General features: G+C 41.6%; 8 protein-coding genes, 1 long non-coding RNA gene and 1 other non-coding gene across 11 annotated transcripts in view; 5 read left to right on the top strand and 5 right to left on the bottom strand.

Moving 5' to 3' along the window:
• Positions 1-22,003: 22,003 nt before the first annotated feature.
• Positions 22,004-27,051, top strand: LOC102715803 (probable E3 ubiquitin-protein ligase RZFP34). 2 transcript variants are annotated; one of them, XM_006644568.3, is made up of 12 exons: positions 22,004-23,419; positions 23,574-23,897; positions 23,970-24,129; positions 24,213-24,300; positions 24,902-24,994; positions 25,085-25,162; positions 25,262-25,305; positions 25,390-25,430; positions 25,815-25,897; positions 26,022-26,113; positions 26,199-26,304; positions 26,548-27,051. In XM_006644568.3, the coding sequence occupies exons 2-12, from the start codon at positions 23,783-23,785 to the stop codon at positions 26,650-26,652; spliced, it is 1,005 nt and encodes a 334-aa protein (XP_006644631.1). In that variant the 5' UTR covers positions 22,004-23,419; positions 23,574-23,782; the 3' UTR covers positions 26,653-27,051. The 2 variants fall into 2 exon arrangements, with proteins under 2 accessions (XP_006644631.1, XP_040377116.1); XM_040521182.1 differs by having other exon boundaries at positions 22,007-23,419; positions 23,574-24,129.
• A 2,419-nt stretch (positions 27,052-29,470) lies between these two features.
• On the bottom strand, positions 29,471-31,829 carry LOC102715525 (FCS-Like Zinc finger 8-like). The gene is made up of 3 exons (XM_006644567.2): positions 31,670-31,829; positions 30,009-30,743; positions 29,471-29,892 (listed from the first exon to the last, which is right to left on the bottom strand). The coding sequence occupies exons 2-3, from the start codon at positions 30,674-30,676 to the stop codon at positions 29,772-29,774; spliced, it is 789 nt and encodes a 262-aa protein (XP_006644630.1). The 5' UTR covers positions 30,677-30,743; positions 31,670-31,829; the 3' UTR covers positions 29,471-29,771.
• Positions 31,830-45,222: 13,393 nt separating this feature from the next.
• Positions 45,223-48,538, top strand: LOC102717861. Its single transcript, XM_015838028.2, has 2 exons — positions 45,223-47,830; positions 48,253-48,538. Exon 1 carries the CDS (start codon positions 45,351-45,353, stop codon positions 46,329-46,331), a length of 981 nt encoding a protein of 326 aa, XP_015693514.2. The 5' UTR covers positions 45,223-45,350; the 3' UTR covers positions 46,332-47,830; positions 48,253-48,538.
• A 412-nt stretch (positions 48,539-48,950) lies between these two features.
• Positions 48,951-52,720, bottom strand: LOC102715251 (potassium channel KAT6-like). The gene is made up of 11 exons (XM_006644566.2): positions 52,497-52,720; positions 52,148-52,363; positions 51,887-52,042; positions 51,207-51,264; positions 50,789-51,106; positions 50,438-50,677; positions 50,238-50,336; positions 50,115-50,150; positions 49,773-49,958; positions 49,399-49,666; positions 48,951-49,308 (listed from the first exon to the last, which is right to left on the bottom strand). The coding sequence occupies exons 1-11, from the start codon at positions 52,646-52,648 to the stop codon at positions 49,202-49,204; spliced, it is 1,836 nt and encodes a 611-aa protein (XP_006644629.2). The 5' UTR covers positions 52,649-52,720; the 3' UTR covers positions 48,951-49,201.
• A 3,284-nt stretch (positions 52,721-56,004) lies between these two features.
• Positions 56,005-59,063, bottom strand: LOC107304690. The gene is made up of 5 exons (XR_001550768.2): positions 58,433-59,063; positions 58,162-58,295; positions 57,461-57,556; positions 57,239-57,367; positions 56,005-56,689 (listed from the first exon to the last, which is right to left on the bottom strand). It is a non-coding gene; the product is annotated as an uncharacterized LOC107304690 (long non-coding RNA).
• Positions 59,064-69,362: 10,299 nt separating this feature from the next.
• On the top strand, positions 69,363-73,203 carry LOC102714965 (brassinosteroid LRR receptor kinase BRI1). The gene has a single exon (XM_040520465.1). It carries the CDS (start codon positions 69,487-69,489, stop codon positions 72,841-72,843), a length of 3,357 nt encoding a protein of 1,118 aa, XP_040376399.1. The 5' UTR covers positions 69,363-69,486; the 3' UTR covers positions 72,844-73,203.
• Positions 73,204-96,249: 23,046 nt separating this feature from the next.
• LOC102714689 (zinc finger A20 and AN1 domain-containing stress-associated protein 2-like) lies at positions 96,250-97,249 on the top strand. The gene has a single exon (XM_040530019.1). It carries the CDS (start codon positions 96,425-96,427, stop codon positions 96,887-96,889), a length of 465 nt encoding a protein of 154 aa, XP_040385953.1. The 5' UTR covers positions 96,250-96,424; the 3' UTR covers positions 96,890-97,249.
• Positions 97,250-97,512: 263 nt separating this feature from the next.
• On the top strand, positions 97,513-97,583 carry TRNAG-CCC. The gene has a single exon. It is a non-coding gene; the product is annotated as a tRNA-Gly (tRNA).
• A 17-nt stretch (positions 97,584-97,600) lies between these two features.
• On the bottom strand, positions 97,601-102,786 carry LOC102714414 (tryptophan aminotransferase-related protein 4-like). The gene is given in 6 exon segments (XM_040525597.1): positions 97,601-97,942; positions 97,945-98,087; positions 98,186-98,472; positions 98,562-98,854; positions 98,987-99,287; positions 102,375-102,786. Coding segments are annotated over 6 exon segments (1,461 nt in total). The 5' UTR covers positions 102,725-102,786; the 3' UTR covers positions 97,601-97,855.
• Positions 102,787-107,261: 4,475 nt separating this feature from the next.
• The window catches only part of LOC102714135 (alliin lyase-like), a 5,397-nt gene continuing 1,185 nt past the window's right edge, over positions 107,262-111,473 (bottom strand). The window contains exons 2-5 of the mRNA XM_006644562.2: positions 108,891-109,188; positions 108,394-108,686; positions 108,008-108,294; positions 107,262-107,902 (exon numbers count right to left, since the gene is read on the bottom strand). Of these exons, the coding sequence (XP_006644625.1) occupies positions 107,673-107,902; positions 108,008-108,294; positions 108,394-108,686; positions 108,891-109,188 (1,108 nt within the window). The 3' untranslated portion in view covers positions 107,262-107,672. The remainder of the gene's footprint in view (positions 107,903-108,007; positions 108,295-108,393; positions 108,687-108,890; positions 109,189-111,473) is intronic.

Genomic DNA, 111,473 nt, shown 5'->3' with positions numbered 1-111,473 from the left:
GTTGTATGTGGTTTTACTTTATTTTTTACCTAGGTTTGAATATTCAATTTTGTTCCTTTTTTATGATTTGTAGGTTTATTTCATGTCTACTTTGAGAAATCTATCGTTCATTCTGTTATGTAGGTAAAAAAAAGAGGAGTATGTAAGTTTGAAGTGAAGTAATGGAAACCATGCATTGGATTGCTAACAAATAGTGAGCCTAAAAAAACTTAAGACACTTTCAAATATTTTAAGCATAAGAAAAACTATAAAAATAGCATTGATGAACACCAAAAAATATCATCAACCGCTAGTTATACAAAATACTATCGTATGAATAAATTTTTTATAAAAATATCATCGTCGTTAGAATTTAGTCCATATCGCACCCTTAGATGCACTGTTCATCTTAAAAACACTTAACGAACGCTGCTAACGAAACCCTAATGCCAATAATATTTTTGAACAAAGTCGTTTGTACAACAACCTTTTATAAAAATCGCACCATCAATGATATTTTTTTTGGAATTTATCTTTAAGTAAAATATATGCTATATGTTTTGATTGAACGTATCCCTTCTGTACCAAAACCTTGCTGTGCAGTGGGGGTTGAGAAAACATAAAATGGTTATGAAAATACTTATGTGACAAATGGTTGTACTCTTGAGAGGAACAAAACATTAGACTCACTGGTACTTGTAAGCCCATTTCCTCTATATACACACACGTGGGTTTTATGATCTTCAATGTCCGCGTCTTCATCTTCTTCTCTTCAGCTCCTTTCCGATCTTCAACGGAAACCATACTTGCCCGCCCCCGCATCTGCAAATTAACGAAAGGTGCGCATGATCACATCGTCCTTTTGGCTGCTTTTGGAAACCTGAACAAAAAAAAAAGGAACACATCAATTTTGAAAACATATTTGCGGCTTTATCTATACCTCAAGTCAAGAACTCCCTCAAGATTAGAAAGAGCTAGCTAGGCGTCTGCTCTGATGGCCGATGACAGGTCGCTGACCAATCATTATCAATCAATCATATATAGAGCTTTGGTCTTGCCCGCGATCTCAATCGTCACAAGTGAGCGGTCGTGCTAGGCTACCACGGGGCGCCCAGGCCGCGTTTGGCACTAGGATATTAGGATATAAGTTAACTTATTTTTGGCATGAAAAGTATAGTGGTTGATTAGCATATGATTAATTAATTATTATTATTATTAATTATTAAAAAATATAAAATAGATTAATATGATTTTTTAAAATAACTTTCTTATAAAAAACTAAAAAAATACCCTGTAGTATTTTAGAAAACATACACATGAAAAATAAGGGTGATAAGTTAACTGGGGCTGTCGAGCGCAGCCCCAGTCTATGTGCCAAGCTGTGCTGGACACGCGACTACGCGCGAGTAGAACCAAGAAGTCGCCGTCCGTCGCCGCCGTCGGCAGCGGAGAGGAGTCACATCTCGGTCGGTTTCCTCGGCGTGCAGTGATCCGTCCGCGAACGGGAGAAAAAACAATGATTTCGATTGATGCTCTCCAGAAGCGTGTGTCGTCCGACGATCTGAAGCTAGCTGCTCTCCACGAACCGACGAACTGCGCGCACTTTGTTTATTGGACGGAATCGAACACGCTGGGTGACCTGTTGGGAGGGATGGGTTCACTGTTCAAAACTTCCAGTACTAGTCGTTGGTTTAGATGAATCAACTGGTGTTGCCTGGCTCCTGAGGTCCCTGTGGTCGATCCGAGATTGAGGAAAAAAAGGGTCGTAACCTTTTTTTTAATAATGGATTAACCGGCCTCTGTAGTAACCAAGTGTGTCTCAGCCAAAACAAAGTATATAAGAGTACTTAGACCCAAAACCTTAATGTCAGGTTAACAAAGACGCAACATAGTATACATTAGCACCCGCTAGACAACTTGGTAAAGGATGACAATACAACACTACATCAACCCAAGCACCAACACACTACTTTTCAAGCCTTCTTCTCAGATTCCACCGTCTATTAACAAAGATAGTGTGAAAGGGTACATAGCCTAGTGGTTATAGTGACCTGAGTAGCACCCAAGGTCTTTGGTTCAAATCTCCATAGGAGCATGAATTTGGGTATTTGAGGGGCTAGATCCCTACTTGGGCTAAGTTCCCAGAGTTTCTAAAATAAAAAAAAATAGCTGCATATATTCAGTAAAATACCCTTCTCTAAAAAAATTAACAAAGATATCTGTAATGTTTCACCATTCTTTTATCTTCTGGCTATGTTCCTTAAGCAGCACCGACCACAGTCGTGTCCAAAAAGTCCTCCTGAAAATTACATGCAATAAACAAATAGTATTGGTTGCATCATCCTACGTAGCCAAACCACCCAACACAAAGCTGCCACTACCACGAAAGCTTGAGTTTTTAGCCTAAGTTGAACGTCTTTTTGCCAATTCCATAGAACATTAGCAACATTTCTATGCGGTTGGATACCAAAAGTTATTGTAATGGTATTCTACATAAATCTTGCCATAGGGCAATCAAAGAAAGGTGCTGAATTGTTTTGTTGAAATTACAAAACCAAAATTTCACGCTACACTTCCACCTTCTTTTGAGTAAATTATCTTTTCTCAAGATTATCCCATCTTTAGGGACGTACCAGGAAGATCTTAATCTTGAGTGGTATCTTGAGTTTTCAAATCATGTCATTTTTAGAAATAATTTGTCTATACATTAAAGATCTTGACTGCTAACCTCTCTTTTTTTTTGCACCTCCCATACCTAGATGTCTTTTTGTTCATCCAAATCCACCATTACCACTCCAGAAACAATTTATAACCACCTTCAATTTTTTCGCATCAACCTCCTAAAGGACACTTTTAGTGATCTTTCACTCATCACTGACATTACAATCTCATTCTTGTTTCTTACAAGGTTGTATAAGGCTGGATAGCCATATGCAAAGGAATAGTTCCCAGCCTATTTGTCTTCACAAAAATGTGTATATGACTGATTTTTTTTTTGGTCAAGAGTATATGACTGATTATGGCCGCGTTCGGCGGTGGGCATAAATCCCTGGCACGAGAAATATAGTAATAGATTAGTACATGATTAATTAATTATTAAAAAATATAAAATAGATTAATATGATTTTTTAGAACAACTTTCCTATAGAAAATTTTTGCAAAAAATACTATGTTTAGCAGTTCGGAAAGCGTGTGCACGAAAAACAAGAGATGTAAGTTAACTTACCATGCCAACCGAACGCGGCCTATGCGCTTCTAACTAAACACAAGAGAAAAGCTTCCTCGATCATCATCAGCCACGCCCAGAAATGTGAGTCGCTTGGCTCTTTTTTACTTGGGTCACGGTTTTACTTTCGAGATATTTCTTCTATAGCAAGCTCTGCCAGACCCCCTATTCATTCAAGAGTCTATATGTCCATTTACTCAAAAGATATTTATTTTGACATTCCAAGTCTTGTATCCCCATACCCCGCCCGCGTTCCTTTGGTTTGCATAGGATGCTCCATTTAGCTAAAGGTCATAACTACCGAAGATAATCTAATTTCTGAGTGATAGTTCCTTTACTATTTTTGAAATGGTGTACGATATTTTATATTATAAAAAAAACTTAGTACTGTAAGATTATGGTCATGATCAATGTTTTGTGATGAACAATTGGCTTATAAATTGGTGTCGATGTGTGTGACTAATGTGGGTCAGGTTGCGATATCTGTGCCTGGAAGCGGTTGGTTTGTCTCTGTGTGTGCAGGTGACTTGAAGTCAACTGTGGTCAATGGCGAGGACCATGACTAGGTTTAGAGAGGAACTGAGGTCTGGATGGTCAGGATGCCATGTGACATGGTTGGACTAGAGTCGTGATTCTCGGAAGTCAATATCGGTCAACGGCGGTGGGATCGTGACTAGGCTCATGGAGGAGCTGAGGTCCGGACGATCGAGTATGCCGGGTGATGATATTGAATACGAGGTGGCACATGGTGGAGGAACACCGTGTGGGATGGAATCGTAACGGGCTTCACATGTTGCATGTGTAAGCACCGGAGAAACTGCAAAGAAAATTGAAAGGAAATTGATATAGAAAAGGAAAGGAAAAAAGTTGCTACAGTACAGGTTTGGTACTGTAGCATGGAAGGACGTCATGTGTATGCATGGAATATACGTTGGTTTTTGGTTGTTGGTACGGTGGTAGTTGTTTGCTTGTCGTACGTGAGCTTGGTGACCAGCCGTATTTCGTATGTGCGTGTGTGTTCGGTTCGACTACAGGAGTTCGGTTGCAGCAAGGTAACATGTATGGGCTTGTGAGAGTTCGGCGTGCGTAAGTACGTATGGAGCAAGGGAAGCATACGTATGGACTTCTACGGATGCATTTGTTTGGCTGTACGTGTACGTGTGCTGATTGGTTTCGGCCGGCCCGTGTGGCTTGTGTGCGTTCGCGAGGAGTCTGGTTAGAGATAGTTTTTTTTATATAAATAGGTACCGAGGGGTATGCCCCCGGTATGCTTTTTGTGAGATTTAGAATTAGAAAATTTGAGTTGAATAGTTGTTGGTTCTAGATCAACAATTTTGAGAGGAGCGTTGTTGGTGCGCTTTGTAAATTCTAGTTGATGCTATAAAGTCAAGTTCATTTGATCTACGTCTTCGACTCTCATCTACTAGTGATTTTCTTGATTCTGACGATCTGATCGGCGCTGGTGACTTTCTGGATTTCGACGATCTGATCGGCGGCACAGGAGCGGCGAGATAAAGGTAGCGGTGGCATAAGGAGCAAGGCGATCAAGATATTCTTCGACAGAGGTAATCTTTTATTCCGCGAAAGATTTTTTGGGTTTTGTTTCTTTCTACCATTCACCCCCTCTGGTAGGTCTGTTTAACTCTGTTTCGATCCTATAAGTGGTATCAGAGCCTTGTTTTCTTCTTTGGATTTTAACCGATCTAGAGATTTGCTTTGGATTTTAACCGATCTTGAGTTTTTTTTTTGCCATGGCTAACAAATTTACAATGAAGCCTCATGTTTTTGATGGATTGGATTTTCCTTATTGGTGTGATAAGATGCAATCTTATATTATGGCTGAAGATTATGATGTTTGGCAAAAAGTTGCACAGCCATATGTAATTCCTGAACAGATTACCACTCCTGCTTTGAAAACTGAGTTTAGCAACAATTGCAAAGCTCGAAATATTTTATTGAGTAGGATTTCTCGTTTAGATTTTGATCGCGTTTCGCATCTTAAAACTGCTAATGAGATCTGGAATGCTTTGAAAAACTTTCATCAAGGAACAACTAATATAAAAGAACTTCGTCGAGATCTTTTCAAAAAGGATTATATCAAATTTGAGATGAAACCTGGAGAAGCTTTGGATGATTATCTGGCTAGGTTTAATAAAATTTTGAGTAATCTTAGATCTGTTGATTCTGCTTATGATGTTAATTATTCTCAATCTGAGATCTCTCGTCACTTTTTGAATGGTCTTGACATGTCTGTTTGGGAGATGAAAGTTACAACTATTCAAGAATCTGCTGATATGTCTACTTTGACTTTGGATTCTCTTTACACAAAACTCAAAACACACGAGATGAATATCCTCTCTCGTAAAATTGATTCTAAATCTAGTGCCTTGGTTTCTCCCTCGACCTCTTTTGATGTTGGTGCTTCACTATCGAATTCTACCGCTCTTGCTTTGATTAATGCCATGTCCGATGAGCAACTCGAACAATTCGAGGAGGAGGATTTGGCTTTGGCTGCTAACAAAATATCTCGAGCTATGAATAATGTTAGATACAGGAAAAGAGGAGGTCCAACTCGTTGCTTCGAGTGTGGAGCACTTGATCATATTCGTTGGCGTTGTCCTAAGCTTGGGAGTGGCAAGAAAGAAGACAATGGTGGAGACAAGACCAAGGACGACAAGCCTAAGTACAAGAACACATTCAAGGGAAGGAAAACCAAGGACGATCTCAAGAAGATGTTGGATCAAGTCTACGCCGCCTTTGAGCCACTAAGCGATGTAGATGGAGAGAGTGACGAAGATGAAAATAAAGGAAGGAACATCTCCGGTGTTTGCCTCATGTCACGTGGTGAATCAGATTTAGAGTGTGAGAACAATGAGGTAAGTTCTCTTGAGGAAGCCATCAATGTCTTAAGTGCAAAAAATAAGAAATGTGAGAAAATGTATAAAAAAAAGAGTTTATAATTGAATCTCTTAATGCTGAAATTGCTAGATTAAAATCTCTTATTCCTAATGATGATGATTGCAAAAATTGTGAGGTTTTGATGCATGAAATTTCAAAAATTAGAGATGTCAATATTTCACATGATCTGAAAACTAAATCTTCTCTTGCTCTTGGTTTTGCTTTGCTAACCCGCACTTGTGGTGAGTTGTTCTTAACCAAAAAGATGTTGAAAAAATATCAAACTGCCTTTTATGCTAGTTCGATGTTTAACGTGCTTTGTGCTAAAAAGTTAAAACAACAGTATGATGTTTTGGGTTGCTCAACATGCACATCAAACAAGATGAAGCTAAAATTTGCTTTAGCTTGTGTTGAGTACATGGAATAAATTGTGAAAACCAATGAAGTGCTATCTTGTCCCAAGTGTCGCAATAACAAAAGTGTCCAAATTGATTGCAAAAACTGTGCTAATCTTGGAAAGGAGGTTTCTTATTTGAAAAGTTCTTTGAAAAGATTTTCTGATGGTAAGAAACAACTTAACATGATTTTGGATCAATCTAAAGTGACTAGCTGCAATAGAGGTGTTGGTTTCAAAACTTTGACAAAACCAAGTAATGAAAAAATAGTTTTTAAGTCTGCTGGTTTTATGTCCTCTCCTTCTGAAAAACTGAAAGAAACAAAAACAAATATTTCAAAATCATCTATTTCTAAGGTAAAGTATAATTGCTCCTTTTGTGGTAAAGATGGACATCTTGTTGGTTTTTGTTTCAGATTAGCTCGTAAACAGAAAAAGGAGAGAGAAATTGCTTTTGCAAAATCTAAATTGCAAAAATCTACTTTTCCCTCGAGGAAACCGATCAGACCGCAGTGGGTTGCATGGTCAGACCGAGATCAGGTTAGACCGGCTACTAAGCCTCGGTCAGACCGGACACCGGTCAGACCGGAGGTACAGAAGCGATCAGACCGGCCCCCGGTCAGACCAGCTACTACACCTCGGTCAGACTGGCCTCGCAGAGATTTTTCGAAAAATTCTCAAACTGCTTTTGCACGTCGTTATATGCCTATTGGATCGACTGGTCGTGTGTCTCAGTACTGGATTCCTAAATTTCTTTTATCTAACCCCAGTACTGAGGCTTCGACATCCTCTCTTGTGTAGGCTTTGGTGACGAGGAAGGAGAACGTGTGGATCGTGGATTCCGGTTGTTCGCGGCACATGACCGGTGATAAAAATTGGTTCTCCTCCCTGAAACAGGCATCCAAGACTGAATCGATTATCTTTGGTGATGTTTCTACTAGTGCCGTTCTTGCTACAGGTATGGTCAAGGTAAATGACAAGTTTGAATTAAAAAATGTAGCTTTGGTTGAGGATTTAAAGTATAATTTGCTTTCAGTTTCACAAATTGTTGATGAGAGTTTTGAGGTTCACTTTAAGAAAACTGAAAGTAAAATATTTGATTCTTGTGGTGATTCTGTGCTGAATATTTCTCGATATGGAAAAGTTTTTAAAGCTGACTTTGATAATCCTGTTTCACCTATGATAACATGTCTGGTTGCTAAGTTTAGTAAAGATGTGATGTTCTGGCATCGTAGACTTGGACATGTTGGTTTTGATCATCTCACGAGAATAAGTGGTTTGGATCTTGTTCGTGGCTTGCCTAAACTTAAGAAGGATCCTGAATTGGTTTGTACACCATGTCGTCATGCTAAGATGGTTGCTTCTTCACATGCCCCAATTGTTTCTGTGATGACTGACGCACCAGGATAGCTTTTACACATGGACACTGTTGGTCCAGCTAGAGTGCAATCAGTTGGAGGAAAGTGGTATGTGTTAGTTATAGTTGACGATTTTTCTCGATATTCTTGGGTTTACTTTATGGTAACTAAGGATGAGGCTTTTCAACACTTTCGTAGTTTGTATCTTCGACTGAATCTTGAACTTCCTGGTTCCTTGAATAGAATTCGAAGTGATAATGGTGGTGAATTTAAAAATTCCTCTTTTGAACAATTTTGCAATGAAAAAGGTCTTGAACATGAATTTTCTTCTCCTCGTGTCCCTCAACAAAATGGTGTTGTTGAAAGAAAAAATCGTTCTTTGGTTGAGATGGCTAGAACAATGCTTGATGAGTATCACACTCCAAGAAAATTTTGGGCAGAAGCAGTTAACACTGCATGTTACATTTCAAATCGGGTTTTCTTGAGATCTAAACTTGGAAAAACTCCTTATGAACTTCGATTTGGTCGTCAACCCAAAGTTTCTCATTTGCGTGTTTTTGGTTGCAAATGTTTCGTCTTGAAATCTGGAAATTTGGATAAATTTGAAGCACGCTCTACCGATGGATTGTTTCTTGGTTACCTCACACATTCACGTGGCTATCGTGTACTTGTTTTGGAAACTAACACAATCATTGAAACTTGTGAAGTTACTTTTGATGAGGCTAGTCCAGGTACTAGACTAGAAATTGCAGGTACATTGTCACAAGCCCAGGGGGATGATGGTCCTATTTTTGAAGACGAGAGCGACGACGACGACGAGGTGGGCTCGGCCGGTCAGACCGAGCGACAAGCCGGTCGGACCACCGACACACCTCCGGTCAGACAGACACAGGAGGTGCGGTCAGACCGGCCAGGCTCGTCGGTTTCTGGTTCTGTTGATGCTAATCACAATGGTCCTCCAGAGGCATCTACCTCGACTAGTGAGAATACAGAACGTGAAACAACTTCAGAAGTCACTGCTCCTTTGCACATTCAACGACGACATCCGCCAGAACAAATCATTGGTAACTTAGGTGAGCGGACTACAAGGTCCAAGGTAATAGCTCATGATGTTTGTGCAAATTCTGCGTTTGTTGCTTCTTTTGAACCCAAAGATGTTACTCATGCATTAACTGATGAATCGTGGATTAACACCATGCATGAAGAACTTGAAAATTTTGAAAGGAACAAAGTTTGGATTTTGGTTGAACCACCTTCTGGACATAATATTATTGGAACCAAATGGGTTTTCAAAAATAAACAAAATGAGGATGGTTTGATTGTGAGAAACAAAGCTAGACTTGTTGCTCAAGGTTTTACCCAGGTGGAGGGTTTGGATTTTGATGAAACTTTTGCTTCTGTGGCTAGAATTGAGGCAATTAGACTTTTGTTAGCTTTTGCTGCTTCAAAAGGTTTTAAACTTTATCAAATGGATGTGAAAAGTGCCTTTCTAAATGGTTTTATACAGGAGGAGGTTTATGTCAAACAACCACCAGGTTTTGAAAATCCTGATTTTCCCAACCATGTTTTTAAATTGTCTAAAGCTTTGTATGGCTTGAAGCAAGCACCTAGAGCATGGTATGATAGGCTTAAGAACTTTTTGCTTGCGAAAGGTTTTCACATGGGAAAGGTTGACAAAACGCTTTTTGTTCTTAAGCATGGTGATAATCAACTTTTCGTTCAGATTTATGTTGATGATATCATCTTTGGTTGTGCATCTCACGCTTTGGTTGTGGAGTTTGCTGAGACTATGTGCAGGGAATTTGAGATGAGCATGATGGGTGAGTTATCGTACTTTTTGGGGTTGCAAATCAAACAAACACCTCAAGGTACGTTTGTGCATCAAACGAAGTATACAAAGGATCTCTTGAGACGATTCAAGATGGAGAATTGCAAACCAATTTCAACACCAATTGGTACTACAACTGTGCTGGATCCCGATGAAGATGGTGAAGCAGTTGATCAAAAGGAGTATAGAAGTATGATTGGATCTTTGCTGTATCTAACTGCTTCTAGGCTAGACATACAATTTGCTGTGTGTTTGTGTGCTCGCTTTCAAGCGTCTCCTCGTGCTTCACATCGTCAAGCAGTCAAGCGAATAATGAGGTATTTGCAACATACACTTGAATTTGGCATTTGGTATTCTACCTCATCTTCTATTTGCTTGAGTGGATATTCCGATGCTGATTTTGCTGGGTGTAGAATTGATAGAAAAAGTACTAGTGGAACATGTCATTTTCTTGGTACTTCATTAATTGCATGGTCTTCTAGGAAACAATCTAGTGTTGCTCAATCTACTGCTGAATCAGAATATGTTGCTGCTGCTAATTGTTGTTCACAGATTCTTTGGCTAATATTAACTTTAAAAGATTATGGTCTTACTTTTGAGAAAATACCTCTCTTTTGTGATAATACTAGTGCTATAAACATTGCTAAGAATCCTGTTCAACACTCACGCACCAAACACATTGATATTCGCTTTCACTTTTTGCGGGATCATGTTGAGAAGGGAGATGTTGAATTAACATTTTTGGATACAAAATTGCAACTCGCTGATATTTTCACTAAACCACTGGATTCTTCTCGCTTTGCTTTTCTTCGTGGAGAATTGGGAATAATTCATCCTTTTGGCATGGTTTGAGGGGGAGTTTTGTACCTTATGGTTTTATCAAGCAAAACATGACAATAATTGACAAAGAGAGCTGTGTTTTATACATATGGTATGTCATGAGAGTGCTAGCAATACTATGAAGGTTTATTTGTCTCTAGCATAGCTTGTATGTATTCTAGTGTTTTCATGAAGCTTAGATTTTACTTTTAAGGGATATGATGCATGACACTTAAATTCTATACTTGAATTAAGAACTTATGCAATATTGATGCTAGCATATGGGTTGATCAATAAATGTTTGTATATATGCTTTATTGCTTTGTTGTTTCTCAAATAGCTTTTGAATTGCTCATTGTGCAAGAGAATAAAAAATATATGAGAGAAAAAATGAATACCGAATCCTTGGACAGTCTTAACGACAAGGACGTATTCGAGGTGAGAAAAAAATGGGTGCCGAATCCTTGGAAACAGTCTTGACGACAAGGACGTACCCGGAATAATTAAGAAGAAAAAATATGAGCAAAAAGACTCAAAAAAAAAAGGTTAACATTCTCTTGGTAATTTTGTGATAAGGCTAATTTGAGAAAGAGTGATTAATGCAATAGGTCTATATGTCTAGTATTTATTCTTCAGTCTATGTGCGTGTGACAGTGTTGCATTATAACTCGTTTGAAATCATGAATTTTGATTGTTGATTTGAACTTAATTGTAAAATCTTTGGTTCATGATTATACTTTAATACATGCTAGCTATATTTTAGATGATTTTATCTTCTTTTTATTGCAACACATGACTTGATGCTATATGTATGCTAAGCTCTTGGACGTTAAAGAACATAAATTCTACACTTGATGAAATCATTGTCAAAAGGGGGAGAATAATTTTGGAAAGTTTTTGGAAATTTGGAAATTTCTTTCTTTTCAAAAGTGAAAGATGTTTCTTTTTAAATGCTTTCAATGTTTTTTTTGGAGTTGCTTTCCAAAAATAATAAACAAATTTTGAAGTGTTTGCCAATGTGTTCATCAAGGGGGAGATTGTAAGATCATGGTCATGATCAATGTTTTGTGATGAACAATTGGCTTATAAATTGGTGTCGATGTGTGTGACTAATGTGGGTCAGGTTGCGATATCTGTGCCTGGAAGCGGTTGGTTTGTCTCTGTGTGTGCAGGTGACTTGAAGTCAACTGTGGTCAATGGCGAGGACCATGACTAGGTTTAGAAAGGAACTGAGGTCTGGATGGTCAGGATGCCATGTGACATGGTTGGACTAGAGTCGTGATTCTCGGAAGTCAATATCGGTCAACGGCGGTAGGATCGTGACTAGGCTCATGGAGGAGCTGAGGTCCGGACGATCGAGTATGCCGGGTGATGATATTGAATACGAGGTGGCACATGGTGGAGGAACACCGTGTGGGATGAAATCGTAACGGGCTTCACACGTTGCATGTGTAAGCACCGGAGAAACTGCAAAGAAAATTGAAAGGAAATTGATATAGAAAAGGAAAGGAAAAAAGGTGCTACGGTATAGGTTTGGTACTGTAGCATGGAAGGACGTCAGGTGTATGCATGGAATATACGTTGGTTTTTGGTTGTTGGTACGGTGGTAGTTGTTTGCTTGTCGTACGTGAGCTTGGTGACCAGCCATATTTCGTATGTGCGTGTGTGTTCGGTTCGACTATAGGAGTTCGATTGCATCAAGGTAACATGTATGGGCTTGTGAGAGTTCGGCGTGCGTAAGTACGTATGGAGCAAGGGAAGCATACGTATGGACTTCTACGGATGCATTTGTTCGGCTGTACGTGTACGTGTGCTGATTGGTTTCGGCCGGCCCGTGTGGCTTGTGTGCGTTCGCGAGGAGTCTGGTTAGAGATAGTTTTTTTTTATATAAATAGGTACCGAGGGGTATGCCCCCGGTATGCTTTTTGTGAGATTTAGAATTAGAAAATTTGAGTTGAATAGTTGTTGGTTCTAGATCAACAATTTTGAGAGGAGCGTTGTTGGTGCGCTTTGTAAATTCTAGTTGATGCTATAAAGTCAAGTTCATTTGATCTACGTCTTCGACTCTCATCTACTAGTGATTTTCTTGATTCTGACGATCTGATCGGCGCTGGTGACTTTCTGGATTTCGACGATCTGATCGGCGGCACAGGAGCGGCGAGATAAAGGTAGCGGTGGCATAAGGAGCAAGGCGATCAAGATATTCTTCGACAGAGGTAATCTTTTATTCCACGAAAGATTTTTTGGGTTTTGTTTTTCTCTACCATTCACCCCCCTCTGGTAGGTCTGTTTAACTCTGTTTCGATCCTACAAGTACTTTCATGTACTCACTATCTCGAAATATCAAAATTTTACACTAAAAAATTAATATTCTGATTATTTTATAAGAACCGTAAAATATCCCTCGACGTAAATAAGAAATACTTCTTACGCAACACACCAAGTCACATTAGCGTCAGATTCAGAATCCACGAACGAGCAACCCATCAAGCCACCGCGACTACCTAATCTGCCACGCTGTCACCCGCACACATCATGGCTCGCTGTTGAAAAAGCCAGGAAACAGGCTTGTATATTAAGAATTTGATGTTCCAGCGCTACATTTGTAACACGAGGCTTTGCATTTAGAAAATAGTAAATAAAGGTGTAAATTTTATTTTAAACTATAAGTAAATTTCACAAAGCTTGACCGAATTTCTATAAACCCTATATTTAAGGTTTTATATCACAAAACTACGTACTTAACATCATCGATTCTTATCTTTTCGATTATACTTATACTTATAAGCCAAATTTTGAATTTTCAACCTTAATTTAAAGTTGATTTGGAGTTTTTTCATCATAATTTATTTTCTTTTGAGTCACTATAGACAGCTATATAAAAGTTTTAACCATAACTTAATTATTTTTCATTTTAAAAAACGTTGTTTCGCTTTCAAAAAAGCGAATGGAAACCTATGCTTTGATCAATCCATATCAAAGCTGGTGATCTTTGTCCATATAAGAAGGCTATTCATTGATCTAACATACTCCCTCTCCAGTCTCCACCCATATCTTACTATCTAATGAACAAAAACTGTGTGATGTATACCAACCGGCATCGGTGCTAACATTTACTTTTCGTTTTCTTTAGGAAGTGTAAAAATATAATTTATGGTATCTGGAACACACGTTTGTCGTTGTCATGACTTGGTTAAGATTATCATCGAATACTTATTAGAGAGAAAAAAAACATTCCATCCATATCGATGAAGCAAGAAAACTTAGAAAACTGAAACTTTAAGAAAATGAATAACTAAGAATGTCCTCACACAGTAGAATGCAATGGTTTTGATTGAAGGCCCTGCAGTTGCTCACTCTGCACGTAACCACGTACTGCCATGAAAAATAGTACCTCCATATTTCATATTATAAAATATTTTAGCTTTCTTTATATTCATATGGATAATAATAAATTTTAAATAATATATATAACATGAGACCTTTTAGTGTTTGTATTGCTAAAATAGCAAAGATACGAAGGTCTAGGATGAAAGATACCTCATGAAAGATATTAGAGGTTCAAAGGTACTAAGAGTTAAAAGTTAATTGATCACATGGATAATTGTCTAAGAAATTAAGGAAGTACTGGAAGGTACGAGATAAGTGGATTTGAAGATACCGCGTCAGTAGTTTTGGAAGGTAACCGAAAATACAAATTACGTGGTGAAGACAGAGATTACACTCTATATTATTCGGTTTCCAATCTTTGGTCGTTCAGTTTCCGCCGGTTAGCTGAGACAATAAATTTAAAAATACAGTCAATAACTCAACCCACAAACCAGTACATAAGCACAAGACATAAAATTTTAATATATATATATATATATATATATATTAGTACAACGACGTCACTTAAATTATATTTACTTAGATATGTTGAACAAAAGGATAGATATATTTTCATATTGGAAACCATCACATAATCACAAAAGCTTCAGTATGAGCACTCAACTGGTACATAAGCAAGCACAATATCATTTTCAGTACTCAAGCAGGTCCTAAGCTAGCACAATAGTCCCCGCCTGCACGCCATAGGCCACCGCGGCCTCCCCTAGATGGCCTCGCCGGCGCTTCCTCACCCGGCCGCACCGCACTTTGGGTCCTCTTTATCCGCTGCCCCTCCCTCCGCTAGCCCACCGACCTCCGGTCAAGGTCCTGGTCAAGCGAAACATCATCGGTTAATCATAGATCTAAAAATTACAAAATTTAGGAAGAATTACATACAACAGCAAACACAAGCAGTGCATGACTACCTCCATCGGCGAATGACTGCAGTCCTGGTTCACTTCCGGTGGCGGCTTTTCCTCCACCACCCCTCCCTCCGTTGACGCCCCTAACTCTGGCCACGGGCCGTGCTGGCCCTCGATCCAAAGTACAGAACGAATTGAAATGTAACCTTACCTATGAAAAGACGAACCGAACGTAACTGTCATCGTATTTACAATAATGCCACCTATTATATTTTTTTTACTTTGCCCCTCGCAGATCAACGGCTTACGTCGCCTCATCTCCTTATACCTCCTTGTACCTCGTAAACACCGTAAAATCTCTCATATAACGTATATATTGGTTCATATGAATAAAAAAACAAAATATTTTGTGACCTGAAACAGATCAAGTATGTAGAGTATATTAGCCACCCCTTCGCTCGACGTCAACATATTTAGGCCTTGTTTTTGTTTTGTCAGAGCTAATTCTTTGCAGTTGCTTCTAAAGCTTTTAGCTATCCAGTAATCTAGACTATTTAGGGTCCTTTTGAATCACGGTAATGAAAAAGCGAATGAATAGGAAAAACATATGATTCTGACAAGAATGTAAGTGTAAAACAGGGATTGCAAAATACTAAAAAAAACGTATAAATGACCGTTTGATTAGACCATAGGAAAAACACAGGAATTTAAGGAGAGATAAAGACTAAAAAGATTTTTTTTCTATGAGGTTCAACCTCCTGTTAAATTTCCTTCAAAACTTGTATAGAAAGATGCATTACATAGAAATTTTATAGGTTCATTCCTTTGATTAAAAGGGCTTTGTAGGGAAAATTCATATATAAATGAAATCCTCTAAAATTAAGAATAAAATCATTTAAAATTTCTATGCATTTTCTTTGAATTAAAGGGGCCTTGAAATAAGGAATAGCAGATAGAACCTGATTTTCTAGATCTTCTTCAACTTGCCACCAACTTCAACTTGACATGGTTTGGAATCCCTAGCTCCTCCGCAGCTGGACCTGGCGAAATCACAGTAACCACTAATAAAGGAAAATCTAGCGCGCGCGTCTGCTTCTGGGGAAGTAGAGTTCAGAGGCAGGCGTACCCCGTTCGTGCAGAGCCAGCGCCGCGGTCGATCGGGACACCAATCCACCCATGTCACCATAACAACAGTAGCACACATGAATCTCCATTAAAACATAGCTTTTTTTTTTTTGCCGCTCAGTCGACCAGAAGTTTTTAAATGCATCATGCATGTCGTCCTTGTCTAGTTCGATCTTTAAACGCGCTATTGTGGTTAGCAATTGGCTTGGATGAACGTAGACCCAAAATGATTAGCGACAGAAATGAAACCAATTTAGCAACGGATTAGCGTATATACACCGAACGTATAGTTACGTATTAGCGTAACCAAGGTCACTGATGCTTCCTCATGACTCATGTACTGGTGATGAGGTAGTATGCACTGACACTGACCATTCTATTCTAGTAGATTCGAGTTGGATAGGATCATAGGAACACAACGTCGCGCGCATTGTCTGATAGTCATGTCAGTTTGTGTGATGGATTTGGTGTGTGTGTGTAGTCTACACGCCTATCCCCAAGACGGGCGAGATTGACATTGGAGATTTTGATTCAGGTTTCAGAGCAACTGTGGGCGCGGCGCAGTTTTTAGTTGATTTAAGTACACACCTTTAACATACTTCAATCTTGACATGTCGTCATGTGGAGGTCAGGTACGATGTATCCTGCATATATAGTCGAATTCAGTCAGCGATCGAGAGCAATTGCATGTCTGCATCTCACCAAATTTAAGTATCCATGACAAGCGTGTTGTTGTGACAACTTCTGCTTCGATTTCTTTTGAGCAGTAGAAAAAAAGAATAAATTGTACTTCGCGCATTTCGCCGTTAACGCTAATGATTTATCCGAGCAATTCAGATTCTCGGCTAGTTTCGTTACAGTGCGTCGATCTTGCACTATCTAAAAAGTAGGCAAGTAGGATGAATCACTCCCCTGAATCATGATGGTTTCATCACCCAAAAACCTGAATAATTTGACCTCTCGTATCACCTGAAGCCATTGGTTAGGATTAATTGGGGGGACGCAGTTCCTTCAGATGAAGAAAAGCTTCGCGATCCAGAAGAAAAGGATGTCCATTTTCTCCTGCCATGTCCTCTCATGCCGAGTTGAGCCATATATAGTTGTTGCCAAATGGTTGTTTTTCCATGCCATGCAAGATGTAAACTTGTAATACAGATCCACTACTAGGGATATTTTTCTATACCGGCACTTCCAACTCATTATATCGATAGAGAAATATTGATGAGGGTCACTTAACTATTTATCAAAAAGGGAAGACATAAGATGATTTTCTTTAACAAAACTCATTTTCGAAGTTTGAATCATGGTTGACTGTAGCTTTGTATTGTGACTTGTGAGGTACTAGCACGTTGCTTTTCATCTAAAACATACATATATACAAAAAATTGAGAACTATTATGGTACTGTAGATTGTGTTCTTCCTCTCAGATTATTCGCAGTTTTTTCCTTGATTTTTGCATGATTACTTCTTGAACTACTAAACAATATGTTTTTTAAAAAATGTTTTTATATATAGAGGTTGTTCATCTCACATTTCTATAGCATTTTTTAACTTTATAGTAATTAGTTACATCATTCATTTTTCATCTTCATCTCGCATGGTCAGTATAAACGATCTAAAGGTATAATTAGTTTGATTTTCCACTTATTAGACAGCAGCATAAAATTTCAAATGGCAATTTTATGTTATTTCTTAGGGGCATTTTCATAAATTAAGATCATTAGGACAATATTAGGTGTGATGCCACCACGTGTGTCGTTCTCTCAGTGTGGATTGATTTGGCGTTAGGTGTCTCGAAATCAATTGATTTCCCTATTGCATTAAAGTTAAATCATAAAATTACTAAAATAACATTTTTTTGGTTTTGAAGCAAATTCCAAACATACCCTTATTTATACGGACGGCATATACTTATTGTATCACAAAAGTTATTCAAAATTAAGCCTACATGTCACATATATGCATATCAGTGCTCTCCCTTTTACAGTTCTTAGGGAGATACATAGGTGAATGATTAGGAGTTAATAAGACAAAATTAACAGACATGCACTAGAAAAATTCACTACGAATATTACTGGAAACACTACCAACGTTATTCCCCCATTATTTGTAACAATAAAATTTGATAAGATAGTTTAATATAAGTTATATCATTTCACCAACATGTAAGTTTAAATTCAACTCCTACAGGTTGTAGCAAAAATAACAATAAACAATTATGAATATGCTTATACTTAGTTTCAGTTTTGTTTTGGTTTTTTTGCTACAACTTGCAGAAGTTCAATTTAAACTTGTATGTTTGTGGAGTCATATAACTCATATTAATCTATCTTGTCAAAAAATTTTATATTCTTTAATGACTATTTAGATAGCATGCAATGTGCTAAAAACTGTTTTCAGAAGATAACATACGTTAATGTCCCCATCAACACATAATGGAGCCCAGGATCTTGCTCTTTTACTTTCACCAAAGCATGTCAACCTTGCTAGTTAGGCCACTAACATGATCAACTACCACAACCAGTTGCATCATCCACGGGTTCTTCCTGCTACGAGCTTTTTAACCACCCTGCCGATCAATGGGGAGGAATTCTGAAACATGCGCATATGCATATTGATCCGGCCGTCAGCTTCTTCAACAGGACAACTCAACTAACTGATCAGGCAATAATGCAAAAGGAGAAGCTGCACTTTCCTCGAACCCGACTACCCGAGTCACTCACAGACTCGCTCGAGCTCGCCGTTGGTGGAATGAAGTCATTAGCCACCGGCGAATGACGCCTCCCTCGGATGAACCAACGCTGGTAAACGAAACGCCATATAGCGAGGTCACTGCAGTCTCTGGCTGCTCTGCTCTGCTCGGTCATGCATGACGGCATTTGACTACTGTTTTTGAGCAGGCAGAAAGCTAGCAGCTGCTGTACAGGTGATGATTTGCTGCTCTCTTTTTTTTCTTTCATCCCACGTTTGATCACCTGCAGAATTGCCAAAGCAGTAGGAACGGCACCTGAACTGAACTGATTTGTCGTTGAGTATCTCTGCCTCCTAACCAGGTTTCTTCATCTGTATGACTAGTTTTGCAGAGGTGTGTGGGGGCTGGGGAGCATGGACTGAACGATCTAGAAATTCAGTTTTTAAATTAAGATTTTAGAACGTGATTTTTTTGGTCAGTCAATCTATTTCCAGAAGTTCATTTTATAAGTTCTGCGTCTTTAGTTACTGAAAAAACCGTGTGGAGAAGAAGTCTAAAGGCCGTAAAGTGAATTGTTACACCAAACCATCGCGAATTTCGTGTTCTGATGCTGGGTAACATCTAACCTTTGCAGCCTTGACTAATGGTAGCATCAGCATTACCGAGCTCAATGTATATATAAGACTGAAACTGATGATAGAAATCGTGATCATCAATCTTTCCAAAAAAAAAGAAAGAAAATGGTGACCATCAGACAATGTATATATAATTTGATATAAGATCAAACATACACATATTTACAACTGATCAAACAGACTGATATAACATGCTGGCTGCTGCTACAAGGACCAAAGTAGTAATAGACTCTGCAACTTGTGGATGGATTAGGTCAGCCAGACAAGAAAGCACAGCTGTATCCCAGAGCAATCATTCAGTTCGGAAATATGGAGTAAACACTAGATAGTGCACGATTAAATAGATTAATTTCCAGATCAGTGTTCTGGAGAAACAGCAATCAGTGACGGATGTTGAGCCGATCTACATATAATGATGATGACGAAGTCCGAAAGCAGAATCGATGGCATAGCCGAAAGCTACATCCTGTAGGACTATTGTAGGACGAGAAAACGCAAGGATGGTCAGTTACGAGGGCAATCTTCCAGTAGTTTCGATGACTCTTCACATGATTAACCGAAGGATCTCGTCACAATTACCAGAAAGGCCGAAATCTACGGAGAGACGGAATTCCCCTCAGCCTGGAAATACCATGAGCCCTCCTCACTTTCCTGGGCCGAAAATGACAGGTAATAAATTACTCCCTTCTCATTTTATCGGCCTAATGGTGGTTTCTATTGAATCTGCCAGCCTTCTTTTGCGTGAGGATAATAATCTTACAAAGAACTTGAAGAGAACTCCCAAAGTGTAATGGGCCCTTCAAGGCCGGACAGCGACCGTTTCAGCCCAAGATGGAGCCATCTTAGGGTGGGTTTGCAACAGCCTTCTAGGCTTATTTATTTTTTCTCTTTTTTTTATGCATGTGCTTCATAAACTGCAGTATTTTTTAAAAAATATATATTAAAAATTAATTAATATAACTTTTAAATTTATAGCAGCTAATACTCAGTTAATCATGAATTAATGCATTTTCTCATTTATACGTGCGCGCCTTCAGCCGTCAGCTCTGTCTGATTGCGGATCATCCGAACGACCGATCGAGGCGTCGTCACCTGTCCTCGTCACCGTCAATTCTGCCTGCCGTGCCGCCCCCTCGCAGTCGCAGAGAAACACACCGGTTGGCAACTTGGCATGTCATCGCACCGCAACACACCACCATTTTTGAGTCGCCGGCCCTCCTCGCGCCACGCAATACAGAGGAAACCACGTCGTTTATGCTTCTCTCGACTGGCTAATAATTGCCCGTGACCACCTGTGCTGTGCTTCTCTCGTCGCGTACAATTTCTATCTAGCTGCTACGTACGTAGAAGTAGTTTCCTGCACACAATTAATCTACTATATCTGCGTGAAGATTTCGCCGAGAGCTTGATCCCCTTCCCCTTGTAGTAATGGGTGATAGCATTAGCTGAGTCAAGACACGCCGGATTATAGAATGACTAAATGTCCCAGTTACCATACCAGTGTTCGTCCACACGTCCCGTCTCGCCGGACACGTCGAGGGCCCAGATGGAGGGCCGCGAGCAACGGTCTCGCCCGGCACGCCGCCAGCCACGCACGCGTCGTGCATATCCGCCCCGCCGTAAATTTTGTACGTGCCTCTCCAGCTGCGGACCTGCGGTCACGGCACGGAACGGCGAGGGTTGGATGAAAATGAGTTAAATGAGTTGGTTTTAATTTGGATTGTGTTTGGTTAGGTGTAAATGGATTGTAACTTTAAATAGTTTGAATTGGATTGAGTTATAGAAACAAATGGATTGGTATGGACTGGATTTGGTTAGGTTATTTTAGGTTCTAAATGGATTAAATCCGTGGAGGGTAAATAGATCCTTTAATTGGATAGCTAATGGATAAGATAATAGACATACGTGAGGCTCACGTGTAGAAATCGACCAAAATTTGCACAAAGTTATTTTTATACATAACAGATCATCTCATTAAATTTCAGTCAAATTTGATAATCTTTTATAGCGTGAACGCGAGTTTTAAAATTTTAGTTTCGAATTTATATATATCAAATGGTGCATCCATTTTGCAAAGAGTGGGTTGAATCCATTTTAACCAAATGGGTTGGTGCGGGTTGGGCTAAAATCAAAGTTAGATTGATTTGGATTGAATCCTAATAAAAAATAATTGATGTAGGTTGATTTGACAAACTAATTAGAAAAGAAATAAATTAGAGCGGATTTAGATTGGATTACGATCCACACTGGTAGGCTTAACGGCGAGGCAATCAATCATGCAATTGCTTGCGTGCGTTGCCCTGCAACTGCAAGCTCCCCCCGGCAGAAGCGACCGTGGCTCTGGGCGGTGCCGCGGTGGAGGTCGTCCCGGCGTGGCCGCGTGGGTACGTGTCGGGTCGTGCGCGGTGGCGGAAGTGCACGGCCGGGATGGACCGAGCGTTCCGGCCCGCCGTCGCCGAGCGGTGAACCGTATAGTGCACAGCAGCTCAAGTGCTCAACAACACCACTTCACCGCGAGGAAAACTTCCGAGGGACACGCCGTGGCTTGCTTGGTGCTGGTCAAGATATTTTTCCTGATTCTGCTGAATCCGAGCGAGATTTTGTTGAGCCAGTACACAGCGCGAAGTACCGCAGGCGCAGGGAGTGAATCCGGTCGCGCGCCCAGCGATCGTGGATTAGACTACACCGCCCCGCAGGATAAGGCAAGAAAGGATTAACCCACTAGGCACGTCCAGGTCACCCGAATCCTCTGGAAACCGTGTCCCCCATTTCGAGGAGGCCGTTGAAATAAATACCCTCAACATCGCCACTGTAACAAGCTCTCCTCGCGACGCACGCAGCCTTCAGCCCGTCCTGATCCATCCCTCCTCCACTTCCCCCGAGGTCTTCCCAGCGCGCGCCAGAGGGGAATCCATCCAGCGCCGGCCGAGGCGGCCGCGCCGCGCCGTCGTCCCACCGCCCGCTCGACCTGGGTCGCGTGTGCGCTAGGAAGTTCGTCATACGACTCGCGGTTTTTCTTCGAGCGCTTTTTTTTTAATCCGTCGTTTTGTGTTGATTCCTCTGTGCTAAGTTTACCGCTATTGATCATTAGCTGCATAGCTCGCTCGATCTGGTTATGTAGGTGCAATGTTCCGGTCTCCCGTGATTGCGCTTGCGTGCTGATTACGACTAATTGCTTGATCTGATTGTGGTGGATGGATTCGTATGATCTGATTGTGATGGCTGTAGTTGTTTGATCTGCCTTGGTTTTGTGGCGATTAACCATTTGCCATGATTCCGATTAATCGTTCTATTGCGTTTTTTTTTTCTAGATATCATACTGCCATGCTCGATTATTATGAGGTTTAGTGTCTACTTTTTGATCGTTCTAACTGTGAGAGATGATGTCCATCCCCAAAACTAGTATGGAAGTACTACATGTCTTGGATTCATTTACGCGCATGCCGAACACATCCGAGTGCCTGTTTGTTATTGATTCGTTGGCGATTTGCCTCTGGTGGTTTCGTTGGTTTATTGGATAGTGTTAGTTTGTATGCTAAGGTGGGCTCGTGGTTGCAAAAACATATTGATAATGATGATTGACAGGCAATTTCCGTGCAAGAGGTTAATAGGATTCTGTATGTGCACTCACCCCAATAGATGTTTAAGCAGGAGTTTACATTGCTCTGAGCATCTCGTTTTGTTTATTTTAACCGATTTCTGCATATGCACTCTGCATTTGCTGCCTCTCCTTGTACCGGATCCTATACCTATGCTTCTACCTCTTCCACGATCCATCTCCTGTCAAAAATTTGAAAATTCAAAAGAAATTCAGGGAAACAAACAAATGTTAACAACATGGCGAGGGGGAACTTATCACTCTTCTGGACAAGCCCTTCAATTTGCCTCCGATATATCAATGGAAATGGGAAGGCAATGGACTACTTACCACGTATTGGCTACTAATTTTCTTTACTCCTTGGCAGAGATCTGGGAGGGCGAATTCTCTTATGCAGGTTCTGTCAGAGTATCGCACTAGTAATTTAGTAGGCCATTGTAGATAAGTTGAATTTCAGGTACAAACCTATGAAGTCTTTAAAGTTTAAGTGTTAGTATAATGGATGTGAGAGGGTCAAGGAGTCCACTGATTGGAGAATCAAAGGAATGAGTTTTTTTTATGGATGTGCAATGGATTTTAACTAAAAGAACGGACAAGTTTCCTTTGTTGAAGATGAAGCTGTTGGCTGCTGGAGGTAGGCTCCCTTCAATCTAACGTCCTAAATAACAGCATATCTGAATGGTGTAATCTAACAAGCCAGAGCCTTATCATAAAATCATCACCTTTGTTTTTTCTCTCTCTCTCTTTTTCCTGGCATTTGATGCTATTACGTGTTCCTCTTGCCACAGAATGGGGGTGGACACCACAGTAAGTGTGATGCAGATGGACACTGTTCAAATTGCTTGGGAACTCTTCTATGGAATCTGGATGGATACCCTATTGAGTAGTAAATTTCTTTCCACGGCTCACTATTCAGATAGTGCTAGCTGTAATTGTTTGGTGATCAATCTATTGGGCTTTGCGGTTGGAGCTGTTCGACATTACTTTGGTCTTGTTCATGTGCTGGAGTTCAGCAGTATACAGCAACCCTGGAGTGCATGCAGTGGTTTCCTCGTTTTTTAGGACCTCTGACTGTAGTGAGAACTATCCTGCTAAATGCATACTACTTGCAGGTATTTGTGTTGTATTTGCAACGTGATAGCTTTAGTGGTGCAAAACATTCAAGATGGGTGCCATGGACCTAGGATTTGAGTCTACTGCTGTTCAACATGGACAAGCTAAGCTAAATGTGGAGGAACATGATCTGGTATCTCTTCTGGCTGATGAGAAGTGCACAGCTGAAAAGATTGACGATGAATACCATGATGATTATCAGAAACTTGAGAAAGGGATAATGCAGTATGGGTATGTTTTTCTTGTTCTCACTTAAGTTTTTCTTGATAAGCTCCTTTGGTGCCAACAAGTTTGTGCTTAATGTACTATGGCAGGTGCACACATTACCAAAGAAGGTGCCGCATTAGAGCACCATGTTGCAATGAGATTTTCGATTGTAGGCATTGCCACAATGAAGCAAAGGTATGGTTTTAGGTTAAAATTATGTCCTCTTGTATCCATGTTGTTCTTGGTGTGTTTGATGTAGGAACAAGTACTCAGTCACAAGAGATTTGATTAACTGCTGTTCACATTGATGCAACACTTTACTGTTCAAAGAGCACTAGTGAGGGTGAAAGGTTTAAAATCAATGAATGTTCTGACCATTCCCCAAATGGAAATTGCACACTCATTTTATAGTTGTATATGATTTAGAAATTAGATAAATGGTATGATTACAACAGAATATGAAGGCACAGTAGAACTAATAACCTGCTGTTGGCCTTCATTATGATTGTGCACATGATTGTTTCTTATCTGTAACGCTTAATCAAAATCTTTGGTATTTTCCACCCTTATCTTGAAATAGCAATTTTATTTAGTTGCCTATGGGCTGTAATATCCACACAACTTGTTTGTACCAGCAATTTGTTGGCAACTATAATTTATGGACCTTGCTGTTGTGGCTTATATTGCACTTGCCGTAGCAATTTTTAAGCTGAACTATGCAAGTGTGCATTCTTTACTATGGAATTGGTCGGTTCAAAAATGTGGAAAATTGATGACCTCCAAACTTTATGGACAGAATTCAATTAAAATTGATGCTGTGAAGAGGCATGAACTTCCACGCCATGAAGTGAAGCAGGTTATATGCTCATTGTGCGGCACAGAGCAAGAGGTACAACTGAGTTGTTCTTGTTGCTTGCGTGGTAACACTATCAATTATCTGGCATCTAGTGTAATCATGATGACCTTTTCATGTTACAAGGTGCGGCAAGTATGTATCAGTTGTGGTGTATGCATGGGGAAGTACTTCTGTGAAGTGTGCAAGCTCTTTGATGATGATGTTAGTGAGAAGAATCATTATTTGGACTGCCTTATTTATCTATTTGTAGTAAGTAGATACAACACTATGTCATAATGACACTTCTTTCTGCAATGCCAGGTTTCAAAACAACAGTATCACTGCGACGGTTGTGGAATATGCAGGTTTGTCTTTCTTTTTTGTGGTGCAGTAAATATGAACTATGTTATTTGTGGAAAATAGTATTTACATTTTGACTATGTTTGCAGAATTGGTGGCAGGGAGAATTTCTTTCACTGCTCGAAATGTGGTAATGCCTCTTGTCTCCAACATTGCATTCCAAAGTTGATACTGAATGATGTAATGAGAAAAATCTTGTTTGGGCTGCTTTTCCGGATAGTGGCACATGCATCATGCATGGGTTGTATAATTGTATGGACTTCTGCTATGATAGGAACACAGTTTTTTTCTGACCGTTTCTTTCTGTTGTACGTTGTACATCGCTAGACCAATATCCTATAATTTTGGAAGTATATTTGTTGAGATATTATGTTGTTTACTTAGCCTTGTTAGCTAACTTGTTAAAAACCCTCACTAGATTTGTGACTTCCCTTCTACTATTTATTTGCATATGAATGGATTTTGCTAGCCACTTGGTTCGAATGGTTCACCTTTGTTTATCTATTGCGTGCAGGATGCTGCTATTCTATAGTGTTGAAGAACAGTCATGCATGTGTTGAAGGAGCGATGCATCATGACTGTCCGATCTGCTTTGAGGTAGGCATTAACTATTCTTTACTATATGCTTATATGCAGCATATATTGAGGATTGTCTTGTTAGCGAATGACTTATCACCTTGCTTTCAAGTTTCTTTGACTGATCCTGTTTCACAATTTTCAGTACCTTTTCAATTCAACAAATGATGTTTCTGTCTTGCCTTGTGGTCATACCATTCATGTTAAGTGCTTGCAAGAAATGGAGGAGCACTGCCAGTAAGTCAATCCTTCTTGGCCCTTTGTGTACTATGATTTATGATATTATGAATAGTTTTTTTGACTGCCTAAAATTGGTGCTCAGATTTGCTTGCCCACTTTGCTCTAAGTCTGTCTGCGACATGTCGAAGGCATGGGAGAGATTGGACGAGGAACTAGCAACTATATCTGACACCTGTGACAATAAAATGGTAATGCTCTCCTCTGTGCCAATTCCTCCTGTTGGTAGGAAATAAACCAGCCATGAATGTTGCTAACTTCTAATATATAGAATCATATGCTTGCCAGTAGCAATGTCAATAACGTAACTTGAAATATTGTGGATATCTGTATTTTCTCATATCAGAAATCTTTCAATCTTGCCTGCTCAAATTACATCCGAAGGTTGAATCTGTTGGCAATTGCTAATTTGGTTCCTTTGCATTACCCTGAAGGTCCGCATATTATGCAACGATTGTGGGGCAATCTCAGAGGTGCAGTTCCATTTGATTGCACACAAGTGCCAGAAGTGCAAGTCCTACAACACCCGCCAGATCTGAAGGAATGAAGTTTTGAGGTGATTCATTTTGTGTCGGAAGAGTCCTGGGCGGTTTCTGCATTCTGCAAGACAAAATTCTGTTGACGGCTTGACGCCAATTTCTAGCTGCTGAGCTCTCAGCCAATTTCTAGCTCATTGGATGCCTCAGCCAAGGCAAATACCTCCCATCTTATCCTGATAATCTAGCTGCTGTTCGCTTCCTGTCTTCAATTTATTACTTCACTGTGTCACGGTCCTGTTCGGCTTAAGTTCTAGCTGTGCTAATAATTGCTGGTCTGCTTAAGCTTAATGGTGGCTAGCTTTGTGTATAGTGTACCAGTATACCACCACTACTTGTTCAGTCTCTGTAAAACACTGTGGAAGTTAGTGGTGACTAGTATTACCAGGGTTCCACCTCCTTTTTCTACCGTCCCTATTGTGGCAACTGCGGATGCCGTAAAAACCGTGATGAATTTGAAAATCAAAAATTTGAATTTAACATGCGATAATCGTGGTTACCGTGTGGTTTCGCAGGGTAACTGCGGCTAATGCTTACCGAAACAAAAACAGTACATGAGAACGGCAGAAATTGTGAAAAACCACACGGTTTCGGCTGTGAAAACTGCGGTTATCGTGAGGAACATCGCGGGAAGAAGAAGATTTAAAAAAAAAATTTAAAAACAAGAAAATCCGTGATGTGCCAAATGAAAAAAACTTTAAAATTCTGAAAAAACAAAAAAAAAGAAAAATATTTTGTGACTATATTTATAACATTTAGGACATATTATAGGGAATATAAGAAAATTTTGACATGATCTTTTCTAAATTCTTGACATTACAATATACAAACATACACCGTTATATCATCCTTTAACAACAACTTCAATTTAATTGTTGCGTCATAAATATACCTAATACTCCTTATTACGAACAAAACTATACAAATTTAATTGTTGCGTCATAAATATATCTACTACCTATTATTACGAACAAAACTTGTATGTAGAGCATGCACATATAATTTTTTCACGCATATTTTTCCTATATCCATCATTATATATTTGTATTTGAACATTATTTACGACGTGAGTCTAGTACAAATTAATAATGACTCAACAATAAAATGTTATTAACCTTCTTACAAATATTATTTGAAATAGGCTATTTTTAAAAATTTTCAAACCGGAATTTTTGGTTATAATTTTTAATTACGCAGAAAATACACTTTTTCATGAATTTATTTGACAAAAATATTCTACATATCAACATATACAATATATATTTTTTGCACTAAATTTCCTAAAAGATTTTAAATTTTTCCTAAATTTAAACTCAAAACCGCGGTAGTACGCGCCTCAGTGGAGGGGCCGGTTACCACGGTAACCACTACACTAGCGGGAACCCTGAGTACTACTCCTTGCCCGTGCGCGTGTGTAAGTGCTAGGATTACAGTTGCAGGACGTGGTGTTCTTAATATTGGTTGCAGATGTGGTACCCGCAGAAGTCACCCTTTCTCATGTTCAATGCCGGTCTTGTTCAGTTCCAGTACCTTGCTCGGCTGGAAAAAAAGAAATGGCAAATCTACTTCGGTTTACTCTGATATGATGTTCTGATTATGTGTAAAGAAGCATTAAGCCACGTATTGTGTTGTTGGGTTTGCTTTGTTATTGGTTTCTTAGATATTGACACAAGCACAGAACATGGTGCGTCCACCGTCTTCCAAGTTCCAAATGGGAGGATATAAACAACGAGAGCTGGAGAGGAAGTAAGAGGGTACGTCCACCGTCTTCCAAGTTCCAAATGGGAGGATATAAACAACGAGAGCTGGAGAGGAAGTAAGGTGGAGTTTAGATTGAGAAAATTTTCGGAAGAAGTATCATGTCAAATACTTGACCGGATGTTAGAAGGGGTTTTCGGACACAAATGAAAAAACGAATTTCATGGCTAGCCTAGAAACCGCGAGACGATTCTTTTGAGCCTAATTAATCCATCATTAGCACATGCTCAAAAGATTCATCTCAAGATTTCTTCCATAACTGTGCAATTAGTTTTTAGTTTATCTATATTTAATATTTTATTTAGGTGTCTAAAAATTCGATGTGATATTTTTTAAAAAAAATTAGGAACTAAACAATGCCTAAATAGAGTTACGGCCGTAAGATCGTCCTCGGCCCCGAATACTAGTTCATCAGATTTGCTGCTGTTACCGTAGCCATTGGATCCCTCTGGCCTTCCGCGTACGGCGCCCGCACCGTACAGGCCACCACACACTGATTGATGAGCGGGGTTTTCTTTCCGTGGCCGGCGCCCGCCCGTGTCGTGTCCTCTCGTCGATGTAACAAGCCACTGGAGCTCAACAGGGCGCAGAGCCAAACGACAGGCAGGCTACAGCACAATGAATTGCACTGCCACTGTAGTTAGTGCCTCTGACGCTTCACCAGGAGGCCTGAGCCTTTGCTAGGAGCACCGGAGGAGGTAGTAACTTTTCTTCCCTTGGAGCGTCTGCTTATGATGCACAGGACACCTCCCAAGCTCTCCTTTTCACATCGTCAAGCATCAGCGCACCGAAGGTTCACAGAAGTTACCAAAGGAAGAAAATGATGAATCGACTCAAGCATAAACGAACATTTAAAGTTTAAAATTTTATTTTTGAAGTTGATTTTAAAAGTTTTCCATCATTTTTATTTTTACAACATTTGTTATTAGTCGCTAAAGTTGGGTGTATAAATGTTTTTCTACAAATATTTTTTAATTACTAATAAAACATTTTGCCTATACTAAATAAATACAATAAGTGAAATGATGAGGACGGAAAGTGCGAAGAAACAAGAAGATAGGGGTGATATTCAGCAGGGATAACTGCTTGCTATAGAGGGTTGATATTTAATATTGATTGGCACATGAATATTGCTCGTTTTACATGCAATGGGAATCCCCACAAATCCATGAAAATCATTTAGCCGTTGCACTGTTTGCAGAAACCGGCTAAATTAAAAACTTCTCCATTCAGAAAAAGTAGAACGGGAAGCAGTTTTCTTTCCTTTCCCTACCAAAACCTGAACATCCATCCAAAAGAGGCATCAGTCGCTTTCCTGCACCACCACCACCACCAGAACTACTACTAGCGCTGCTGCCAATTTTTCACCAAGATACGAGGGCAGAAGAGCCAGCAGAATCCAGCATCATGAGCTCCTCCACCTCCTCGATCTCCTCCTCAATGTAGTCCCTCCTGCACTCGTTGCTGCAGAATGCTCTCTCTCCCCTGCATTGCAAGAAGCCAACACAAATGTTTAGCAACTGGAACATAATAAGCATCCACGTACATGTCATAAAGTAAACGCAAGCTATAGACGAGTTCAGGATTACTCAGTTACTCACAGATACATGTAGATATCCCTGTCCTCTTGCAGCCTCTTCCTGCAGTATGAGCATGAGCGGGGGACAGCACCCGCCGGCGTCGCCGGCCGCTCGCCGATGGGCTCAATGGTGAAGATTGGCTTCTTGGAAGCACTTGGAACACCCTTGCACAGCTCCAGTGTATCGCCTCCGAGAATGTGCGTCGTCCTCGGGTTCGGGCCATGCTCGATAACACAGGTGTACTCTTCAGACTGGGCAAAGTCTGCAATCTCGTTCGGAGTGACACCAGCCGAACTGGTTTTTGGCATTGCAGCATCACTCGCCGCCTTCGGCAACCCCAGCTCAAGAAATGGCCTAATGGATTCAAGAAACGAGTTGGTGACTCCAAAGCACGAGGAGCTCTCGTCGGCTGTGAGGGCATCGACAAGGCCGAGGCCGACTCTTGGAGGGCTAGTTCTCAACTTCAGATCAGCCTCGACACCCAGCAACCCAGAGGACTTCAGATTGGTGCTTCCAGTGCTTGATGACAGGTTCTTGAAATCCAACGGAGAGGTCGGACTCCAGGCGGAATCAGGGTCCACTGCATTCAGTCCTTTGCTGCTTAGCCTCACGAAGAGGCCAGGGACCCTGAAGAACCCAGTGGGGGCAGTGCTCTTCTGTGCAAGACCCTGATCATTGGATTCCTCCATGGCTTGCTCTTGAGCAGTTGCTGTAGTCTTCTTGTTCACAAGAACCAAAGATGAGAGTAACCTGTCCCTGAAAATGGCCAAAAAATTTTGTTGTGTTGTGTTATCAGATCGGTCAATGATGATGGAAGCAAACAAAAGTGAAAAAGGAAATTTCAGCTTTTGCTTTTTCACTCATCAAGTCAAAGGTACAAAGAAGAGAGAAAAGAAGATGATGGTTTTATGCATCAGAAGTACATAAACAATAGTAAAAAAAAGTTGGTACTTCAAAAAATGGTGGCTTGGTTATTGATTACATCTGTGCGACAGGTCCAACGTGCAAGAAAAGATCGCTGGTTCTAACCATGAACATCAATCTCATCTCATCTCATCTCATCAGTTTACGCCAACAAAAAGAAAATCGATGAGATTGCAAACTAAAAACAAGATAAGAGACCACGCTCACTTGAACATGATCATGGCAGAAACACCTAGAGCAAGCCACCATCAACCAAACAGGAAATCAGCACGAAGTCACCAACTTCTCCACCCCTACCCCTACCCCAACTCCAACTCCTCAACAACCCAGATCACACTCACTGGATTCAAAGAAAGAACTTATACGGAGAAATCAGAGAGGCGGTGACACTACACTCGTATCTCCTATCACCGCGGGCATTGCGACCATAAAAGGAAGGTGGGCAGGCATCGCCGCCGCCGCCACGAGCTGCCACCGACCCCAAAATCCCCACCACCATGGAAGATCCCATCAATGATACTTAGTACCCGCCAATCAAACAAAACCCGTAGGTTAGCCCATCTAATCTCACGCCGGAATGGAAGACGAAGCCAACTAAGAAAATATCAACGATAGAGAAAACAAAAAAAACACTACATCGCGACCCGCGAACATCCACGAGCAGGCACCGCGGCACACTCCTCCAAGGAGCCGGGCGCACTCGCAACAACGTCGAGAAAAACACAAGGGGCGGTGCTGTGCTGTGCTGTGCTGTTTACCTGGCAACGGCGGCGGGGTTGCGGCTCTTGCTGGTGTCGAGGGGTGCGAAGCCGGCGGGGTTAAGAAGGGCAAGGGGAGGAGGAGGAGGAGGCTTGCACAGCAATCTGGTTCTTGCTCCCCTGACCGCAGCTCGGCGCTCGGTCTGCTTTCCCGTGAGGTTTCTCGTGTGCGTGGGGTGGGTGGGGGTGGGGTGGGGTGTTTATCGGGGGAGAAGACAAGTGTCCCTGCGCGGGGCGGCATGCAGCAAAAGGCAACGGGCGGGCGCGGGTGCGGTGGCTTCTCCAGGGCGCAACACACGCGGCCTCGCACCCATCCGCTTTTTTACCGTCTCTCAGGCCGCGTTCGTTGAGGGTGTAATAATAGATTATTATATGATTAATTAATTATTAATTATTAAAAAATATAAAATATATTAATATGATTTTTTTAAATAATTTTTCTATAGAAATTTTTTGTAAAAAGTATACCGTTTAACAGTTCGGAAAACGTGCGTGTGGAAATGAGAGAGATAAGTTAACTGACCGGTCTGGACGAACGCGGCCTCACTCTGACTCTGAGAGACTGAGGGGGTGTTTAGTTGGTGAAATGAAAATTTTTACGTGTCACGTCAGATATTTGATTGGGCGTCGGAAGGTTTTCGGATACTAATGAAAAAACGAATTTCACGGCTAGCGTGGAAACCGCGAGACGAATCTTTTGAGCCTAATTAATCCGTCATTAGCGCTGTTGGTTACTGTAGCATTTATGGCTAATAATGTACTAATTAGGCTAATTAGGCTCAAAAGATTCATCTCACGATTTCTCACATCTGTGCAATTAGTTTTTTGATTCATCTATATTTAATACTCTATTTAGGTATCTAAAAATTTGATGTGATGTTTTTGGGTGAAAATTTTTAGGAACTAAAGGGCGCCTGACTCCACCCAGTTTTTTTTCTCTCTTTTTTTGTCTTTGAATTTTTCTTTTTCTTTTGTTTTGGTTTCTTGGAAGACACTCTCCTCTTTGGCAGTGCCAGGCATTTCTTTGTCACTTTATTTTACCAGAAGATTAAAATAGTTTTTACATGACAAACTTAGGCCCACGTTTAATTGGGTAAAAATTTTATCTCGATATACGGATACATGTTATTAAATGTGATATAATAATAAAACATATTACATATTCTGAATGAAAACCGCTAGACGAATTTATTAAACCCAATTAATTTATCATTAGCAAATGTTTACGGTAGTACTACATTATCAAATTATGGCGCAATTAAGACAAAAAAATTCGTAAAAGGATTTACACATAATCTATATAATTGTTTTCCCTGCATTTAATACTCGGGTCCAAACAATGTGTCAAATGAAAATTTGTGTTTCGGAACTAGTAAGGTCTTACTTTTGTGGGAATGCGGTAGTTTTTTAAGCTTTGCCTGTGTCATGAGCATGACATATAGGTGTGATATCATGTCATACTTATTACCTCCTCCCATAATAATTTTATTTTTCATTTTTCCGTGTACGACGTTTAAATATTCCTCTTATTTTGAAAAATTTGTAAAAAAATTTAAAAAAATTAGTCACGCATAAAGTATTATTCATGTTTTATCATACAGTGAGAATAAAAATATAAATCATAAAAAAGTTTTAAATAAGATGAAAAGTCAAAACAGTTATAAAAAACTGAAAAATGATTTGGACTGAGGTAGTATATGATAACAAAATATTGCTTGTCGGTTTTGTCTTTATTATCATGATTATCATGGGTTTATTCTCATCGTACATGTCCAAGATCCGTGACTCGCATAATTGCAGTGATAATTTTCCTGCTGACAAACTGGTTTAGTTAAAGTTAAAATACTACTCCTTCAGCTTCATAAAGCTAAAGTTAAATTATTAGAACTTTAACTACCATTCTACCAATAACTTTTATATATAGAAAATAATGTATAAATTAGTCCGTGAAAGTGCTTTCATGAAACTTAATAGTTACTAAACTTTTATACATATTATAACATAAAGTTAGCGTTAAAGGTATATTTTGTAAACTATTTCATGGTTCGAAACGTTGAAAATTATGAAACCAAAATACTTCCTCCATTTCAAAATATAAGTTTTTCTATATTGGCTAGATTTATATATATGTTAATAAATCTAGACATGTATATATAAAATATATACATTTATCTATCATGAATTTTATTTAAGATTTACGTGGTGAAACGGAGACGGGAAGATACTACTCCTATATAATATTGTTACAGTACTACCTGCGTACTCTCTCCGTAAAAAAATAAATTCTCCAATTTCCGTATCCAACGTTTAACCATCCGTCTTATTTAAAAAAATTTCAAAAAATTAAAAAAAAATTAGTCACACGTAAAGATTCATGATTTATCATCTAATAAAAATAAAAATATCAATCACAAAAAAATTTAAATAAGACAGAGAGTCAAAAATTATAAATAAAAAATGAAAAAATGGTTTATTTTAGGACGGAGGGATTAACTGGGTAGACAATTGTGCTCGCACGTGTGGCAAACGCGCAGCGCAATTTCTAGCGTTTTCTTTTTCCTGCTTTTTTGACCGTCAGTCCGTCACAGTGAAAACGTTGAAACGAGAAGTAAAATAAAGCGTATTTTGTCTCCTTGTGAAGCGAGGGACAGCGAGGCCCGACACGTGTACGACGAGGGCGTGTATCTCAAGGAGCATCGTACGTAAAGGACGGACCCGTTCGCTTTTACCTTTTCTTTACTTTTCCTATCTTTTACCACTAATAATACTACTGCCGTCTGGTAATAATTTTATTTTTAAATTTTTACGTTTAAAGTTTAACCATTCGTTATATTAAAAAAATATTAAAAAATTGTCACACATAAAATAAAATATTGTTAATGTTTTACTATCTGATAACACCTAACAATAAAAATATTAATCCCAAAAGAATTTTAAATAAAACCTAAAGTAAAAACAGTATATCTAAGAACCGAAAAATAAAGTTAATATGTGACGTAAAAAGGATTTGTACATGCTAATTAACGCTGATTTGTTCTGACGCGAGATGGAATATGTTCCCAGCCCCCCACCATTGAGGCTTGGGAGCGACCTCTCGTGAACTCTGTGTTATGAGCATCCATGACTCACCTTTGAACCGCAGAAATTACTCCCATTTAGTACCTTTTTTCTTTTCTTTTTTTTCGGGGCCAGTTGAGACTCCATCTGTTGAACATAATATTTACGCCTTGCCTGGTTGTGGTTGTTGTTTCAGTAAAATTATTGGTTGTGGGAGATTTTTTATGGTGTTTGCAAGTTACGTGGAAATACCAAGAGGTGGAATAATATGCATCGTTAATTAAGAGACGGAAAAACATATGATAGTGGGTAATTAACTGGTAATTTTTTTATGTGAAAACTTTTTTTTTTGTAGAATTTCAAGTCATTGTTCGAAAAGCAATATGCTAAATATGACATCCATATATAGTTAACTTATAACAGTGCTAAACATGAATATCCAATTACGAGAAAAGCATCTACTAGTAACATGTTTAATATTAGAGTTAAAAATATAAAACCCGGAATATGCTCCCGAGCTAGATGAGGCAATTTTGGTATTGATGTCTCCGTTGGTGAATCGTTCCCACCTCTAATAGTGTTGTTTCCTCCTTTGTTGCTATCGCCTTTGTCTTCGTTGGTGGACATGACGATGTGAAGAAGAAGTTGATGCCGATGAACACGCACGGAGCATTCGTGCGCACAAAGCATACTTCATAAAAACTTGATCACGCGTCTACTTGTGTAGATACTCATGTGAGCAGAGTTCTGAAGGCTTGCCCGATCGTTTCCAGCAACCCGTGCACACAGGTGGTAGAAACCGAGACAAGACAGAAGTAGCACAAGAACATAAGATTTGAGGATTCTCTAGGAGAAAGAATAGAAGTTCTTGTATTGATCTATTCAATCTCGGGCGGGAGAGAAAAAATATATCCACAAGAGAGAGGGATTTTCACGAGAAATGAATCAACCATTGATCCTCCAACAATTACCGTCGTCATAGGGAATAAAGGAAGTACCATCACACAACCTTAATCACTGTAAATGGAGTTATAAGTTCTAATGCATACTTAGAGCATCCCTAGCAGTTCATCTAAATTTGGTCAACGATATCTTCATTCGGATGATCATCTAAAACAATTTCATTATTCATATCTCTTTTTCTCCAGCAGATCATCTCTATATGATATCCGTCATATCTATTTGGAGGATGGAGAGATAACATCTAAATATGACTTTTCTCTTTTTTAATATGGATGACATCTAAAAATAGAAGATGTGATTGATGTTCTGCTGGAGCTTAACTTTTACTCTTTATCCTCTATTTTCAGAATGAATGATGGGATAGTTGATCTGCTAGGGATGCTCTTATGCACCTAGAAATAATATTTCAGATAATATTGGCATTTTCAATCTCCTTTTGAAGTTATGTTTTCACCCTTCTCATCTATGTATCATCAATCCTCAAATAGCTTTCATATTGTACTATATTCTCAATTAAATTTACCTTAGTGAAAATATGTCATTACTATTTGTGATATCAGCTAAGTGTCATTGATGCTTTCTAAAATTAGAAACATATCACTACTATCACGTCTTACATGTTCTTTCTTCTTTCTTCTTTCAATCAGTGAACTCTAGGGTGGTAAGCTATTATAGATGGTGATACGTTAGTGTCGGTGTCTACAGATACATCGATGATGATGGTGGTAACAATAGGGGAAGTAAGACTGTCTAGTGGCCCTAGGCCTTCCTGCCCCTAACTTGCTTGAGCCCATCGATGGCTCGAGAGGAAATGATGGAGCTGGTACCGCCAACCTCTCAAGCCCGTTGCTCTAACGTCACTTGCCTTGAGCTTATTTGAAAGTCCCAAACTACTCCTTGCGTTGAAGAGAATAGGGCTCACCAGATCCAGGTCGACGCCACACTTCCTCTCCCATCTACCAGACCTTGCTTTGTCGCTACAATCTTGCCGTGACGGTCTCCACCTCCCTTGTCAATGAAGTCATCGTTGCCTCACCCTCCCACCACTTGCACCGCCCACCCATGGACTTTTCGTCATCTCCTTCTCTAACCACCGGTGAAGAGGTAGAGAGATGAGGAATAGAGAAGATAGGAGGATTGAGGAAGAAGATGAAACTGACAGATGGATCCCATGTGTAAAGGTATGTTGGTTTACTTGATGATAGAAAATATGACGTGGATAACATGGTTTTAATTTCATAAAGTTTTAGGGACACTCAATCAATATCGTGAATAATAATGATATTTTTCTCAACAGTCAAATTTGCAATGGCAAGATCCAATCAACCCTTTTAATTATGCTACTTTGGATTTCTTTTACCTTTTTATAAACAAACACAGTAAAACATCTATATATGCAGTGGTTAGCGTAAACATGATTGCACAAATTTTTGTTAAGTTCAAAATACTACCAAGAAATCCACCCTAAAAGGCCTTATCGAGGTTTGTAACCCCTCTTTCGTTTTGAGTTTGCATTGCAACCGGGCAAATGCAGTACTAGTACCGTAGTACGTACAGACTATTTTTGTCTGGTTTCTTGAGATTCAGACTATGCTAGTAGCTGCCAAGCATGGTGATTAGCGTCAGTGTATTAGGTCATGGGGGACAGGTGTCGATTCCCAACCTGTCGTTTATCGCGTCGATAGTCGTGTACCAGTGGCAGTAATTGCCTCGAGCTTCGTGCTAAACCCTCTCGTGCGGTACGATGATTAAGGCGGTCTGGTTTAGATTAAGCCGATCCATGTCGGCAACCACGAAAAATTCCTCTCGCTCGTAGCTCTCGCCCTTCACCCTCTCCCCCACCCCACCCTCTAGTTTATTTACTCGTTTTCACAGTGGCCCTTTTTAACTTTTTCTTCGATCGATTACATTTTACACCCACTGACTGCAGTAGTGCTGTCACTGTGTGAGCGTGCAGCAGGGGACAGCGAGCTCGCAGTAGATTACTGCTCCCCCGGTCCCACCATGAATACATGTTTCACTGTTATGTTTAACGTTCGATTAACTATTTTATTTAAAAAAATTATAATCACTATTTTTATTGTTATTAGTGATAAAACATAATAGTACTTTATGCGTGACTATTTTTTATTTTTAAAAAAATTAAATAAAACAAATCGTCAAACATTAAACATGAAAATCCATAAATACGATTATATTTGACTATTTTTCCATTTTTTTTAATAAAACAAATCATTAAATATTAGATATGGAAATCCATAAATACAGTTACATTGGGCCAAATGTCGTAGATTTTGTTAGCCTGATGACGTATCTATCTCTGAATCTACCGGTAGCGACGTGTTGTTTTGTGATGCAAAGGCGGTATTTAGTTGTCAAAATTTTTTGGCACAAACATCACATCAAACGTTTGACCGAATATTGGAAGGGGTTTTCGGACACGAATGAAAAAACGAATTTCACGGCTAGCCTAGAAGCCGCGAGACGAATCTTTTGAGCCTAATTAAACCGTCATTAGCACATGTTAGTTACTATAGCACTTATGGCTAATTATGGACTAATTAGGCTTAAAAGATTCATCTCAAGATTTCTTACATAACTGTGCAATTAGTTTTTTGATTCATCTATGTTTAATGCTTTATTTATGTGTCTAAAAATTCGATTTGATGTTTTTGAAAAAAAAATTTAGAACTAAACAAGGCCAAAGTTTTAAGTCCAGCGTATGGCTTGGCTACTAGCCGGCAGTGCAGAGCTGTGTGCATGCATGCATGCATGCATGCTTGGCCTGTGTGTGGGCTGTGGCTGTGGCGATGCAACGTTGCAGGTGCAAAGTTTTCAAGTTTTTCTGTCAGTGTGGGTTTCAGATGCTGCAGCTAGCGGATTGGCTTGGCCGTTGCTCCGTTCTCAGCGAGAGATCGAAGACTGCGTCCTCGTGTTTTGTTTGCACTTGGCACGATGGCGTACGTACGTCGAAGCGATTGGGAGGAGGCAGGGCAGGCTGATCGAGAAGTCTTTGGTGGTTTGACTATCGTCTTTGGTGTTTCGCACACAACGCGAGATGCCTCTGGTTGCCGGAGGAGGACACGGCTCCCTGCAGTGCAGTCGTGGCCAAAACAACACAGCTAAGAGCACGTACAATAGCAGGCTATAAGCCAACTATAAGTATATTTTAAAGAGGTAAGATGAAAGAGAGAAGAGAGGAGTGTTACTAATTTGTAGTCAGCTAGCTGCACATGGGTTCCAAGACAAAATGTGTGTATGACATGTGAGATCATGTATTGATGTTTGGTAGGTAACTATTGTATGAATTGGCTATTAGATTGACTATAGATGAATTGGAGCCAGTAGTTGACTATACTATTGAACTTGCTCTAAAACAAAAGCAATAACAATAAAAATTGCAGTAGCATGAAGGAGTATTATTAGTATTATAGAGCAGCTTTGTAGATTGCCGAAACAATTGCCAAGCTGCATGCAGGAATGATTGGGGCCGCACAGATAGTTTCAGCTCTGCAAGTGTGCAAGAAAACCGCCCTTAGTTTGCGGGTGATGTCTACAAGTAACTGAAGAACAAGTGGACGATATGTAAACTCGTATCATTGTGTGGCTTAGCTTGTGAGTCCTTCCAAAATCCTAATCTATACTCGCTTGCTTTTCCAGATCGAGAACCCGTGTTGATGAATGCGTAGGGGGAAACACGCCACATTGCCATCGCATGGGAGAAGTTCAGTAATTTTAGGGGTGATTATTTTGGCTTTTATTAAAAGAAAATCAAACATAATATTTGCAATTAAAAATAATTTACAAATAAAAATCGACATATGAGTTCTTAGCAATCTATAAAGTAAGACTGAAAAATAAGCTAAAATAAAAAATTAAAAATTTAAGGTTTAAAATTAAAATTTTAACTTAATTATAAGCAGAATGAGAAGTGAAAAGATGCTATCAATTTCTGAAGAATCACATGGCTCTCTTTGTCATGCGGTTTCAGGTCACTTTTCAAGGGATCATTTTGGCTCCGAGGAACAAATGAAGAGAAGAAGAGAGCCAGTCCGCGGCGCAACGGGAAGCTGAAGTACTGAAATACACTATCGCAAAAGAAACCTGAAAAGGATGAATCATGAACGTCAACGATTGTGACGACCGAATCTTTTCCCTTCTAATGTATGCCTAGTTATAAGGTGGTGTTTGGATTGAGAAAATTTTTAGGAGAAGTATCACGTCAAATGTTTGATTGAATGTCGAAAGGAGTTTTCGGACATGAATGAAAAAACGAATTTCACGGCTACTCTGGAAACCGCGAGACGAATTTTTAAGCTTAATTAATCCGCTATTAGCGCATGTTGGTTACTGTAGCATTTATGGCTAATCATGGACTAATTAGGCTCAAAAGATTCGTCTCAACATTTCTTCCGTAACTGTGCAATTAGTTTTTTGGTTCATCTATGTTTAATGCTTTATTTAGGTATCCAAAAATTTGATGTGATGTTTTTGGAAAATTTATTTGGGAACTTGTTAACAAGGCCTAAGCCAAAAATTTAAATTTAAATTTAGAATTAATTTCAGAGTTTGTTCACTGTAATGTATTTTTCACCATTAGCTTTCAGATTGCTAAGAATATATATATATATATATATATATATATTAAATATATATATATATATAAGTTTTGTTCACAACTTATTTTTTATTTATAAATATTTTTATCATACTTTATTTTTTAAATTTTGCTTTTAGATCGCTAAAAACTCATATATAAAAGTTTTATTTATATATTATTGTTCATTTCCAAACATGCAGTTTTGGTTTTTTTTCCCTAAACAAACAGACAATCACCAGTCACCACCATAGTCTTGACAGCAGCTAGGCTGCTCTGAATTAAAGCAGGTGTTATCACTGCCCACTGGTGAGACCAGCTCACGTCACATTGGATATTTGGACACTTACTATAAATATTAAACATAGATTAAGTATAAAACTAATTACAGAAATGAGAGATAATTCACATGACAAATTTTTTAAGCCTAATTAATCCATAATTAGGGTATGTTTAATATAGCATCACATAGGCTAATCATGGATTAATTAGGCTCAATAAATTCATCTCATGAATTAGTCCAAGATTATGGATGACTTTTATTAATAGTTCACGTTTAATATTTATAATAAGTGTCTAAATATTCGATGTGATATGGGGCTAAACTTTTTTAGCCCTATCCAAACACCACCTAAAGCGACAAGCTAAGAGCAATATACGAACTACTGGTACAGTGGTACTGAACTTGCATATCTTTCTTTTCCTTTTTTTTTTTTGGAAAACCTGGCTTGCATATCTTGGTCTCCAAGAAGAAGCATATGCAACTTGCATATGTTGGTCTGCCTTTGTCTCCAAGAAGCAGCAGCATTTGCCTTTTCTTGTAGTAGGAGTAGTATGCTTGCATAGTTGCATGTTGCAACTTCAGAGCACGATTTGTATGGGTTTCCCGGTTTCCCCCCTGAACAAGGCATAGACTGTCGTACGGACTACGGAGTAGTATACGGGAAAGGAACTACGGTACAAACTGCACGCTAATTAACACAGCCGATGAGTCCCTATGGAGGAGCCCGGCTCAGACAAAGTTGAGAAGAGCATGAAGATCCGTTTCCTTTTGGGGACCGGTATTTTGGACACTACAAACGTGTATAAAGGTCAAATTAGATATGGTCTATTGATCAGTATATATCATCCAGAGATGATGTTATGTATAAATATACAATCAGATATGTACCTAGTGTCTTAGTTAATACACCAAAATAGTTTTTTATTACATTCTATCCTTTTTTATCCACCCACATGTAACAAAATTTCATTGGATAAATAATAAGTGTCGACTTTATGCTACTATCATATATAAGAACATCCTTTCTATTTCTTCCGCTCTACACTATCATCATTTTACTCCGTGTGTCGATGGAAAGAGTCAACTAATAAACTTATTTGTTCATATCCTCATGTGCTAACTTCATCCGCTATTGTTTCCATTCCTTTCCTTTCCTACGTGTGTGCTGGGGAATATGTTTCCTATGAGCATTCTCAGTTGATACTCCATCTCATTCTCCATCTTAAAAGTAGAGTATATGGGAGAAAATATTGCTTTAGCACATCCTTCAAAATTAGAGCATTTTTCATATTGGAAAGATATACTGCATATTTGAACATTCTCTTCTCACTCTATGTCTTAACAAACAATCTCGAGAGGAAAGAACAGTAACAATATGAGAGGATGTGGATGCAAAATATTAATGATATATATATAGGATGTAATATAGATGTTCTGTTGGGTTGATAATTAACATAAAAACGAATATATTTTTAGATGATATCCAAATGATAATATTTATGATAAAATTTATATGAGATACTAGGAATGCTCTCACTGATCATTAATTTGTCTGGTGCAAACACTTCTGATTGCTCCATTAATTTTAATGCCGCTTGCTTTAAAATGTCTGTATTGCTGCACCTGTTGCAACTTCATATTTACACGATAGATCTCCATTTGAACAAAATAAGAGCTTCTAGCCAAGCGGACGGCCCATGCGTTCTCATGAAGAGGCCGGCCCAGATAAACCCATTATGACTTCAGATATAACATACGTGCATCTCAACATGAATAAGGTCCCGTCCAGTTTCCAAAAAGTTTTTCCAAAAATATCATATTAAATTTTAGACACATAAATAAAATATTAAATATTGATAAAAGTAAAAACTAATTGCACAATTACGGGGAAAATCGTGAGACAAATCTTTTGAACCTAATTAGTGTATGATTAGCCATAAGTGTTACAGTAATCTACATGTGCTAATGACGGACTAATTAGGCTCAAAAGATTTGTCTCGCTGTTTATTGGCGGAATTTGTAATTTATTTTATAATTAGACTACGTTTAATACTTCAAATATATGTCTGTATATATAATATGATGTTTTTGCAAAAATATTTTTGTAAACTGAATTAGGCCTAAAGAACTCATTCGAATTATTATCACACGGCAGTTGCATCTTCTCTAGAAGCATGTAAGTCAGATGGGCTAACATGACACTGGCATCTGTACACAAAGTAGCTGCTAGTGGATATGGATTCAAATGCAGCCCAAAACCAATCCAACCCACCTACTCCTGCACCTACCTCCCAAACCAGTCCAACCCACTTCCTGACTTCAAAACGCAACCAAGTGGCCACCAATCCACCGTAAATAATAAAGTTCATACAACATTTTGTAAGATCTTGCAAGTTAGAAATATCTCTACGCACCTTTTATTTGTATATCTTAAATTTTATATTAGAGCTGAACTAGATATATGTGCAGGGGAAGCTCGCTGTGCTCTGTAATCGGATGACTGCAGAGGATAGAGGGCTAGCTTTGAAGTGGCTATACCATCCCCGCACTTCACCACTGTTAAGTTAATTATATTCATAAGTTATAACCTGTCCCTTTTGAATTTCAAGTGAGGTTTATTGACTTAGATTTGTAAATTGATCTTTTATCTTATATGATTTATATACCATACTCCCTTTGCCTGAAAGTAACTTTATTTTTCACTTCTCACACACGTACCAATACAAAAGCAAAAAAACCTATAATACTCTCAACTTTATTAAATCTTAATACAATTATTCATCACTTTATCTATTTTTAATACATTTATTCATTGCTTTCATAAGTTCCAATGTATTGGTTACTTAAAAATAAACTTATTTCTAGAATAAGTAAAATTGATCATCTTATTTTATAACAGATGTAGTAGATTCTTATGCTTCAAATTAAATGGTGAAGTCCTACCTCCACTTCAAAGAAGACAAAAAAGAGTCGCTCAAACCTAATGTATAAGTGACTTAAGGTTTCAAAAATAGAAATGCAACAGGTATACAATTAGAACAATATATGCAAATAAGTAGACATCAAACTTAAAGTCACATAGAAGAAGAGGTCTAGACGCGCGCGTAGCCCACGATGGCAATGAGATCCAATCACCAGAACACTGGCTCCATTACGCTTTCCACCATGACATGAAGACGATGATTTTGGGAGGGAGTTCACACCCATGTCCGCGCCTAGATTTCGCCTGACACGCACAAAGGGAACAAAAGATGAGATTTTCCCTCCGCAACCGGTCGTCCTCGGCTCAGGCTGTAGCCATGCACGCCTTCAACATGAACCCTGAGCGACTCAGCCTGCACTAAAAGCGTGAGGCTCTTAGGCCATTCATAGTGCGCATGCGCGGCGTTCGGCCTCGGGCTGCCACGGCGGAGAGAGGAAGCTAATTGGCACTTTTTGCCAGCCCACAGAGCCACACGCGTCCTCATGAGGTAACGAGCACCTCCGCCTTGAGCTCAGAAAGGAAGCGCCTAGAGACATGCACCGCAAGAGGTTGTCGCCCTGGCATGGTTCCTCGGCGCGGGAGAGATAAAATCGGACGAAGCTGCTCTGGTGTGGTGGTCGTTGTGTCGAAGGAAGGGCCCCGTTGTCGTCGTCAAAGGGAGGGGCAGGGCAGCCGAGAGGTCGATAAAGGGGTGGCGGCATAATCGTCGTTGAGTAGAGCGTCGGTCGCCGTGGCCTCGACCCTACAGCCTCGTGTGTCGCCGACCACCGTGGCTTGGACGCATGCCGTCGACCGTCGTGGCCTTGACCCACTCAGCCCCATGTCGTTGGTCGCCCTGTGCCCCGTCACCAGCCACCGCGGACTCGACCCCCACTGTCGTCCTTTGCGTCAGTGGATGATGGGAAGAAGAGAGACAACCGAGGGAGTGAGAGTGAATGGTGGGAGAGAGGACATTAAAAGTCACGGGTCCCATTTAAAGCTGTTATTGGCCCCTACCTCAAATAGCTTTTAACATGGTTTATGGAGTGGTTCCCTCTACGTGGCACTTGAGAGAGTGCTCTTCATTGTGAATGCCCTTATATCCTTTATAGGCTGCAAGAATCACTGCATGCATGTCGGATTAGCCGATCTAGAGTTAGGGCATCTTTAGTGTATAATTAGGATGAACATGTCATAAGGTGTTAGCTTGGTGAAGTATGCTCCAATGTTTAGACTCATATAGCTTAGACTAAGGTGAGACCCACTGAGATAAAAAGATGCTATCCTTCTCACCTTTACCCACCATACAACATTAAATATTTAGCTAAAATATTTTTTTAATTTTAGCACTAGTTGCCTAAATAAACAATAGGTACTTAAAAAATTTAGCTTAGCACCATCCCTTCAATGTATAGTATCCATCCCATACATTTCTCTCACATCTATACACATTCTTAGCATATACATTGGAGCTGCTCTTAGGGCTCCTATGGGGCAAGCCGGAGCCACTCGTCAAATAAAAGTACGGGTATACTCCAACAGAATTAAGTATTTACTCTAATAGTTAAAAATAATTTTATTTTATGACAGAATTAGTTAACTATAAGCAAATTCCCCGAAGAAAACAATTCCCAACCGTACGACGTACAGTGTCGCTGCGCTTCTGCCTGTGCCTGGCCGGGCTGACCCCGCCGAGGCAAATGGTGGGCGAACTGCCCCAAGACTCGCCGTACTTGCACTCTCGCATCCGTCCCGGCCGGCCGATCCACTCCATCCCCGGAACCAAACCCTAGGCCCCGCCCCGCCCCGCCCCTTGCTCATGGAGGAAGACGCGGCGGCTGCCGAATCCCCCTCGCCGTCGCCATCCTCCTCTGGCGCTTCCCCCTCCCCCTCCCCCTCCCCGCGCTCCAAGCGCCGCCGCACCGACCGCTACGCGCAAGGCTTCGAGTTCGCCCCGCGCCTAGCGACAGCGCCGGCGCCAACGGAGACGCTGACGCCGACGGCGACTGCGACGGCTGGGCCCGCGCGCGGCTCGCCCGAGTGGTCGGAGGACTCCACCTTCGCGCTCCTCGACGCCTGGGGCGACCGCTTCGTGCGCGCCGGCCGCCGCAGCCTCCGCGGGGACGAGTGGCTCGAGGTCTCCCGCCTCGCCGCCGCCGCGGCCACCCGCCCCCCGGGGTACTACTCCGAGTCGCAGTGTCGCAACCGCATCGACACCCTCAGGAAGAAGTACAGGAAGGAGAAGGAGAGGTTGCGTCTCGCCGCCCGCCGCTCCCACCACCCCTCGCCTTCCAAATGGATCTACTTCGACAAGATGCAGTCTCTCATGTCCCCACCGTCGCTCCCGTTGCAGCCTCCCGTTGTGACTCGCCGACGAGACACGCAGCCGGTGCCGCGCCAATCTTGGGGTTTGGACGCTGCGGGGTATGTGCTGGGTGGGTGTGACGACGCAGGAACAAGGGATTCAGGGTCTGATGCGGAATTGGGGGAAGGGCAGACAATTGAGGCTGTTGCAGGGAAGGGGAATGAGTTTGAAATGCTTGCGGAGTCAATTCGGAAGCTTGGGGATGCGTATGAGAGGGTGGAGAGTAGCAAGAGGCAGCACATGGCTGAGGTAGAGCGCATGCGGAAGGATCTCCAAAGGGATCTTGAGGTGAGGAGAAGAGAGATATTGGAGAAGGCACAAGCAGAGATCGCCCGGCTTAGTGAGGAAGATGGGGATGAGGGTGAGCTTGAGGAGGGCAAGGGCAAAGGCGATGATAACAAAATGACCGGGGATGGTGGTGGTGGAAAAGAGTAGAGCAATGTCGTTGTGAATGCTTATTGTTAGCCTAGGGTCTGTAAGTTCAGGAAATGAGGTTGGTTTACTCATACAAGATTATCACTCATCTTCAATGCCCATCCAAGATTATTTGTGGTCTTGAAATAAGCTAGTGATGGAACTGTTTCATTCTAGCATTTCACTTCTATTTTGTTGTGTTTGGTATTTTCGCATGCCTTGTGCAGTCATGTTGAACTTGCATCCAAGCTCTCATAGTTGTATATGTTGTTACTGTTAGAGTATCATATTCAGAGCAGAACTTTTCTGATATCTCTTTAAGAAGTGTGTTAACTTGCTCCTAGTCAATAGTATATTGTGCTTCAAAATTTTCATGGTAGAAAAAAGGGCAAATGCCCTTTGCAACAAAAACCATGAGTTTGTTCTGGTATTATTACAAGAAAGGTTAAGTATATCTTTTTTAGCGCCTGAATTTGATATGTGGCTGAGGTTGCACGGCATTTTAGTAGCAGTTTACCCAATGATAAAATAGGAAGATGCCAGGTACATAGGATTTACTAGTATATAGTTTCAGCGTTCATTATGACAGCTACTTCAGAAATACATTTGTTAAAATACGTTCTATAGCGTTCCTGAAATGTACTTTTTGCTCTTTGCTGCCCATAAAACCATCTGCTGTGTTGCTTAGTTGGGAACTATAATGAAAGATTCCGGTCTTCCTTGGAGGTTGTTGCTTTGTGAGCTCATAGTAGGTGCATATGCATGACTGTGTCTTTACCAGCTGCTCTTGACACTGCTTTTGACTAACATTGTAACGATGTTCCATTTTGTTGCTTGTTAATTGTATTATTCTGAATCTGATGCATGTAACAATGGTATACATACTTATAAAGCCTATGTTTAATTCCGTTTGTGAACTGTGGCTTGACATGGCACTTGTGCCCTTAAGATTTTAATCTCTGTTCACAGTTGTTCTGTTGGCACTATGTTAGGCAAAGCTTCAGTATTGTGTTATGTTAATATTCTTTTAGCAAGGTCCTTAGGGTGTGTCTGTTGTGTGCCTCAACTCGCCTTGCCAATTGTTTGATCCTACATTATTACTCAAACTTGGTCGCATTTGAATGAGTGCTAAACTTTGTTGCCAATGTCTAGGTGTTTAGTGGCATTCCATGCATTTATTGCTACGTTGGAGGTGATAGAAAGAAATTTGGGCACATGATTTGTTTATTTGTTTTCTTTGAGTAGTATCGAAGTTTTTCATTGGAATGGATGTTTGATGTACGCAAGTCATGTAATGTAAGCAGCCCATAGCTTGAACGTTGAGATTTGAGAATAACCTGTTTAATTTTGGTGTTTCAGGGCTAAAACATGGATTTCATATCAGTAGTTGGATCCACAAGGACCGCTCTGGTAGTCGAAATTACATTTATAGCTTAGATATCATATGATTTTCAGATTCCTGGATTTGAGATTGGTTCGACCTGCCTACGCGACTACACCCAGTGCAGCTTGCTGTGCAGGTCTCATTTACATTTCTTATAATAAAAAAAATAGTGTTACTCATTTAATTGTTGTGTTTTGTCTCTCTGGCAATTGACATCGGTACCATTACTATGATTTGGACAATATTGATACCATTACTATGAAAAAATCAGTACGGATTGGCTTCACTAACGCGTTGTTATGACCTATAAATCTGTAATCATCTTCCATTTGTAGTTCCTTCAGTGCACATTGCACAGTATCTGTCAAACCCGAGTTGTTTTTGGCGCTTACTGCTGTTGTATCATTGCCAGAGCAGTGCTAAATATGTTAATATATTTATTTATTTATCTATCTTGGCATCTCGCCATATTGACGATGGTATCGTGCTTAGATGATAAAGAGTAAATCAGCAAACACAGCACTGAATGAACTGACCAAGTATCCGTATCACTTACAGGAACAGAATATTCAGTCCGCGGCTAGACTCTCTCAGGAACAGCGTGCTAAATATTTGTTCCATCAGGAGTCGTCGAGTCGATGAAGCATTGATGCAGGTGAAGGCCATGACGACGCGGTTGTCGTCGGCGGCTACCAAGACTATACTATGGCACCGTTTATATTGAAAAAATTTTTGGAAGAAGCGTCACGCCAGATATTTGACCTGATGCTAAAAAGGGTTTTCGGATACAAATGAAAAAACGAATTTCACGGCTAGCATAGAAACCGTGAGACGAATTTTTAAGCTTAATTAATCTATCATTAGCACATGTTGGTTACTGTAGCACTTATAGCTAATCACGTTCTAATTAGGCTCGATGTGATATTTACACTATATTTAATACTTTATTTAGGTGTTCAAAGATTTAATGTGATGTTTTTGAAAAAAAATATTGGAAACTAAACCAGGCCTATACTTTGAGTGAAGCTGACGCTGACAAATCCGACGTTCTGGATGGCCTTGTCCAAGACATGTAGCCCTAGTGATCCAGCCTTTTCGCTTTTGCTTATATATTTATATGTAAATAAATATTTGATTAATCTTAAATTTAAAGTTGGTTTTGAAGTTTTTTATTTGTAGTTTATTTTTTGACTTGGTTTTTAAATTGATAAGAACACGTATATAAAAGTTTTATTCATAAATTTTGTTCGGTAAATATATTGTTTGACGATCACCTCCTAGTTTTCGAAACTCACTTCCAAACGGGTCCTTAAAGTAAGTGCGGCTTAAGCTACTGCCATATCCAATGTCGAATCATGTGATGACTACATTACACTCATTTCATTCTTCTCCAACAGTATATTACGACTGCGCTCACGGAAAAAAAAATAAACCTTTGAGCGTTATCTAAATATGAAATGATAAAACTGCTCATACATTTACACGCTGCCAAGGTACATGGCATACACTACCAACTATAAAACAAGTGATCGCCATCTCTTAGCACTTCAATGTCATCTACCTCGGCGCCATCCACGGTGAGGATCCCTCTCGCAGCCTTTCCAAACTTCCTTTCTGCAAAGAGAGATCCACAAAAATACAAATGTCAAGCACAACTTCAGATCCTGATGGCGGTACTCTTTATACATAACACGATTTACATACCTGAAAGTTTCATCAGTTCTTGGAACGAATCTGGCAGTAGGACGAGCTTCCCTGGTGAACCATTCGGTGCTGTGCCAGACCCATCCGGGAGGTGCTCATGGATAATAACCCGTTTGGGTTCTTTGCATTGCAACATTCTGTAAGCATTCCCTTTGGATTCATCTGCATTGAGCATGGTTGCACCTCCTAACACCGTCGTGCAGCCATTGCGGAGATGATCCCTAACAAAGGCTGCTTCATTTGCCTTCACCTTCAGGGATTCAAGGTACTGGGGAAAAAGATATAGGTTCCTGGTGGGTGAGAAAGCATGAACAATAACAACAACAGAAAAAACGTAGTGCATGATGGATGTATCCTTCAACAAAATCAGATACCTGAACAAAATTGGTGAACACAATGACCCCATCTGCGGTGTTAGGCCGAACAGTCTGAACCATATGACTGTGACTTATTCGGACAACCTGCGCGAGGGTTCTGCTCCGGATGGTGAATGGCTGTGGGGTGTTGAACATCACCCCGATTTCACCTGCCATTCCCCGAGACCCTATTGTCATCACATGCTGAAAGGACACAATTTTGATCAGAATTATTTCAGGCTTTAGAACTTTTCAGTATGCAAAAAAAAAAAAAAATCAGTGTCATGAGAACACCAAGCTTGCAAGGTCGCAGTGGTGTAATCTATATGCTAAGTGTGTTAAGTGTTCAATGATGCCTACCTTCTCTCTGCCATCCTCGAGGGTTGTCAATGCCTCCTGATATACAAACGGAAAAGATTAAGAGAAATGCGTCAGAGAATGAGCAGTAGAGAGGGCGAAAATCACACGGGGGCATGTTCTCACCACTTCGCCGGAGAGAATGATATAGCAGTCCGTCGGAGCCTCGTTCTCCAGGATGATATCCGCCTTGGGTGGGAAGAACTCCGCCTTCATGTCAGCGACCTGAATTTACCCCATCAGTCAGCTAGTCAGTCAGTTGATCTGCAAATGCAGAGTTAATTCAGACCAAGACGTCTACTACTACTGCAAGCTGGTCGCGTTACCAGCTGCACGACGAGCTTGCTGGAGGCTCCTTGGAACAGGTAGCAGCTCTCGACCGCCCCCCTGAACATGTGCAGCGCGATGCCAGAGCGCACGGCCTTGGGCAGCTCGGACAGCATCTCCTGCTCCAGCCGCTCCTCCATCCTGAACCTGAGCTGCACGCTCTCCATCATCTGCTCCCTCGTCGCCCGCGGCAGGCCGTTCATCCTTCCGAACACCGACGCCCTCTGCACCATGTCCCTCTGCACAGTGCCACATGCCACACGGTCATGGAGCTGAGCACAAGCCACTAAAGAAAAGAAAAGGAAAACCGTCGTCGGGTAGAGCTCCGGTGTAGACATGTGTGTACGTACCATTTTGAAGGTGTTGGTGGTTCCATGGACGACGAGGATGGTGATGTTGCCGATGATGTAGGAGGTGAGGCCGATGTTGAAGAGCATGAAGGCGATGCTGAACAGCATCTCGCCGGGGTTGGCGGCGTGCAGGTCGCCGTAGCCGACGGTGGCGAGCGTGGTCATGGCCCAGTACACCGCGCAGGTGTAGTTGAACCACACGCTGCGGTCCTCGAAGCCGTGGATCTGGCTGCCGATCCACGTGAGCTCCTTGTCCCTGTAGTGGAACGCCATCGACAGGTAGATGCACGCGGCGAAGTGCAGCGAGAAGACCGTCACCTGCATGCACGAAGCACCGATCCCATGCAGAAAGTGAGCACAGGAAAATAATTTGCTGGCGAAATGCACGCTCCGATCGAGTGGACCGGCGTGGACTTACACCGAGGAGCTTGACAAGCCTGGTCCACAAGTAATTGAATCTGATGTCCTTCTCCAACCTGCAAGATTCAGAATTTCGTATCAATCATCGATGATATGCGCGTTGCGCGCATACTGTTATTCATACTAGTGAATCATGCTATCAACTGAAAGTCACGTATAGCGTATCTCCAGCACGAACTACAATCGACAAGATTAGACCAAAGTCTCTTGCCGCACTCTCCCGTTGTAAGATTGAACCCATGAAAAAAAATGCTACTCATATATTACAATACCCAATATCCCTACAAGTCAGGCCAGTATTAACACAGTACAACTATATGTAAGATCATGCCACGTACAACGACTAAAATGCTACGTTATTATTAACTGCACGCAAGTCTGCAACGCACTCACAAATATATAGTAATGCACATGTCATACTTATTCGTCGGTAAAAAAAACATGTGTAAAAAGATCTAGCACAAGAACATCTATATTAGATAACGAGATCATCCGTTGCACATGTCATACTTATTTGAGTTTTTTTTTTTACCATCCTTAATAAGTATCTCGATTACCATATTTTTCTGTTCAATGTAAATTTAGTATTTTAAGGTCCAATGGACATCTAATGTACCATGATTTTGCACTAAATTTTTTGATGCCTCGAGTTATTGATAAAAAAACCCTAATTATTACCTTGCAAAGAGCTTACTGACGCGCCGTAGTCGCCAAAGCCGGAGAAGATTGAGGAACCCATACTGTGTTTGTCTTTTGCCACTCGCTATCCAGTAGATCATCTGCAAAGGAATCGTCGAGGCCACGTCCATCGCGAAGCCCGGCCGTTTCAGGTGCCTAATTAAGAGTGCAAGTTCATGTCAAAAATAATGTGCTGATCAACCGAGCTCTGATGAAACCAACGGAGGTGCGCCTGGTGGCGACGGAGCAAGCATCGATCACCTTGTGGCGATCTTCCTGCGGTCAGTCACGAGGGTGCCGGTGGAGGTGTCGCGGTACGCCACGAAGAAGGATGCGGCAATGTCGACGGCGAAGAAGGCGTCGACGACCAGCTCCGTGATGGCGAGCGCACCGCAGTCCGACTTCTCCATGGCCAGCTCGAACGGCGAGGCCCACGCCGTGTACAGCACCAGCACGATCAGGAGCGTCTGCCACCACCTGGGAAGAACCCAAACCATGCCGGCCAAAGCAAAAAAAAAAAAAATCAGTTCAGTTCGTGAATCATCAGCCACACGCACGCATGCATGGCGGTTGACGGGATCAATCAAGGAAATGGTCTCAGGCTGTTCACCAGTAGCCGCAGCTGTGAGGGTTAACGACGAATCGTCCTAGGGAAGGAGAGGCCTCGCCGGATGGCAGCCGGAGAATCTCGCTTCCGGCGGCCATGCCGGCATTCGTCACCGGCAGTATCGCCGCCCTTGTAGCGCCGCTTTGCCTCGCCATGATGGTAGCTTATCCTGAGTACTCTGCGTGCGTGCGTGCCTCTCCTTCTTATATGTAGTTCGTCAAGTTCGTGATCTACCTTTTTACGTGGACTCAACTCAAATCTGCAGTGTACAATCAAAGCGCACAAAGAGTCAACCAGCAGTTCTGAAATAAGTATGCTACAGTCATATACTGGATTACTGATCGGAATCGGCCCGGCAATACTGATCGGAATCGGAAAACCTTTACGATATCGGCGACAACCACTCGGTTATCATGACGATAATCGGTGATAAGGGCCTAAGGGGCACCGTAATTAGAAACCGTTCGATAATTCAACCATGTTTTAATACAAGGAAACATACTTTTTTTTTTTTTGGGGGGGGGGGGGCAAAATTTGTTTTAAACTCACCGCGCGCTTTTCGTCAATAACCCATTGGTCATCGTGATTATATATCAATGTCTAAACGATATTGAAAACATTGGTCAGAATTCCAACTTCGCTTCAGATAATGTTATCGGCGTCGATTCGAGAGGCATCGGTAGTACTTTCTTCGCAACTTTAATAATTGGAGTAAAAATCTTAACAAATGGTGGCGATTATGGTCACTAAAACATAAGAGATAATATTTTCTTTTGATCAATAATTGGGTCAAGAAGAACTAAAGGTATGACATAGCATTAGCAGCATATATATCTAGCTATTTCTTACTGGTAGATTCCAAAGAGAGAGAGAAAAGGTAACCTCAATGTAAGAGCAATTTTATAGTACTTGAGAAGATACCAAATTTTTTGTGTAAAATTTTGAGCTTTTTTACCATCTTTAAAAAATACCTCAATGTAACTTAAGGTACCACACTTTTTATACTAAAATGGATGGTACCTTGAGATACTTTTTCAAGGATGATAAAAAAGCCCAAAATTTTGGTACCTATTAAGGTACCACACTTTTTATACAAAAATGGATGGTACCTTGAGATACTTTTTCAAGGATGGTAAAAAAGCCCAAAATTTTGGTACCTCTTGGTAACTAGGAGATACCAAATTTTTAGTGTAAAATGTTGATACCTCATGGTACCTTTTTAAGAACTGTAAAATTACTCTTAATGTAAACATATGAAGCACATAAGTCCAACACTACTGTTGTGGACTATACCGCCACTCTAAGACCCACGTCAACAGGAATGATAAATGAGCAATTTTACAGTCATTGAATAGGTACTAAGAGGTATCAAAATTTTAGTGTAAAATTTGGTACCTCACAATACCTAGGTACCAAAAGGTGCCAAAATTTTGCAATAAAAGGTAGTGTGAAATTTTGGTACCTCATGGTACCTTCTCAAGGACCGTAAAATTGCTCATGATAAATATATCTAGCAATCTACTCCCTCCATTTTTTCTTTATTTGACCGTTTACTTTTGAATATATTTTTAACCATTCGTCTTATTCAAAAAATTTATACAAATATATAAATTACAAGTCATGCTTATAGTGTTATTAATGATAATCAAATCATAACAAATTATTAATACCTATGTAAATTTTAAAATATACGAATGATCAAACATAAACTCAACAATCAATGGACATCAAATAAAAAACAGAGTGAGTATCTAGCTAAACCAAATAATAATGGCTTATAGAGGTTAATTAAAATATGAGTTTCCGTCAGTTTATAATTTGCTAGCCAAATAATCACTTTGTATTTTAATAGAAGCAGATGTTGACTTTTTGTTACATGTTTGATCATTTATCTTAATTAAAAAATATGCAAATATGAAAAATAAGTTATAATTAAAATGTATTTAGTAATAAATTCAATCAAAGAAAAATAAATAATAATTACGTGAGTTTTTTTAATAAAATAAATGGTCAGAAAGTCAACTGCGTTATATATTAAACTACTGAGGGGATTATATAGGATCAGAAGGACCAAAATATATTATAATATTAAAAGAAAAGTTAAGCACTGGTTACGAATTATACTGAGTGCATCTACCTATTTATTTGATCTAAATTCATAAATAAATTTGTTAAGACTCCAGAATAAGTATAACTTTGTATTTATAAACTATGAAATTAAGAATTACTAAACTAAGAAAACAATAAGTAATTCATAAATAAATTTATTAAGACTCCACAATAAGTATAACTTTGTATTTATAAATTATGAAATTAAGAATTACTAAGCTAACAAAAAAGAAGGCAACGGAAAATTATTGCAGTAGAATCTATATATAATATTGTAATTATTGATTTTGAAATTTAGATTTATTAAACTAAATTGTGTTGTTCTTGATAACTTAAAGCAAGATATACACATGCAAAGTACTAATTATGTAGTAGCTCTTGTGTTTGACATTATACAAAGACATGATGGTATATACGGATGATACTTTAGGCCGTTGGCCGGGGATCATCGGACTTGGTCATATGATAGAGAGACAAATTAAACTGACAGTTATGACTTACAAAATCGGTGTCCTTCCAATTAAATCGGCCTTTTTCATGCATACTAGTAATGTGCCCGTGCTCACGCTACTGTGTTAACTATATCAATTGTTAAATTTATTGTCATATAAAATGCAATAGGGCTTAAAATCGATCTAAGTTATATATCAAATATAATAATATAAATTACAAATAGAATGATCTATATATATATATTTAATATATATTTAACCTGGTACCGTCAAATATAATATTTTTATGTTGTGAACAAAATATATCCACATAGAAAAATAATATAATGTTATAGCATGAACTATCATGTTGCTAGCATAAAGAAGATCAAAACATAAATATTCGGTAACACCGTGGCTAATACAATGCAACAATTTAATTAAATCTATCATTTAGCTGTAATGCCATGAGACACCACCAAAAAACATGTGAAATGATAAGATGGCTTCAGTAAAATCAAATTTTCCTAATACGAATATCAAAGAGTTTAGGTATATTTATAGTAATGAGAGAAATAAATAGAATGTCATCTAAGTGATCAATTCAGACTAAATATTAGCAGTAGGCTATCCTATTTCTTCTTCCACCCTTTAGGCAACAAAGAGAAAACACCAACCTATAGTACATGAGCTCAATTACAGTACATAAAGAGAATGCCATATGAATGATCAATTTAGCCTAGATATTAGTAGTATTCTATCCTATTTCTTCTCTAACCCTTTAAGCAAAAAAAAGAAAACACTCATTCCTAGCAGTACTCAATTGCATTGGGATACTTCACCTGTATATATTTTACAAATCATATATCAATTGCTCCTATTTTCACAGTTCCCTACTAATCATGGTTGTTGGTAGCTAGCAGAATACAAGATAAAATTTTGTACAACTTGATGCGCATAGGTTGAGACAACTACATCTCATTTCTGTGCACCGATGTAATGGGCTTGGAGGTGGTACAGCTACAGCTCATTCTTTTTCATAAGCATGCATCAGAAAACCATCCAAACCCATCAACACACAAACCAGCTAACCCATAGTTATATCTCAGTACTCCATAGCTATATCTCAGTACTTCAATTTTGAACCACAACATTTTCATTCCATACTAAAAACTTGACATAAGCAATTAAAGGACATGAAAAATATTACAAACTGGTTTCACCTTACCTGCAGGTATCTGCAGCAAGCTTTAGTGACTTGATTTCAGTACAAGTTGTGCACTGCAAGTTATATGCATATCTGAATCCTAAGTTGTAAGAAATATAGAACGAACATAACTTGAATTTATTCAAAACAGATAAAAATTACTACTTTAAATAGTGGTATCAAATAAGAAATTTTGTACAGATGCACAACCTCTATGTAGCGGCAATTGTTTGAAAAAATTAGTCCAAGTGACAATTGTTTGTATCTTAGATGGTTTGCCAGGATGATTGAAGGGATTCCTCCCTTAAATCATTGAAGAACATGCATGTTTAGGCTGAAGAACATGCACTTCATGACAGGGCTTTCTGCACCTTAGCACTCACTTCCTTTGGTGGCTTTTTTGCATGAAGATTTGCGACTATGCCCTTCTTGATGTAGTAGTCAATCACCTAGAGTAAGGAAACCATTCCAAAAATTAAAACTGAACAAGCAGCAACTGCTTTGCATTATGGAAGATAAAAAACAATAGAGCTTCCACAACAAAATTCAGGATTAAAAAAAATAATGAGGGAGTTAAAGCTCTCAGATTGAAACGTCAGACAAGACATATAACTGCATTATACAGTCATGCATATTAAGTATGAAATATTAAGAGCTCTAACTCATGAATTTTAAACGATGTGGAATTTGTAGGCAGAAATAATGTATATGAACAAAATATTCACCCGAGAAACCATAATCTACTCCTAGTTTCAGCTCAAAGAATTTTTGGATCTAGAGATACCAAGAGTCAAGAATTATTGGAGCTCTACTAAACAAACTCACAAATGGAAGAAAAGTATAAATCAAGAAATGTAAGGTCTGCAAAATGCAAAAAAGAATGAAAGATAAGCAGAAAATACTGAAAGCAACCGAAGGAATACACCTTAACTGAAATAAGGTTTTGTCTTGGAAAAAATCTGAATATTTAAAAAACATATATGCTTAAGAAAACATACAGGCTTAGTTTGTACGTGGAAGGTTTCCAGCCTTGACTTCAATATTGCAGCTGGGTCATCTTTCCTTTGAATTAATGGTTTTGGTAGAGGTGTTCGGTGACTCCCGGGTGATCGGTTAGGCCATTATACCTTTTTAGATGACCGCAGAGCATATATTATGACATAGCTATAAAGAAATAAATAATCACATGAGATCCAAGGGGCATGTGGTTCTCAAAGTACTTGAATCCAAGGCAGCCTCCTCGGAGGATTGCCACTTTCATGTCGCCTGTAGTTCTACGATAACCAGCTTCTTTATGAAGTATGGATCATATCCAACTGCAAGAAACACACACACACACACCAGATGAACATTGTCATTTACAGTGTCATATGTTAGAATGCATTTGAGTGAAGAAGTTTTAATAGAATAGAATTTGTGTGTGTGTATGCATTTCTATATATATGAACATATGTTCTAAAAATCCACCTCCAGCTATACACAGATATATTTCTAGTACATTCAAAATAAATTAACCGAGGCATAAAAGCTCACAAGAAACATCGGTCGGTGAACTGTGAATTTCGGTTACTTTATTCAGGAAAAAAGTTCTGTAGTAGCTAGCATTAAAACAGAGAAAATTCATATTTTTTTGTTAACAAAATTGGTTGGGATATGATACCAAGCAACCACAGTTAAATAGTTCAGCAAGTCAGAAGCTTGATAAGTTAATTTTTTCCAGACAACAATATCGTGAAAGCACTTTCACAGACCAACTTGTATCAGGCATTCAGGTCCAAACCCATATCCAAATTCATGGACCCAGAATTCTCTACTCACACGCACGTAATCTTGGCATGCACAGACTGATTTACGCATATATAATCAGCATGCATATCATAGGATGAAATTAATTATTATAACAAAATGGAGACATGCTCACCTTAATACATGATGATGAATGGACATGCTGCCAGGTTTGTTTTTTATTTCTGGCTTCATCAGTTGCCTCCTCCGGTTCCAGGGCTTGGGACAGAGGAGAGGCATTGGATTGGCGAGCTGGCGGTAGGGGATCTCCTACATGAGACGAAGGAGAGGCACTGGATCAACGAAGGCAATTGAGAAGGTATTGATTGATGGAGAATCAACCACGCTCCATGTGCCTGTGAGCTCCCCCGTGCTAATGAAACCCGTTCCGGTGGGCTCCTCCATACCTTCCCCTCCTGCGGGTTCCCACCACTCCACAGCCGATGACCTCCTCTGTGCTGTTGTCATCCTTAGATCTGGGCGTCAGTGCGTCACCAAGACCAGGTGGAGGAGGGAGCCTAGGACCTAGCGGCCGGCGGTGATGCAGGGACGGGGATGCATCTTGCGCAGGGAGGGCCCTTCGGCGTGAATCGCGTGATGGCGTGGATCGGTGGGAGCGATGGCGCCGGATCAGCGGCGTACGAGCGCTAGGGCAAAGAGGTGTAGGGGGGCGACGGTGCTTGCGTCAGCTTCGTGAGGAGTGCGCGGGCGGCGCAGTGGAGGCGAGGGCCGGAGGCGGGCGACGCGGTGGAGGTGAGAGGCGTTTGCTTGGGTGAGGACGTTGATTCGCATAGATCAAGATGGGGGTGGCGTCCTGCGCCGGGCGGAGGCGGCTTCCTGTGTTGAGTGACGGTGACGGTGGCGGTGGCCTGCGCTGGAAGGAGGTGGCGGGCCGGGCAGAGGCGGCTTCCTGCGCTGGGCGGCGGCGGCAGCATCTTGTCGGAAGGAGGTGGCGTCCTGCGTCGGGCGAGGCCGTCTTGCGCCGGCGGCGGTAGAGCGTGATCACGGTTGCGTTCTACACATTGTAAGAGAGAGCTGTTGAAAATATTCTGGATCATTGGATATGTGTATTTAACTGTTGAAACTGAATTTAGTAAATCCTATGTACAATAAGTGAGGTGGACATAAAAAAATTTTAACTGCTCCTTTTTATATTAGTATAGATACGCTCTGCCACAGTGCAGAAACTAAGGTGAAAATTTTTGGGAGAAGTGTCACGTTAAATGTTTGATCGAATGTTATGTAGGGGTTTTCGGACACGAATGAAAAAACGAATTTCATGGCTAGGCTAGAAACCGCGAGACGAATCTTTTGAGCCTAATTAATCCATCATTAGCACATGTTGGTTATGTAGCATTTATGGCTAATAATGGACTAATTAGGCTCAAAAGATTCGTCTCAAGATTTCTTACATAACTATGCAATTAGTTTTTTGGTTCATCTAAATGTTTTATTTAGGTGTCCAAAAATTAGATGTGATATTTTTAGAAAAAAAAAATTTAAGAACTAAACGAGGCCTAAGCCGAATTCAGAGATTATGCGCATGGCTTATATGTATGCACTCCTACGCACTCCTGATTTTTGCCGTGTTTTATATGTACGTACGTAGTACCGGAGTTCTTAAGCCAAATGCGCTTCTCTAATTTCAAGATCTCAGCAGCGGCGAACCAATAACATGTAGGCCGAGGCCGACCAGAGAATTGCAGACATTATGGCGCACAGAAACCCCACTGACTAATCCAACTAAACTTTTACTAGTGCCATGTGTAAATGTGTTCGAATGAGCTAGCCAATTAGAACACGCCCAAACCAAAAATTAAACAAATCGAGGGGATCAAACTTTCTGGCAAATATGTAAAAACGCAGAAATAATAATTTGCTGCATTTGACCAGGTAGAAAGAAAGGAGAAAACAAAAAAGAAAAGAACATATAGTGCTGGTGCATAGCATACCTGCAGCTAGCTAAGGAGGACGCTATTATCTGAACGCGGAACAGCGGCGAGAGAGGCCAACGCTTGCTCGTCATGTTGGTCGACGGCCGAGCTAAATTTGCATTTAACGATGTGAAAGCATATATATGGAGGCAGTCCGTCCAGCATATGTAGGCAGTGGATCTTCCTCTTTGCATAGTCCGTCGCGGACTTCCGCTGGGGAACTCCTCCCAATTCCTCGCGGACTCGGATAAGAAACTAACCCGCATACATATCTGCTGATCTGATCATCGATTTGTATTGTGTCCGTCGCGGCAGGATCCCGATTTCATTCCCCAGATCGATCGATACCATGCTCTCTGCGATCGATCATTCCGTGCTTTACTTTTTTTTTTCATGGGCGCTCCGAGCTTGCCTTTCGAAGACCAGGTTATTCATGCTTTTATCGGCAACTTGGTAGGAGCATCAACCAGCGTCATGATCCATTACCTTAAATCGTGTGACTTACTACTTTCAGCTCATATCAGAGTAGATTCACAGCAACTACTATCGGTGCGTGCCTCCGGGCGGAATCGTGATTAAAGCCCAACTAAACCACCCACGTCTAATTAAAGCCCAATTAGACCCCGTCGAGGGCCAATTCACGTGTTTCCTGTCGTCCTATAGAAGCCCAAATTTACAACAAACGCCGGGCTGAAATTGTGTCCGTCGCCGACGAAAGGCATCGGCCCACTCGGAATGCCCTGCAAATTTTTTATTTTATTTACTAAATAATTCATAAAACTATATTTTTCCAAAATTAACAAATCTAATCTACTGCCGCCTCCTAGAGAGCGGAAAGATGATGCGGCAGACGATGGAGATAGAGCCACGGATGGGCGATGACGGCGCAATAGCAGTTTTGCAGTTTGGCAAATTGCTAAATTGACACACATGGCCAGAAACGGTTAGACCGTGAATAAGACGATTATACCGCGGTATGATACATATATACATAATGTGTGTAATTGTTTAATCATATGTACTACCTTGAACCGCAGTTTGGTTTGATACATAAATGTATAATGTATAATGTATGTAATTGTTTTATCGCAACTACGGCTAGAGGTCGAACCATCGTAGGAGCGTATTTTCTTTATTTTTGCTTGGGCCTTTTTGGTTGGCAGAAATTGAAGAAATTGGAGGAAATATGGTCCTATGAGGATTCAACCTATAGTCTTTTGGATATAAGAGCGTGAGAATGACCACCGAGTTATCCAAGGACTTGTGATTAAATAATTACATACATTATATATATATATATATATATATATATATATATATATATATATATATATATATATATATATATATAACTGCGGTTCAACCGTCCGGTTCACGATTGGACCTTCCCGAGCATGCACGCTTTTTTCAATTTGCCCAGCCGTAAGGGCGTCAAGGGGTAAAATGTCCTGCCACCGTCCCTAGCAGCCCTCCCGTGGTCTACCACGTCATCTTTTCATCCTCTAGGAGGGCAGTGGAAGGTTAGGTTTGTAATTTTGAGAAACTAAAATATAGTTTTGTAAATTATTTATTAAATAAAATTAAAAATTCACAAATTTATCCTTCGTCGAGATGGCCTTGCCTAAAGTACCAGTCAACAGTATGATGTTTCAGGGTGAAAGTGGTCACGAAATTTTCTGATCTACGGTGTATCATTTTAAAACGTTACTGACCAAAGGAAACAAAAATGGTTTTGCAGAAACAATAAACGGAAATGGTAAATAATACAAAAATAATATTAAAAATAGTTTTTTTATTTACCTGTTGTTTTCTAGGTTGCATCCCGAGTGTACTAGACATTGTTTCCTCACTAGACCTTGTCCTGGTGCTTACCATCGACTAAGGTTGACCTCAAATAACATGCACACATAGAAATATAACCAACTGTTTTTGGACACAAATATCACAACCTAGCCCACATTAATCATGTGCACTCACACCAACACCAACACATACTTTAAAACCAATTTCTATTAGATAAATCATTTTCAAAGCCCGTTGTTCATCGAAAAATAATAATATGACAATGATATTATAGTATAAACTCAGAGTTACCTCTTTTCCTTGCAAATGCGAGATGTACCTTCACAGACTTCCAAGTCAATCCACAACACAAGGGATGTTATTGGGTGATGTCTAACTATCTAGGAGGTCTCTCTCCAAGAGTAACAATCTTCAAACGCCCTCCTAATCAATCCTCAAGGCTCAAAGATCACTCTAACTCATTTCCTCTCAAAAAATAACCATGTAATCTCTTGAATCACTCAAGAACAAGTTTCAAGAACTCAAGAACACAAGGGAGAGACTCCAAGGTTCCCAGAAATGGCAAGAGGACAGAAAAATGAAGGTGGAATTGACAAAAGGGAGTAGTGGACGTAGAGGGGCATTTAAACCCACACTCGACATTACTAGTCGTTAGACACATCCTGACTACAAGAGGCTTTGACCCGTAGAGCTCGGCGAAGGTGCCAGCCCACAAGCGTATTTGCCAGCCCAGCACACGCAAACCACCACACGCATGATGTGGCCCACTAGTATGCTCGGGGATTTCGGGCTACGTAGATAGACGACGACACGATGTAGTCATGAGAATAAAGTGCTTACCTAGAGAGGCACAAAGTTTAATTGTGACCCTAACCTAGCGGCGCAACCGGCATATGTAATCTATTTGTAAGGGTGAGCCATATGAATAATCAAACATCTACATCCATACGTGCAGGCGCAACTCAGACATAGTCGGAGCAACCGCCCCGACAGTAGTGACAAGGGTTGCCCTTACCATCGGAACCACGAAAGCCGTGCGCCGGCGGTAGGGCGATTTTCGCTCAAACCGTGAAAACCATGGCGAATTCAAGTTCGGTGATAACTGCAGTTTGGCCCAGAAACCATGCGGTTTTGTGAAAAAAACCGTGAGCGGTTCAATCCAAGGATAAAAAAAAATGGGAAAATCCCCAAAAATATTATAGAATATAAAAATATTAGGAATAAGTAATATAGTATATTTATAACAACTAGGACATAGTATTTGCAAAATAATTTGGCATGACCTCTGTTAAAATAGGGGCATTCGAATAATTATATATGACAATTCACAATTAATAGTTAATAAAGAATATAATTAAAATTAAAATACATGCCTACACCATAATACACTAATAAGTAACACAAACATCATGGTTGGGCTTTCATGGGCCACGACGAACAATACTTTTTGTTCTTCTTTTTCTCCTTCATGTTTCGCGAGCTAACAATATTTTAAACCTTAATCTTTGTTAAAAATTTATATATTTCTTTTACCAAACAACTCTATAAATCGATTCCTATCACTAATGTTTCTTTTACAAAAGTTCTCATTTTTTGAATTTGAATGAAAATTAGCAACTCAAACCACGCCCTACCACTACCATTCCCATGAAGCACGTGGTAACCACGATTACGGTGAAAGTTATCGTAGTTTCGGAAACCTAGCGGTGACCAGCACAGCACAGCCCACCACGCCCCAGCCGGTCCGGTCGTCGATGGCTTACGAAGAGAGGAGGACATATTTTCAAGCTAAGTAGGAGCAGACCATGTCACAACCACAACACTCAAAATGCAACGAGGGGTGGTTTGGCTAGTCTCACAGGTTACGCTGCGTACTCATTCGTGTACCCACGTCCTTATATTTTCGCTTGTGCTTTAATTTAAATTTTTAATATTAAATTTATAATTAATTTAGGATTTTTTTATCATAATTTATTTTTCGGACTCTGCTTTTATATTGCTAAGAATATATATATATATATATATATATATATATATATATGATCTTTATTCCCAAATTATTCTTAATTTGCAAATACATTATTTGTTTTTTTCTTCCATCAACACCTTAATAATTGATCTCAGCCCGCTGTCTATCCGCCTCTCACGTGCGGCGGCTAGCCCCACGGCCCCGGTATTTACTCACTCGCGCGATCGCGCTTGAGCGGGCGCGAGGGTACGTACATGAGAATTGCGCGTAGGAACACGATACGTGCGTACTGTACGGTAGAGGGTGTTTGCTACCACTCCCACCCACGCGTGCAGCTTAATTTGTTTCGACTTTTGTTTCCGCCCGCCATTGCGGCACGGCTCACTCGATACGTCGTCTACGTGCTAGCCGTACCGAATCGAAGGTTGAGTAAAATGAAAAAGAAAAAGGAACATCAAGATAAAAGGAATGAACCATACTGTTTGAAAGATTTTGTTTCTCTTTGTTTATTTGAAAGACAGCTTTGTCACCCTGACGGTAAAACGAACCATATTGTTACTGTGGCGCCACCATAGCTAGCCCATGCAGCTACATGCACAGGACATGTACGAGTACGGTAGTAGTACGTTGTGTAGTGCGGGTGACCACCTTCAAATCAGTAATTAGCAAACCGGCTTTGTGCTTGGAGTCCATCTCCGGTCAAGGGAAAAACCACACGAGCGGCCGGTTTCGTATGTTGTGACCATTTTCTTTCTTCGTCAGGCAACAGGACGGGGGGGGGGGGGGGGGGGGGGGGGGGGGGCGGGGAGAGAGATCTAACGGCAGATTGCCCGTACCCGGTACCCTCCTCCCACGCCACACCCAACGGCTTGCGGCGTTCGGCCACAGCCGCGGGGGCCCACCCCCTCCGTGGCCGCCTGCTTGGAAGCTGAATCCGACGGCCGCGATCGCGCCCCGGCCCGGTGGTCCCGGGACAGGCGCACGTGCTGACTGTCACGGCGCGGGCCCCGCCAATCCCCCCAACATCTCCCAGTGACTTGTCCAATCAGGCGTCCACGGCCGCGCTCGTCCCACTGGGGCGCGGGGCCCGCGCCCGCGTGGAGCCCCGCACGTCAGTGAGGTAGGGCATGGTTATTTTTTTTTGGGTTGGGCCGGATCGGCTGCGGCATGAGTGGCGGGGCCCACAGGGCACGCCACACGGGTATGTGCTCCCGCTCGTAGCTCCAATATGACGAGCGCTCGGATGAGACGCACGGGTGTGCCCGTAACCTCATCATCATGGAGCCACTTCTAATAAAGCCCCTTTTGCTTTCCTTTTTTTTCCCCCTCTCCCTCTCGCGTTCCTGCCTTGACTGAATCTTTCGAGCTTTTGTTTTGTTTTGTTTTGATTAGGCTGTAGTAGATCTTAATGATCTCGAGCCAGGGGGTGTTGCTGTGCCAATCAGGAACCAGATGCTGTGCACGTTTCTGGTGCTCTGAAATGCTCGATATGGCTGTTTGTGTTTGGGGGAAAATTTTAAGGGGAATTATGGCAGTGTTATTGATTCGAAGGGGTGCATTTGCATTTTACGTTTGCATACAGAAAACAAAAATGACTAAATGTCCTGAAATAGTACTACTACTGCTATATGCGGAATTACGTTTCAAAAGAATCTCCCCTCCCATAGTTTTTTTTTTAAACAACTCATGCTTTATTATTAAACACAGAGTATATGAGTGAGAATTACATCTAGGGCTAAAGGCAAAGTAGCTTGAAACAGAGAACAGAGTGAACTGTCTGAGGAGTGAATATGGTTTGAGGAGCATTGCAGCAAAAGGCAAAGTTTTACTTACTGCATATTATAGCTAGCATACGTGACTATGCAACCTCGTATTTTCTCTTCCTTCATATAGAATTGAAGCGAGATCATTGAGGACAATTTGATCATGTTATGTTCCTAAGGCTATCTTATTTTGAGCTAAGCTACATGGTCGATCATTCTTGCTACTACACATATTCCAAAATGTAGAGACTTATTACTGGTACTCATCTTAATCATATAAATCTAAACATAAGGTATGTTCACAACATTTTATTGTAATAACATTTATGATTTATCATATCTAGTGCTACATTTTTAAAACATACATAGTACCATTTAAGATTGATTTAGGGAGTAGCGGAGAGCCAATAATGCCCGTAATTCGGGGATAGAAGAGAGGTACATGAGTAGTCAAGGAGAAATATCCAGGGATCTTCCAGCTAGTTTCACAGGGTAGTGTGCTAGTCGGTCTGGTTTTGAAACCTCATTTCTGCCTATTTAATTGATATTAGGTCCTTCCCTAATGTCTAAGTTTTTTTAGTAGACAAGATTATTGAAACTATATTATCTCCTAAAATTAACATAGTCCGAACACCAATCATCCACATACACGCCATTTTATTTCTAATGCTCCTGTTTTACACCCACATAGATGTTCGGATGTGTTTTAAGTGTATTCATGACATGTGCATCCATGATTGGTATTCACTTTCTCAATAGTTGGTGCAATAAGCATGCTTCCACAGCCTAAACAAATCTGGAATGCGCATCATCCATTGGTTTTCCTTAGCCTTGGACCCAGGATGAATTAATTTAGAATAAAACTTATCGGGTGTCTCATATAGTGCTAGTAATACATACACTGTGAACCACTTTACTAATTATTATGCACTAGTAAATGGGATTATTGTAAATTTCGTCGGGTGTCCATGGATCTACCCTTAAGTGGAACATACGTGTATATTAGGCATTTCTTACTAGCCTTAACACATCATTTTACCATTGTAAATCCCAGCTCCAAGGCACGAGCATGCATTGTTAGTTTAAGTTGATATTGTCATGTAACTCACGTGTAGTAAATGTAGTTCAGTGACTTAATATATGTCACAACTGTTGCAACATAAAGTTTTTATATCCTTTAGCGAGACAAATATATGTCTCATGCACTCATAGTCTATTAAACACCATTGTCGATTACTCCTCCCGTCCAAGTATGGTTGTCATATTACAAAAAAGTAGCTTTCCATGAATGATCATAGCATTTGCAACGGCTGCTTGTTGAGTCTCAGGCCTGACCCTCTCGCCCTTTTTGTTTGGCACGCAGAGTTTACTCTCTGTAACCACACAATGCACCTTTGAAGTACATCACTATGGTCTTTTGTTGCAATTCTGAAGATAGATCGGATCAATAAAATTGAACAAGGGCTTGTTTATACTCTACCACGGTAGCACACCCTTTTTGATTGTTGCACGCATCAACTCCACATAAAGATGCTATATATGCAAGTAGAAACGTCATGGAAGTATAGGGAGGCGATTAAGCGGATGATCAACATCAGAGAGAGCCCCATGGAGTAGCATCGAGCTTCTTTCCCATCATAGAACTCTTGGCGTACCTACAAAATCCTTAGACACGTAACTTATTATTAATGACGAATTACTTAGTTTTATCGTCAATTAAAAGACATGCAATTTTGATTGACCACTTAGTTTATACCTGGTCTATCGCTTAATTAAACTCCCCTCCAATTGATGTTGCTCCTTACTCTCACCATTTGACCATAGGTAAATGCTCCATGTCTTTACTCCTATACACATCGTCAATAGTGATGGCGGGTGGCATAAGTGAATTTGTTATCTACCCATGAACTCCCTGATTTTATTTAAAAAGATTATAGACCTATATGTTATGTCAACCATAGTCAATAACTCTATATTTTAATGGAAAAAACTATACAATAAATAAAATCCAAATAACATTAACAAATATATGCAATAATTAAGATATGATACATGCGAAAAACAACATTAATACATGCTAATGATATCTTTTTAATAAAATATTGTTGCATGGCATGAGTGATATGCCCGTGAACAAAATATAATTACTTGTTTGGCTTTGACTTAGACATGATGCAAATTACCTATTTAACCACTAACCAAACTTTTTACCTGATGCCTGACCCATATTTTAAGTACCTAACTATCCTTTGTTATAATCTTTTTTATTAGAGCTACTCAATGACTTAAATATTTTTCAAACACAGTAGTAAATCAACTTTTTGGTATTACTATACAACTGTTAAGTATCGCTCTTTATACGTAATCAATTCTTTCTAAAACTACATCATATTATTGAATATCTTTTTGTCCCATCGTAAAATTAACACAGTGTGCAACTATTTTGCAAATGATCAGTGAAAGTGCATGTACCACTCCTCTTTTCTAGTAGCTAAGGGTGTGTTTGCAATTGGTTGGCTGGACTTGCCTGGATGGAAGATGGCCGCCCAGTTTTTTGTTGTGTTTGGTTCACGGACGAATCTGGATAGGGTGGCCGAGGAGAGGAATATTACATGAAGATGCTAGATGGGTGTATCTGGCCAAATTGGATGGATGAGCTCATCCACCTTCACTAACGATGTTCATTCGTGATTGTTTAGTGATAATAAGCGTGTTTTCTTATTAATTAGTAATTAACAAGTTTAAATTAGTGATGATAGATATATTTCATTATTAATTTATACTAATTAGAATAATATTTATGTTGATTAATTAATATTATTAGTATTTAGTAATTAAATATGCTCATCATATCCCTCCTCATCTATCCAACTAAACAAAACATTAGATAGTCCCATCCATCCAACCAAACATAAATCCGGATCACTATATCCTAAAATTATGGATGACCCTATGGTCTTTTCGCGGGTAGGAAACCTTTTTGGTTTTCACAAATCAACCATGCCGGTAGGCCGCCCAGGCTTCTATTTTCACGGCGCGCAATATCATCCGCGGCGCGTAACGATGTCACGCCTGGGCTGCGACTGGGACTGGGAGGGGTACGCACGCACGCACGTACGCGATCCCTCCTGATCAGGCGATCACTGCCATCCTGGCCCCGTGACAACATCGTTCGCGGGCAAAACTTGGGGGGTGTGTGGGGGGGAAGCCCTGAAAAAAAGGTCGCACGGCGCCGCATCCTCCACCGCACGCTTCGGCCGGGATCGGATCTACCAGCCCACTTCGGAATTAAAAGACAAAAAACCCTTCGCGAAGCAACGCAGCCCACGCACGCACGCGTCCCGGCCGGGGCTCCCTCCCTCCACCACGCCCGCGCGCCCAGGATTCCGCACGATCGGAGCGCGACGAACGCCGCTCCGCTGCCCACGAGCGCCACCACCGGAGCCTCCGCGCGACGCGAGGGGCAGGCCGGTCAATCCGGCGGCCTCGCGGGGGGCTAGCGACGGCACGTGACCCGCGCGCCTCGAGCAGAGCACCGGCAGCCCCCCCCCCCCCCCCCCCCCGGGGCCGTCGGATCGGATCGGGATTAACCTCGCCGTAAGCAGCGGATAAGCGCGCGCGGGGTTTAGAATTATACTGCCACTATAATACTAACCTCTCCTCTCCTCCGCGGCTTAAGCGCCGGGCTGCGATTCGCAGGCGAGGGCACATGCCATGTGACCCCACCACCACCCCCTCCCTCCCTCACTCACCTACAGCTGTTAATTGCTCTCTCTCTCTCTCTCTCTCTCTCTCTCTCTCTCCCTCTACTGTGTTTGCGTCTTTCTTCTTCTTCTTCGCGTCTTCTCTCTCCATCTCCTCTTCCTCCTCATCACTTCCCACTCTCTCCCCCCTCCTTTCCTTTGTCTCTCTCTACCTCTTCCACTTTCTCTCTCTACGCCACCGCGGACCGGTTGTCTCTCTCTAATGGTCGTGAGGTAGTGAGCTCGTACATGGATTCCCTGTGGGTGGCGATAGCGGCGCTGTTTGTGGTGGTGGCGAGGGGGGCGGCGGCGGCCGACGACGCGCAGCTGCTGGAGGAGTTCAGGCAGGCGGTGCCGAACCAGGCGGCACTCAAGGGGTGGAGCGGGGGAGACGGCGCGTGCAGGTTCCCGGGCGCCGGGTGCCGGAACGGGAGGCTCACGTCGCTGTCGCTCGCCGGGGTGCCGCTCAATGCGGAGTTCCGAGCCGTCGCGGCCACCCTGCTGCAGCTCGCCAGCGTCGAGACGCTGAGCCTCCGTGGCGCGAACGTCAGCGGCGCGCTCTCGGTGGCGGCTGGCGCGAGGTGTGGGAGCAGGCTGCAGGCGCTCGATTTGTCCGGGAATGCTGCGCTCCGGGGCTCCGTCGCCGACGTGGCGGCCCTGGCCGGCGCCTGCGGCGGCCTGAAGACGTTGAATCTTTCCGGCGATGCGGTTGGTGCGGCGAAGGTCGGTGGCGGTGGCGGTCCGGGCTTTGCTGGGCTGGACTCGCTTGATTTGTCCAACAACAAGATCACCGAGGAAAGCGACCTCCGGTGGATGGTGGATGCCGGAGTCGGGGCAGTCCGGTGGTTGGACCTTGCCTTGAACAGGATCTCCAGCCTCCCGGAGTTCACCAACTGCTCCGGGCTGCAGTACCTTGACCTCTCCGGCAACCTCATCGTCGGTGAGGTGCCCGGCGGAGTACTTTCCGACTGCCGCGGTCTGAAAGTGCTCAACCTCTCCTTCAACCACCTCGCCGGCGAGTTCCCCGCGGACATCGCAAGCCTCACCTCGCTCAACGCCCTCAACCTCTCCAATAACAACTTCTCCGGCGAGCTCCCCAGCGAGGTTTTCGCTAAGCTGCAGCTGCTTACGGCGCTCTCGCTCTCCTTCAACCACTTCAACGGCTCCATCCCGGACTCCGTGGCTGGGCTGCCAGAGCTCCAGCAGCTCGACCTCAGCTCCAACACCTTCTCCGGCACCATCCCGTCGTCCCTCTGCCAAGATCCCAACTCCAAGCTCCATCTGCTGTACCTTCAGAACAACTACCTCGCCGGCGGCATCCCAGATGCCATCTCCAACTGCACCAGCCTCGTCTCCCTCGACCTCAGCCTCAACTACATCAATGGGTCCATCCCCGCATCCCTCGGCGACCTTGTCAACCTGCAGGACCTCATCCTGTGGCAGAACGAGCTGGAGGGCGCGATACCGGCGTCCCTGTCGCGCATTCAAGGCCTCGAGCATCTCATCCTCGACTACAACGGGCTCAGCGGTAGCATCCCGCCGGAACTGGAGAAGTGTACGAAGCTGAACTGGATTTCCTTGGCGAGCAACCGTCTGTCCGGTCCAATCCCTTCATGGTTTGGGAGGCTCAGCTATTTGTCTATCTTGAAGCTCAGCAACAATTCCTTCTCAGGGCCTATACCGCCGGAGCTCGGTGACTGCCAGAGCTTGGTCTGGCTGGACCTGAATAGCAACCTGCTCAATGGGTCAATACCCAAAGAGTTGGCGAAGCAGTCTGGGAAGATGAATGTTGGCCTTGTTGTTGGACGGCCGTACGTTTATCTTCGAAATGACGAGCTGAGCAGTGAGTGCCGTGGCAAGGGGAGCTTGCTGGAGTTTACCAGCATCCGACCTGATGACCTCGGTCGGATGCCGAGCAAGAAGCTGTGCAACTTCACAAGGATGTATGTGGGGAGCACGGAGTATACCTTCAACAAGAATGGTTCGATGATATTTCTTGATTTGTCATATAATCAGCTAGACTCAGAGATTCCCAGCGAACTGGGGGACATGTTCTACCTCATGATCATGAATCTTGGGCACAACCTATTGTCTGGCATCATCCCACCGGCGCTAGCAGGGGCAAAGAAACTTGCTGTGCTTGACCTGTCGTACAACCAGTTGGAAGGGCCAATACCCAACTCTTTCTCAACACTTTCCTTGTCGGAGATCAATTTGTCAAATAATCGGCTGAATGGAACAATTCCAGAGCTGGGTTCCCTTGCCACATTCCCAAAGAGCCAGTATGAGAATAACACTGGTCTATGCGGCTTCCCATTGCCACAGTGTGACCATACTTTCCCAAAATCTTCAGACGACCACCAATCCCACCGGAGGCAGGCATCGATGGCAAGCAGTATTGCAATGGGACTGTTATTTGCACTGTTCTGTGTAATTGTGGTCATCATAGCCATTGGGAGCAAGAGGCGGAGGCAGAAGAACGAGGAGGCAAGCACCTCCCGTGATATATATATTGATAGCCGGTCACATTCTGCAACCATAAACTCTGATTGGAGGCACAATCTCTCTGGTACAAATGCTCTTAGCATCAACCTCGCGGCATTCGAGAAGCCACTACAGAATCTCACCCTGGCTGATCTTGTTGAGGCCACAAATGGCTTTCACATTGCTTGCCAAATTGGGTCTGGTGGGTTTGGAGATGTCTACAAGGCACAGCTCAAAGATGGGAAGATTGTTGCAATCAAGAAGCTAATACATGTAAGTGGGCAGGGTGACCGGGAGTTCACTGCAGAAATGGAGACCATTGGCAAGATCAAACACCGCAACCTTGTTCCGCTCCTTGGCTATTGCAAGGCTGGTGAGGAGCGGTTGTTGGTGTATGATTACATGAAGTTTGGCAGCTTGGAGGATGTATTGCATGACCGTAAAAAGATTGGCAAGAAGCTGAATTGGGAGGCAAGACGGAAAATCGCTGTTGGAGCTGCAAGGGGTTTGGCATTCCTCCACCACAGTTGCATTCCCCACATCATTCACCGAGACATGAAGTCGAGCAATGTGCTTATCGATGAGCATTTGGAAGCAAGGGTTTCTGATTTCGGTATGGCTAGGCTGATGAGCGTGGTGGATACACACCTTAGCGTGTCCACTCTTGCCGGAACGCCGGGGTATGTGCCACCGGAGTACTACCAGAGCTTCAGATGCACTACCAAGGGTGATGTTTATAGCTACGGTGTTGTGTTGCTGGAGCTGCTCACCGGGAAACCGCCGACGGACTCGGCGGACTTCGGGGAGGACAATAATCTTGTGGGATGGGTCAAGCAGCACACCAAGTTGAAGATCACCGATGTATTCGACCCTGAGCTACTGAAGGAGGATCCGCCCATTGAGCTTGAGCTGCTGGAGCATTTGAAAATCGCCTGTGCGTGTTTGGATGACCGGCCGTCGAGGCGGCCGACGATGCTGAAGGTGATGGCAATGTTCAAGGAGATCCAAGCCGGGGCGACGGTTGACTCAAAGACCTCGTCGGTAGCGACGGGCTCGATCGATGAGGGAGGCTATGGCGTCCTGGACATGCCCCTCAGGGAAGCCAAGGAGGAGAAGGATTAGAACCACCACCACCGACACACAGGAGAAACAGCCGGCGGTGAGTGCCACCAACGAGGCCAGTCGGCGGCGAAATGCCAGTAGAAACAGTCATTCAGATGGATGCCATTTTGAACTCTCCACACACAAGCTTAGCGTTCGCTTCTGATGGGTACAAGATAAGAATTTTCCAGCTGTAGCTTGATTAGTCGAAGTTGTTGTGTACCTATAGGAGTAGATCTTTTCTTCTTTCTTTTTTCGCAGCTTTCTCCGTGACCCTGTTTGTTTTCCCATCGCAATGCAGCAAGAGCTGTGTATGTACATATATAAATGTTGATTTTTTCTTTGGCGCAAATCAAAATCCGCCTAGGTTGCTTCTTGTCACATCTTTTTTTCCCCCCTTCTCTTGCCTTTTATCAATGGCTTAAATGTGCATGAGTTCATCAAACATGGATATTATTGCAGGGGGGTCATTGCAAGTAAATGGCATCCGAATCTGAGAAGAAGCGCCACCGGAGGAGTGGTGGTGGTGAGAGGGAAACAGGACAGGTTGAACAGCAAATGGCCAGTCAAGAGGCTGACACAGCTCCTGTTTCCATGTGAGGTAGCGCATGGCTTTGCTTGCGTGGGGTCAGGTGCAGTGTGCCAGTGACACCCACACAAGAAGACGCACTCACGCAGCACAAGCACCTTTCTTTTATTTCGGGGGAGCTTGCTTTGTCTTCAAATCATTTCATAAGAGGGGCTTAGCTTAGCCTTTAGTCGGTCAAAGGTTCCCCTAAGCATTTTTTTGTCCTCTCTGATTATCCTAATCGCTAGGTAACATGGCTCCCATCTTATAATAACCCTTCTCCCTACTATTATACTTGCATGGTGCTGTGTCCGATGCTTGGGCGTTGTTAAACTAATGATGCGTGTGTCCGCAAAGTGAGTGGCATACTGGCATGCATGCAGATTCCCCCAGATTTCAAGATAGGTTGTTCAAACGATAGGTTGCTTTCAAGTTCAGGATTTGAGCTTGCAGTGTGCTCCTTGTCTTGCTTTGCCCATTCCTTTCACTGTGAGAGAATTTAGAGCAGAGCAGAGCTGGCCACATTGGGTAAAAATTCATGAACTTGCTGAAAGGCATTCTGGTTTTGGCCTTTATTATATCACCACAGGGCAGCAAGTAGTAGCTTCTCCAATCTCCACAGCCTACACAGGTCGTTTTCTCTAGGCCAGATGTCTTTCTTTTTTTTTTTAGTTTTTACCTTTGAGGAGCTCAAAAAAAGTCCCACGGAGCCTGCCCCCTTGGTGCAACTACAGTGGAACACATACACATACAACACAGACACAAGGCCTGGAAAAAGCTACAGGAGCCATGGTGACATTGACAAACTGTGCCTCAGAATGGAGTCTCTGACATCACCACAAGGGCGTGGGCCCTCTGCCTGTCCGCATAGCGTTAGCGCTCTGGCTTAAATTTTGCTCGCCCAGTGCTATCATTATCCCTCCGTGGAATAGTTGCACCTGTACCACCATGTGGCTCGATGGTTTCCTAACATAAGCGATTCTTAAAAAAAAAAACATAAGCAATTCATTCGAGCAAGTTTTATAATATAGGCAACGTCACCTTTAATTTTATTCATATAAACAATTCATCATTAAAATGTTACACATACATTATATCATCTCTATAATGTATCTAGCACACTAATTTCAAACATTAATTAGCCAATCCGTTGTTTCTCTTCCTCTCTTACTTTTGGAGAGTGTAGAAACTACCCTTTGAGGTTGGCTCATTCCCTTTCTCATCTCATCTCTTTTTAAATCATCATTTAATTTTACATGACATCTTGAATTTGTGTTAAGAGCTCATAATACATTCTCTTAAAGCATACTACCTTCATCCTAAAATATAAGCATATCGAGAAGGAGGTGTTGGATGACATGTGACGACGCTCTTAGGCCTACACTGTTGAGGAGGGTGTGGGGTCGGATGAGAGGCGCGACACTTCGTTAGCGACAATGTCCATCGTGAGGAGGAAGGACGAGGGGAGCATTTCCTAGCGGCTAAGATTTGGAGGACTCACTCGACACTCCTTACGAGGATGAGAAGAAGCTTAGAAAATACCCTTGTCAATGCCCCTCGCTAATTGCCTCCGCTGCTGGCCTCCCTTGTCGAACCGCATCAACCTAAACATCCCAACCACGTTGCATTTGCGTGCAACCCGTTCTGAGGCCATCGATTGTGAAGCGATGGATGCGAGAGAGGAGGTGTGGCCCATCATTGGCAAGTCTTCTTTGGTTTCCCAATTTGGCTAGCAAATAGAGAGAATTGCCTAGACGGATGGCAACCATTCAGTTGGCAAGTATGTTGAAGATCAATTTTTTTACCAAATTACCAAAATTTATGGGATGATTGTTTGGCTTGGCATATTTGTAAGTGAAAAATAATTTATGAAAAATTTTTATATACGTATTCTTAATGATACAAAAATCATGGCTGAGAAATAAACTTTGCTAAAAAAATTCATTATCAACTCTAAATTATGTTTGAAAATTCAAATTTTAGCTCATATGTATAAGTAGAAGCGAAAAGATAGGGTGCTTAGCTTGGAGAAGCAACTAAACTGTTGAGATGCTCGTAAAGAATCGTTTGGTTACTAGCTAAAGCTTTCCTCATTTTATCAATGATTTGGTAAGTGATTTGACCAAATTATTGTAGTGTTTTGTTCATGATACAAGTTAGTTATGCTATTTTTTTTCTATAAATTAGCCCCACATATCCCAAAGACAATAAGTTGTGGGAAAAAATCACACTAAGTTATGGCTTCAATTTTTGGTAGCAATCTTGGTAACTTAGCCCAATTATTTAGTGAGCTTACGCATTCTTAGATAACCATCCGAACAACCCCTACAACTATTGGACACCCTCTTCGTGCATAATCAACTCAAATACCATTATTATACAACTATAGGGACCGTTTGATACTAAGAAATGAATAAACCTTTTAAAATTACAAGTTTCGGATCGAATCTATCACTATGTTCAAGCTACAGCTAGGAATTCAAATTTAGAATACTTTATTAATAGTTTTTTTTCTAAAAAAAAATCTAATGCGCCATTCCCTCTATGGAATGAACGCCCACCATCCCAATGAATAATTGCTAGGGAGACAAAATAACCAAAGTGTTTCTCATTAATAAAAAAAAATGAAAGAAGTATCGGAAGTTAGCTAGGCAGTTAAGAGGTTTTAATGCATAAAACTTCTTGATTCCTGGACTAACGGTAGGTAAGAAGATAAAAATTATTTTTTTTTGAAATAAAGTTTGAACTCAAGTGTTAGTTATTTTTTGGCTAGTCTGAATGCATGTTTTATGAAATTGTCATTCATATTAAATACGGTGTCACATCAGCAAAATTGCTGACTTAACATGGTCATTAAATAAGGGAGTTTGATGAGATGAAATAGGAGTTTAATCCCCATGAAATGCATCTGGTTCGATTACCTAGTTTCCAGCATTGATAACCATATCATGAACTATGCATTGAGACTAGTCTTGTACCGATGAAATACATTACTCTTACAGTGTGGGCCTGCATGTCATGCACATGTTTGAGCACACCTTTCGTGTAGAGTAAACCCACGTAAATATAGTACCCTATTGTACTTTATCGGTAAAGTATCATAGTGTCTTCCTGTATAAATTTATATTTATACAATTTGTCGTCGACAGGCAGTAGAAAAATGAGCCAATAATGATAAATAATTTAGAGGTAAAATTCTTATATTTTGAATACACACAGTTTAAAACCATGACTTCTGCATTGACCAGGTGCAAAAACCCAAAATCAATTTAATTTTATATTTTAAAATTGAAATTTTGGTTACAGCTGTTAAACCAAGAAATGCGAATGGAATTGCAAGCAATTTTTGGAATTGTTTTCGAGCAATTTTTGGAATGTACTACAAGCGATGCGGGCCTACGTTTTATACAAATTTATTACAATCTCAAAGCAAGACCGCCAGTGCTAGCGCCTATGTGTAAGCTTTGCGCCCTCGATGTTAGCACATGAGGTACTGTGGCAACATTGACAGGCTTGGCGGCCAAAAAAGGGAGGTGAAGGCAAGAAAACGACTCGTTCGCCCCATAATTGGTAAGAAGAGAGAAGCCACTGGTAATGGTGGCAGCACTGAGCCACTGATAGATGCGTTTGATATTATTTTTATGATGACCCATAGCGATTAAAGTTAAATGAAGAGAAGCAGGGAATGATATATGAACGGCGCCATAATTACTAACAAAAATATTTTGTAAATAATGCTTTATATACATGTCCTTACTAATTTAAAATTCAATACTGAAAAACAAACTATGATGAAAAACCACACGATCAACTCTAAATTTAATATTAAAAATTTAAATTTTATCCGTACGAGTGTGGCAATGTTAAAGAGAAGAAAATGCAGGTCTGAATGCGCTACAAGAGATCAGGTAGAAAGCAGGAGAGGTGGATGTGCTCTATTCAAATAATTCCATGTTCGATATTTTCCAATGTTCTCATAGCATCGATATAGTTATCATTTCGGGTATCCCGTTCTAATTCTGTTTCTAAAAAAATTGGTAACGACGATAAGCATTTTTTTCATAGTTTCTGATTGTTTTTATCCCTACGCACAATATGGGTACAATAGAATGGGCGGGTAAAATGGAAAATCAAGTAGAGAGAATTAGGACGGAAACACACTATATAAAAGATATTGGCTGTGTTCCTTTGTAGATAAAAAATGAAAAATAAAATTTACTGGATTTTTTATATTTATTTAATGTGTAAATGATGGATTTAACCACAACAAGTTGAGAACATATCTTAGACTAATGAGATGATGAACTAGTATATAGAACTTTTTTTAAAAAAATACTGAGCAGTTTAAAAAACGTGCACATAAAAGTCGAGAAAAAAAAATAAAATCATCCTCGTAAAAGAACGCGACCATTATAGGTGACGACCCAATGACGGCGTTGCATTATAGCACTTGTACGGATTATTTGTATAACGATAAAAATTGGTTTAATTGTTTTCTAAGCTATGTGGGTGGGTTGCATTCTTTTATAAAAGAAAGATATAAGATTATTTGAATTTTTATAGTTATTTTGTGATATAAATGATGAAGATAACGGTTGAAAATCTACTTTAGAAAGATGAGATGATGATTTTCTATATAAAAAAATTTTATAGAAAAAGCATTATTTAACTGTATAACAAGAGTGCGCGGAAAAAACAAAAAATTTTCTGCAACAACAATATGAGTAAAAGAAAGCATCCGTGGTGAATTTACTTTTGACGTGAACAAATTTGTAGCAACTCTACACGTAAAATGAAAACCAATACTAGTATATTACCTTTTCTTATGAACTTTTTAATTTCCTCCACCCAAAAGATGCGCCATGTTCCTCGGCCTATTTCTTATATACCTAAAAGAGTGCGCATACATCAGCATAAGACTTTAATTTGCTGCGAGAAATCTAGTGCTGTTGTCGGCGCGATGCGTGTATGGCTGTGTGCGTATCCCCATTTGTATTTCTCCATTTGTGCTAGCTTTGTGTTCAAGGAGGAGGGCATCATGTGTGATGGGCGGGCCCCAGGATGGCTGTGCCTGGCCTAATGCTGTGGGGGAGGACATGTAGGGCAGTGCAGGGACAGTTTTATCATGGCACAGTGACTGACTAGCCGGACGAATGACCGGCCGAGTGGTAGGGGAAGCACACGGTGTATAGGTACGTACATCTAAATGGTTATCAAAAAATATGAAAAGAATTGATAAGATAGATTAATATGCGTTATATCACTCCACAAACATATAATTTTAAATTCAACTTCTACAAGTTATAGAAAAAAACAAATAAAATTGAAACTAGCTATACGCATATTCATAATTGATTTTGTTATTTTTGCTACACTTATAAATGTTGGTGGAGTGATATAACTCATATTAAACTATCTTGTTAAACTTTTTCATATTTTTTGATAACTATTTAGATGACATGCAAACAACGGGTCTATATACACCCGTGTACTAAAAAAACTGCTTCCAGTCATCTAGCGGTAGTATGGTCGCTCGGGAAAAGTCCGTGGTCTTGTTTAGTTTGCAAGAAGATTTTGTAAAAACATCACATTAAAACTTTAAACACATATTTGAAGTATTAAACGTAGTCTAATTACAAAACACATTTCAGATTCCGCCTGAAAACCGCGAGACGAATCTTTTGAGCCTAATTAATCCGTCATTAGTGCATGTTGGTTACTGTAGCACTTATGACTAATACTAATTAGGCTCAAAAGATTCGTCTCATGATTTCTCACGTAACTATGCAATTAGTTTTTCATTTTATCTACGTTTAATACTCTATTTAGGTGTTCAAAGATTTGATGTGATGTTTTTGGGTAAAAATTTTTGGGAACTAAACAACTCCTGTGAAATCTAACGAAAACAAAAGCTCAGGTTTGCATTGCTGACTTTCTGCGATGATAATTAACAGGGTCTCTCTCCCGGTGACACTACATGAGATTCATTTTTTTTTTGTGGTTTGGTTGTTCGTGCGTTCAAATTTTGTGTGGCGTTTTACCGCACACCATGAATGCGCGCTGCCCATGAATGTGGGGGGCAGTAAAGCTGCAGCTTTTCTCATGAAGTGGCTACTGGTGCCCATCAGGCCATCACCCGCAAAAAGTTGATCCCGTTCCACTAGTACGAGCGTGGTTAATTGACACAATGTGAGGTTAACGTCTAATACATGACATGCCCATGTACTTTGGATATTTGACATTCACTTCACTCCTATTTGACATTCATATCATGTGTGGCGTTATTACTCTTTCTTTGTGGCAACTTTTCTCTCTTATAGCAAAATTTGTTCACATTGTTGCAACAGGACACTTTATTATTTAGCGTTGTATAGTTTTTGGAGTACGTAGTGCGTGCACCACATTATGCGGGTGAAGCGAAGGACGATTGACTCCGCTTCTAAATATCATAGTTATGTACGTGCAAGGATGCAATGAAATAATTGTAAACTCGGTAATGGAATCCTTAATGTATATGAACTGAGTAGTCTATATAGATAGAACCCGTATAGATGGTTTTTTATTATTTTAATTTACGTAATGCATAAAGATAGCAATGAGCATAAGCTAAGACTCACACTCTAACAAATAAATCACATTCAATAGTTCTAGCTATCTCATAACTCACTGGAGGGAAAAAAAGAGAGGAGGGGGATAATAAACATTAATTCATAATGTAGACCATATAGCTAAAGGTAGCATATATTATTTTATTTCCTAATAATCATTTCACAATGATAAAGTATCTTATCTTATTTTATTTCCATATATATAGTTATAATAACCGTTTTTTGCTAACATTTTGGATGCCCTAATTGCTTTGAAAATGACGACTCCTGTTTTTTTTTTCTCCGCTTTGATTATCCTCTGCGTATAATTTTGTGGAGCTAGATATTCGCCAAGAGACATTAATTTTTATAGAGATTTGTACATATCTGATGTCTAATTTACCTACCAACAACGTGTGACAGCCATTCCGCCTTTTAAGCCCCCCTGCAATCATGACATCCCCATACTTCTTTTTTGATGCCGCTATTTGTGCGGAGAGCACTTCAGGTGTTACTGGTCTTTTGTCTTTTATTACTTGCTCTCTCCTTTCCAACAGATTTTGGCATGATTGCAGATCTCAAGACACTTACCAGTCAGTAAAGAAAAAAAAACGGACTAGTACTGTGTAAAACACTGTCTGGGCGCCTACAAAGATTACTTCCAGCGGAAAGGTGTTTTTGATCTCGCACCCTGTTCGTCGGTTGTACTGGTATACCCTTCCAAACAATCCGCCGTTTGCAACGAGGGATTAATTAGCGGTGGCGTGGCACGTCGTCCCGTTCGTCCTCGGGCCGTGGCCATCACCGCCGTAGCTTTCGATTCGTCCGTCGCTCGGGTCGGGTCGGGCGGGCAGGCGGAGGGGTCCCGTGTGTCCCCTCGCTGCGCCGTGGCCACCCCGCACGGTCGCCGTCCGAGGCTCGCGGAGGCGGCATCGCGCCCCTGGATCGGTTAGTTGCGCCCCCCCCCCCCTCCCCCTCTCTCTCTCTCTCTCTCTGCTTTTATCACGGATGAGATGAGATGAGATGATAGATTTGTACGCCGTGGCCCGCGGCCGGTGGTTGCGTCGCGCATGCACGTACCAGTCGCCCTCACCAACCGTGTGGCGCCACACGTTCGCTCGCTAGGCCCCAGCGAAGTCGCCACCACCACCTGCCGTCCGTGTGTACTGCTGCTGCATAGTATGCGCCATGGCGCCCATATGCATGCATGCATACGGCCCCATACCTGCCATTGTATGACGGATCGACGACGTCTGAGGCTACGGTTCGTTGGCTCGCTGCAGATCAATGCTGCCCAGCCCCAGGCATCAGCTGGCTGCTGACTCCTGCCTGCTGCTGGAGTAATAAAATTCTCTGTCACATATACTACTCCGTCTATGATGCATGATCATGCAAGGTGCACCCCAATCATATACCTACGTACCGCAAGCTGCTGCGATTATTTTGTGTATTGACCTAAACCGTATGATTGATGCCTGTGTTTATACGGAATGGAGATGCATTACGAGGGAAACTTAATTAAACTGGACGGGTCTAATGTACGGTACTAGTAGTAGTGAAGATGCGTGCTTGAGCTAACAAAAGCAGCTATAAAGAACAGATGATGACAGCCTGCTTGAGCCAATAGAAGCTGCTATAAATAAACAAGAAATGATGGCAGAATTTTCTGATAACGTCTGTACCAACTCACTCATCACTCGGAAAAGCCTAAGAAGCTGATCGGTCAGATCTTAACCCCTTTTCCTTGATCCGATTAAGGTTGCTCAACTTGATGGCTTAATTATGCTATGGAGTATACAATTATGTGACGTATCAATTGATCAACCAGCTTTTCTGAACCTCAAGAACTCTGAATTCTTTAGTACCAACAGATCAATAAGCTAAACTAGACCCCCATTCACATGCTTTGCTAAAATCTATTACGTATCCTGGTCAACATACACGTCCCCGCCTTTATTAAAAGTGCCTGTGGAACCTTGACAGATTTGCGAGAGGCTTCTACTAATCTCCTCCTGGTCTAAAGAAAAATCTTCACGGAGTGCCACTTTCTTTTGACAGAATTGGATCTCGATGTGACAGGAGGCACGCTCCCTTACACAGCTGGTGTTTTTAGTGTTGGCCTCAAGGAGTGGAGGAAAACAAATCACAAAGCCATTTTTTTAGCAGCTGATTCATCTCCCAAATATAGAGTTCCAGCTAAGCCACAGGCCAGCTTCTACGTCCAGTTTTTCCTCTGGTACGGCTGCCTAATTTAAGACATCTGGACTTGGGGCTTCGATCTTGATGGGGTTGCTTTGAATCTGGACTGCCTCGTTGCCTCACATTTACTTATGAAAGCAAACTTTTTTTTTTTTTGAGATAATGCCACAACTCTTAGACAGATCAGATAGAAGTACTTCCCGGATAGGTTCCGGGATTACATCACGATAGACATTACAACTTGTTTGCTCAGAACATTGAGCTAAAAGATGAGCTGCAGCATTCGTAGAACGATTGACATACATAAAAGAACAGTCCCAGAAACCAGTCGCTAGGACCTTGATATCTGAAGTAAGAGCACCATTGGTTGATCGATCACAACCCACTGATTGAATCCTTTGGATGATAGACAGGCAATCCGATGCCAACATAATCTTCTGGTGACCCTCGTCCAGCGCGGTCCGCAGATCACAACGAATTGCCATTGCTTCCGCCGTTTCAGGGGAGGTACATCCAGTTTGTCGTTCATTGACAGCAAGCAAACACACACCATTGTGATCACGGAGGAGAAACCCCAAACCAAAAAAACCGGCCGCCCGAAAGACAGCCGCATCCGTGTTGATGAGAATTGTACCTTCTGATGGGGGACTCCATCTGGGAGCCGGCTGAGTTGGATCACTTCTAGCTGCAAACGCCGATCGAGTGCAGTGTTGTTCAATCATGTCCACATAGGCCAAAATTTTCAGGGTAACCTGTCTTGGACTGGTTGGGGTAGTATTGTTCCTGGCTTGATTCCTAGCTTCCCAGATATGCCACAAAGTGACAGCCATCACCGTCTTTTGGATGTTTGAGCTCCTCCCCAGAAAATCAAAAGCCCATTGCTTCATACTTCTCAGTTCAGACCTGCACAACTTCAAATCAAAGTGTGACTTGATACTGTCCCAAACACACTCAGCAAAAGGGCACAAGAGGAAAATATGCTCAATTCTGTCATCCCTTTCACAGAAGCAGCAACCCTCAAGAGCTGGAATGTGGCGCCTTCTAAGCTGGAATCCTGAGGGCAGACAATCATGCACAATTCTCCAAAGGGTGATTAACATCTTTCCAGGAGCATTGATCCTCCAGAGCTTCTTCCACATATTCACATTCTCCTGCAGTTCAGACGTCATCCCTCTTCCATTTTCACTTTGAGCCACCATGAAGGTCTCTGATCTTGCTAGATTATAAGCAACTTGTGACACTTGCTGCAGGATCTGCTTGAGTGGCTCTGGTTGTGTTCTTACATATTTTTTTGATGACTCCTGGCTTTGGTTGGAGAAGGTCAATCCTGTGCCAAATCAATTTTTAACACATGTTTATCGACAGCTCCATGGATTTGTAGTTACATCCCCAGAAGGGTAATCTACAGAAACAAGCTCTACTTATTAGCCTGGCCACGCCTTGTGGTTCATAATGATATGTGGATAGCAATAGTGCTGCGGATCTGAATGTGACAATGGGGGGGAGAAGCACAATTTAAGAAGTTGGCTGCTCTCATTATCAAATTAATCAAGTGGTAAATTTCTAAACATACTACAGGCTCACAGCGAGTGCTACATGTGTATGTAGCATACTTTTTTGGACACAATTGGCAGGAGCGACCTTTGTATAACTCTACCAAGTACGATCGTTTAGCTTTGTCCGAGTCTGGGACTGCAAGCAAGCGAGGTTCTGGTCAAGGAAACGATGAAGAACGAACCAGTTCGCCCCAAAATAAAACCGATGGAAGAAAAAGAAAGGAGGGAGGCAAGAATCACAACATCAACCGAACGTGCGGTGCGACGTTGCCATCAAACCCAACCGTGCGGGCATGCGCGGCGGGCCACCACCCACCACCCACACCCACCACCCAGCACGCACACGCACACGCACCGCCGCTGTCGCCCTCGTTCCACCGACCGCCGCGCGCTATGCCGCTAGCTGGCCGCACCGTGCCGCGCGCGCGGGCTGAACCGTGAACCAATCGACCGCTCGGTTAGCTAGCCGTCGCGGCGCCCGCGCGCGCGCGCGTACGCATACGTCCAGTACGTCCGCATCATCGGCTACTGGTGCGCGAGCGCGGCGCGTGGTTTGGCCGTTTGCACGGCGGCCTCTTCGGTAGGGGGGCGGGGAGGGGGAGGGAAGAGGCGCGGTCACGTGGTCGCTGTCACGGTCGCAGTCCGCGGGCACTGCGTTGCCGGATTCCCGTCTGGGGCAACGGGATTTCGGGGACGGAGGAAGAGGCCACCGGCGCGTTTTAATGCTCTCCCCCCGTGCGGCTGGGCCAGCCAACCAGCCGAAAGGGGCCCCACCACGGCGGGCAACCCCGTTCCGTCCAAAAACCGGTATGTGTAGGCATGTACTACTACTATTCTGTAGTCCGTAGCATGGTGTGTCATTTGGCCTTGTGTGCGGTACGTTGGGTTGTGTTGTGTAGCTGTGTGCAAGTCTACCCGCCACTGTGGCCATCGGATCAGCGCACCCACTGGCGTGATTTCAGCTACGCCACGTTACGTTATCTGAAATCAACGGCTTGATTAGATCTGCAACGGACTATCTGTGAAATGGAAGCACGGGATTTTAGTTTCACTGTCGTTTACTATTTTGGCGTAGTTTTTTTTTAACTTCCAAGACTAACGGTAGGATATCGATGTGAGGCTGTTATTCCCGCTTAACAGAGCACCTGTTATGGAGGCCAAGAAGAACGAGTGTAAACATTATACCCTTTCAAAAAAAATATAAATATGTGTCAAAAAATTTGATGTGATTTTTTTGCAATCTAAAAAGAGCCTCATTCACCTTCAACGTTAATGGACACCATTACTATTGTAGCCCTCCTAGGGTGGGCTCCATTCTTCTTTTCAATCAGCGAGCATGCACAAATCTGCGAACGACTTACAACCTGTCATTATACTTGCTCACGGGGTTTCTTATTTGTTGACCTATAACTCGATATGCAGTAGAAAATTGAACGAAACAATAAAAAACAATTTAAAATTTTATCTGTATTCTGAACGAAACAATAAAAATCTTAAAAGTCAAACCTGTAATAGTATACGATGGAACAAACTCCAAAATCAAATTAAGTATCACAATTAACATTTTGATTGCGACGATAAACCAATAAGACAAAGGATAAGAACTGAGATCTTAAGACTAAGAGCCATGTTTGTTTTAGTTAGAGATTATTGTAATCTAGATTATTGAGTCAGATTACTATAAGTTAGATTATTATAAGCTAAAGTAGAAAGAAATGATAAATGTATATAATTACTTCAAAGTATTTAATGGCAGTCACCCAATAATATAAAAAAACACGTTTTGATGAGATTATCCGATTATATTAATCTAGGCTCTAGATTATAATAATCTGTTATACGAATCCATCTGATTATTTCAATTTATTTCTAATAAGCCAAATTATAATAATTTCGAGCTTAAACAAATAGTGCCTAACTCTCTCACACACGTGGGAGCTTATTATTATTCCCTCTGTTTTTAATTAACGTAGCTGACTTTCGGATCTATATTTGAGCATTTGTCTTATTTAAAAAATTATATAATTATTGCTTAGTATGTTATCACTTGATTTATTGCTAGAATAACTTTAAGTATGATTTATAGTTTTATATATTTAGATAAAAAATTTAAATAAAACAGGTCAAAGATAAATATAAAAGTCAACTGTGTTAATTTTTTAACGAAACGAAACTGCAGGACAAGTCTGGCATAATTGATCTCTCTGTTAGTGGCAAACTCGGCGCCGTCCGGTCGAATATTCATTGGATTCATCTCAACTATTTCTCCAATAGTTTAATTTAATATCATTAACTTTTGGATATACATTTGATCATCCATATTATTTAAAAATATTATATAAATATACAAAATAATGTCATACTTAAAATGTCTTTTGTAATGAATTAAAATAACACAATAATTAATTAGTATGTAAACTTTTTGAGCAAGATGAATAGTCCTAAAATTAAATAACGTTAAATAAGAAAAATAAGACGAATGAAGTATCATCGTCTTTTACGCACGGATTAGTTTTGGGAAAAGCCAATGCCGAAAGAGTCCAACAAAATATAATACTGTGTGCATGACCATATATATCCAAAATGATCCGTGGATCATGAATGCATGTACTTGAAAAGCTATCCAGGCCCGGAATAATGATCGATGCGTATGATTAGTTAGTGGCCCTCAAGAATTTTTAAGTATACCCTCTTCTTCTTTCTGGAAATTCATTTTTAATTGTATCATCTCAATAACTACCCCTCCTTTTAGTGAGTGGAGTGGAAGAGACAAATAAACATGGGCTAAGAATGGGGGCAAGAAGACAACAGGCAATATTTAATCACCAATCTCTAGCTTTTTCCTTTCCCTTCAGTGCCTTTGGAACTTTTCGCTATCATAACGCTATAATTAGGTCCTACTATATTGTTCTCCCATTATGTTATTCCATGCCCGCCAGAAAGAACCGGCCATGCATGGTGTAGAAATGAAGGGAAGCATGGGTTTAGGTGGTTAATTATTCCAAGTTATAGGCAGTATTAATAATATATACTACAGGTTACAGTTATAAGCCAGCAATTGAGATTATCGATATGCTATATGTTAGGATAGGAGAAAAGGCACGACAATAATGTAGTCTAGGAGTGACGATGGTTAAGGGCAAACACGAGTCATAGTGTGCTACGGTTTATTTTCTGGAGGAACACTCATACACTACTGCATACTACAAAGACGATTTATTTTCGATACATATATTTTATTTTTCTAGACGAATCTAGAAAAATATTATTGGCAATAATGTAAGGTCCTGAAAATATAGCTGCTTATGAAAATCAATTTTTGCTGACGGAGTATTAAAAGGACCGAAGTACTCTATCGCACTCTCACCAACTCGCACTCTCACCAACTCTCTATCTCTTAATCGCATAAAAGGATAGGGCGGTGACAGAGGATGGCAACAACTTTGACCATGGTCACGTCAGCCCATCCCTCCAAAGGGGGCCCGACTAATGGCTTTAGTAGGGAGGATGACGATGGTCACCTTAGCCCATCCTTCCATCACTTGGGGGTTGTTTGGTTGATGCCTAAGCTTGCCATAACTAAGCTTAGGCAAGTTATGGCATGTGGCAAAAGTATGGCTAAGAAATAGTTAGTCACAAGTATGGCAATGTTAGCTCAATTATGACATGTAGGACCTAAGGATAGAAAAGTGTGACATGACATAACTGGGGCATTGAAACAAACACACGCCTAAAAAACTGTGGCATGACTAAAGTGTGGTGTGGCAAAGTGAAGCAATCAACCACCAAACACCCCCTTGGTCCCTCTAGCCCTCTCTCCATTGAGGCATGCTGACGCGGAAGAGTGTCTTCCCCTTATCCTATTTGGACCTAGCCCTCCTGTTGGTGGATCTGGCGAAGAACGACGACGATGAGATGGCGATGACTCAGTTGCAATAGGCCGGCGGATATGCCATTGTTTGGCTTAGGATATGCCGTTGTCGAGATAGGTTGACCTCAGGAGTGACAGATCTACTGTTCCTTGGCTCGGTAGTTGGAGGACCTTAGTTGCAATAAAAGGTAGTGTCGACAACTTAATCTTGCATGTGGTGTAATTTGAGGATTTTGGGAACATGGATTTTGGGTGTAATTTTGTTGTCATGAAAATCTTTATTGTGGGTACTACCAAGAATAATTGAGATAGACTGTGTGTATGTGTATATTAGGGTTTAAAACTCGATGCGAAAATAAACTATGATGAAAAAAAAGTCAACTTGAGTTCTAAAACAAAGGTTCAAAAATTCGAAATAAGTAGACGGTGAAAGGCTAATTTTGTAACAATTGACATGCAGAAGTAATGCATATTTTGGTCTTCGTTAACCTATTAACCACAGTTTTGAATAAATCCAACACCGAGGGATTTGAGTAAGCCTTTTTCTCATGTTATTTATCAATCCAAATTGGACGGCCAATGGTTGGTCCTTGGACTGACCACAACATACTTTGGATGGAACACCTCCACCTTGAGCCATGAATTACATGCTTTAACTATGACATGCCACCATAATCAGAAAATATCTAGGGAAGTTGCATCCTCGTTCTTTTAGATTATGTAGCATCTTTGTTGGGTCATGGCGACAAGCTATTAGATGAGCCATTGGAACTTGAAGTTGGGATTTCACGCCACTTTCCAGAAAAATATCTCTGGAAAACATCAATATCCTCCATAGCTCTTTGTTGCAGTAGTACAGTTCGAAAGCTAAGCGTTAAACTTTAACACTCGCACTGTGGCCAATTAAGCACAAGACTTCCAACCTCGCTGAACTAACGATTGCAGGGGGTGGACATTCAGTTTGGTCGGTTATTTCGGTTCGGTTAGTTTGGTTACGGGGTAAATTCAATTATCAGAAAGTATCAGAAAGTCAAGGCAAAATTTGATAGATTAAGGAAAAAAACATGACTAAACAATTCGTTTTCAGATTCGAACCTAACCGAAATTTGATAGATTAAGGTTGCAGCAAAAGACGATAGAAATCGATTTTTTTTACGAACATCTCCCTTTTTTTTAAGTTCAGTAACTGAAGATGACGTCAAATCATAAATATGTCTCCAAACTTAACATCGTAATTACTTGATTGGGTTTGTGGGCGCTGGTTTTTGATGTAATGTTGTTTATATTTGTTCGGTTTTTCATTATGTCGGTTAACCAATAACTACATTCAGATTAATTAAAATTATTTTGGTTAAGTCTCAATTGGTGAACCAAAGATTATGTGGGATACCCGTATCAGGAGTATCTATAACTTATATGTATCCATATAGGAAATGGGTACCGTATAAAGAAGGTAATATTATCTTGTACTAGTTTAGTTAGAAGTTTGGTAATATCCGTATTGTATGCCCGGATTACTAGATCATACTGTATTAGAGTTAGGTAGGTCTTAGTCTTATCAGATTAGGTCCCTATTCTATAACCCTATCCGTCATTGTATAAGGGGGACAGAGGCACCCTTCAAGGGGAACACATATTTAATCAAATACAATCGTCAAGTCGTCAAGCAGGAGTAGTGTATTATCTTGTATATCAAGAACCTAAATCTGGGTAACCCCATGTCTTTATTTAACCATTGAACTCTGCCGCCTTGTTAGCCACCTCGTATATTACTGTTGATCCAGATCGTCGACATATTCAATTTCGTTTTAGTTTGGATTTGGTTATGGATAGTTCATATTTGTTTTTCTTCTATTCACCCCTAAGTGGCTGGACACATCATTTTAAAGTATAGTTGGTGATGTCCTAGCCTTTAAGTCCCTTCCGTTCTTTTAAAGATATAACCATTGTGTTGTCCATGTCACGTAGTGTTATGGATTATAAACTGAATGAGAATCCTCTAAAAAAGTGTACAACTGGGGACATTTTACATGTGGAATTTATGAGACTATTTCCTTGCAACAATGTGTGCTAAGAGGATTTGAATTAATAGAACAGTAACGGTGAATGATATAATAGGAAAAAAAAGATAAACAACCCATTGACGTACACAAAAGAATTTTAGAATACGAACTTTACCAACGTCAAATTAACAAGTTGATTTTGTGGAAAAAAAATCTAAGTGGATCACTCTCTCTGCCTTTTTGTTTTACAATTACACTGATTCACGGTCGTGCGTTGTTGGGACGGAGCCATCCCACAAGCGTACGTCGCCGTCGAGACCGCGGTTGGACGAGAGGCACGCGGCCCCAGCGGAAAGCGCCGCTGCCTCCATATCCCCACGCAGCGGTCTCCGTCGGGCACCGAAGTGGCCGGCCCCGCCCGATCGGTCGACCTGGGGCATGCCATGCGCGCGCGCGGTCATATCACTGCTCACCGCGACACACCCTTCTGCCACACGAGCGAACGTGCTACTGTAGCGAGCGACCCGTGCTCACAGATGGAGTCATGGATGGATCATCACCGTCGACTGAATGCATCCGGGCTTGGTGATATGATGATTTGATCCACCTGCTAGCGGTTCATCGTGGATGGAGTATACGCACGTACCGACGTTCGTGCGTTCCTGTTCACGATTTAATTGGTTATCTTTTGTGCTGATAAGACGAATAATCAGCTGGATGCATGCATATATGCTTTGGATGCTGGACGACGCATCGATCGGCCTCTTTCAATGGGATGGCAGTCGCTAGCTGGTAGCTACTACGTGCTTATCTCCTGTGCTCTTGCTCGTGCGCGGGGCGCTCGTGTGGTTAGTTGTCCCTCTCGCGACGGTACGAGGCAAGAAAGAGGCGCCCCAGCTTGCCGCTGCGTCTGCGTGATGGTTGATCGATGGGTGACCATTGCCTGTGCAAGTGTGATCCTTTACCCAGTGGTCAGTGCCGAAGCGCCGTGAGCCGTGAGTGTCGTCGACTTGCCAATTTGATCTGCAGTAGTGAATCAGTCATTGATGGATACACATGTAAATTGAATTAATCTTAGCTTCATTAATCATGATTTGTGCCTCTCCTATCCACGTGTTTGCTGTCCACTACTTGCATGCTACTATATCTATATGCAGAGTAGAATTATTTATTTTCTGGAATTTCCGCATATTTACGATACGATATACTACACTGGAACACTGAGATATGTAATCTGTCTTGTTTGTCGGTTCAAAAGAATTCAAACGGTAAACCATCTCGATTACATATATCTTGTGACGATCAGTTTCATTCTCCCGTCTCCGACGACTATCCATCATCAGTGCGTCATCAGAAAGGCTGCAGCCTGCAGGTGCGTGCCTGCTACAACTATGCATTACTCCTGTACGTATAAGGCCACCTCCAATAGCTATTTATAAACTATCTATAGTTAAAAAAAACTATCTATAAGGTATATTATATAATTTTTAATAGAAGAGAGATAAAAACTATCTCTTAATCAAGAGATAGTCTCTTGCATATATTTTAATGTTAAGTGAAAATGAATTGTAGGATCATTTGTACTATGAGTTATTTGCTAAGAGCTAGACCATTAAAAAAGTTATCTTTTAGAATGCTTAGAGATAATATGTTATCTCTATTGTTGGAGATGGCCTAGACGTACGAGTACTCCCTCTGTCAAAAAAAGAATTCTCCGGTTTTTATGTCCGACGTTTGACCATTCGTCTTATTTAAAAAAATTTTAGGAAATTAGAAAAAAATTAGTCACATGTAAAGTACTATTTATGATTTATTATCTAATAAAAAAATATCAATCGTAAAAATTTGTTAGATAAGACGAAGAGTTAAAAATTAAAGGTAAAAAGTAAAAAATTGGTTTATTTTGGGACGGAGGGAGTATAAATATAGGCTCGATCCGACTGCCCCTCCAGGCGACAGTAGTAGACTTGCAGTATATTTGTTTAAGACTGACTCGCAGTTGTATTAAAGTTGCTCATCCGATTCCCATGAACGAAGTGGGCAAGTGGGGAAACAGGCCATGTGCCGTACGTAGTATAGTGGCACTAGTATATTGCACAGTATACTCCTACCAGTACTAGGCCGTGAAGCCCAAGGTCAGAAGAAGAATAGGCATGGAAAACGAGTGGTCAGCTCGGCCCAGCTAGGTACCGTACCGATCGCCTCGATCGGCTGGGCGACACATCAGGCTCCGCCACTGTCACATGACCTGTCTCTGGCTCCTCTCCCCCTTCTCACCGGCCTCAACCGTACAACCCCGGTCGCTTCGCTACTGGTCTATTGCCACCTCGCCCAGCTGTGCCGCGTGATGCATGCACGAGCTGCGTTGCGTTGCGTGCTTTGTGTTGTGCTGTGATCACATCTGCTAGCTTGCCGCGATCGATCGACTCAGGAACGGCAAGCTGTTTAACAGTATCCCTTTCGGCTCTCGCTAGTTTCGTCCAAAAATTTTGGGAAAGGGGAAAGGTGAAAAGGCTGTGGCAGTCCATTTTCTCCTCCCAACGTGCGTCTCGTGGGCCTGCGACGGCGGGTGAACGCATCCCGTCGATCTCATCTGTAGCCATACTCCGATCCGCCTCAAATTAAGGCGACGTCGACATGAGACGAGAACGGGGAGGGAGGGAATGCCGGGGAGGCAAAAAAAAAAAAAAAGGCGACGCGGTAGGTGCGCGACACGTATACACGCCCGCGTACGTGTGCGCTTGCGCCACAACCGAAAACGACCGATGCATGCAAGCTGCGCGCGCGCACGAGCGGCTAAAAACCTACACGCCACGCGCGCGCACACCACCGGTCAGTTCTGTCGGTCACACTTGTCTCTGGCGCACGAATACACCGAGCAAAACCGAACGGCGCGGGTGTCAACTACACTACAACAGTACCCGGTATACGGCTGTGTACGTGCAGCACCAGCACGTCGTTGGAGCTTAGTGAAGACATATTAATGCTGCTGCACGTGTGTCGATTACTACTATTAACTAAACTAAATTAACGCGACGGGAGTACGATCCAAGCCCGTACGTGCATCGCTAGCTATCGCCTATCGATCGAGGGGCGACGCACGCAGCATGCATGCAACTGGCAGGAACCAATCGATCGAAGCAGCTGGCTCGCAGCTTCCGCGACGTAGTACTCAACAGTACAGGTTCATCTGGTAGCAGTTCCCACCTTCAAACCATCGTCCGCACATGCAACGACACCTCGATCCGAACCCTAATCTGTCTGGTCAAATCGAGCAACCACCAGCAGGGAGCCTGACAGCCAGGATGAGGACAGAAATAAACCCCAACCTCATCACGCTTCGCATTTGAATTATGCCACGGCAACGCGAGTGACTTGTACGTTTTCTCGATCGATCTGCCACTTGATGCTCGAGATCCCCCCCCCCCCCCCTCTCTCTCTCTTCTTTTGTCGCCTCCGAATTGACACAAGTTGGGGAGATATTAAAATCAGTTCGTGCGACAAGATAAGTGCTAATCAACCAACGGAGCAGTGAACTGACAGAGGACGACCAGGCAGGCAACAGCTTAGCACCCCCGGCCTCGCAAGTGCGACGGGAGGCACGCGCACGCGCGGTTACGCGCCGGGACTGATGGTTTGGAATCTTGCGGCGTGTGGCGTGCGTGCATGCCCTGCCCTCGATGGACGCAAGCTGGCCCTGGCCTAGCAGCGGGGGTGGCTGGACCTGGATCAAGTGCATTATAGATTAATGATCCATCCGATATCACATCGCACGCATGGCTTGGCCATTGGCCAGTGTGTGTGCGCTCTGCAAGGACGACGGCACGGCCTTCACGCTCGTTCCTGTGACTCGTGGCCTCGTGCATCGATGGCAACTGGTGTTAGCTACCAATTGTACGGACCACGGCGTACTACGACCAGTGGTGGCCATGAACGAAATGGAGTAACGTGCGTGCGTGCTCGGTCGGCCGGCCGGCCTCGGCGCGCACGGCGCACGCGGCGCATCACGAGTTCATCATTCCAGGGCTTGGGAGAGTGCAGCGCGGAGAGGCCAGGTTGCCAGAATCTGACGAGGAGCAGCGCCTGGCGCAGGCGCACGGGCACGCGTAGTGGCAATAGAGAGAAAAAGGTCACGTGGTCCGCCATCCGTTGTGCTCTCCTATCTATCTTGTCTCGTACTTGTCATTAGTTATATTTTTTAGAAAAAAAAGTCATTTATAAAAAATATTTTGTTAATGAATTTTTATTTAGATGTTTTAAGTGATTTAAATGTAAAAACTGAAAAATAAAATATAATAAAAAACCATCAAAACCAACTCTATATTTAAAATTAAAAATTTTATTTTTTTTCACTTATAAATATAAACATATGCAAAAGTACAGGGTCCTACTTTAACGACTTTCCTCCGAGTCATTTCTTCCCGTTAAGCACCCCATTGGTAAAAAAAAGACATCAAAATAAATCTAAATAAGTGGTGGATGATTGCCTCAAGAAGCTGCGACAAAGGAAATCGGAAGTGCCTAAACAACGTCCTGGCCTACACCTGCTGAAACATCTGAAAAGAGCGCAACAAAAGGATCTTTCACGACAAGTCCCACACAAGAAAGATGGGCGCTTGTGATGAGAGATGAGGGTGTTCATGCTTTTCATAGTTAGCCTCTATTAGTCAGGAGGGCAGACCCTCACCAGTTGATCTAGGCCTCTCCTTGTGTTGTTCTCATCAAACACTTTTGTCCTCTAATGAATTAGAGGCGGACCTCCCTGCTTTTATTAACAAAAATATGAACAAGTAGGACACCTAAATTCATTTCCATAAATTCCTTTTCTCAGGGCAGAGTGAGTAGTGCATCGAAAAACGCCCAAAGGTCTTCCGGCTAGCTCTACGAGGTGGTGGGCTAGCCGGTCTAGGTTTAAAGCCTTACTTCTATCTATTTAATTGATATTAGATTCTTCCCTAGTATCTATTTTTTAAATAGTGCATTAGGTAGTAATTTGGAAACAATAAATTCATTGTAGATTTTTTTCTGGAATGGAAGAATTTCACAAATCACAACCGATGGAGTCGTGCACTTCAGGAGAAAGATGCGGGCCGTCTAATCGAGTAACTACGTAGCAAAAGCAAAACACTCGTCATCTATTCCTAACTGATGGGCTGGGACCGACTACAACAGCTGAAGTGGGTCAGAGCCCAAATAGGCACTTCACAGCACAAGAAATACCAGTAAAGGCCCGTAGCCATGTAATGTAGCCCAGGTGCGCGATGGCGTGAAAAATGTCTTGGTTGGCCCACAATGAGATATTCACCTCGAACAACAAAGAGAAAAGGTCATTTTGCCTCCCTCAACAATAAGACGAGTTTGATTTTCATCCCTTAACTAGAAAACCGGTTACAATGCATCCCTCATCTTCTAAAACCGGTGCAAATCAAATTCCAAGGTAGTATTGAGTCCAGTTTTAACGCTGATGTGGCATTATAGATAAAACTAAAAAAATAAAAATTAAAACAAAATGTGTGGGGCTTATATCTTTACTACCGTAAAACCACAGTTTCCTCAATTTGTCGGTCCTCCCACACAAAAAATTCCCCACCTCATCTTTGAGGTTTTAAGTTTTAACTGAGTTATATATTTGTCTTAATCTTTAGCTGAATTGAATAATTTGTCTTTATCAAAGATATTTAATTTAGCCCATGTTTCAACTAAGAAATTCATCGTGCAAGCTAGCACACACCCCTCCGTCTCCCCCCACCCTCGGCAACGTCTCTGACGGCTACCGTTCCCTCGACTAGGCCAACGGCCGCGAGATCCTCTGCTCCATTGCTGTCGATTATGTGCCTTGCACGCACGTCCACACCTCATGCGCCAGTACCTGAATGGCGGCGCGGCGACTGGTGGGGAGGACCGTGACGCCTCGTTCAATCGGCGCAAGAAAATTGAATGAACCAAAGCATGCTCGATTATGTCATCGCCATGTACATGTACATGTTTGAATCTAGTAGCTGTACGCCCGCACATACTCTATCTGGATATTTAGTTAATTCCTTCAGCTACCAATCTCGTTTCTGTTATGGCCGGTAGCAACATAGGGTATATATTGCCTGGCGGAATAGTTTTGCAGGACCTTTTCTTTTTTCTCGTTTCTTGGTTGATCGATTGCATGCAAGACACGCATGGCAAGGTCGGAGGAGGAAGAGCACCAGGAGACGGCACGGCAAGATGGACCGTGGTCAGCGTCCAAGTCATCCGGTCCAAGTGTCATGTCACATAAAAATCTCTAGCAAAACCGCTTAGGGAGCTAAGTTGAACTGGCTTATGGAGTTAAGGGAGTTAAAAGTGTCTGATTTTACTACGGAGGGATGTGAATTAGATTTAGAGATGAGTTGAGGGAGGTAAAATGACCTTTTCTCAACAACAAAACTGGTTGAACTGGCTTACCAGCAAGCCCAGAACAACAACCGCCGTCCGTTCACGGTTGAACGGCTGCCAGCTAAAACCTGCATTTTTCTGAACATTCCTGCGCCACCATTCAAACCAACCGAAGATTCGACGGGCCGCGCAGGCGCAGTTGCACTCCCGCGTAAAACACGTCACATTCAACTTGCTTCAAACAAACGCCACCGTCCGTCGGATCGTCCCCACATTCCCGAAGTCTCGGGCACCAAGTTGCGTTCGGTACAGCCCCCCCACTCCTATCTCCTACCCCCCACTAGCTCAGCTCGTCTCGTCGCCTGCGAGTCCCCGTCTGATCCCAGCACGCTTCTTGCAGCTTGGGACCACCTCGTCGACGCCGGGCAGTCCCGTCCGCGTTCGGACGAGCGATGGAGCAGAGGAGCGAGAGGCAGGACGACCAGCCGCTGCCGTGCGCCAACGGCTGCGGCTTCTTCGGCTCTGCCGACACCCGCGGCCTCTGCTCCGTGTGCTACCGCGACAGCCTCCGCCAGGCCGTGATGTCCCAGGCGCCGGCGTCGTCGTCGGCCTCGGCCGCGTCATCGCCCGTGGACCATGGGGCAGTGGCGGCGGCGGTGCTGCCACTGGACGAGCCGCAGGACGCGGTGGAACAGCCTACCCCGCCACCGCGGGCGAAGGCGAAGAAGAGCAGGTGCGCGGCGTGCGGGAGGAGCGTGGGGCTGATGGGGTTCGAGTGCCGGTGCGGCGGCGTGTTCTGCGGCGCGCACCGCTACTCGGACAGGCACGACTGCGGCTACGATTACAGGGGCGCTGGGCGCGACGCCATCGCCCGCGCCAACCCTGTCGTCAGGGCCGACAAGGTCGACAAGCTCTGAAAAAAAAGGCTACTGCTCTGCCTTGCCACCATTGCCTTTGCCGAACCGAATGCACCGGTAGTTCGGTTGCAAATCTGCATGTAAGATGTTACTAGTATGATATTTGTAGAGATTGGAAATTGATGGTCTGTGTGGCTTATTTGAGCTCGCTGGTAGCTCCAGTGCTCAACTTGTGTGGCATGAAAGCACTTTCATCTTCTAAAATACTATCATTCAGGGTCCCTTTGAAACAAACAAATGTGGATAAATTTAGTAGGTTAGTAAGATTCTCCAAATCTTATAGCAAATTTCCTATTTAGCCATTTGAAACAAAGGATTGGGACTGTAGGATTCCTCCGAACGTACTAGTGCATATTGATTTTGGAGAAATGTTAGCAAAAGCTTCAATTTATTGGTATGTTCTTTTATGCCTATCTCTCACGTTCGGTTTGTGCCTTTTCATGTGGTCCATTCAAATGGCCATTCCTGCACTTATCGCTGCGTTTTGCAATTGCTTTTCTATCAAAACGCTATGTTTTCATCCGGCCGTTTTCTCAATCATATATTTGAATGTAGCCTTGACACTGAAATGTGTTAGTAGGTGGTCGCTGTTAAAGGCCCATATCGGACAACGAAAATATCAGGCGCATCTGGTGTAGTTGTATCATAGTACCCTCCCACGGTACTGACCGGGGTTCGATTCCCCGGATGCGCATTGCACATAGCAAATATGATTTTCTCAGTCATTAAAATCTCCTTTTTTCATGCCATGTCACATAGTTGATTACAAGAACATAACTACGCATGCTGATGGAGCATGCCACTAAAGCGTAAAATGTATGATCTTCATGTATATTTGCCTTCTCGTCGAAAGGTGGACAGTGAATAATCAACGCGTAGATGATCATTCCAGTCCTGATTTTCCATAGTACGTGATACTTATTACCTTGCGTAGAAACGAATACGATCATCTAGCAGTTGACAGTTTCACATGGAGCTGGAGCCTGCAGGGGCTCTGCTGTGCTTCTCGGCGTCGACGAATTCGGTGAGCCTCTCCAGGAGCACGTCGAAGTCTCGTCCTGCGTCTTGAGGAGACTCACCCGCGTGTACCGACTGCCAGCGTCGTTAGAAATGCCTGACCGCGAGATGATTCCCGCACCCAGCAGCGTCTGGTAGCAGTCCACATCCTGCTCCCACTCGCATTTCACCCACGCGTAGGCTGCATCAGGGAGGCATCAAATTTGTCAAGAATTTGAATAAGAGTTTGGGTGACAAATTGATGAACGCCATGAGCTGCAGAGACAGTGTGTTCGTCACCTGGGGATGGCTCTTTGGTCTTCTTGAAGTAAGGGCAGTACTGGGGTCGTATCTTCTGCAGCGTGATCCGGGTGGACCGCGACACGACGGCGTTGAGCGTGCGCCACCGGCTCACCATCACGTCGTAGCCGAAGGCGAAGATGTCATCCTTGCCTTGCAGGTTGGCCATTATCACCTTGAGGATCTTCAACATGCGAAGCTGGGTGTCCCGGGACACGCCATAGGTGCTCTGCCTGGAGTAGGAAATCGCCCTCTTCGCCACGTTCTCGTCCCGTACTAGCGCCCACCTGCGAAATACACGGGACGGTATACGTAAGGTTTTGTCTTGGTATGCACGTGTCACTTGCAATGGCAGGCTTTGTTTGAGGCTGCATGCCCGAATCTGCTGCCGGCGTGGCCGGAAAGCTTGGACGCGGTGAAGAGCATGACGTCCTCGTCGGCGGGCGCCGGGATGTGCGTCAGGTGAGGCCAGTAGTACGCGTGGTCGACGATCGCTGACGAGCCGGCGAGGACGGGCTCTCGCAACGTGGTGTCGGGGTTGTTCGGCGAGGTGACAAACTCGATGAAGTCCCTGGTGGAGTTTCGCGAGCCGTTCTTTGCCCACGCAGCGGTTGTCCCGTCCCACCTGTACTCCCGGCCGTCGAACATGTCGGTCTGTGATTTGTACGCCTACAATTTACGATCGATCAACTCATCAACACAAGAGTTAATGAAGTTGTGTACTTACAACGATATCGTCACCGACCGGTCGACAGCATCGTCCGTAGGTCGTCATCGTGAAGTGCTGCTTGAACCACGCACCGGGTAATACGGCACCGTAGCGACGACGCTTGCCGGCGGCGAGGCGGCGTTGCCTTCCGGGGAGAGCGCGTACACCAGCGCGTTGATCAGCTGCGTGGAGCCGACCCCGAAGACCACGTGCTTGTCGTCGACAACCGCGTTGCCGACGGCCGTGTGCAGCCGCCGGATGTGGCGAACAAGCTCGACGGAGTGGAACGCGCCGTCGGTGGTAATGTAGCTCAGGCGGTGCCACCCGGAGAACACCACGGCGCTGGCCGCCGCGTGCCGCCTCCAGTACGGCTCCAGGAACAACGGGTTCCCGCTGCACAAATTAAAAGGAAACCATTGCAACAACACCGAACCGTCAGGCCCGCGCATGTGCCGGTGCGTTAAATGCCTAAGAGCAATACGGTACTGGAACGAATGTTTTCCATGATTAGTTAGCAACTCTAACACCAAGTTTGACTATTGGATAATGTGATAGGCGAGTAGCAATCGGAAATGGATTCTAATCCTTAAGGGACTTTGGTTTTTGCGTGCCATCTAAATATGTATGAAAATATTTTAAAAAAATTAATATAACAGGTTAGTATTGTGATATATTACTTAAAAAACATGGATGTTTTACATTTGGCCTATGTAAGTTATAATCAAAAGAACAGATTAAACTCTGATTAGTATATGCATGTTCAGTCATATTTTGAATTCGTAGAAGTTAAAATTTGATGCTATATAATTAGTTATCTTATTTTTTTATAAAAAATATCTATTTAGATGACATTAAGGAAATGAGTGGCTAACCCCTCGAGGTTTTGGGCATGACAACTTCCGCTTGAAATTTTGAGGACTACGAATTGAATTTTGTTCTATGCAATCCAGCTGAAAGTTTTGATGCCTTTTAACATACTCTACTTTATATATAAATTTTTGATGGCATTCAATTGAATTTGTTTATGAATTTCAAATTAAAACTTTGAAGACTTTCAATTGAAATTATGATACTCAAATAACATTATACTTGTCTTATCTTGTTTGTTCCGAAATAAGTTCATATCTGAGCGATTTTATTAGAGTTTGTGAAAGTTTGGAATAAATACATTGGAAATAGATAAAGTGATAGCCAATTATATTGATAATGTGGAGGGTATTCTAGTTTTTTCTGGGTTTTGTAGTGGAACGTGTGGTATGGGTGAAAGATAAAATCTATTATATATATAAAGTAATAGGAAAATGAGTCTCCACGTTGTCTCTCACAGTCTAGAAATTCTGAAATTAATTGAAGAAATATATATATTTTTTAATCGGACTCAGGTTTGGAATTGGACAAAAGAACGGGCTTTTCTTGAATCGGACAAGGAAAATAGGATAAAGAGAAAAATAGATAATATAGTTTTTTTAATCGGGAGGAAAAAAGATCAATCCAAATATCAGATACAAAGAAACGGGCCATGTGTAAATACAGTTTAGTAAAATTCAAATCTCGATTAAAATTTTTAAACTTTCGGTTAAAAATTAGAAAAAATTAAGAGAAAGAGTCAATATATAAATAAAATTTAGAAGTATATAAAATTTAAATTATAAATTAAATTTTATATAGAAAAGATTTTATGTACAAGTGTAGTTTAGAATATAGGTAAATGAGGTTCCATGCAAAAATATAATTTAGAAAATTTTAAATTTAAATTAATAATTAAAAAATTATTATTATCAAAATAAATGATGATATATAGATATAATTTATAATGATGGTAGCCGCACAATATACGCGGACCACTGTACTAGTTTATTTTGAAAGGAGTAACTTTTATGTGTGGAGTGGATGAAAGATGGAATTATTTCGAAAGGTCTACAGAAATTGTCAATTGAGATTTTCACTATGTACTTACAACCGTTCTATTTGTCAAGTAGGCCTCAATGGAGGAGTAGGCTGCGTGGGGGCTTCCCTCACGGTGTATCGGTAAAAAAAGGGAGTTTTTTTTAGCATCCTTAAAAAACATACGAAGATATCATATTTTTTAGTGTAAGAAGTGTGGTACTTTCTTAGTACCTTGAGATATTTTTAGGGATAGTAGAAAACTCTTTAAAAAATATAGTTTTTTTTTTAAATTTCGTTGAGCAAGAGAACTGGTTACGTTACTTATGTTGGAACCGCCCCATTCGGTTTAAATCTTATACTTGACAACAACAGTAGACAACGCACCTTTTGCATGTGCTAGTAAAAAGGTGTTAGTAGTGATTTCATCAATTTTAAGATATGACCAATCCAATCTTTACATATGCTTACAGAGATAAGTTATACGCGTATGTGTTCATAAAGTTGAATTTGAATGTGCACACATTATAAATGTATATGTTTTAATGTTTATACAATTTTTTGAGAAAAAACTCTCCATTTATAAAGTCATTCTATAAACTGAAACATTCTTTTGGACTTACAGATATATTCGGCTATTTCAACAAAAAATATATACTCAAAATAGTTTATTTTAGAAAATCTACTCAAAATAGTTAGAACAATTTACAAACAAAATCATTGGCCCACATAAAAGCCCACGGATGCGCAGCGTGTCCGCGTGGATGGTTTTTATCACGGTGCAAACGTGTCCATGAACGATACATCGGGCCTATTTGGTGGAGCTTCTACTGACTGCAGTTTTTCTCAAAAGCTATTTCGATCAGAAGCTGGTCAAACGGTCCACAACTTCTGAGAATCTGTAGTTACAAATCTAAAAAAAATGAACTAAAAAGCTAGATAAGTTGTGTTTATGAGCTTTTACAGATTCTCAAAAGTTAGGCTACCAACTAGCTGTTTTTTATAATCTAAAACTCCAAAATACCCCATCATGTCCTCATATACTCCCTCCGTATGACATCGTTGACTTTTAGAATCACGTTTGACCATTCGTCTTATTTAAAATTTATATCAAAATATGTAAAATTATAATGCATAATTAAAGCTTCTATAATAATAAATCATATTATAACAAAATAAGTAATAATTATATAATTTTTTTGAATAAGACAAATAATCAAACATGAATCTAAAAGTCAATTGCTTCGTATAAAAAAATGGAGGGAGTATGTACGAGAAAATTCCGAAAACGCGCGTTCCCTGTCCGATGTCCGAACTCCGAAGAAGTCGGTTGAGGGCGCGCGCGCAAAACCAGCTTCTCCGATGCGCCGTGAGACTGTCCCATGGCGTTTGAACACGTGAAGCACACCCCGTAACGATTGATAGTCGCGTCAAATTTTGCTCTGGTTGAGTTGACCTATATATATCGTTGTATCGGAAGATGTACGCGCATGTCGTCGTACAAGATAACCGTGCCACGTGGACACGTCGCACCGTCCAGAAAATCTGAATAGCACGACTGCACGAGCAGCCGGGGGGGGGGGGGGGGGCAATTACCTGTCAGCGTTGGCGGTGCAGTTGGGCGTCCGAACGGAGCAGCCCGGCCCGGAGAAGCAGCCGTTGCACTCGCAGCCGGGCTTCCCATCGTCGCCGGCGATGCCATCGAGGAACACGCCGCCGTGGCCGGAGCAGTCGGCGGCGGCCACGGCCTCTGCCTCCCTGGCAGCCTGCAAAGCCCAGCTCAGCCCGCCGCCGTCGCCGAGCCGCTCCGGCGTTGGCGGCGGCGAGGCCCTGAGGAAGTGGTGCGCGAAGAAGATGGCGTTGAGCAGCAACGACGAGCAGAGGAGGACGTGGAGGCCGAGCCATGCAGATCCCAGGCTCTGTGACCCATGCCGTCCCGTCTCCATTGTTATTTCCGCTGTCTTCCAGTTTCTCCCAATGGCCTTATCTGCGTCGAAACTCCAAAAGATATGGGCCACTGCACTGCGCATGCGCTCACTGCGAGACCGTGAATTTATCCTCTTTTTCTAGGAATTTTATTTATTTGTTTAAAAATATCTACTACTCTCTCCGTTTTATAATGTAAGATGTTTGATTTTTTTTATTGTAATATTTGATTATTTATCTTATTTAAAACATTATGAAAACATCATTTATTTTGCTTGTGGCTTACTTTATTATTAAAAAAGTTTCAGCATGACCTGTCATTTTTTATATTTGTACTAAATTTTTTAATAAGACGAATGATTAAACATTACAACTAAATAAGTCAAACATTTACATTATGAAACGTGTACAAAACTATTTTCAGTTGAAGTATTTACACATGTCTATTAAGGAATTATTTTTAAAAAGGCCATTCTAAATGACTTTTTTATAACGTGGTAGATGAAGTGTGAGTGGATTTTCGCATATGGCCCCCTTAACATGCAGGAAGAAGACGTTTTATGGTTGGGGAGAGGGCTATCTGCAAACAACAACACGAGGTTGTTTGATTCGTTGCCTCACTTTGTCACGCTAAACTTTAAGCGTGCTATAGTTTGTTAGTTCCGTGTTTGATTTGATGCCACAATTATATCGTGGCACACTTTCTTAACCAAAAGCCCCACATGTCATTCTCTAATTTTTTAAGTCAACTATGCCACAACTATGGCTAGTTATTTCCTATCCAATCTTTTAGCTCATGACACATCATGTCTAAGCTTAGGCATCTTCCAGAAAAAACCTTACATGGCCTCTTCTATAGCATTATTTGAGTAGTAATAGTGAAATAATGTTTTATTCATTGTGATAGTACTACACGAGTATTTTGTTCACTAGAAGCGTGTATACTTCTGGCCAGTCACAAAACACCCGCAACCATGACGCAGTTGCTTGTAAAAAAAAAAAGACACTTATTGATACCTCTCCCAATGAGCATTGCCACGTCATAAAAGTTTTTTGGCTTCTAATTTTTAAAGAAGTTGCAATGTTATAGAGTTAGACGTAAACTTTACCCTGCCACATATTACAACTCTAACTCTAATCATAACAAATTATTATAATATTTTTATAGTATATTCAACACCTATTTTAACACATGTAGGATCCAGCACACATGTTTCATTTTTCTATGAAAAGTTAATTGCTAAAATCCATTTTTCAAAGCACGATGACACCAGCCGGACAACGAGAGGGAGATGTCGGTAAAATGGTCACCATCCCGCCCAAATATGAAGCCGCTCTCTCCAGGCTGTAAAGCAATTGATTTTTTTTAATTGAATGAACTTTTTAATATTTATTTTAAAAATAAAGTATCCAAAATATTATTGATAAAATATGCACACTTGAAGAAGTCATCCCACTTGATATGACAATATAACTTCATCGCGTCATAATCTGTTGGTATAACTGTGTTTTTGGTCACATCGGTCTGACTAGCATGGTAAAATTCTGCCACGCTAGTCTCGTTGATATGGCAGTTATCTTGCTACGCTAAAAAAATCAGTGCGATAAAACAACATATTTTGTAAATAAGTTTCAGGATGATTTTGTTTTTAAAAGTAAATATAAGGTAAAGGAAATAAACAAAATCAAGAAATCAATAGTAGTACTCAAGCCATGCATGCAAGTAATAAAACTTAATACTAGGCTACTAGCCATGCTTTCCATCTAGTGGTGAGAGAGATAGACAGAGATAGAGAGGGGGGATAAATATCCTACGCATGCAGCATGTGGCTCGCAGCTCACGTAGTAGCAGCAGTGAGCGACTGGGCGGACGCCGATCTAAGCGCTATATCGGCGTCTAGTTGTGTCCAAATGTGTTCTTATATAGATTCTTCTTAGAATTGGCTGCCTAACCCTTATTCTTTTTCTCCTTTTTATACGTGCAAATCAATAAATCTTAACCTTAAATTTAAAATTAATTTTAAACTTTTTATCATAGTTTATTTTTTATAGTATCTTCTGCATCGCTAATAACACGTATATAAAATTTTTATTTATAAATATACCATTTGATTTTTTTCTTAAAAAACTAGAAGATCACCCTTGGATTCCCCCGAGTCTGAACATTTGATTGGGTATCTTTGCTTTCAATTATTTTTCTATTCTTTGAATTTTTCTAATTTTTTATTTAAAACAAACTATCCCAAAACTTGTTTAGACATTCGAACTTTTTGGCTGCTGGCATGGCGAAACACTGCAACACGCTAGTAAAATCTAATCACGTGGCAACATTGTTTTAATGTTTAGATTTATTTTCGTTTGTAAATATACCATTTAATATTTTTTATAATATACCAAACAATCACTGGTCGAGGTCAGACTGAGACTGCGGGAGAAAATCCAACGATTGGCCGGATTGCTGCTTTCCAGTCCAAATGATTTCCAGTTTAGTCTGTGTTAGTTTTAATTTTAGGGGTTGGCTCCCTTTGCACGTGGAACGGAGTGATGATTCCTACATGATTGATTAACGATTAACAAAAAAATTAAAAATAGATTACTATGAATTTTAAAGAAACTTTTCTATATTTTTTCTCATAAAAGTATCAATTAATCGGTAAGAAAACATACGCGCAGAAATGAAAAAGTGTAAGTTGACAATCGATGAAAGGAAAGAAGAGAACACACCCAAACCTGTGTTCTTTGTACAACTGAGTGTCCATGACCACCATACAGCCCGCGCTTGAGAAATCAGACCCAACGCTGTTGAGATGGCGCCCCAACGCAAGTGAGACGTTTGGGTTCCCAGGAGCTCACCGAGTCACCGTGCTTGGCTAGTTGATCACTTTGGTAATAAGTGTTTCGCTACCTATCGTGCGTGATATATCGATTGTCCGGTTAGTTTGGTTTGGTTTGGTTTGCTACGATTATAAAGTTTTAGAATTGGCAATATTTTTTTCACAATATATGTGTTTGTGTAAGATTTCCTTTTCTTTTCTTTCGATATTCTTCCAGCGTTCCAGGTCTGACGTTGTAGCTAAACTAAGAAAAATGATTGGGATATTTTGGCGTTATACGTGATATTTTGGCCGTCTGGCTTGCTTCCAGAAAACGAGCATTAGTTCGTTGGCTGATGGTCCACATTTACCTCTTCCACATGACGCAGATTTAACACCGGGGGAGGAGGCTTCGTCCCCTACCCGATCTACCTCATTAAAGTCTCTCAATAAAATTTTTAATATTACTGAATAGAATAAGGACGAGAAGAAGAGATCAACATTCATGTGTTTTTAGTTCTCTTTCGTCTAGCCCCTTCTAATATTTTTTCTGGATTCGTCACTGCTCTTCCACCCCATCTCTCGATCCTTGTTAGAGGCAAAGTATTTTCATTATGAGTTACATATTCACTCATTTCTTATATATCATATAAATAGTTATAAAAATATGTAAATCTCGACTTCTATGAGTTATAATAAAAATAACTGATTTAACTTTGAACTTCCGCATAATACTTTTATTTTAAACCTTTTGTTACAAATTACTGAAATCAAATTTGAAATTGTATGTTTGTGTGTTGGTATAACTCGTATTGAACCATATTATTATTTTTAAAATATATTAACTATTTAAATGATATATATAAAAGAATGAGATATTAAAAAACATCTCATGTGTTCCATGTATATCTGCTTGAGCCGTTAAAAAGCAGGCCGGGGTCCCGAGGGACGGAGGGAGGGACGAGACGACGACATGGTTTGCACAGAAACAGCCAAGTTGACTGAGTTAACCGACCGCCTACGCAGCTAACCTATATAGTATTGTCGATCGCCAGTAGGAGTACAACACTTCATATGTTTCATTCTAAACCAAATAATTTTAGGTTTTACCAAGCTAATAGAGAAAATGCAGTACTCCCTCCATTTTTTTAGCCTGAAGCTATTGATTTTTATATTTATATTTGATTATTCATTTTTTCAAATATTTTATGTAAATATTATATTTTGTGGTTTGTTTTATTATTAAAGGAGCTTTAAATGTGAGTTGCAATTTTTCATATTTAACATAAAAAGTTAAATAAGACGAGTGATTAAACAAATATTTAAAAATTAATGATGTTAAATATTAAAAATTGAAGGAACTAACATTTTCATTACAAAATTAATATAATATAGAAATATATTCAATGATGAAATTAATATGAAACTATTTGATGTTGTGGGTGTTAGTATATTTTTCTATAGATTTGGTTCAACATAAAAATGTTTGACTTGTAACAACTTATAAGACAAATTCCATAGTTCTTAAGAGGTGCCGAATATTTAGTATTCGCTCCGTATTTTAATAGATTACATCATCGATGTTTTAGTATAAGTTTGATGATTCGTCTTATCCAAAAACATATGTAATTATTATTTATTTTAGGGTGATTGGAATGATAGCTTAGAATACATATTTGCATATTTTTTTAATAAGAGAAATGATCTAACATGTGATAAAAAATCAACGACATCATCTATTAAAATATGGAGTATAAACTTTGGTACTTTTAGATACCTAATAGACGAAGGTATCAACATTTCAAAAATATGGTACCTCAATGTTGTAATAGAGGGAGTAGACTTTGCCTTAAGTTGTAAATGTATATTTACATAGTCACTTATTCGTCACGGCAATACATAAAAATGTCCACCTAATTGCTTGTGTATATCCACATAACTCAAGGCACGCCAATGTATATTAACCGGCCTGTTCGTCGAATGGCACAGCGAATAATCAACGCGTAGATGATCATTCCGGCCTTGATTTTCCATACTGTCTAATAATTATTACCTTACCTAGAAACAATCAGCTAGCAGCTGATCATTCCGGCACAGTAGTGGCCATCCAAGCCAACTACGTACACGTAGATTGCGACCTTCAGAATTGTCAGTTTCACATGGAGCTGGAGCCTGCAGGAGCTCTGCTGCGCTTCTCGGCGTCGACAAATTCGGTGATCCTCTCCAGGAGCACGTCGAAGTCGTCGTCAGTCTTGAGGAGGCTCACCCGTGTGTAGCGACCGCCAGCCTCGTTAGAAATGCCCGACCGCGAGATGATTCCCGCGGCCAGCAGCGTCTGGGAGCAGTCGACATCCTCCTCCCACTCGCATTTCACCCACGCGTAGGCTGCATCAGGGAGACATCAAATTTGTCAAGAATTTGGTTACAGTAAGAGTTTGGGTGACAAATTCAATGCCGTGAGCTGCAGAGCAGAGACAGTGTGTTCGTCACCTGGGGATGGCTCTTTGGTCCGCTTGAAGTAAGTGCAGTACTGGGGCCGCATCTTCTGCAGCGAGATCCGGGTGGACCGCGACACGACGGCGTTGAGCCTGCGCCACCGGCTCCTCATCACGGCGTAGCCGAAAGCGAATATGTCCTCCTTGCTGCGCAGGTTGGCCAGGATTACCTTGAGGATCTTCAGTATCCGGAGCTGGGTGTCCCGGGACGCGCCCATTGTGCTCTGCTGCATGTAGTCATTGGCCCTTTTCGCCACGTTCTCGTGCCTTACCAGCGCCCACCTGCGCAACGCGCGGCACCGTCTATGGAGTAAGTTTTGCGTCGCCCGCCGTGCACATGTCGATTTCAACGGCAGGCTTAATCGATCTGAGGCCGCGTACCCGAATCTGCTGCCGGCGTGGCCGGAGAGCTTGGACGTGGTGAAGAGCATGACGTCCTCGTCGGCGGGCGCCGGGATGTGCGTCAGGTGAGGCCAGTAGTACGCGTGGTCGACGATCGCCGACGAGCCGGCCAGGACGGGTTTGCACAACGAGGTGTCGGGGTTATTCGGCGAAGTGACGAACTCGATGAAGTCCCGGGTGGGGTTCCGCGAGCCGTTGTTTGCCCACGCAGCGGTTGTCCCGTCCCATCTGTACTCCCGGCCGTCGAACATGACGGTCTGTGATTTGTACGCCTGCATTTACGGTAGATTAAAAATAATTTATAAATAAAACTTATATACATATATATTCTTATCGATCTAAGAACTAATACTGAAAAATAAATTTTGTTAAAAAATCTTAAAATCAACTTTAAATTTAATGTTAAAAATTTAAATTTTTACTTATGAATATAGGCATAAACAAGAAGTGAAATGGTGTTGGAAGCATGCACGGACCGGGTAATACGGCACGGTGGCGACGACGCTGGCCGGCGGTGAGGCGGCGTTGCCTTCCGGGGAGAGCGCGTACACCAGCGCGTTGATCAGCTGCATGGAGCCGGTCGCGAGGACCACGTGCTTGTCGTCGACGACAGCGTTGCCGACGGCCCTGTGCAGCTGGCGGATGTGGCGAACGAGCTCGACGGACTGGAAGAGGTCGGTGGTGGTGTAGCTCAGGCGGTGCCACCCGGAGAACACCACGGCGCTGGCCGCCGCGTGCCGCCTCCAGTACGGCTCAAGGAACAACGGGTTCCCGCTGCACAAAACCATTGCAACATTAGGGCGTACCGCGTACATGACGACGTACTTATTATGTGTGCCGCTGCGCTTGACATCAACCACGGGATGATCGGCCACGCGGGGATCGGCCGGTTAAGTACCCACGGGAATACAGTGAGTAACACGTACGATTACCAGAACATGCGAGTTTGAAAGCTAGAGTGCTAAACATGTATGGGGGAGACATGTTTGCGTTCTTTTGCATTTTGCACTGCTACTATACAGTGCAGAATATTTTTCAAGGGATATCAAAATTGACGGTGTAATCGCCTACGCAACATGGTAGATCTGCCTACACCGAAACGGCAGAATCTTTGAATATGCCAAATATGCTATAGAACACTTTTAAAATGTATAGTTAATTGTGTAGTGTCGTCGTAGAGGATCAGAACTCCCGCAGCGGGGAAGCGGTAGCTCCCATTTTAAGGTCCGGTCAAGGAGCATAATGAGCACACGTGTGGAAGGATATCACCTGAAGAGGAATATGGTGTCTCTGAGAATTTGCTCAAGGGAGACTCAACTTTGGGAAGGAGCTTCGATGAGTTCGGTACAAAGAGAGAATGCACTCGAAAGAAGTATATATGTCAGCCCACTCGAAGATGAATACCCTACGCTTGCGTTTTGTGCTATGGAATGATCGCTGTTACAACTTTACTTGTGTTTTTTTAATGTTGACCCCCAAATCTAATTGGTTGGCCCTTACACATGGCGATGGTGACACATTTTATACCTCAAAGGAAGACTATGGCCGGCACTGTTCAGTTTCCCAGAAGTTTTAAAAAAACATCACATTAAATTTTTGACACATAAATAAAGCATTAAATATTGATAAAAATAAAAACTAATTACACAATTATGGGACAAATCGTGGGATGAATTTTTTAAGCCTAATTAGTGCATGATTAGCCATAAGTGCTAATTTGAATTGGTTTTTCTGCTCGGTGCTTCTTAATGAATGTTTCAGGTAAAACTCGGGTCAGTCAAATCCTCTTTTTAATTAGTTTGTGCAGCAACGTCCAAGTTTGCACTTTAAGAATGTATTTGGTTTCAGGGATGGAATGGATTGGGACAGAGCAAATCCATCCTTGGCCCTGTTTGGTTGGTGGATGGGTGGGATGGGTTGGACCCAGCAGAGAAATATTCCTCCCAGATCCAGGTCCAACTCATCCCACCAAAACGGTGGACGGATCCGTCCCAGGACGGCCACGACGTATAGAGGGGTATCTATTTTATTTATTAAATTTATTTAAAATATATTACTGGTATAAATATACATTCAATTACTTTAGGGTATTCATATATTAATCCTAGTATTTAATATTTTATTTTGGATATAAGAGGTAATCTTTATCCCATCTCATCCATTCAACCAAACAAAAAACAGGTCGAACTCATCCCATCTCATCCCTTGCACCAAACAAAAAAACAGGGTCCAACCCATCCATCCAACCAAATAGAAAATTGAACCAACCCATCCTACGATCCAGGAATGGAGCCAACCCAACCCATCTCGTCTACGAACCAAAAGCAATCCTAAGGCTTTCGTACGTAACAGCAGTTGGTTTGTTGTATTTCATAAGCATGTTTAGCAAACTGTATTTCAGGTAAAAAATCTATATATAATAAGTTTATTTTATTTTTAAAAGCTTTTATAAAGTAGAATAAATTTATTTTCTAAATTCATATAATTAATACTTAATTAAACACTCTCTAGTAATTTTAACTCGTTATTTCGTACAGACGGCTCCAAGTGCTTGTTAAGAAATTTTTGGGATGTGGACTGTGAGTTCAGAGGGAGAGTTGATTAATGGATTGGTCATGGGAATTGAATTTTAATTGATGTTCCCATGAATCAGATTAATTCACAAATAGTTTAGGAAAAAATCACTCCTAATTACTACCCCTCCCAGCATTGAAAATGTGTAATTTGCTCCGAATCCCTCAAAAATCCATCCCCAACGAAACAAACCACAAGGTCCTTGTCAGGGAGTAGTCCTTAAATCCGGCCCATGTGTCAGATATTTTACCATACCCGTGGGCTGATTTACTGATTCTACCATAAGTTTTGACTGGTACTAGTATGCTAGTAGGCGGCAGACATGCGGAAACAAACGAAACAAAATAAAAAACACTAAATCGTAGTAGCTGATCACAACTTTCCAAAGTTCCGTAGATGTCATAAATCGTAGCAAGTCTTCGCGACTTAATTTTAAATTATTTAAAACTTCAATCTAGACTTAATTTTAAATTATTTATCGTAGC

Source organism: Oryza brachyantha, chromosome 1, assembly GCF_000231095.2.
Source record: "Oryza brachyantha chromosome 1, ObraRS2, whole genome shotgun sequence".
Taxonomy (NCBI): Eukaryota; Viridiplantae; Streptophyta; class Magnoliopsida; order Poales; family Poaceae; genus Oryza; species Oryza brachyantha.
This window is presented reverse-complemented; position numbering and strand designations above follow the sequence as displayed.

What these genes read in the sequence shown, in the direction of transcription:
- LOC102715803 (XM_006644568.3), top strand. Translation starts at nt 23,783, where the DNA reads ATGTGCTGGAGTTCAGCAGTATACAGCAACCCTGGAGTGCATGCAGTG. An exon ending in GCAAGCTCTTTGATGATGAT is followed by an intron (nt 25,163 to 25,261) that starts GTTAGTGAGAAG and finishes CTGCAATGCCAG; the next exon opens with GTTTCAAAACAACAGTATCA. An exon ending in GACGGTTGTGGAATATGCAG is followed by an intron (nt 25,306 to 25,389) that starts GTTTGTCTTTCT and finishes CTATGTTTGCAG; the next exon opens with AATTGGTGGCAGGGAGAATT.
- LOC102715525 (XM_006644567.2), bottom strand. Translation starts at nt 30,676, where the DNA reads ATGGAGGAATCCAATGATCAGGGTCTTGCACAGAAGAGCACTGCCCCC. An exon ending in AGGGATATCTACATGTATCT is followed by an intron (nt 29,893 to 30,008) that starts GTGAGTAACTGA and finishes CTTGCAATGCAG; the next exon opens with GGGAGAGAGAGCATTCTGCA.
- LOC102717861 (XM_015838028.2), top strand. Translation starts at nt 45,351, where the DNA reads ATGGAGGAAGACGCGGCGGCTGCCGAATCCCCCTCGCCGTCGCCATCC.
- LOC102715251 (XM_006644566.2), bottom strand. Translation starts at nt 52,648, where the DNA reads ATGGCGAGGCAAAGCGGCGCTACAAGGGCGGCGATACTGCCGGTGACG. An exon ending in GCAAGCTCGTCGTGCAGCTG is followed by an intron (nt 50,337 to 50,437) that starts GTAACGCGACCA and finishes GGGTAAATTCAG; the next exon opens with GTCGCTGACATGAAGGCGGA. An exon ending in AGAACTGATGAAACTTTCAG is followed by an intron (nt 49,309 to 49,398) that starts GTATGTAAATCG and finishes CTCTCTTTGCAG; the next exon opens with AAAGGAAGTTTGGAAAGGCT.
- LOC102714965 (XM_040520465.1), top strand. Translation starts at nt 69,487, where the DNA reads ATGGATTCCCTGTGGGTGGCGATAGCGGCGCTGTTTGTGGTGGTGGCG.
- LOC102714689 (XM_040530019.1), top strand. Translation starts at nt 96,425, where the DNA reads ATGGAGCAGAGGAGCGAGAGGCAGGACGACCAGCCGCTGCCGTGCGCC.